At 39.8% G+C, this 139,214-nt stretch overlaps 1 protein-coding gene across 2 annotated transcripts; it reads left to right on the forward strand.

The window, feature by feature from the left end:
* The first annotated feature begins 24,119 nt into the window (after positions 1–24,119).
* On the forward strand, positions 24,120–119,710 carry PPP1R21 (protein phosphatase 1 regulatory subunit 21). 2 transcript variants are annotated; one of them, XM_004458770.4, is made up of 22 exons: positions 24,120–24,417; positions 45,063–45,131; positions 52,125–52,271; positions 54,345–54,446; positions 55,599–55,763; positions 55,938–55,996; positions 70,140–70,234; positions 70,712–70,764; positions 74,725–74,874; positions 85,024–85,125; positions 85,210–85,298; positions 88,128–88,264; positions 89,757–89,849; positions 94,039–94,166; positions 96,297–96,449; positions 100,361–100,453; positions 103,988–104,230; positions 108,994–109,026; positions 110,171–110,287; positions 112,563–112,661; positions 113,628–113,756; positions 119,044–119,710. In XM_004458770.4, exons 1-22 carry the CDS (start codon positions 24,361–24,363, stop codon positions 119,071–119,073), a joined length of 2,343 nt encoding a protein of 780 aa, XP_004458827.2. In that variant the 5' UTR covers positions 24,120–24,360; the 3' UTR covers positions 119,074–119,710. The 2 variants fall into 2 exon arrangements, with proteins under 2 accessions (XP_004458827.2, XP_004458826.2); XM_004458769.5 differs by lacking the exon at positions 24,120–24,417 and adding an exon at positions 25,927–26,032.
* The last annotated feature ends 19,504 nt before the right edge of the window (positions 119,711–139,214 follow it).

A 139,214-nucleotide genomic window follows, 5' to 3' on the forward strand; every position in this document is an offset into this window, starting at 1 on the left:
ACTTTTCTTCATTCTTTCTGCTTCTCAAACTGGATGATTTTGATTGTCTTACCTTCAAGTTCACTGATTCTTTCTTCTGCTAGCTCCAATCTGCTGTTTTTTTTTTTTATTTATTTTATTTTTTAATTTCTCTCCCCTTCCCCCCCCCCCCTTGTCTGCTCTCTGTGTCCATTTGCTGTGTGTTCTTCTGTGACTGCTTCTATCCTTATCAGCAGCATGGGAATCTGTGTCTTTTTTTGTTGCGTCATCTTGCTGCATCAGTCCTCTGTGTGTGCAGCTCCATTCTTGGGCAGGCTGCAGTTTCTTTCATGCTGGGTGGCTCTCCTTACGGGGCACAATCCTTGTGCATGGGGCTCCCCTATGTGGGGGACACCCCTGTGTGGCACGGCACTCCTTGCACGCATCAGCACTGCACATGGGCCAGCTCCACAGGGGTCAAGGAGGCCCAGGGTTTGAACCGTGGACCTCCCATGTGGTAGGTGGACGCCCTATCCACTGGGCCAAGTCCGCTTCCCTCCAATCTGCTGTTTTGTTAATGTGACCTTCAACTCTATTTAGTTCACTTTATAATTTTCTCCTCTCTATTGATATTCTCCTTGTGTCCATCTATTGATTTCCTGATTTCCTTTAGTTCTTTGTCCATGCTTTCCTTTAGCTCTTTGAATATATTTGGAGCCATATTTTATTTTATTTATTTATTTATTTTTTAAGATTTATTTTTATTTATTTAATTCCCCTCCCCTCCCCCGGTTGTCTGTTTTCTGTGTCTTTTTGCTGCGTCTTGTTTCTTGTTTCTTTGTCCGCTTCTGTTGTCGTCAGCGGCACGGGAAGTGTGGGCGGCGCCATTCCTGGGCAGGCTGCTCCCTCCTTCGCGCTGGGCGGCTCTCCTTATGGGTGCACTCCTTGCGCGTGGGGCTCCCCTACGCGGGGGACACCCTGCGTGGCGCGGCACTCCTTGCGCACATCAGCACTGCGCATGGGCCAGCTCCACACGGGTCAAGGAGGCCCGGGGCTTGAACCGCGGGCCTCCCATGTTGGAGCCATATTTTAAAGGCTTTGTTTGGTATGTTCTAGGTCTGATCCTCCAATTGTTGTTTTTTAATGCTTTAATCTTCTTTGCCTAGTCACCACTTCCTGTTTCTTTCTATGTTTTGAAACCTTTTGTTGAAACATGGACATTTTGATATTTTAGTGATGTGCAATCACTGGAATTTAAACTCTGAGGCATCTGTTCCTTAAGCTTGTTTCCAGCTAGCATTATGACAGATTTTTGTTTTATATTTCCAGAAGCTAACATTAAAGAAAAAAGGAAGAGGAGGAGAAAGAAAAAAGTAAATCCCTTTCCCAGACTTTGCAGATTGCCCTGTGTCCTTCTGAGCTTATCTATACAATGAATTGAGAAATAGATTTAGGCCAAAGTTTAGGGCCTTCCTGATGCCTTCTGCACAGGCATCTTGTTTTGCATATGTGCATGTACATTTGACCCTGGGAATCCCCCCTTACACTGATCCAAATGTCCCCTCTTCCCTAGAAAACATTTTTGACATGGTCCCAAGTACTGCACTATATGTCCTGCAGCCAGCAATTCCTTGCCCTAGGCAGCATGCCTTAACTGCTCTCCCACAACATTCTGCAGGAGAGCTCAGTGAGCTGCCTCCTACATGCATATCAAATTCTGGGACAGTGAGTCTCACACTGGGCCAGACCTACATGCTCTCTGTATATGCACAAGGGTTCCTTCGCACCCTCCAGGATTCGGTACTAGGAGTGTGGGCCCCTTCCGTGCTGGGTGGGTGAGCAGCAGGTGAGGTTTCAGTCAGGCTCTAAGAGGTCCTGCCACTTTTAGGTGAACTTTTTCTTGATTCAGTGCATGCCCAGTTACTAAAATCCTTTAACCATTTTCTGGAGTTTTGAAAAAGATGTTTCTGCCTGTTCTTGTTGGTTGTTCCAGGATCGGTAGTTTTCAGAGGCCCAGGTGGCAAGTATTTGTCAAAGATCAGGGCAGACAAAAGCAGGAGAGAGGGAAGCGGACTTGGCCCAGTGGTTAGGGCATCTGTCTACCACATGGGAGGTCCACGGTTCAAACCCCGGACCTCCTTGACCCGTGTGGAGCTGGTCCATGTGCAGTGCTGATGTGCGCAAGGAGTGCTGTGCCACGCAGGGGTGTCCCACGCGCAAGGAGTGCGCCCGGTAAAGGAGAGCTGCCCAGAGCGAAAGAAAGTGCAGCCTGCCCAGGAATGGCGCCGCACACACAGAGAGCTGCAACAACAAGATGACGCAATAAAAAGAAATACAGGGAAACGGACTTTGGCCCAGTGGTTAGGGCGTCCGTCTACCACATGGAAGGCCCGCGGTTCAAGCCCCGGGCCTCCTTGACCCGTGTGGAGCTGGCCCATGCGCAGTGCTGATGTGCGCAAGGAGTGCCGCGCCACGCAGGGTGTCCCCCGCGTAGGGGAGCCCCACGCGCAAGGAGTGCACCCATAAGGAGAGCCGCCCAGCGCGAAGGAGGGAGCAGCCTGCCCAGGAATGGCGCCGCCCACACTTCCCGTGCCGCTGACGACAACAGAAGCGGACAAAGAAACAAGAAACAAGACGCAGCAAAAAGACACAGAAAACAGACAACCGGGGGAGGGGAGGGGAATTAAATAAATAAAAATGAATCTTTAAAAAAAAAAAAAAAAAGAAATACAGATTCCCGTGCCGCTGACAACAACAGAAGTGGACAAAGAAGCAAACAGACACAGAGAAAAGACAAAGGGGGGGGGAGGGGGAAGGGAGAAGGGGAGCGAAATAAATTAATTAATTAATTAAAAAAAAAAAAAAAAAGCAGGAGAGAGAACCAGCCAGCATTAACCAGGAACTCACCTCACATGGAAATATTATAGAGGCCGGACAGAAAAGCCATAGGGTGCTAGGTTTATCAAATAAGGACTCAGTCACAGGGAAACACAGAGTTCAAAGTCAAAGGAAGGAAAGCTTCTTCCAATATACCGAATCATTCTGCCTCTTACCTTGGGCTCCTTGCCAACAGAATAAGGGGAGAAGTACAAGTGCAGGGTCAGATCCCCCAGTAAGTCCAACCATATGTGAGCTTCTAGGAGAAATGCTTATGCATTTTAAAAAGAAATCCAGTTGCTGAACTGAGCTGCGTCTCTAGGGGACATTTGTTGCGGAACCTGGGAAGATGCTGCACACCCCCGGCCTTTTTCAGGGGCTGACTTCTGATCACCTGAGGATCTCAAGTAGATGTTATTTCCTTGCTGGCCCCAAATGTTTGACTAGGCATCCCTCTGTGCTCCCCTAGCACTCTGATATGGTACAGTCACCCTGGGACAGAATACCCCATTTCCTGGCTTGTACACCCGCTGTTTATATTTAACAGTGGTAGTTGGATAGGCCTACCAGGTGAATCAGAATGTGATGTCTTTGTATATACTATCTTTATAATATTTAGAAAACTTATGGAAAATGTCTAAATGAAACTTTTTACCCTTGTAAAAAGTCCAAATTATGAGTTTAGGGAAAGCCCTGACAAACTAATTTTTGCAGTGTCTATAATTTATTAGAATCCTCTGAATGAGGGTTAGAGGAGGGTTTTTTCCCCCCAGATTTCTACATGCAGAAGTATAGATAAATGTGCCAGATACTTGAAGTAAGTTTAATTAAACTATTTTAATATGATCCCCAATGCTAAAAACAAACAAAAAATCCTGTTCAGAGAATGTGGTCATTTTGTCTCCAGGGATCAATGCAGTATTTGGCACATGGTAGGTGCTTAATAAATATGTTAAAAGAATAAAAGGGTAAAATAAAGGAATAGACAAAAACTGTGCTTAACTTTTCAGAGCTTCGTTACATGGGTGACTCGCCTGCCCAGTACTGAGGAGGTAGTTGGCTACAGCACGTGAGCCAGTGCGTGAGCCAGAGAACAGAAGGGCATTTGAAGCCCCAACAGCTCCTTTGAGCAGCAAAAGGATGTGGAAAGCAGCACCCACTGTCCAAACTGGTTTCAGGGGGAGCCTGAACAGCCAAAATGCTATCGCCCTGGATAGGAAATCATCTTCTAGAAAACCCTGCAGTTTTCCTAATGAAAACAAAAGTTGATTCTTTCAAAGGATCAAGAAAATAGACAAAACTTTAGCTAGATTGATGAAGGGGAAAAAAAGCACAAAGACACAAATCAGAAATGAAAGTGGGGACATCCCTAGCAACCCTATGAAAATTTAAAGGATTGTAAGGGAATACTATGAACAACAGTATGACAATAAATTAGATAACTTAGATAAAATGGGCACATTTCTAGAAAGACACAAATTACTGAAACTGACATTTTTCTGGAAGAAATTTTTTCTGGAAGAATGTTTCCTTTTAAGAATTATTTTTCTTTGAATGCATGTTCAAAGCAGATGAGTAAAGTACAGATAAACAAAAAATAGAAAAATATTTCTATATACCAAATATAACCACTGGTAACATTTTAAAAGTTCAAACTTTATTTCAAATTTAAAAAATAAAATAACAGACAATAGGCAGCGCAACAAGTTAGGGAAGCATTACTCCTAAAAAATTCTGTCCAGGCATTTTTTTCTCACTAACTGCAATAACAAACTCAATTGTTCCTCCAGTGTTCAGAAAGCCACACAGATAAACAAAGATTAGTTGAATAACATAGTCTAGGTCTCATTATTAATGAAAATAATGAAGAGAAAAAAATGCTTAAACATATTCATATTTCACAAAACCAAACCCCATAATCTTTTTTTTACCTTTAGCATTAATATAGTACATTCTTTACTTTTGCTACAAAACAGTACAATATTGTTAACTATAGTCTATAAATTACATTCGTTATATTTTCCCAATGTAGCATCACATTCTTAACACTTTGTAGTACAATCATTCCTGTATTTGTATTATTAACCACAAGTCTGCCACCAAAATCACTGTTATACATTCCCTATATTATCCTCCAGCTGTCCTCCAATGAACATTAGTCTCCTTAGACTACTCCTTTCAGCCACAATCACATCCATAAATCAAGTGGTACATTCATTATAATGCGCTACAATCAAGTCTATGCATTACCCCATATTTACCATTGACCTTAAGAAACATTCTACAGATATCCAGCATCATCAACCCCTTTTCAAGCCCCAGTCCATCTCCCACCAACCTACACTTCATAGTCCAACTCCATTAAGTCTAATCACATCAGTGAGACCATTCCTCCTTTTGTGTCTGGCTTATTTCACTGAGCATAATGTCCTCAAGGTTACTGGTAACATTTTGAAGTGAAACCTCCAGATATGTGCATGTACATATGTAAAAGGAGGGTCAAATGTGATTCCTTCTGCTTTCTAGCTGAAGCCCTAAAGGCTGACAACAATGCGACCTAAGCCCAAGGAGTCTTACATCCTACATATTCAAATAGAGTTGCTATGCCTCCTCCGTAACCCAGGACAGGGCAGGCTGAGAGATTAGGAGGCTGGTTCTGCATCATTAAGAAATCACCACTTCCAGCCTATAAAAAGGGGGGTGGGGGAGAAGACTAACGAGAGGATTTCAGGAGAGCTCTGTTGGTGGGCTGCATCCTACATCTACCTCCTCCTCAACCCCCACCCGCGACCCCAGGGAGAGAGAGAAGAGAGGGTGTGTCCTCTCATCCCAAGCCAAGTGAGAGGGTCATGGAGAGACTCTGGACATGTGCACCCTGGAGCTTTGGGCCTAGTGTCTACCTTTTGCCAAGAGATGCCTATGGGTGAGAGACTGTGGCTGGAAGGAAGCCTGCCTAACAGCAACGCGAAAGAGGGCTGCACTTCCCCGGTGGCGGTAGAGACGGGGTTTCCTGTGGGTCACGTGGACCCGGGGAGGGCGCTGGCCGGGGTTGTTAAAGGGGAACGTACTAGAGGACTCCAGGGCACGGGGTGTGTGCGCAGGGGAGGCAGGGAGGGGGAATGGGGGAGCAGGAGGGAGGAGGACACTGGCCCCATGGAGAAACTGCTGGAAACCCAAGCGCGGAGGGGAGAACTGCAGGCTGCCAGCCATGAGGCAGCATCCTTGACAAAGCACCTCCAGAGCAAAGGCGCCTGCCAGAGAGAGAGCCTGTGAAGGAGAGAAGCAATGGTAGCTCCGGACTGTGGAGGAAGGCTGCACCCTTCCCCGGACCCAACCCTGGGAGAATCAGAAACCGAAGTGGAGGGGAAGGAGAGGGGGAGGGGAGGAAGGAGGAGGCGGCGAGAAAGGGGAGGGGGAGAGAGGAGGAGGGAGGGGAAGGCGAGGGGAGGGGAAGGAGAGGGGGAGGGGAGGAAGGAGCGGGAGGGGAGGAAGGAGAGGGGGAGGGGAGGAGGGAAAGAGGAGGGGGGGGAGGAAGGAGCGGGAGGGGACGGAGCCGCGAGAGGAAGGAAAGCACCACCGCCCCCTCTCCCCCACCTCAGGCTTCCCAACTTGAAGCAAGCCTGCCTGCAGGAGGGCGGAGGCTTTAATTTGAAAGAAATTCAGATCGGATCAAACATTGCAATGATTGAACTAAGACTGTCCAACTGACTGAAATGGACTAGAAAAGCTTGAGATCTGCTAGAGATTTCATCCAGGGGCAGGAAAAGGCCAAATCCAGAGAGTGGGTTTGAAGTAAATGTGGGAGAAAGAAAAAAGCCACTTTCTTATTACACCCCTGCCCATCTTGCTCAAATAGTGAGGAATATAAAAATATAGGGTTATATTGGGTTCTTATATGGATAAACTGCCTTAACATATGGGAAGTTTCTAGAACCTGCTTCTAGATGCCTGGCACATAATAAAGCCTGTACAAGTGTTAGCTGTTATTATTAGGGTTTTGTAACCTACCTTTTTTTTCACTTAACTATATATCCCAAACATATTTTCATGCCAATAAATACAATTATGGCATATAACTAGAATGCGAATTACACATTGTCTATTTTATTCATTATTGTATCTTGTTTACAAGAATGCTTGGCACATAACAGGTCATAACATAAATATATGTTAAATAAATCACTTCAAGTTCTTTTGTACGGCATGTATCATATTTACTCATCTATCTCCTGCTATTGGTTGGAATTACGCCGAAACAATCACATCTAGGTGGTTGCCAATCTTCCATCATTATAAAGTGAGCTTTAACAAACATCCTTATTTTTACATCTTTGTGTACATCCTGTAATTATTTTCTTGTTATAAATTCTTATTTATACCAAGAGGAATCGCTTGGTCAAAGGTATTAACATTTTATTAAAGCTTTGAAAGTTGTTGCCAAATTGGCCTCTGGAGGGGTTTTGTGGCTAAAGGAAGAATCAGAAATCTGCAAGTAGATTTTTTGTAACCTTTGCACATTTCGGGATATTTCCCAGTTTCAACAGTTTGAGCATGGCTTTTGCCCAAGAAGTATTTCTGCAAGGTTGAAAGTAAAAATATATTTGGGTAATTTTTTCTAGGGCATAGTTCAGTTGACTAAATGAAAAAGAAGGAAAAACAGAGCATTCAGCAATAAAAGCAGCACCGAGTAAGTCCTCAGCCAAAGAGGCCTCAGCTTGGAAGAGAACAGAGTCCTCTGCCAGTGTCACAGAGTAAAATTAAAGTCGAAACACAACTGTGTAGACACTGTGCTAACGGTCACGGACAGACAGTGCTCAGTACCTCCCTCTGTCTCTAAGTGCCTTCCACTCCCACCCCACCCTTCCAACTGCAAACTCTCCAGGGAAGGGAACTTGTCCCTTCAAATTGTGTCCCTGGCATGTCACATGAGAACACAGTAGATGCCCTGCATGTCTGTGCATGAAACTTAACTACACCCGCTCCCTGGCATGAATTTTTATATTCATCTGCTGTAATCCTGGCTATGGTAGGTACACACCCTAGCAGGAAAAAACAACAACAACACGTTCTTAATCTTAATCCATTCCTGTGGGTGCAAATCCATTGTAAATAGGACTTTTTGAAGATGTTATTTTTAGTTAAGGTGTGGCAACTGAATCAGGAGGTCTTGCAGAGAAGGTCACAGGAAAGAAGCCACAGGGAACAGTGAGGAGCTGGAAGTCAATGGAACCTGGAAGAGAAACACCTGGAAGAGCACACCGCCGTGTGCATTGCCATGTGGCAGAAGAGCCAAGGACTGGATCCCAGGCAGCCAGCCCCAGGACGCCACAGTTTTCAGGGAGAAAGCATCGCCTTGCTGATGCCTTGATCTTGGATTTCTGCTACCCTCCAATTGTGACCCAATCAATTCCCATTGTTTAAACCAACCCAAATAGCCAAAGACTCTGGCTTTGGGCATCAATGCAGAAGATGCTCATATACGATGCCATCTCAGAGCTAATTCCATCTGGGAGAGGTAAGTATTAATCCACGCTCTGCCACAAAGAACTCTGTAGACCTCAGTTTATCAGGACACAGAACTGGGGCTCTGTTCACTTGAGGGGAAGCAGGGCGAAGACGCAGTCCAGAAGTCCAGGGTCACAGAAAGGGAAGGAGGGGCGAGGCGCAAAAATACACTGGCCCCCCGGGGGTAAGAGAGGGAACCAGCCGGGATGGAGACACCCGAGAGGACCTGCCTCCAGCGCCGCCAACCTCTGGGCTCTCCTCGGCCTACCCGCTGCGGGGAGTGACTGCCTGAGCCACGTCTCGCTGGCTTAATTGGAGCAGATAATTGGCAAGCTGGCTCTGCGAACAGGAAATGTGTTCACACGGATTTGGCAGCGTAGAACAGGAAGAATGGGGCCACCTGATTTCCTCTTGTGCCAAGGAGGGTGACACAAAGCCGCAGTGTCTCCCACGGAGCCTGGCGCAGGCAAAGCAGGGGAACGGAGAGCCCTGGGCAAACCCACAGCCTCAGCCTTGAACTGGGAAGAAGTCGAGCACAGGGGTCATGCTCAGTGGTTAAGCTGTTTTGTGACTCAGGGCAATTAATTATACCTCTCTGTGTCTGTTTCCTCATTTGTAAAACAACTGAGGGGGAAAACAAAACAAAACAAAACACGTTACGGCTCCCTTACAGCCAGGCCACTTCATTCGACGAAATCCTGAAAGGCTGCCTGCATGCCCACCCCGTGGGCAGGACCGTGCCAGGTCGTGCCTGCTTCCTTAGCGCTTTTAAGAGGCGTGCAAGGCAAACCTAAACCGTCCTTGCGGGGCATTTTAAGTCTTCACCTTCTCCCCAGATAAATCTACACCTTCGGGTTTTGAAACCTCTTGGGCCAACCTCCCGCCCCAGCCCTTTGCCCGACTTCTCTCGGAGGCGCCCTGCGGGGGAGGGACTATTTGGAGAGGGACTATTTGGAGAGGGCCGGGCCGTTGTCAGGGCAGCAGGAACCAAACACGGGCAGAGGCGCGGGTGTTCCTGAGGATGTGGTGAGTGACGTATTTGCTGATGACAGCCTCCCGACTGCCAGCAGCTCTGTTCCAACTACTTTTTGGAATCTTCATTCTTAGAAAACCCTTTGTTGTAAAACGCGCTCAGGCCCAGAAGGGAAGTGAGGGTCCGTCAGCAAATCCCCTCTGTGGCGGGCTCTCGGAAGAGCATCGCCCTGGGAAAGATCCTTCCTCATTTGCTCCTAGCTGAGGGTTGGTTTCTGATGACTGCTTCCCGGGGGATTCCAACGAGACCTTTGAGGAGCCCCGGCCCCAGCTTGTGCCCATGTGGAGGACAGAAACGAACGTATTTCTTGGGTAATTTTCTCTGTGCAGCAAGAGGTGGACAAAAGGGAGTCAAGAGACTGAACTTACGTGACCCTGGGCAAGTCTCTTTACTTCCCTGCATATTAAAGCAGCAATCGAGGCCTTTGCAACTGTGTTCTTGAGGGAAAGCTTAGGACAAATTACCAAAGCACATGGAATTCATATTTTTAACTGACATTATTATTATTTTCTTTAGTAAACATTTTCATTTAGTAAAACCATTTGGCTTAGAGTTGTTCATATAGTAATATTACCATTCATTAAAAATGTCTAAATGCAAAAATGCATTTGTATTTTTCTTATTAAACTCGGCCACCATGCATAGCTTAATCCGAATTACAGATACCATAATCTCATAAAAATGGTAAATGGAATAAATTTAGCTTAGCTGTAAAAATCACTAAACATTTCCACAGATAAAATAAATCAAGGAATCATATGTCATTCCCACAACCGCTTGTAACTGATCACTTAATCAGAGATTCCACAATAACATTTTCCTTAGTGGGCTGTTATGAGGATTCAAGGAGAATGTCAAGTGTTTAGCACCCAGTGGGTAGCTAATAAATTATAATTGCTTTTAAAATGTTTATACTCTCAAAATCAGATGCATGCCTACTTACACACATACACACACTCACACTTCTGGTCATTTTACAGAGTCACCCTTGGATATGCTCTTTAGAGTCTGAGCATGAAAATTGGCCATCTGTTCTCTGTTTCTTGGGTCATCTTGGTCATCTTGGGTCATCTGAGAACAGAAAATACCCGCTCTGGGAGTCCAGCCAGGAGGGTTCCAAGCTAACGGGGAAGACAAAACTCCTGTGAATGAAAACTTACCTAAGATTGTATAGAAATAAGTAATAGCTGTATCCTGTGATGTTGGTGGGGTTTGGAATTTCTGATTCATCTTGAGGAGCTGACGGGCCTATAAGTGCAAGCAGGTGCAGGAACAGGACGCCTGGGCCTCAGAGAAGAGAAGCCACTTGGGGAGTGGGAAGCTTTTGAAAGACAGAAATCTCATCTTCCTCTGTGACGAAGGACAGGGGTTTTAAGGTCCAAAAGCAATGATGCCTTGAGATGGCCTGCATGGCTTTGGTATGGAATGACATCGGCCTCCATGTCTTGTGTTGAACCAGCCACGGAGAACCCACCCCATCCTTTCTCCCTTCCCACCACACACACCTCAAGTAAGGTGTTACTTACATCAGAAGATACAGCTGTTATAGATAACCATGACCAGATGAATTTTTCAAGAGCAAACAAGTAGCTAATGTTTGTCACTTGTGCTCTGTGTACTCCCCTTTACCCACTTCTGTCCAAGCCCCAGTATCTCTGGCCTCTTCACCTGCCTGGAAACGAGAACCTGGCCCAAGACAGGGCTCTGTGTTCTGCCATTTACCTGGTAGAGTGAATCGTGGCCAGCCAATGAGTTGCTTCCATGGGAGCATAGATATTTGCTAATTGATTACATTAAAGCACACATTCAATCAGGTGCACAAATCTGAATCATACGCCTTCATGAATCTTTACACACACACCCAGGAAACCACCACCCAGATCAAGAGTGAGAATATTTCCACGAGGGCATTGCTTTTAGACCCCAGTTCTTTACAGTACATTTATTTGTCTTCTGGAAAAGACAGTTTAGGTTGGGAGGCAGTACGGCTAATTAGTTAATTTACTGAACAAACATCTGGAGTGCCTGCTCCGTTCCTCGGTCTCAGTGCCAGTGGCCTCGGGGAGCCATGTCATGACTCTCTGACCCTCTTGGCCCTTTCCTTTTCTCTCCAGCCTCTCCACCACCATCCAGACCATAATCTTGTCCCCTCTCCTGGACTGTTGATACAGCCTCCTAACTGGCCTCACCGCCTCCAGTTTCCCCAGTTAATTTTTATAGCACAAACCCAAACACGCACTTCTCTATAAAATGCCAGTAGTGGTTCCACTGGTCACCAGCCATCTCCTGAGCTGTCTGTGCCTCGCCCACATCACTGGTTCACAGCCATATTCCCTCGTTTCCCCTTCCCAAATCTGACATATGCTGACATGCGCTTCTTTTCACGTGCTGTCCCCTGTGCGTGGAATGCCCCCTTCCACCACACCTGGGAACCATCCTCTTGGCTCTCTTTCTCTCACACCCCACATCCAGTCTGCCAGGAAATCCAAGTGGATTTTGGCATTCATCCTTCAGAATCCATCCACTCACTGCCTCAACTACTCCCTGTCTCTAAGTCTGCCCTCTCTCACTTGCATCACTGCAGCTGCTTCCTAACAGCTCCCCACTTCTGCCGTTGCCCCTTCAGGCCTGTGCTCAACACAGCAGGCAGAGTTACCTTCTCCAGCTCTCTGTTCTGTCATCACTTGGGGAGCTTGAAGCCAGTAGCAATGTTTAGACCATGGAAATTGGCAAAAGCTACACCCCGCCCCCCCAACCCAATTTACCAGACTCCATCGGTCACCCTTTTCTCAGAGTAAAAGCCAAAGCACTTATGATCACCTGCAGGGCCCTCTGCCATCTGACCTCCTCTCCGACTTCCCTTGCCCTCTGCTCCAGCCCCACAGGCCTCCAGACACGCAGGGGCTTTGTCTGGTTGCAGCCTGGAGGGAAGACTCTCGCCCTCTCTGGACTCTGCACTGTGGGCACTGCTCATTCTTTCTCTTCCCTTCTCAAATGTCACCTCAGAGTCCTCGAATGTCATCTTCTCAATGAGGGCATCCTGACCACCACTCTTACAGCCTAACCCCCTCCCCAATTCTCCTGATACCCCTCCCCTGCTCTATTTTCCCCATAGCATTTTTCACCTTGTAATTAACTTCATTTTACTTATTGCTAATGTTATGTCTCCCCCACCCATAACGTCACCAGAGTTTTCTGGCTGTTTTTTTTTTTTTTTTTAAATATTTATTTATTATTATTATTTTTAATTACATTAAAAAAATATATGAGGTCCCATTCAACCCCACTGCCCCCGCCCCCCACTCCCCCCACAGCAACACTCTCTCCCATCATCGTGATACATCCATTGCACCTGGTTTCTGGCTGTTTGATTCAGGGATACTTGCCTGTGCCTAGGACCGTACCTGGCACACTGAAAGGCACTCAGCCAGCTTCACCGACTGCATCTTCAAACACCTTGTCAACCTTCCCCAGACTTTGCACTGTCCTCCTTGTCACCCACAAAAGGTCTGGAGTCTCTCTCCTCTGTGTTACTGAGAGTCTTCCTAGTTCTGAAGAGCTTATCTGGGGTCATAGTGATTTCCCTATCATCTCCTCCCCCACTGGATTGTTATCGGTGAGCTCTTCCAAGTCATCTCCAAGGCCTCTCACAGGGCTGAAGGGCCACTCGCTGGTATAAATGGGTGGTAGCCGAAATTTAATTCTCACATTGATTCCCACTCTCATTCCGAGGCCACCTTTGGGGATGGCTCTGCTTGGAAGGCCCGAGGCAGGGACAGATCGGGAGCTCTGTGGAGGGAGCAGCACTGAGCTGGTTGGGGACAGGGGGCCTGGAAGGGGCCCTGTGCTCTGAGCGCTGAGCAGGCTGGTTAGGATCTATTTCCACTTTGCTCCTCCCCCCTCTTCCCTCTGCTGTTTCTTCTGCCTTCCCTAAGCTCTGTTCCCTTGACCCCCAAGCGAGGGCAGGCTTCACACACAAGGAGGGCAGACAGTGCCTCTGCCGTGTGGCCCGACGGGCTTTGGGAAGACTCCCGGCTCACAAACACGCCTTCCCCTGGACTTCCTGCAAATCCTCAGTTACCTGGGCCAGGGGCCACCTTCACTATCCTCACTTATGCGTTTACCACCCAAGGGAATGATGAGCGTGTGACCAAACTTCAATTTCTCCAAGTTTTACGGCGAGAGCTTTTACAGCGCCTTCTTGTTGCTTCAGGTCTAGTGCGGGAGGCAGACGCCCGGGATTATGGTGTGTATCCAATGCTCTGAAGGAAAAGTTCGGGGTCCAGGGAGAGGGCGGTGCGAGCGGAGCGGGCGCGGCAGGGTCGGGTGTCTGGCGCGCAGGCGCGGCCGTGCTGGTGGCTGCCCCGCAGGGCGCGCGGGGAGAGCCTGTGGCGAGGCTGGCGCGCAGCAGGCCCTGACTGGATAGCCCTGCCCCTCACCCCAAAGCCACGCGCAGCCTTCCGCAGCTTCTCCTTCTCACGGATCTAATCCGCACCGAGAGGGGCCCCTCCTTGTCCCACCCCTCTCTCAGGCCCCGCGTCCTCAGAGGGCCTTGCGCTCCCAGCAGGAAGGTGGCCTGGAACCCAGCGGCAACAATACGTGGCCAAAAGGAAGTGCTGAAGAACCAGCTCCCCGGTGTGTAGGGCCGTTTGGAGCAGCCCCCGCCTCTTTGGGGTCTTCCCCACCACCGAGGCTTCTGGTGGCTGGACCTCGAGGCCTAAGGGGCCAGGCCTGCAGGGGCCCAAAGTTGTCCCCAGCACAGCCCCGCCCAGCCCGGCTCCTGCTCTGCCGGTCAGCAGGCTTAGGACAGGGTGGGGCCTGCACCCTGTGCAGAGGGGGGTGACTGCTTCCCTTTCCCAGCCCTCAAGTGAGGAAGAAGGGTCCACGCCCTAACTCTAAGCCCCAAGGAAGTACAGGGTGTCCCAACACGTCCTGTAGAACGACTTAGTAATTTTCCAGTTACTAATTTGCCTTAGCTGTTCTGTTCAAACAGGCTAATTGTTTCTTCTAAAAGACTCAGGTGTAATGGGATGAGGTCACCAGAGACGTGCCTAAACGATTACAGATACTGGTCCTGGGCACGCTGGTAACCACCAACTCCACTGCCGATTGGTCTGAGTTTCTTTACGGAAGTGGCGGCAGAGCGTAGACAGTGAGGGCGCGCCCCCTTGTGGTAGTATGAGATATACCGGGCAAAAAGAACCGTGAGTGCCTCCTCTTGCGGGGAGAAAAACAAAGCTGAGCGTAGGTGGTGGTTTTGGAAACTTCTCAGCAGTACATGTACATGGTTATTTCTCAATAAATATTTGTAGATTGACACGTGGAACAAAAGTGCATAGTATAATCCAGCCAAGGCAGAGAAAAAGCAGGGAAATAGGTCTCTGTTCTGGTAAAATAATATCAGGAGTTATTTTTATTCAGCTTTTTGACCTGAATAAAAGGGGGAAAGGAAAGGACAAATGAGTTTATATGGTTATGAGTCTCCAAAAAGAGCCGGGAGGTTATCAGAGGGGTTGCCCTTATGCACACCTGAGCAGAGTCCCAGAGACAGCTAAAGTAGATACAACCCCAGGTATTGGTTCTACTGAGGGCTACAGAGACCCACAGGTTCTATGGTCATGGCAGATGGAGTTCAGTGCCATGTCAGTTGGCCCTACTTTGGAGTTTGTGTTTCTGTGTGATGGAGCTGGACTTAGATGTGATCTTTGTCCACAAGTCTCTCCTGTTATTTTACCAGAACTGTAGTTGGTGCTGGGGTTTAATGTATACCCAGGGGACCTGAATCTCTGGACTGACCATGTGATAGCCAGGCCCTGAGCCACAACAGACTTGCAACTCCTACACTCTGGTTTATTGCTCTTACCCCACTCAGCTAACATGGAGGTGAAGAAGGTCAACTACCACACCAGGGAGCCAAGAGTGCCTATAACTGAAAGCAGGAGAATTGCATACAGCATCCATGTGGAATCTAAGCCCCCTCTTGATACAGATGTGGAGTGGACACAACCATTGTAAGGTCCACAGGATGGAGGAATAGAGTATGGATTAGAGTGGATTTACTGATATTCTATTCATGAACTATTGTGATTAGTAATTGAAGAAAATGTGGCATTGGTGTGGAGAAAGTGGCCATGGTGGCTGTTGGGGGTAGGGAGTGGGAGAAAGAGATGTGATGTGGGGGCGTTTTCAGGACTTGGAGTTGTCCTGGGTGGTGCTGCAGGGACAGTTACCAGACATTGTATGTCCTCCCATGGCCCACTGGGTGGACTGTGGGAGAGTGTGGGCTATGATGTGGACCATTGACCATGAGGTGCAGCGGTGCTCAGAGATGTATTCACCAAATGCAATGAATGTCTCATGATGATTGAGGAGGTTGTTGTTATGGGCGGAGGAGTGGGGTGAGCGGGGTAGAGGGTATATGGGGACCTCATATTTTTTGAATGTAACATTAAAAAATAAAGACAAAACAATATAGAGGGGGAAAAAAAAGAGAACATAACTTTGAGAGCTTCCATATATTTTCTGCTTTTACACTGTGGTCTGTCTGTGGGTTATCCAAGGCAAATAAATTTTGTTATGAAAATTTTCAAATATACACGTAAACAAAGAAAAGAGAACAGTAAGTCCCCATGTAACCCAGGTTCTGGAATTGATCAAGATTTTTATTACTCTTGCTTCATATATCCTCTCCCTCGCCCCCCTTTTTTATTTGTTTTTCTTTTTTTATATATTTTAACTCAGACATCATATCACTTTACCCTAAATACTTTAGTATGCATTTCTAAAAACTGTGAGCATTGTCCTACATAGTGACAATACATTAGCAAATCTAAAAATTAATAATTACTTTAAGTTTTCTAAATCATCTACATTTAAATTTCTTTGAACATAAAACTGTCTTTTTGCAGTTCTTGTTTGTTTGTTTTAATAAGGGTCCACCATACATTGCAGTTGATTGTTATGTTTCTTAAATCGTGTCTATGTCTTTCTTACAATTGAGTTAGCGTTATATACGAAAAATGCACAGGTATTAAGGACAGTTCCATGAGTTTTGGCAAATGCATAACCTGGTAACTCACACCTTTCTCAAGATAAAGAACATCTCCATCACTTCAGAAAGTTTCCTCCTGTGCCCACAGTCAACACTTCCTTCCTCAACCACTACTCTGATTTCTTTCACTACAGATGTTTTACATATTCTAGAATGTCACAAATGGAAACATACAGCGTGTACTCTTTTGTTAATAGCTTCTTTTGCTTGGCATAATGTGTTTGCACCCATGTTGTGTTCCTTTTTATTGCTGAGCTGAATTCCACTGCATGCATATACCACAATTTACTTATGCATTCTCCTGTTGCTGGGCATATGGATTATTTCCAATTTGGGTTATTACAAATAAGATTGCTATGAATATTTTTGTATGAATCTTTTTGTGGACATATACTTCCATTTCTCCTGGGTAAATACCCAAGAGTAGAAATTCCAGTCATACGCTACATGAATATTTCACTTTATAAGAAAATTTTAAATCTCTTCATCCAAAGCATTCCCTGTTCCCCCACTTTTTCAATTGTCCAACAGTTCGCCATTCTTCATGTGTCCATTTGCTTCCTTGGGGTGTCATTTAACTTGTTCCTCTAAACTCAGGGTTTCCTATAAATCACAAGTGTGTTCTGAAATCTGGATTGATTCAGGTTAAACATTTTGGCAAGAATTCTTCAGAAGTGCTACTATGCAGTTTATCCTAGAGTTCATTGGAAAGCATGTTAAGTGGCACAGGTGACCCCATAATGACTAAGTGGATTCAAGAAGGTGGTGGAGGGGCGACAATATGGCTCAAGCAGGTGAGTGCCTGCTTCCCACATGGGTGTCCCAGGTTCAGTTCCCCGTGCCTCCCAAAAACAAACAACAAGCAAATGAATGAAAAAATCAACTCAGGACCGATGCGGCTCAGTGGTTGAGTGCTGGCTTTCCACATACGAGGTCCCGGGTTCAATCCCTTGCCCTGGGAAACCCCTCTCCAAAAATAAAGAGGTGGTGACCTGGTACTCCCACAATGAACTGACCCTCAATCCCTTGTCTAATGGTTTCAGGTGATCTTTGCCTTGAATCAGTTATTTCATTGGGGATTGCAAAATGGTGATCTTCTAATTCTATCACCCCTCCACTTTATTAACTGGAATTCTACTGTAAAGAAGTACTTTCCTTTATCAGCATTCCCTCATTGTTATATAGAATAGGCAGGAAAAACACCTGGTTGTCTCTAATTGCTAATACAAATATTTCATTTGGTTTATCAGTTGCCAGAGAATTTTTGAAAAGCTAAGACAGGAAAAACTCTGACAATAAAGGATAGGATTATTCAAAATGCAAATACGAGAACTGCTTCTTCAGCTTGCTTTAAGGAGAAGATATTTAATGTAGAAGAACACTGATATATCAATGGATTTGGACAGATCAACGGCTAAGTAGTAAAAACTGTAATGATATAACTACTAACATATATGGAATATGTTCTAATTTAAATTAATTCATTAATAATAATTAAAGTTGAATCATGGCTGTGCTTAACAACCAGCTTACACAATTCCTGAGAATTTAACAGCTTGCCCTTGTGTGCCAGTACATGCCTGCTCCAGCTCATCACTGCATATATCCCTTTCAAATTACCCAATAGGTGGCTAGCGACTTGGAATAGCGTGGCTGGGATGACACATTGAGCCAGGGATGACCAATGGCCTTAGGACACAGTACAAGAGAGGAGCTGGGCATAGCATTATGAGTTATTTCCTTACCTCAGGGATGGGGATGATTTAATTTCCTATTGCTGCTGTGTGGCAAAAAGACTTTAAATTGTATTTGAACTTTGTATGACCTGTTCCTTATTGTAGATGTTGCAGTTGTTCCCTATTATTGTAGATGATGTTGCAGTTCTGATAGCAAACAGCAGCTAGTTTCCTGTGGATACTTAGGGCAGCCCACCTGTGCCCTTTCCAGCAGCTCTAATGGTACCTCTTTCATGAAAGAATGAGTCCAGCAACTACCAAAGTGTATAACACACCCTCTGGCCCTCCTGCCCCTAGTCTAGGACTCATTTACCTTCCGGCTTTTTAAAGCTAAATAGCAAAGGGTTTCCTGTATGTAGGCACTTACCCCAACTAGGGAAAATATAGCCAGTGGTAGAGGCGAAGAACCTGGGTTCTCATTTTGCTTCTACCAACGTCTGCCATATAATCTTGGACAAACTAAATCTGGGCTCTGTACCCTTTCCATCAGTTTTCCCTTGTCCTGCTGTGACTGAGAGAGGCAAAGCTTTGGGGCACTGCCAAAGGAAGGAGTTGCAAAACTTTAAAGCACAGAATTACTATTTTTAGTCAAGCTCCTCAAAGTTGCAAGTCATCAGATTCTGTTCAGAACTCACTGATGACAAAACCTGAACTTTGGTGTTGGCTTCTTTAGTGAAAAATCACGTGGAGAAATGCTTCTTTTTTTATTTTTATTTTCCATTTTATTGTAGAATGCTGGATTAATCCCATTGTATTAAAAATAAAAATGACAAGGGCGGTATGTCATACTAAAAGGCCCACCAGTTGCCTTCCTTAATCCTTTCCCTATGTCCACCTCTTAATCATTCCTTGTTGTCCATTATCCAGTAAACAAGTGTGGTGACCAGCTGTGGGGATTGTGAAACCAGCCAGAGAGGATTTCTGCTTATTATCTTAGGGTCCGCTTGGTGGAGTTAGCCGATCTTCCAATATCTCTGCAGTTGCCGAATAGAGTGGAGTGCATTATTTAAAGGTTATGGATAGGGAAGTGGATATGGCTCAAACAATTAGGCTCCCAACTACCATATGGGAGACCCTGGGTTCAATCACTGGGCCTCCTGGTGAAGCAAGCTGGCTGTGCTGCGGAGAGCTGGCACAGCAAGATGACCTAAAAAAGGGAGATGCAGAGGAAAGACAGCGAGAGATGCAGCAGACCAGGGAGTTGAGGTGGCTTAAGCAATTGAGTGGTTTCTCTCCCACGTTGGAGGTCCCAGGATTGATTGCTGATGCCTCCTAAAGAGAATACAAGCAGACACAGAAGAACATGCAGCAAATGGACACAGAGAGAAGATAGCAAGCATAGGCAGTGGGGGGGGTGGGGGGTGGGGGGGGGCGGGGGATACTGAGGGGGGATAAATAAAATAAAATAAATCTTAAAAAATAAAGGTTATGGATAGATATTTGAAGCTTGAAAGAAGTTCTTGATTTTCAGATGTATACAAAGATGGGACACACATTCCATGGCTAATACAGCAAACATGTGGCTCTACTGTGCCATGGAATAACATTCATTCAGAGGCTGACAATATCATTTACATAGCCTGATGGCACAAGTGGTCCTTGTCTGTCTGGCCAAGGGAAATTCTGCATTGTTCTTGAGCTATATAAGTACTACACATCAGTACCCGCTTTAGGTCAGTAAAATCCAATTTTTGACCCCCATTATGTGAATATTTAGAGATGTGAGAAGTTAAATATGCAATGTGTTCAAATACGAGTTGCTCACTATGAGATTTGATAAGCTATTTAGGGAATGGGATTGCATTAAACTTAGTTCTCAAATCAGAAGCTAGTTTTTTATCTTAACTACCTTGGTTAGCTTAAAGATCTGAGACTAAGAAAAATTGTGGGTTCCCAGGGTCAACTCAATAACTCTCTTCATCTTTGCCTCAGTCATTCTCTAAAATAGTACACCAGGTATGTATCCCATGACTATATACAGCCGCCCTTTCACATACACCACTCTGTGGCTGAAAAGGATCCAATCTTTGTGGTAGGGAATATACTGGATACAGAGGGGAAGTAGCCTTTCAGACAGGACCTGGTTGGTTCCTGCCTCAGTCTCCCTTTCTTCCCCAGCATCCAGCTTCATCTTGCACGGTCTCCTGTGCAGCAGCTGGCAGGTTCTGTTCACCCTCATTTTCCCTCCACTGTGCCCCAAGGAGTCCCTAAGTCCTGTTTTATCCCAGATCTGTTATTGTTCAGATTGGAGTATGAACACCACAAACAAAACTTCTTATTTATGCTGGGTAAGTGCAGTTGATTCATGCTGTTTAGATGTGCAGAGAAAAAGATCCTTTCCTTTCTCTATCAGTTTTCCTCATAAATCTCCTTCCTCTGGTAAGTGGAAAGCTTAACTTATCCATTAATAATGCTCTGGTCCCTCCTGGTGAAAAAGGGTTTCTTTTTGTTTACAGGAGTCTCCATCCTTTCAGAAAATGCTCATTTGTTTTGAAATTTGTCTCTTCCTTCTCACCTCCCAAGATGGCTCTAGGTGTGTGGGCAGTGCACTGAGTCCCTGCGAACAGGGCAGGGCACTGTGGATCAGCTTCAAGCAGGTCCTGGTACTGCTTTCTGGTCCTCACTGGTGTCTGTGGTGGTTGTGTCCCTTGCTTACCCAGATGGCACGTGCCACAGAAGTAGTCATTTGGTGGACAAGTAGTCGAGTCTATTGGCTGGGTCAGGGTCAAGGGGTCTCCCTGCTGATCCACTTGTCCTAGGTGTCTCAGATCTCATGTCAGAGCTGATTGATCCAGGGATGGACACCTGATCTAAGCTGGGCCAGGTCAGAGACTTCCCTGAGAATTCTCTGGCTGGAACTAAGCAACCTAATTCTTCTCTGGAGGCAAAGGTGTTAGATGGGAGGCTCAGGACCTGTGCACCTCTATGCTTGCTACCCAAAAGAAGTAGTAGAAGTAGAAGTAAACCTGCAGGAAGAGGCAAAGACAGAGAGCATTAGAGTTACAAAAGCATTCCCATCCCTGTCCTAAATTGTGCCTAGGACCCTGCAGTTCCTCTTTTCTTCCTATTGTTCCATGAGATATCCACACATCTTTGCAGGAAATTCTCCCTTTGGGTTGAAGCTAGTTCGAGTTCAGTTTCTGACACGTTCAACTGAAAACAGTCATGCTTTTACATGCTTTAGTGATCTTCAGAGCACTTGCATATTTGCAGTAATTCCAAGCGACCTTCACTTTACTCCATTCCCCACGAGTATATAGTTATTTACAGTTTGGGAACTATTGCTAGCAAGTATACGAGACAAGTGGGTTTTTAAAATGTTGTAATTGTGAAGTATAACATCCATACAAAAAAATATATGAAATGAAAATACACCTCACAAGGAATTACCACAAAGTGAACATCTATGTAGCCGTCTCACAGGTAAGAAATAGAACATTGTCAGAAGTCCATCCCATGTCCGCTTCCAATTACTTCCATTCCCTCCTCCCAAAAGGAATCACTCCCCTGATTTTTATGGTTTTCTCTACCTTACCTTTCTTTCCTTACCTTAACTTTCTTACATGCTTCCTTACAAGCATGTATCCCTGAGCCCTACAATTCAGTTCTGCCTTTGTTTCAACTTTAAATAATGGAAATTGCACAATATAATTATTTTTTTAATCTGACTTCATTGCTCTGGATTATTTTTAAGATTCATCTGGTTGGCTATAGCTGAAGTTCATTTGTTATCATTGCTGTTTAATATCCTATGTATGCAATCATTTATCTCTCTATTCCCTTGACAGACATTTGTTTTTTTGGCTATTATGAACAATGCTATGAATATTCTTGGTGAACAGGTGCACATATTTTTGTTGGATACAATCAGAGTAGAATTCCTAGATCATGGAGTATGCATCTTGTCAGGGAGGAAGATAATACCAAACTCTTTTCTTAAATGATTATCAACCAGCACCTTATGAGAGTTTTTCTTGTTCCAAAGGCTCACTAACACTTGTCTTTTTTTTTTACCCAGTCATGTGGTATCTCACTGTGGTTTTAATATAATTTCTTCCTGATTACTAATGAAACTGAGCACCTTTTTCCATGTTTATTGGCCATTTGTGTATTTTCTTTTTGTGAAGTGCTTGTTAAAGTCTCTTTCCCCATTTGTCTGTTTGGTGGCCTGTCTTTTTCTTGATCAATTTGTAAGAGCTCTTTGTCTATTTGTATGAGACCTCTGTTGGTTATTTATGTTGCAACTATCCTTTTCCATTCTGAGTTCTGTCTTTTTACTCATTTAATGGGGTCTTTTGAGAAACAGATTCTTATTTTAATGTACTCAGATGTATCAATTGGAATTTCTAAATAATGCATTTGAGAACAGAAAATAAAGTTCTCAATTCAGTAAAGTTGGTGCTTACACAGGCTCTCTGGCCAAAGTTACACATTCTTTCTTTGGAGTGTTATTTCTGGGGTGGCAATTTTTGTTTTTTAAGTAATTGGCAATTCCATCATGATACAAATCACAGAAATGCACTTACAATATTTAAATCTGCTGCTTGGTGGTGGTGCCATGGAAAACTAACAATATTTAAAAATTATTGTTCTAAAAGTTTGCTGGACAGTAGGGCTTGGCTAATAGCAAATTGAAAAATATAAAGAACAATTTTTAAATATTGTAATCCTTTTACACATCACAATCCTGGAAATGCGTAAAAGTTTTCAGCTTTTAACCATAAGAAGCCCAGGCTTACATATAGTTACAGGAAACCAGGTTAGTACAAATAGTTGTTTAATCATGGAAAATTTCGAGGCTAAAGTGCCAATATAACTAACATCCCTGTACTTATTACCTAGAATTAAAAAACATTAACATCCTATCATATCTACTTTTAAAAAATTAAAGAAAGTTCATTCCCCTCCCTCCTTTTCTGCCTAGAAGTAACCACTATTCAGAATGTGATGTGTATCCTTCCAGTTCTCATTTCTGTATTTTTCGTTTATGTTCATTTGTCCATCGACAATATAAAATGTTACTTTGCATTTTTAAATGTATCTTTTCATACCATGTTATGCTGCGATTTGCTTTTTTCATTCAGCATGGTGTTTGCCATCTCCTCATGTAGTTAAAACTATTGTAATGTATAGGAAACATACACCTGAATTTATTTATCCACTTCTCTATCAATGAATATTTCCATGCTGTAATGAATGCAATGCTTAGAACATCTAATAAATATATAATAGATCCTCAAAAATGTTTAATGACCGAGGGGAGGCAGGCTTTTCATTCGTGCAAAAAGGTTTAAGATATCTCAAGCGGACTATTTTTTTTACGTCAACTCCCCAGTTATTTGCTGTTAATGGCACTCTATACTGCACGCGTGGTAGGAGTTATTCTCTGAAATTCCCGTTAGATCTTTTCTCCAATCCACCGAACAAAGCTCTGACGTGGAGGGCGTCTTGGGGCAGGGGTGTTTGTGGGTGTACGAGTAGCAAGAGAACGCACACAAGCAAATCTAAATTTCAAAATACTATTAAGATGACTGGTATGGAGAAGGGGAGGGTGGCGGCAGCAAGGTTTATAAAATGGGAGATCGGAGAGTTTACAGTGCGAGGCATGTCCGGTGCTACCACAGCGGTGTAACGAGATAGTGGAATACAGAGGTCTTTTTCTCCACCCTCTTTCTGAAAAAGAGAACGCCACACGCCAGGCAGTTGCCATGGGAACGAACGTGGGGACACGATCAGAACTCTTGACGCGCTTAGAATGTTTCTTCTTCCGGTTCTCCGCTCTTCGCAACCAGCGCGCCGCTCCTTCGTCCTCCGCCCATTCTGTGGGCTCTCATCTGTAGCTTTCCTCCTCTCTCTGTACCACATCGCCATCTTGGACCATGAGCCAAGATGGCGGCCCCGGCCCCTGAGCAGAGTGAAGGCGCGCCTGCGAGGTTGCGCGCGCTCGTGCTCGGGCACAGGGGGCGGGGCGGTGACGTCAAGGCGTCGCCCCGCCCCCTGTGCTCGCTCCGTCCCTGGTCCTGCTCCTCCTTCCTCCCACCCCGCGAACCCGGAAGTGGAGGAGGAGGCGCGGCAGTAGGAGTCGGTGGCAGAGCGGGCGGGCGCTGGCGGAGCCGTACCCGGGAGCTTGTCTGGGGTTGGGGGCGGGGGGCGGGGCTGAGCAGCTTGGGCAGCCTGGCCCGGACTGGGCGGGGGAGGCCATGGCCTCGGCAGAGTTGCAGGGGAAGTACCAGAAGCTGGCTCAGGAGTACTCGAAGGTACCCATCTTGGGCGGTGTGTAGTGCGGGGTCCCTGGCCCTGCGGCTTCAGGTTGCCTTAGCAGCGACTTCGCCGGACTGAGGGGGACAGCGGACGGGGCAAGCGAGCACTCCCCTACTCGCCCCTCCGCCTCTGTCCACCATTACAGTGTCTCCACCTGCACCTCCCAGGGGATGGGACGGGCGGTGTCCGGGTTCCTGTGCTTTCTGCGGGATGGAGCCGGAGTTTGATTTTCCTTCCCACTATACTAGCAGTCTTGGGACTGGGATGTCAGAAATCCTGGCTTCGACCTCTTGGGCTGGTGGGGAGGGGAAGGGAAAGGTGAGGACCATCCCTTCCCTCGCTGCTTACTTAGCCCAGTGTTGGGGAAAATCAACCTTTATTCCACCCCACAGGGATGATATGAGGATAAAGAGATTTACATGCCCCCCGAATCAGTTCGGTTGGGGAAGTTGAGTCATCCATGTAAACTGCTTCACCAGGAATGGATGGCTACGAATGTATGGAGTGCTTTGGCAAGATGTTGTCTGGAATGATTTTGAAACCTTGAGGGTTATGGCTGTGTTCTTTTCTCCTTTTCCCTCTGTCTCCTGCATTGAGGTAGAGCATACAGCAGGAACTCAGTACATGTTGAATTAAGCAAAAATAGGAACCCTTTTGTCGTGCTTATGGTCTCAGCCTTTTAAAGAATGGAACCCTTTACGTGGAAAAGGGCGGTGCTACTTCTCGATACGGGGTTTCTGCCTTAAGAATAGTCTAATGAGTTCATTAAAGCAGAATGTTACATCTTTGCAAGTCAATTCAACAGCCATTAAGACTTAGAGTTTTCTATCTTTGCATTCACGGAGGCAATGGTAATTCTTAGTCCCCTTTTTGCAGTTTGGAGAAACTGAGACTTTTTTTCTTCTTATGATTTCATTCGACAAATAGCAAGGTGAAATGAAACATTCTTTGAAGAAAAAAAAGAGAGCTTGTACCTAAGCACACACACAATTCTTTTCTCCATCAAATGGGAGCCTCTTGAGATACACTTATTCCAAGAGTGCTAACCTTTAGCAACACTTTTCTGCAATTCTACTTAAATTGTCCCAAGACCCTGTGGTACAGGGTCGGTGCTCGGTGGTGGCAAGCTTTCGTCCTTGGAAAGAGGGTTTTCCTGTCTAAAAGGGCCAGAAGTTTGGAACAAATCCATAAAAAGAAGGGAATGAGGGAACAATAACACTGGCTCTTCTGTTTTTGTTTGAAATGGAATTGAGTATAAAGTAAGGGGACTGATTTTCTTTTCCAGTGAGTAAACAAGCTCAGAAGGCAACTTTAAAAGGCAAAAGAGGAGTTCTAAAAATGTTTGAGCCATGACTACATTGCTGAAATAATTGTGTAGCCTCCCAAAGTAGTAAAAACTTGGAAAGATTTTTTTTTTATTATTTTGGATACATAAGCACATTTGTTCAACAGACATTTATTACGTGCCTTTGGAACCTTCTGAAGGGTCTGTTGAGTGAGGCAGGTTTCAGCACAAGGACTGCACTGCTAACAGAATATTTGGACATGGCATGTAATTATAATGCAGTATGGCAAGTCTTGGTTCAGTGGGAGCACAGAGGAAATGGTCAGGTAAGGGTAGATATTACTCAAATTGGGACAGAGAGAAGAGGGGGAGAAGGGTGGTAGCATTCCAGGCAAAGGGATCAGCCTGTGTTTGCTGACATGAATATTCGTTTAAGTTATGTGGCAGGAAATGGTGAGGTGAGGTTGAAGAGTAATTTGGATGCAATCATGAAGGGTTGAAGATGTCAAATAAAAAGTTTGACTTTTATCTTTTGAGTCATGGGGAGAAATCACAAGTTTTTAAGCCAGGGAATGACATTATTTTTAGGAAGGACACTGGTGGTGGAGGGTGGATTGAAATAAGGAAAGAGTGGGGAAAAGAAAACCACACAGTAGGCTGTTGGGATAGTTTAGGGGAGAGTAGTGTAGCATCAAGTTAAGTTCCTGACTGTTGAGATGGAAAGGAAGGGCTAGATTCAGGAATTGTGGTTAAAGAATACTTTGTTACTTTTTAGTCTTCTTTTTTGAGTGCCTGCTTTGTGCATAGTACTACATTTACATAGGCTGTAAAGATGTATAAGGCACTCATTCTTGTGTCATATTCATTCTGCAGAACGTTGAGAGTAATTGGCTGTGGTGAGGGAGTACTTGGAGCTGACCCTGAAGGTCTGGGGTGTGGCCACTAGTTGCACTGACAGAATGAGGGAGCAGCAGGAAGGAGCCAGACTGGAGCAGGAGTGCATTAGATGGGAGGGAAAGCTAATCAAGGTTTCCTCATAGAATTTCAGGGTTGAAAGGCATGTTACAATATCTTGTTCACATGTCAGTTTGAGGTGATGGAGTAATTGCTGGTAATTTCCACTGGAGATAGACTGGCTAAAGTTGAGACAAACTAGAACTTTTGGAATATTTCCCACAAAGATGGTAGTTGAACTTTAGTCAGGGCAGAACACTTTGGTTATAAACTTTGGGGAATACCTGTGGGAAAATAGTGACAGATGGAAGAGGAGGAGATGCTTAGGAGACTGTAAGATCATCTGCCAGACCTGGGAGTGGTGCCCCTTTTGGGCCAGACTAATTTGTGATTCTTTTAATCGTAATATGATGGGAATTTCAAAGCACAAGAGAACCGAGACTGCCCAAAAGATTACATGTGCTTTTTCTTCCCTGTCGATTCTGATGCTCAGCACTTTCTAACTAAGATTCATGCTACCTCCAGCTCTCTGCCTACTGAATAACCATTCCAGCAAAGGAGAGGATGTTCTACCTTTTTATTAGCTTCTCTGGGGCAGAATTTGTGGGCCGATGCTGAAATCCAGTTACAGCTTTCTTTTTGCCTTATTTAGGGTACAAAGAGACAAGATTTCCCGTAAATCTGTAGAGGGCCTATAAATCAAGAAGCAGTAAACATGGTCCTGAAACAAAGGACATTTGTAGAATCTTTTCATTCTTTCTTAATGGAGATCTCAGCCTGTGTTCTTTGTTCAGGAACCGTGATCATAATCTTTTCTCTTGGGAAGGAAAAAGAGTTGAAGGAACTCCCATAAAAGGAACTAGGTCTGAGAGCCTAGTTAGATAATAAGTGAGCCAGGAAGACTAAGGTAGATAAGAATTTCTGAGGCAGGCAGGCTGCTGAAAGCTTAAAGTGTATGGAAAGAATGGAGACTAAGACCCCATTGGCTTGGGCAATTAGGTCATTAGAGGCTTTAAGAATTTCTGCTCAGTAGAGTTGGGGGAGTGGGAGAGACTCATTTTCAGAGTTTTATGGAGGTTTATCGAGTTAATAGGTAATAGGTCAAGCTTCCTTTTTGAAATGTGAGGAAAAGCTAATCAGGAGTTCCTCAGACTCTACAATTGCAGACCATTTCTTCCATGGCTTGTGCTGCTCTTGATGCCCTAATTTAGCTCATAGAGAAGAGAGGCTAAAAGTTCTGGTTCATTTCATTTTAGCCTGCTTTCTTTGCAGGGGCTTCTGAATTCTTGTCTGGCACCATGGTATGTTTGTAAGCAAGTTTGTAGTTGTAATATCTTCCCAGTGTTTCTATTACTCTGGGCCAGTGGTTCTCAAAATGTGGTGCCTTGGACCTGGAACATCATCTGGGACCAGGTTTGAAATGCAGATTCTTGGGCTCCACCACAGACCTACTGAATCTGAAACTTTGGGGTCGGGACCTGGCAATTTGTGTAGTAACCTCTCCAGTGATTTTTTTTTTTTTAAGTTTTATTTATTTCTTCCCCTTCCCCCGCCCCCCTCCCCCCCAGTTGTCTGTTCTCTGTGTCCATTCACTGCACATTCTTCTGTGTCCGCTCTATTCTTGTCAGCGGCACGGGAATCTGTCTCTTTTTGTTGCGTCATCTTGCTGCGTCAGCTCTCTGTGTGTGCAGCGACACTCCTGGCCAGGCTAAACTTTTTTTTGCGCCGAGCGACTCTCCTTACGGGGTACACTCCTTGCGCATGGGGCTCCCCTATATGGGGGACACCCTGCGTGGCAGGGCACTCCTTGTGCATATCAGCATTGCGCGTGGGCCAGCTCCATACGGGTCAAGGAGGCCCTGGGTTTAAACTGTGGACTTCCCATGTGGTAGGCAGACACCCTATCCCTTGAGCCAAGTCTGCTTGCCTCCAGTGATTCTGATGCATGTTCAAGTTTGAGAATCGTTGCTCAAAGCAGGTATCAGCTTCAGTAGAGTAGTTGTTGATCAAAGGAAATCTTTTTAAAGTTCTTTTTGAGGCAGTGAAAACCATGGGAAGCCACGCATCCATTAATTCTCTAATGGTTTACAGTTGATGCTTCTCCTAGTTACTAAGGAGAACTTTGCCTTTAGGAACTTTTTAGACTTACTCTCTTAGTACAAAGCTACTCAAATTGGGAAGAGTCAGTTTTAATTCATTGTGTTTGCTTTCCAGATAGCAGGGATTTGGGGAGCCTGATTAAACACCCCCTCCCTGAAGAGAAATAGACTCAGGAACTGGAAAGGATTATTAAAATTGAGTATCAGTTTTTGTTGTTGTTTTTTCTTTTCCCTTACCTAATGGATAGGGTTCACCAGTAAAGTGAAATTGGAAAACAGCTTTAGGTCCAGTGCTATCCAAAGCTATCAAGGAAATGTTCTAAATCTGTGCTGTCCAGTAGGTCCACATAGTCATAAGTGGTTAGTGAGCACTGGAAATGTGTCTTGTGCAAGTGAAGTATGGAATTTTAAATTCCAAATTTTATTTTAAACTTATATTTAATTTTAAATCATTTAAATAGCATTAGTGGCTACTGTTTGCCATATTAGGTAGTGCTAACTCTGACCCTACATCAGTGTATCACAAACTTAAATGTCTATATCAGGGGTTCTTAATCATTTTTTGCCAATCAGTGAAAACCATGGACCCCTTACCAAGTCCACCCTCTTCTGTGTATTATTTAATAAATACATCACACCCGCAACAACACATCCCCACAAGAAGAATGTTTTCTTGAATTTCATTTCAAGCTCACGGACCCCTTTTTAAGAACCTCTAGTCTATATGACTCCCCCAAAGATCTTGTTAAACAAATTCTAGTTGAGTAGGTCTGGATGGGGACTGAGATTCTGCGCCCAGGTGATGCTACTACAGATGACTGCAGACCATTTTTGAATAGCAAGGCCACAGAAAGGCAGGGGGTGCCCTACTCTTCTTCTCTTTAATTCAGCTGAAGTGCTGGGGGTCGGGGGGGGGGGGGGTGTTGTCCCAGTGAGTTTCTCTGCACTGTAGTAGGAGCAGAAGAGTGTTCCTTTTGAGGGTAGGTCTGAGAGGAGAAACTTTCCTACCTCAGTGACAAAGTAACCCTAGTTGACCTGCAGATACTTTGTACCCCTTCCTGAGGGGAAGAACAGATAAATAGGCAGAGAGAGACTAAGTGGTCTTCCCAGCACTTTAGAATATTGAAAATGTTAGGACTGGAAGGGGTTTTAGGGGCCATCCAGGCCAGGGATACTGAAGCTGGGGTTTGCAGATGACTTCAATAGCTCTGGACACTTCTCCATTCACCCCACTCCCCCCATCCCCCCCATACCATATGCAGAATTTTGTGGTTATATGCTTAAGTATGTTTTATAGAGAAAGAACCCATAACTTACTAGATCCCAAAGGGTCTCCAGGACCAGACAAGATTAAAACCTTGGTTCTAGGCTAATCCTTTATTTAACAAATGTGTTAACTGAGGCCTAGAAAGGTTAAGTGACTTGTCCTAAATTACATAGTCAGTTGGTGACAGAACTCAAGTCAGCATGTATACTTTCTGATCTTTCTCATCTAACTGGTTTATAATATTTGGGGATTCAGCCATATACTGTTCTTGTTAAAAACTCTTATGAATTATATAGAATTCCCTAAAGACACCTTTTAGTTATGACCCTTTAGCTCTTGAAGAGCTTTACTATGAGAGTATTTCAAATTAGAGCATCACAGAGAGAACAAAGGTCTACAAATTATGAGTGATGGGAGGTTAGCTCAGGTGTTCCTATACTGTTAAATTATTTTAATTGGATTTTTTTTCTTAACTAGTTAAGCATTTTGTTTCCTAGAGCAATAAGATCAGAATAGGCTTTGTTTACCAATGGATGAAGCTTATTGTAAAGTAAGAAGGTCTTCAAACCCCAGCCGGGAGAGGAAAGAATATAAGAACTTTCCAGATTTCAACACGTTTGTCCCTCCACCCATTTAATGATTGAGTGGATTATGTTTTATTAACAATGTCCCTTGAAACCTTTAAACTATTGCTGAGGGAATTAAAAAACCATATGAATGTCAGTGAAAAAAATTATTCTTCTGCATATGTAGAATTTCTCCTTTTGGAATTCTGCAAATGGTCATTACAGTAGACCTAGGATTCCAAGCTCCCTGGGAGGGGGTAGTGGAGAGAACACTGGCCTTCACAGCCAGGCGGGCATGAACAGGCGTGGATGGGCTCCAATCCTAGCTTTGCCTTTTTTCTAATCTCACTTTCCTTTCTGTAAAGTGGGGAAGCTTCAAGTCCTGAATAAGCAGGTTTTGATACAACTTAAAAAAAACAAACAAACAAACCAAGCCATTAAACCTTAAAATTAAGCAACATATATTTCTATCTCATCTCTGAAGCCTAGAATTAGGGATTTGGTAAGGTTTAGGGATGGAATTAGGGTTGTCTCTTTTTTTTTTAAGGATTTATTTATTTATTTAATTCCCCCCCTCCCCTGGTTGTCTGTTCTCTGTGTCTGTTTGCTGCTGCTTCTTTCTTTGTCCGCTTCTGTAGTCGGCGGCGGCAGGGGAAGTGTGGGCGGCGCCATTCCTGGGCAGGCTGCACTTTCCTTCATGCTGGGTGGCTCTCCTTATGGGTGCACTCCTTGCGCGTGGGGCTCCCCTACGCGGGGGACACCCCTGCGTGGCAGGTCACTCCTGGCGCGCATCAGCACTGCACATGGGCCAGCTCCACACGGATCAAGGAGGCCCGGGGCTTGAACCGCGGACCTCCCATGTGGTAGACAGACGGCCTAACCACTGGGCCAAGTCCGTTTCCCAGGGTTGTCTCTTAAACAAATCTCTTTGTTGTGAGGAGAAACTATATGCTTTAATAGGGTCGTGAAACATGTATAAATGTCAAAATGCCCATTCCATGAAAATAAACATCAGAATGATTCTCAGAAGATTTTGAGGATTAGATAAAGAAATGCATATATACGATTCATCTTTATTTCCTCACAGATCCTCCTAAGAGTTTGTGAAATGAGCTAAGGTAGTAAATCCTTAATCCTGGGCCAATTATCCTATCACAGATGGTGAAAGTGGTGTGAGAAAGATCATAGTTGGCATACTGCCACTCTGTCTCTAGAGTAACAGCTTTGTGATAGGCTGACTGAGCCAAGCCATTCTAGAACCAGTTACATATAGCAGGTCTAGACACTGGTCATCAGAGAGGTGAGCTCAGGGCTGTTGGTGTCCAAAAGGACCGTGAGATTCAAGTCCTTTTGAGAAGGGTCTTGGAAAGAAACTGTTAAAACAGCAATAGTCCCTTTCAGATGTAAAGTGCGTTATATTTTAACACCTTTTTATATATGGTATTTAATGTGATTAATTATATAAAAATTTAATGGGTACCTTCTCTCTCCATAGCAGTGTGCTTTATGGGCAGGAGATACAAGAAAGTATATTGTATAATTTCTACCTTGAAGGACAGTTTCATTGGCAGCTGGGAGATGAATATAGAAATCATATATAAATTAGTAAATGTAGAAGTTACTACTTGAGAAAGTATAATTAAAATGGAACAGTTTAATAAAAGATACCTTATTACTAGGAAGAGCCCAAGGCACTGAGGGTGAGCTCATGAGGACCATAGTAGTGGTGAGAGAAAGTTTCTGGAGGAAGTGGGACCAGAGGTAGGAAGTAGGCTCCTAAAGAACAGATGGGTTTGAGTTGGTTAAAATGAGAAGGGGCTGTGGTTTCAGAGTAAAGATAATCAGAAGAATATGAAACAATGACAAATTAGGTTTAATAGGGCTTCAGAGTTGGGATTCAGGGGTATTATTTCTCCTAATGTTCTGGAAATAGGCAATAATGTCTTCTGGAGAGTTTTTCTGTACTGAAGGAGGCTTCAGTCCATTTGTTTCTCAGTTACATCTGTGTACTTTGTAGTTTCCATACTTGTTGCTTAGAGGCTTTATCATCTGGTGATCTTGTACCTATTTGTAAAACGGAAACACTGTGCATTTCTCTCTCAGCTGTGGTGAATTCTAGTGAGGGGAAAGATAGAGTCTAAAAGAACAAACTGATCACAGTAGTACCACCAGCATTTGGCAAGCTGCTCATTCAGTAATGCAGTAAGTATGGCAGGAACAATGCAGGGAGACATCAACTGTCACAAAGTAAATTAAAATGGCAGTGGAGTACGCCAAGCCCATCATCATAATCATCATCATTTTCTACATATTAAATATTAGAAAGATAGTTTGGGTAAATATTTCAAAAAGAGCTACATTTTCTCTTAAGCAACTTCATTTGAACCATACTTGAGTTAACAGTTTAGCAGAGAATATTTTCCAAAGGAAAATTCAAATCACTTTTTGTTATTATCAATTAAATTGCAAACAGCAGTAATTTGAAAGTTTTGTTTTACTTTTTAGCAAATGGGCTCTTCATCTGCTTTTAAAAAGCCTTTTTAAAAAAATTGCTATAGTTCTGGTCTTATAGGAAATTATTATTTCAGTAGACTTTAAGCTTGATCCCTTTTCCTTGAAGCAGTTGTTAGGAATTTCTAATTACCACACTACCACTAAGAAAATATGTAAGTGTGGAGTGGATGAAGCTCAGTGGTTGAGCGCCTGCTTCCCATGTATGAGGTCCTGGGTTCAATCCCCAGTATCTCCTTAAAAAAAAAGATATATAAGAGATTGTAGATTGATATTAGGATAGGGGTATGAAATGAAATGTACGACTATCTTTTAACTGTCTGGGTTTGAATTTTGTTGTCTAGGCAGCAGCGCATTATCTGCAAGTATGTTGATAGTTACTAAAAAGTAGAACACTACACGATGGAATTCACCATTAAAGCGACTTTGTTCTCTTCTGAACTTCTGAAGCAGGGGTCACCAAACTTCTTCTGTAAAGGACCAGAGAGTAAATATTTTATACTTTCAGCCACATGGTTTCTGTTCCAGCTACCCAACTCTGTCATTGTAGCTTAAAAATAGCCATAAGACATCACGTAAATGAAGGAGTGGGGCTGTGCTCCATCAAATTTCATTTACAAAAACAGGCAGCAGGGCAGATGTGGCTCATGGACCTTAGTTTGCTGATCCTGTTCTAGAGAATTTAATGCCTCTAACACTTTTTTTAAAAAAAACAGGAAATACTAGAATTGGGAGTTATCTTTTACTGTTTTATCTTCCCTTCTCAATATAAGCTTTTTGAAAACAGGAGCATCTTTTTTTTTTTTTTAAACAAAATCAATTTTATTGATACAAATTAATAAAGCATATAATTCATCCAATGTGTACAGTCAGTGGTGTTTGGTATAATCACATTGTTGTGCATTCAATTCAGTCATTATTAGAGCATTTTCATTATTTCAATAATAATAAAAAACAACAAGAAAATTCTTTACCTCTCAGTTTTTCTGTTTACTCTGCTGTATATCGCTGCTATTTCTGGCTATTCTTGCACAATTATTTACTAAGCAGTTTTGTTGAGATATATTCACATACCATACTATCTATCCCAAGTGTATATTCAATGGCTTTTAGTATAATCAAAATGTTGTGCATTCATCACAAAAAATTTCAGAAACATTTCATTACCCCCCCAAAAAAAAACCCACACTCCTTAGCATGTTTTCCCTAACCCTACATAACCACTAGCCTAATTTCATCTTTATAAGTTGATTTATATTTACATTTTATATAAATGGACTCATACAATATGTAGTACTTTGTGTCTGGTTTCTTTCACTTAGCATAATTTTTTGGTCTGATATAAACATTTGGTAGTATTAACATATATTTGTTCAGCTTCAAAGAAAAAAGGTCTTATATACGGAATTTTACCCATATTCATATTTCACATGTGGTTTTACTACGCTATACAGTCCCATGTTACATTTTTTACATTTCCTTTTAGTAATATACATGACCTTAGAATTTCCTTTTAAACTGCCTTCATAGTCTTGCTGGGTACAAACATTATGTTGGACTTTCACCTTTTCTATTCATTTCCAAAGATTAGCACACATACATTTTACCAATTCTGCACAAATTAATCTTCAGCTTTCCATTCTTTAACCTCATTCTATTTTCTGTTGACCCATATTCAAGTTAGTAACTCCATGAGGTTACACAATGAATTTAGTTCATAGTAGCACAGTCATACAACATTTGTCCTTTTAGGTCTGGCTTGCTTCACTCCACATAATGTTCTTCAAGTTCATCCATGTTGTCATATGCTTTAGGACTTCATTTCTTCATACAGCTGCATGATATTCCATCTTGTGAATATACCACAGTTTGTCCATTCATTGGTTATATAATGCTGCTATGAACATTGGTGTGCAGATGTCTGTGTCAATTCTCAGTTCTTCTGGATATATAACCAGTTGTGGTATTGCCGGGTCATGTGGCAAATCTATATTCAACTTCTTTAGGAACTGCCAGTCTTCCACAGTGACTGTACCATTCTACATTCCCACCAACAGCGAATAAATATTCCTAACTCTCCATATTCTTTCTAACACTTGTAGTTCTGCCTTTTTAATAGTGACCACTCTTGATAGGTAGGAGGTCTCATTGTTTTGATTTGCTTTTCCGTAATTGCTAGTGATGTCGAACATTTTCTCGTGTGCTTTTTTTTTTTTTTTTTTTTGCCATTTGTATTTCTTCTTTGGGCAAATGTCTATTCAAGTCTTTATTTTTTAAACTTTTATTTATTTTTATAATCAGTGGTATTCGGTGTAATCACATGTTTGTGCATTCATCATCCCAATCATTTCCAAAGTACTTTCGTTATTCCAATAATTAAAAAAAAACAACAACTCATTACTTCTCAATCTCTCTATGCCTTGCCTGCTCTACATAGCTGCTATTCTTTATCCTTTTCTCTAGAATATTTGTATTTATATTTTGGAAAAATAGTCTTATGTATGTTATATCACCCATATTGGTGTTTTACATGAGGTTTTACTATCTTATACTGTCTCATGTTACAGTTTTTAGCTTTCCTTCCAGTTATATACATGACTTTAGACTTTCCCTTTTAACCACTGTCATTCCCATACAGTAATACTGCTAGATAAAATCACCATGATATGCTTTAGCCATTTTTGTTCATTTCCAAAGATTTACAAACAATGTTTTCTAACAATTCTGTACAGATTAACCCTCAGCTTTCCATTCTCTACCCTCCTATTTTCTGGTGACCTATATTCTACATGAGTTTACACAGTTTTTAGTTCATAATAGCAAAATCATAAAGTATTTGTCCTTTTGTGTCTGGCTTACTTCACTCAACGTAATGTTCTCCAGGTTCATCCATGTTGTCATATGCTTCACAACTTCATTTCTTCTTAACCACTGCAGGATAGTCCATCATGTGCATTCACCACTATTTGTTTACTCATTCATCACTTGATGGACACCTGTGTTGTTTCCAACTTTTGGCAAACATGAGTAATGCTGCTGTGAACAGTGGTGTGAAGATGTCTGTTCATGTTTATGCTCTCAGTTCTTCTGTATATTTATATACCTGTAATGGTATTGCCAGGTCACGTGGCAAGTCTTTATTCAGCTTCCTTAGGAACTGCCAAACAGTCCTCCACAGTGGCTGTATCATCTACATTCCTACCAATCTCCACATTCTCTCCAATATTTACAGTTTTCAGACTTTTTAATAGTGGCCAGTCTAATAGGTGTGAAATGATATTTCATTTTAGCTTTGGTTTGAATTTCCCAAATCGCTAATGATGTTGAACATTTTTTTCATGTGTTTCATTGCCATTTGTATTTCTTCTTTGGATAATTGTCATTTTGTCTTTTGCCCATTTTTTAATCAGGTCATTTATCTTTTTATTGTTGAATTGTAGCATTACCTTAAATATGATGCATAATAAACCCTAATTGGATATGTGATTTCCAAATATTTTCTCCCATTGGGTCAGTTGCCTTTTCACTCATTTGATAAAGTCCTGTGAGGTGCAAAAGTGTTTAATTTTGAGGAAGTCGCATTTATCTATTTTTTCTTTTGTTATATGTGCTTTGGGTGTATAATCAAAGAAACCACCATTTACCACAAGGTCTTTAAGATTGTTTCCCTACATTTTCTTCTAGTAATGTTATGGTCTTGACTTTTATATTTCAGTCTTTGATCCATTTTGAGTTGATTCTTGTATAGGGAGTGAGACAGGGTCCTCTTTCACTCTTTTGGTTATGCCTATCCAATTCTCCCAGCACCATTTGTTGAAGAGCCTCTTTTATCCTGTTAACCTGGACTTGGTAGGTTTGTCAAAAACCTGTTGGCTGTAGAGTTGAGATTTATTTCCGGACTGTCAATTCTATTCTACTAATCAATGTGTCTGCCTTTATGTAAATACCCGGCTTTTTTGACCACTGTAGCTTTGTAATATGTTTCAAGGTCAGGCAGTGTAATTCATATCGTTGTTCCTTTTTAGAATGCCCTTGCCAGTCAAGTGCACTTTCCCTTGCAAATGAATTTGGTAATTGCCCTTTCTATTTCTGTAAAGTAGACTGTTGGAATTTTGATTGGTATTGCATTGAATCTATAAATCAGTTTGGGTTGGATTGACATCTTCACAATATGTAGTCTTCCAATTCATGAAGATAGAACATCTTTCCATTTGTTTAGATCTTCATTATTTCTTTTAGTATTGTTTTGTAGTTTTCTGCATGTAGGTCCTGTACTTCTTTGGTTAAATTAATTGCTAGGTATTTGAGTCTTGTTGTTGTTATAATAAATGGAATTTTTTCCTGATTTCCTCCTCAGATTGTTGAGTACTAGTGTACAGAAACATTACAGAAATTTGTGTTGCTATTATATCCTGCCACTTTGCCGAACTCATTTATTAACTCAAGTTGCTGTGTTGTAGACATTTCAGAATTTTCTAAATATAGGATCATGCCATCCACAAATACTGAGAGTTTTACTTCCTCTTTTCCTATTAGGATGCATTTTTTTCTTGTCTAATTGCTCTAGCTAGAACTTCTAGTTCAGTATTGAATACCAAGGGTGACAGTGGGCATCATTGGCTTATTCTGGATCTTAGATGGAAAGCTTTCAACTTTCTCCTGGAAATGACATTGGCTGTGGGTTTTTTGTTTTTTTTTTTTAAAGATGTATTTATTTATTTATTTCTCTCCCCTCCCCCCCACCTCGGTTGTCTGTTCTCTGTGTCTTTTGCTGTGTTTTATTTCTTTGTCTGCTTCTGTTGTTGTCAGCGGCACGGGCATCAGTGTTTCTTTTTGTTGCATCATCTTGTTGTGTCAGCTCTCCATGTGGGTGGTGCCATTCTTAGGCAGGCTGCACTTTCTTTCGCACTGGGCGGCTCTCCTTACAGGGCGCACTCCTTGCGCGTGGGACTCCCCTACGTGGGGGACACCCCTGCGTGGCAGGGCACTCCTTGCGTGCATCAGCACTGCGCATGGGCCAGCTCCACACGGGTCAAGGAGGCCCGGGGTTTGAACTGCGGACCTCCCATGTAGTAGATGGATGCCCTAACCACTGGGGCCAAGTTCGTTTCCCTGGCTGTGGGTTTTTAATATATGCTTTTTATCAGATCGAGGAATTTTCTTTCTATTCCTATCTTTTGATATGTGTTTATCAAGAAAGGATGCTGGATTTTGTTGAATTCCTTTTCTGTATTGATTGATATGATCATATGTTTATTTTTCTTCAATTTGTTGATGTGCTGTATTACATTGATTGATTTTCTTATGTTGAACCATCCTTGCAAACCAGGAGTATATCCTACTTGGTCATGATGTATCAGTCTTTTGATACGCTATTGGATTCAATTTGCAAGTATTTTGTGGAGAAGTTTGCATCTATGTTCATTAGAGAGATTGGTCTGTAATTTACTTGTAATACTTTTTTTGGCTTTTATATTAGGGTGATGTTGGCTTCATAAAAATGTGTTGGGTAATTTTCCCTCCACTTCAGTTTTTTGGAAGAGTTTAAACAAGATTGGTGTTATTCTTCTCAAAATGCTTTGTAGAATCCCATCTGTGAAGCCATCTGGTCCTGGATTTTTACTTTTGGGAGATTTTTGATGACTGATTCAATCTTTTTAAATGCAATTGTTTTGTTAAGTTCTTTTATTTCTTGTAGAGTCAAGGTAGGTTACTTGTCTTGTTTTCTAACATGTACTCTATCCAGAGAAAGATCCATGAGCACTTGAGAAGAACGTATAACCCACCAAGTTTGGGTGCAGTGTTCTGTTAATGTCTATTAGGTCTAACTTGTTTATCATGTTTCTCATGTTCTCTGTTTCTTTGTTGATCTTCTGTCTAGTTGTTTTATCTAATGGTATGAGTGGTGTGTTGAAGTCTCCAACCACTATTGTAGAGATGTCTCTATATAAATAGTCTTGACTATTTATGCCTATTATTTCTTCCTGGTGGATTTTCCCCTTTATTAATATATAATGACCATCTGTATCTATTATAACTTTTTTTGCATTTAAAGTCTGTTTCGTCTGCTGTTAGTATATTTACCCTGCTCTTTTTTGGTTTCTATTTGCATGGATTGTCTTTTATCCAACCTTTTACTGTCAGGCGTTTGTATCCCTGGGTGTAAGGTGAGTCTCTTATGACAGCATATGGATGGCTCATGCTTTTTTGTCCATTCTGTCAGTCTATATCTTTTTTTTTTTTTTTTGAGGTACCGTGTCTGGGGATTGAACCAGGGACCTCAGATGTGGGAAGCCAGTGCTCAACCACTGAGCCACATTGGCTCCCCTGGGTTGGTTTTTTTGTTTGTTTGCTTTTTACTTGTTTTTCTAATTTTTTTGTTTTTTAGGAGGCACTGGGAACTGAACCTGGGACCTCCCATGTGGGAAGCTGGCACTCAACTGCTTGAGTCATATCTGTTTCTATTCTATATTTTTTGATTGGGATGTTTAATCCATTCACATTCAATGATGTTACTTTATTTTTAAAGATTTATTTTTCTCCCCCTTTTCCCCTCCCCAGTTGTCTGTTCTCTGTGTCCATTTGCTGCGTGTTCTTCTTTGTCTGCTTCTGTTGTTGTCAGCGGCACGGGAATCTGTGTCTCTTTTCCTTGTGACATCTTGCTGTGTCAGTTCTCCGTGTGTGCAGCTCCATTCTTGGGCAGGCTGCACTTTCTTTTGCGCTGGGTGGCTCTCCTTACGGGACACACTCCTTGCGCATGGGGCTCCCCTACACAGGGGACACCCGTGTGGCACGGCACTCCTTGTGCACATCAGCACTGCACGTGGGCCAGCTCCACACGGATCAAGGAGGCCCAGGGTTTGAACTGCAGACCTCCCATGTAGTAGACAGACACCCTATCCATTGTCCAAGTCTACTTTCCTTATTTTTTTAAAGATTTATTTATTTTATTTTTTAACTTTCCCCCTCACCTCACCCTGCTGTTTTTGCTGTTTCTATTAGCTGTCTGATCTTCTGTATCTATTTTTCTTTTTTGTCTTCTCCTCATTTTTTTCTCCTTTAGGATTCACCAGGATTCGATCCTGGGGACTCTGATGTGGAGAGAAGTTCCCTGTTAGCTGTGCCACCTTTCTGCTATGCTTCACCTTTACTCTCCCCTTCGTCTCTCTTTTGTTGTGTCATTATCTTGCTGTGTGACTCACTTGTGTGTGTACTGGCTCACTGTATGGCACTTGGCTTGCCGTGCGGGCACTCGTGTGGGCACTTGGCTCACTGCGTGGGCACTTGACTCGCCACACGGGCTCTCATGGGCATTTGGCTTCTCACACATGCCCTCGGCTTGCCACATGGTCACTTGGCTCACCACATGGGCACTTAGCTCTCCATGTGGGCACTGGCTCGCCGTGCAGGCATACTTTCTCTTCATTTTCACCAGGAGGCCCAGGAATCGAACCTTGGTCCTCTCATACAGTAGACAGAAGCCCTATCACTTGAACCACATCTCCTTCCCCAGTGATGTTACTTTAAATGCATTATTTACTACTATTATTTTATTCTTTGGTTTTCATGTGTCATAGCTTATTTTGTCTGCCTTTCTACTCTTTCTGCTACTCTTTTTTCTAGACCCTCCTCCAAGCTTCTCTCTCCTGTCTTTTTCTTTCAGGTTGTAAGTCTCCCTTTAATATTTCCTGAAGAGGTGGGTTCTTTTTTATGAATTCTCTTAGTTTCTGTTTGTTTGTGACTACTTTAAACTTACCTTCATATTTGAAGGACAGTTTTGCTGGGTAAAAAATTCTCAGCTGGCAGTTTTTCTCTTTCAGTATCCTAATTGTATCATACCACTGTCTTCTTGCCTCCATGGCTTCTGATGGGAAATCCACACTAAGTCTTACTGGAGTCCTTGTATGTGATGGTTTTATTCTGCCTTAATCTCTCAGAATTTTCTCTTTCTCTTTGACTAGCACCGAGAACTGAACCTGGGACCTCCAATGTGGAAGGGAGACGCCTAATCACTTGAGCCCCTCTTTCAAAACTTTGTTTTATTTCTCATTATATTTATTCTTCTTGTGTCTCTTGTGGCATAATCTTGTTGCATCAGCTGCTGCACCTGCCCATCATGTCAGCTTGCTGTCTTGCTTGTTTTCTTTAGGAGACACTGGGGAACCTCTGTTCCCTGCTTTTTCTGTGTGTCTCTCATTATGTTTTTCTTCTTGTGTCTCTTGTTGTGTCATCTTGTTGCATCAGCTTGCCTCACCTGCCCATCCTGCCAGCTCACTGTCTTCTTTAGAAGGCACTGGGAACCAAACCACAGACCTTCCATGTGGTAGGCAGGAGCTCAGTCACCTGAGCCACATCCGCTCTCTGTAATGTGTTTTCGTTCTCACCTATTGTGCCTTTCATTTCCATGAATGAAAGTAACAAACCTATTACTTTTTATTCAGATTTTCAAAATTCTTTGTGCTTTCTCAACGTCTTCTTGATGTCCTTTATCTCTTTAGCCATATTGTCTTTCAACTCATTAATTTGATTTTGGAAATTTGTGTGCATCTCATTGATAAGTTATCTCAAATCCTATATCTCTTTCTGGGACTTTGGTATATTTCTTTTCTTGGGCCATTTCTTCCTTTTTCTTGGTATGGTTTGTAGTTTTTTGCTGATGTCTAGGCATCTAAAATTAGGATGGCAAGTTTACTCAGATGCTCAATTTCTCTTTCTTTCATTGGGTTTTAGTAGCGAGAAGCTGTCTTACTGGTGCTCTTTGATTCTTGGTTCAACCTGTTCTGGGTCTTTAGGATAATCCCTGGTTGTTGTTCACATCTGGGCCCTGGACCCAGTCATGGGTTGCAGACCTGCTTCCTAGGGCCTTGGGGAGAGAGGCTATAAAGGCTGGTAAAAGCCTCTCTTATTTACTTTTAATTTCCTTACATGCATGTCTTTGGTCTGCCAGAAGATGGCAGTCTTTGGCAGTCCTTTCAGTTCACTACCTGGTTGGAGTGTGTTTGCTGCAACAGGGACTGGATCCGTGTGACAGAGGCTTCTACATGGAGGCCAAGAACCTTGTAATTCAAACTTTCTTAGAGGCAATTCTCCAACCTTTGCTAGCAGCCCCTTCCCTTTTCCTGGGTAGGAAATATTTCCACTTTCCTCTGTGACCTCAACAAACCAGTCTCTGTCAATAGAGAGACAGAGAGGATCGAATCTCTTTAGTCTCCTGCTGGCTCCCAAGGTAAACAATGGTGGGGTCCCACCTGACCTGGAAGGCTCCTGGGACACAGCAAACCAAAATTGTAGGTCAAAGCTGAATCAGCTTTAGGCTGTGTCCTTCTCTCTCCCCTTTCCTGGGCAAATGGATTCCTGGGGCTCCCTTTATCTGTAGCTGTCAGCCCTGAAGCCTGAGAATTCAAAAGGGTCTGTAGTGTGGGGGAAGGTGCCAGCATTTGCAGTTGCAGCTTTTAACTCATAGTTTATTTTATTTTTTAATTAATTAATTAATTTATTTCTCTCCCCTTCCCCACCTCCCACCAGTTGTCTGCTCTCTGTGTCCATTCACTGTGTGTTCTTCTGTGTCCGCTTGTATTTTTGTCAGCAGCACCCGGAATCTGTGTCTCGTTTTGTTGCATCATCTTGCTGCGTCAGCTCTCCATGTGTGCGTCGCCACTCCTGGGCAGGCTGCACTTTTCCCACACTGGGTGGCTCTCCTTTTGGGGCACACTCCTTGCACATGGGGCTTCCCTCCGGGGGGGACACCCCTGCATGGCAGGGCACTCTTTGCGCACATCAGCACTGCACATGGGCCAGCTCATCACACGGGTCAGGAGGCCCTGGGTTTGAACCGTGGACCTCCCATGTAGTAGGTGGATGCTCTCTCCATTGAGCCAAATCCGCTTCCCTTAACTCACAGTTTTATGGTCACAATTCCTTTCCTTTGCCCCTCTCTCCTTTGAGCAGTGTCTAGCCTTCTCTTGGTGTCCTAAACTCTAGAAGATTCTTTTTCCAGGTTGTTTCTGCCTGTTGCCTGGCTGTTTTTCTGGGAGAGAAGAATCCTATGATTTTTTAATCCACCATCCTCCCAGAAGTCCAGTTTGTCTTTTACTTCTTTCTCTCACCTGTCTTTTAGCCCAATGCCTTATACTAAGTAAGCTATAATAAATATATCTATTGCCTCTTTGATTCTTTTCTTGTAAATAAGAGCTCTGTTTTCATTTGGGTGCCACTTTATGGTTTAGAAAGTGCTTCAACATAGATTTCTTATCTAGTTCTCCCAGCAACCTTAGGAAAAGGAAGATAGAGCAGATGTATTAACCCAGTTTACTGGCCATATGACTGAGTTTAGCAAAGTTAAGTGAATTTCCCAAGATTATATTGCCTATTACAAGATCTGGATCTTTTCCCTGCTGTGCCAGTGAGCTGTATCTTTAACTTCCTAAAAATAAAGAAGCTTATCCTTTTAATCTGTTTTTTGCTCAGAGTGTTGACTATCCTGCACAATTCCTGCTTTACTCCTTAGAATCCTAGCTAAAATTTCTCTGGAGTTTCCAATACTCAATTTAAGGTTTAACTTTCAAATATCCCTACTCTTGGCTCAGAAAACAGCCATTTCTGTTCCCTATTCTCAGGACACAGATCCGAGCTATATATAGAAATACAAATAGATTTTTCTTTAAAGCTCATAAATCATCCCTTTCTCTGAGTTTCTCAGAGATGAAACTGTTTCTCACTTACTACATTCACTTATAGTTACTCATCTACTCTACATTCTTCCTGCTGCAAATATGGTCCTCTTTCTACAGAAATAGATTTTTATCTTTCAAAATCCTGCCAGGGGTGGTTGTACAGGTGTGTACATAAGTAAAAATTCATCAAACAGGATAATTTTGATTTGTATACTTAAATTATACGTCATTTTAAAAAGTTAGCTATGAGGGGGAAAAAGGCCCAAATCCTACCTCTCCTGCAAAGGCTTACCCCACCTCCCTAGTCCACTGCTTTTCTCACTTGAGTATAACTTTGTAAAATAATAGGCTATATTGTCTAATTAGCAATGTGATTCTGGATTCAAGACTGCTGGGTCTGAATCTCAGCATTGCCTCTTAACTTCTCTGTGCCTCAGTTTCCTCATCTGTAAAATGGAGATATTTATAGTATCTACTTCGTAGGGCTGTGAGGTATAGAAGAGGTATATAGGCAGAACATTTAGAACAGTGACTGGTACGTAATGAGCATTCATATTCTATCTACTAATATTAATATTTAAATTGAGCCAACTTCTTAGTTGTTTTTTATATACTGTATTAGCTGGTGCCTGCTAAGAAGCCTACTATTTCTGATGCCATTGTCAGTGATGATATTGTGAGTCTAATATTAGAATATTAGGCACACTATCCCTCAGGGTACAGTGATGCTCCATATTTTGGTTTACTCTACAATTTTTATTCCATAATTAGTACAATTTCATGTGTATTATCAATTTATTGTATTGTTATTATTTTTCAAATTTATTATTTATTGTACTAGTTTTATTTAGAAAGCAAATGGCTTTCATAAAAACAGTGATAGACCAGAAGTTGAGAGAGAAGGAGTTTAGTCCCAATATTGCTACTGATTAGTTCTACTTCATTGGGCAGCTCAGCCTCCATGTCCTTATCTGTAAAATGGCAGAACTATGATATCTGGTACCCTATTGGGGCTAAAATATATTTTTACTCTTATCATTTTTAATTTCAAAAGTTGTAGGTATAGAGAAAAATCATCTAGAATGTACAGAATTGTTATATACTCTTTCTCCCACAACAGTTTTCCTTAATATTAACACTTGTTATTAGTGGGGGCTAATATTTTTTATTTTCATTTATATGTGAGAAGATATTTAGATATATATAATTCTCGTAGAGTAATGGTATGTGATTTCCTTGCTAATTGCTTTATATTAAAAATTAATTATTCTTTCCTCTGTTTTCAGCTTCGAGCTCAGAATCAGGTCCTAAAAAAAGGTGTTGTGGATGAACAAGCAAATTCTGCTGCCTTAAAGGTATGCAGTGGGGTATTGTGTTTCTCTTATTAGCTAAATGTGTCTGGATTAATGAGGCTTCTCATCTGTCTTCATCAAGAGATGGACCTGAGCAGAGCTATACCGTATTCATGTTTCTGTCCCCAGCACTCAGCACATGATAGGACCTTAATAAATGGATTTGTTTGTGTGAGTCGTTTAGTCTATTAATCTTGCCTAATGGTTTCACTATTTAATAGGAATAAACTGTGTTAATCAGAACACTGAGTGATACATTTCATTATCAGCACTTTTGTTTATTGAGAGGAAGAATATGATAGAATACAAAGGAATTTGTTTCTTCCTCATTCTTAGGCTTGTAATAAATATGGCTTGGGTGATTTTTGTTTGTTTGTGTTTTAAACTCACTGCATTCACACATTTTAGATCGCATCATTCCTTTTTTTTTTAAGCAAATCAATTTTATTGATACGTAAAAATAAAGTATAAAATTCATCCAAAATGTACAGTCAGTGGTATATGGTATAATCACATAGTTGTGCATTAATCACTTCAATCATTATTAGAGCATTTTTATTATTTCAATAATAATGATAATAATAATAAAACACAAGAAAATTCTTTACCTCCCAATCTCTTTATGCATCCCCTGCTGTACATTGCTACTATTTCTGGCTGTTCTTGCACATTTATTTATTTTTTAAGCAGTTTTATCGAGATATATTCACATACCATACCATCTATCCAAAGTGTATAATCAGTGGTTTTTAGTATAGTCACAATGTTGTGGATTCATCACCATAAAATTTTTTAGAACATTTCATTACTTTGAAAAGGAAAACTCCACACCCCTTAGCAGTCATCTCTCAATCCCTCTAATCCTTTCCCAGCCCTGACTCATCTTTATAATACAATATATATTATAATTTATAATATAATTTCATCTTTATAAATTAATTTATATTTACATTTTATATAAATGGAATCATATAATATATAGTACTTTGTGTCTGGTTTCTTTCACTTAGCATAATTTTTCTGGTCTGATATTAACCTCTTGTGGTATTAACGGACATTTGTTCAGTTTCAAAGAAAAATGGTCTTACATATGCAATTTTATCCATATTCGTATTTCACATGTGGTTTTACTATGCAATACAGTCCCATGATTTTTTTAACTTTTTATTTTGAAATAACAGACTTATAGTTCAGTTAAAAAAATAATACACACCCCATATAGAGAACTCCAACATATCCCCACCACCCACATGCCCAGATCTATAAATTTTAACATTTTACCACCTTTTTCTGTTCATTCTTCTTCCCTCCATTCCTCCCCCACTCCTTCCCTCCCTTTCTCTCTCTCTTCTCTCAATCAATCAGTCAATCATTCAATCTTCCTATTTTTTTCTGAACATTTGAGAGCAGGTTGCACACACCGTATTCCTTGAATACATAGTACTTCCATATTTATTTCCTGTGAACAGGGATGTTCAGTTATGTGCAGTTATCAAGTTCAAGAAATTTAACATTGATATAAAGATTACATTCTATATTCCAATTTTTTCTTATTCCCAATAGTGTCCTCTTGAGTCTTTTCTCTTCTATTCTTAGATTATATCCAGTATCATGTGTTGCATTTAATTGTCATTACCTCCTCTTTAGTTTATCTTTCTTTCTTAAATTGTGGAAACATATATACAACATGAATGTTCCCATCCCAACCCCTCCCAAAAATATCATTCGGCGGGATTAATCACATTCACAGTATTGCAGCACCCTCATCATCATCCATTACTAGAACTTCCCCTTCACTCCCAACAGAAACCCTACACTCATTTTGTATTAATTCTCCATTGCCCCTGCCACCCACCACTGGTAACCTGTGCTCTACTTTCAGTCTGTGAGTTTGCATATTGTCTGATATTTTCTTTGTGGTTACTGTGGGGTTTAAATTTAATATCGCAAATCTGTAACAATCTTGTTTGCTTTGATACCAACTTGACTTCAATAGCATACATACACTAGGTTCCTATACCCCCCTGAACCCCCACCTTTGTATAGGTCTTGTCACAAATTAAATACTTTTACATTATGAGTCCAAAATAATTCATTTATTGCATTTTATGTATTTGCCTTTTAGATCCTGTAAGAAGTAAAATATGAAGTTTTAGAAATAAAAAATACATCAATACTGTATTTATATTTACCAAAGTCATTATCTGTACTAGAGATCTTTATTTCATTTGTGGCATCAGTCAATTGTTGAGTGTCCTTTCCTTTCAACTACAAAATTCTCTTTAGATATATATAGTGTATAATGATTGTGAAGACCCTCAGCTCTTATTTATCTGGGAATGTCTTGATCTCTCCCTTATTTGTGAAAGACAGTTTGACACATATAGAATTTTTGTTTAGCAGTTTTTTGCCTTCAGAACTTTATATATGTCTTACACTGCCTTCTTGCTTCTGAGGTTTCCAATGAGAAATCAGCACTTAATCTTATTAAGGTTCCCTTGTATATGACACATTGCTCTCTCTTGCAGCGTTTAGAATTCTTTCTTCATCTTTGGCATTCAGCAGTTTGATTATACCATGGCATGGTGTGGATCTATTTGGGTTATTCTGTTTGGAGTTTGTTGAGCATCTTAGATGTGTATTTTAATATTTTTCATGAAATTTGGGACATATTCAGTCATTATTTCTTTGAATATTCTCTCTACTCCTTACCGTTCCTCAGACTAGGTGATTTCAATTGTCTTATCTTCAGGTTCACTTATTCTTTCCTCTGCCAGCTCCAATTTGCTGCTGAACCCCTTTAAGAAATTTTTAATTTATGTTACTTTGTTCTTTAGCTCTGGTTCTTTTTCATAATTTCAGTCTCTCTCTTGATATTCTCTTCATGTTCATCTGTCATTTTCCTGATTTCCTTTAGTTCTTTGTTCATATTTTCCTTTAGCTCTTTGAACATATTTAGGACTATTTTTTAAAAAATGACTTTGGAATGTCCCACTTCTGATCTGCCTCATGATAGTTTCTAATTTTGTAATCTCCTTTGCCTGGGCCATGACTTCCTATTTTCTTGTATGTTTTGTTATCTTTTGTTGGACATTTTGATATTTTAATGTGTTATCACTGGAAGTTACATTCTGAGGTGTCTGTTCCTTAAACTTGTATCCAGTTAGTGTTATAACAGAGCTTTCCTTGAATGCTAGGAGCTAATAAATAAAAATGAAGGACAATAAGAAAACAGCTTTCTCAGTCTTTGCAGATTGACCTATGCGAGTGCTGTCCTTCAGGGCTTATCCATATAATGAGTTTAGAGAATAGCTTCAAAGTATAGGGGCCTTCCTGGCCCTTTCTGTGCATGCTTCTTGTCTTGGCCATGCATGGTTGACCTTAAGAATTCCTCCATTTATACAGTTCAGAAGGATCCTCCCTTGTCACAGTCCTGGTCACTGCACTGTATGTCCTGTAGTTTACAGTCCCTTGCCCTAGGCAGCCATTTGACTGCTCTCTTGCAGTGTTTTGTAGGAGTTCTGTGAGCTGCCTTCTCTATGCAGGGGAAGTTCTGGAACAACCAGTCCTTTAGGCAGCTACCCAACATATTGGGCCAGACATACATGCTCAGGAGTGTTACTCTGTTCCCTCTGGAACTGGGAACAGGGATCTGCCCTGGGAGCACATGATAAACTGGTGAGGGTTGGGTTAGGGACCGGCCAGGAAGCTATTAGATCCTATCACTGTTCTGTGGTCAGTAGTAATGTCCCCCCTTTTGTTTCTGACTTTAGTTATTTTGTCTTTTCTCATTTTTTGATAGTCTGCCTAAAGGTTTATTGACTTTACTGTGGTTTTTTCTCCCAAAGAACTAACTTTTAGATTTGTTGATTACTTCTATTTTTTAAAAAAATTTATTCTCAATTTCTTTACTCCTGCTTAGTCTTTATTTCCTTCCTTCTTCTCAGTTTGGGTTTAGTTTGCTGTTCCTTTTCTAGTTTCTCCAGGTAGGCAGTTAGGTCTCTCAATTAAGCTCTTCTTTTTTTTTTTTTTCCAAGATTTTTATTTTTTATTTATTTCTCTCCTCTTCCCTCCCCCCCACCCCAGTTGTCTGCTCTCTGTGTCTATTCGCTCCATGTTCTTTTGTGTCCTCTTCCGTTGTTGTATTGTTGTCAGCGGCACCAGGGATCTCTGTCTATTCTTTTTGCGTCATCTTGCTGCGTCAGCTCTCTCCGTGTGTGCGGCCGCCCTCCTGGGCAGGCTGAACTTTCTTTCACACTGTGTGGCTCTCCTTACAGGGTGCAGTCCTTGCACGTGAGGCTCCCCTACGCAGGGGACACCCCTACGTGGCACGGCACTCCTTGCGCAACATCAGCACTGCGTGTGGGCCAGCTCCACATGGTCAAGGAGGCCTGGGGTTTGAACTGCAGACCTCCCATGTGGTAGGCAGATGCCCTAACCACTGGGCCAAGTCCGCTTCCCTCTTCTTTCTTAATGGAAGCATTTAGAGCAGTAAATTTCCCTCTGAGAACTGTCTTCACTGTGTCTCATAAGTTCTGTTATGTTGTATTCTCATTTTCATTCATCTCAAGATATTTTCTGATTCCCCTTGTGATTTCATCTTTGACCTACTAATTGTTTAAGATTATGTTGTTTAACTTCCATATATTTGTGAATTTTCCAGGTCTCCATCTGTTAAAGAATCTAGCTTCATTCTAATATGGTCAAGGAAGATTCTTTATACAATTTAAATCTTTTGAAATTGTTTGAGACTTGCTTTACCTAATATGTAATGTATCCTGGAGAATGATTCATGTGCATTTGAGAAGAGTATGTCCCCCTGCTGATTTTTGGTGCAGTCTTCTGTGTATGTCTTATATAGGAAACTATGGGAGCAAGGGGAGGCGATATCCTTCCCCACCTTCCTAGGAGTGAGGAGAGGATCAGAGAAACTGTCCCAGGGACCAACTTTTCCATCTGGTTTAGAACTAGACCTCTTTCTTCTTCCTGTTCACCACTTGAGGCAGAGGGCCCTGAGCCCCTTGGCTGCCTGCACAACCCCTGACATTGTCTGCTGGTGACTCAATTTGCCAATGTGCTGCAGCCTGTTTTCTTCCAATTACAGCAAGACTGTCAGTCTCAAAAAAAAAAAAAATCTATTTGTCCAATATTAGTATCGCTACTCCAGGTCGTTTTGATTATTATTTGCATGGAATATCTTTTTCCAACCTTTCACTTTCAGCCTGATTATGTCCTTATGTCTTTGGTAAGTCTCTTGTAGACAGCATATAAATGGCTCATTTTTTATCCATTCTGTCATCTATGACTTTTGATTGGGGAGTTCAGTCCATTAACATTCAATGTTAATATTGTAAAGGCATTACTTTGTTCATATTATCCTTTGACTTAACATTATAATATTTTACTATAGTCTGTATTTTTTACCTTGTAAGTAAATGATCTTACTAACAGTCTTCATTTCTACACTCTTCTTCAAGTCTCTTGCCCTTGTCTTTTCAGGTTGCAGCACTCCCTTTAGTATCTCTTGTAAATCTGGTTTTTTTTAGTAACATACTTTGTCATTTAGTCTTCACAACAATTCTATGAGGGTTGATAACATTATCACCTGCATTGCAGAAACTGGGATTTAGAGAGAGGTAGAAATAGATGTCTTCTGAAAATAATGATTGATTAGTGGAGTTGGAGCATCAGTCAACTACTGATTAAATATAGGGAAGCAAAGAAATATTTGGTTTTATTTACTGCCATGGTCATTATAGTTACAGTACTAGTAACAATTTGCCAGTTTACTAGAAGGGAATGTAGAATGTCCTCTGTTATAATGGGCTTTGATTTTATTGGGTTTACCTCTTCAGTTAGTTGTTGGGTATAGTAAATATTCATTGATTTTAATTTCTTTAATTTTAAATATATGATAATTTGGACATGAGTTGGGCCTAAGTTTACTTCAGAACTCTAAAACCTAAGGGCCCTCTAAACAAATAAAAGGAAAATGTTAATCTGCTTAATTGGAATGTATTATATTATCCTAGCCCTCTAGCCATGCCCTTGCAAATAATATCAGTAGATTGCAACACTAATCTATGGTTTTTAGGTAGCTGTTTTTAATATACTGATCACCTGTTCATTAAAACTTGATCTCTTCTTAGCTTTACAGTTGATTGTTTCAGTGAAAGTAATAAAATTATATAGTTCTTTAAATATGTAGTAGTAGATTTTAAGTCTGAATCCTTTTCTTTGAAAATGGCCATTTGCGTTTATCAGTAAACACAGAGTTTTTTAGAACTCTATAAGTAAAATATAGTTAGAATAATTTTTTAAATAGAGTAAAACTAAATGTTTCTCTTTAGTTTGTTGTTTTCTTGTTGCATTGAGTTATAAACAGAGTACAAAGTGGTCAGCTGAAGGTGTATTGTTTAGATTTTAGATCTTGTTTGTATTTTCACTTAGTTTTAATGTGTGTTGATACAGTACATCTGAAAATATTTGTGTTCTAATAACATTGGTTTTTATTTTTTACAAATCAGAATAAAGTAGAATTAAGTGTGTTGAAAAGACTTCATTTTGACTGATTTAAATTTAAGGGAGGATTTTTTTAAAAAATGAATACAAATAGATTTCCCATTCTTGCTCACTGAAGGGTATCATTGGTGTGTGTGAGGTTCTCTTTATAAATTCCTATTTATAAATTAGTACCCTTAGGATTTATGCCTATTGACTGTCATAGGTTTAAGAATGTATAGTTGTGCTTATTTTACTTTGATGACTGTTACATCAGTATATTTGCTCTCTTTGTTTTAATTTTCTTGGTTTGACCAAAAGATTATTTTGTCAGAAAACAGCCAAAAATATAAGAACCAGAATGATAAATATACAACTTGAATTCCCTAAAGCAAGAGGTTTTGATTATATTTTGGTGCAACAAAGTTTTTTTTTCATTATTTCTAAACCTTATGGCTAAATTGTAAGTAATGGTTTGTTCTCACTTTGATATAGGAACAACTAAAAATGAAGGATCAGTCATTGAGAAAACTACAACAGGAAATGGATAGTTTGACCTTTCGAAATCTGCAGCTTGCCAAGAGGGTAGAACTACTCCAAGATGAACTGGCTCTAAGTGAACCCCGAGGCAAGAAAAACAAGGTAAGTTCAAATAAAAGCAAGTTGTTGTGGCCTTGTTCATTAGGTACAGCTATATACAGTCTGTCCTAGTTTTAACAGAAAGATCATTCTCAAGTTCTCTCATTTCCTATTATCACACCTGAATATTGAATCAATAAAGCCGACGTCTATCACAAATAAATACTAAGTATTAGAGGCATTTTTATATGAAAGTCAGTTTAAAAGAGTTTATTAAGCAGACATGTACATGGCTGTGTTAGTGGCTGAGAAAAATATATGAATATCTTATGTTGGTCACAGTTGTTAATATTGTTTAGTTATGTCAAGTTTCCATTAACACAATTTAGGGCAAGAATCATTGCCAGCGTGTCACTGCTGAATGTACCATGTACAGAACATATCGTGGGTTGTAAATACATTGCAGGTACATTTTCCAAGTGCTTATTTTTATGAGGCTAATTTGGTATTCTTGTCCTGAGATTTCAAAATAAGGATTTCCTTTATGGTTTTATATAGTAAGGTAAGATTATTCATACTGCTCTCAGATGGATGATCTGATTCTTTCAAACATTCTATTATTAGGTTTGGTAGGGGTTTTTTGTTGTTGTTGTTGTTTTTAAAGCTTAGGGATTGGTGATTAAGTCTTTAAGTCTTGAATCTGTCTAGAGTAATACTCTATTGCGTAGACTGGTGTAGTTAACGATAGAATGGGCAGGAGGGAGGAAAAGGCACACAGGAACTCAAGAAGCACGGTGTGGAGGGGAGAGCACAGACTTTGGAGTTAAGCCCAGGCTTGAAATTGGGTCTGCCATTTAGAGTTTTATGGCTATAGGCAAATGTTTTAACCTTGCAATCTCTTTCTCCATTAGCAATGGGGATGATATTGTTTAGACCGTTGTGTGGATTAAATTGGGTCATATAAAAGCACTTAGTACTGTATTTGCCATATAATATATGTTAGCACCTTTTTCTGCATTTCCCCTACATGGAAAGATTTTCTAGAGGTAGTTTTTAAATAAAAGGCAAACAGAGAGAGCAAAACAGTATGCATTAGAGTTCCTTGGGAAACTTGTCAAACTATATATACCTTAGAAATTCTGGTAAGTCCCCGGGGAAGGAATTAACATCTATACTTTCTAGGTTACTAAGAGTCCTTCTTAGTACTGTTTTAGCAGTGGTTTGGGCATAAGACTTCTGAATAAATTTTAATTAAAGTCTTCCATATTTGGAAGCACTAAAGACCCAGAATATGTTATTCAGCAGCATTCTTTATATACCTCTTGTGTTCCAAACATGGTGGATATTTAACGATTTTTTAATGTAACAGCTCCATTTTCAGAGTTTCCTAAGTTGATACACATTGGATCATTTTAGATGAATAGGTGACTTCATTTTACATGAGGAATGAGTACACGGGGGGCACAGAAGGGTGATGACTGATGTAGGAACACAGATGCATTGTTAGACTGTCTGTTGAATAGTTTCAGTTCTATTATTACATGAAAACAAATGTTCACTATTGGATCTTTTACAAAGAGCTATTCTTCTATGTAGAAAAGTTAATAATGACGCAAAAGGAAGGTATTTTTCATACTCTCTGAGCTTTCTTCTGTTTATTAACAGCTTTATTTTATATAATATTTTTAAAACATATTTATATGAATTTTTGTATAAACTTATCTTTGTAAATGTTAAGTAATTTATTAAAATTTCTTAAAGGAGTTTAATAACTCAGACTCATGTCATTGCTACTTGAAATGATATTTATTAGTACTTTTTATATTACTGGTTTTCTGGGTCTGGTCTGTCCTCCAACAGAACTACTCTTGAGTTCATCTACAAAGAATAGTGAGCCTTACCTATTCTTTTTTCTCTCTCTCTTTTTAAGCTTTCCTGCCCATTGCAATATTTGCAGTTCCAACTTGTATCACATAGGAAAAGTTAAATGATGGACTATATACCTTTTGCAGGATTGTTTGAGAATGGTGAACACATAGAAGAGACGAGCTACTAAGGTGATAGAAAATCTGTGTACCTTAGGATGTTTCTCTAAAGGATGAAAGTTATGTGGACATAACTTATTCTTTCCATCAGAAAAGTGGGGAATCTTCTTCTCAGTTGAGCCAAGAGCAGAAGAGTGTCTTTGATGAAGACCTGCAGAAGAAGATAGAAGAGAATGAACGTTTGCATATACAAGTGAGTAAATCTCTGTTTTTCCTTATGAATTTAAAAATAGTTTGTCTGACCTAGAGTGTTGAAAAACTAGTACTGAGTGTTTTGTAAATGTAAGTGCTTAAATGTTTCCTTTGTTCTTTAGGAATATACGTCACATGCCATTTATTTATTTTTTAAGTGTCATATACATCTTAATATGGACGACTGCTTTGAACTATGATTTGTTCAGAGGACAGCAGAATTAACTTTATAACTTAACAGTACAGAAATGTGTGGGTGGTATTCATTTTATGTAGAGCACGATTGGATGGATTGCTTAGATAGGGGCTTATATAGCAGTAAGTCCTGTTTGCTTCTTAATTTATTAATGTTTAGTTGCACTTTTATCTGTTTCTCTTAGACTGTAAGGTCTATGAGGATATGGGCCATGTCTCTGTCATATACCCAAGCCCTGAGGGCCTCACTCATAGTAGGCACTCAGGTTTTGTGGAATGTTGCTGAATGATGAATGACTGCTTATGAGCTACTCAGTCTATTGTAATAAGAATTGTAGTGTTGTGTGCTCAACTCTACCTCCTGATTTTTTTGTTTGGGCATAATCAAATCATGGAAAATAAATATGTGCTAATTCTATGTCTTTGAAATAATTAAAAAATTGAACTTTTGACCTCAGGGCATTTTATGCCTTAAGTATTGATAATTCTGCCTTGCTAACAGACTTTTATTAAAGAAAAAAGTTTTACTTATTTTAGGAATAATACTTATTTTAATTTTGACTATCTAATTGTGGAGGTTAGCCTAGTAGAAAAGTTATGCTCTAATCAGTTGTATTCTCTGTGCACTAGAAATTATTTGAAATAGGAAATTGATGAGGGTGGGAGGAAGGAGGCACTGATTTTGGAGTAGATTTTCTTCATTCATTTCTCATTTCTACTCTGTTCTCTTTTGGATGTGAGACATTAGACAGGTTTATAACCCTTTTAAGCTTCGATGTCCACGTCTGTAAAGGGAGAATAATAACAGTACAACTTCTGCTATGCTGTGAGGATTACATGAGATAATGTACAGTGCCGGCTGTTAAGAAGGCGCTCAGGATATTCGCTGCTGTTGTTTTCCTCTTCATTTGTGTCTATTAGGATATTTTGAGAGGAGAAAGTGGTCTTTTCTTTTCAGTTTTTTGAAGCTGATGAGCAGCACAAGCATCTGGAGGCAGAGCTGAGGAGTCGGCTGGCTGTGCTGGAGACGGAGGCGGCCCAGCACCAAGCCGTGGTGGACGGCCTGACACGGAAGTACATGGAGACCATCGAGAAGCTGCAGAATGACAAGGCTAAGCTAGAAGTAAGCCCCCCTGTGTGTGAGGACGTGTTAGAAAATAATCCAGGTCTTTGTAATCATCTGTGCTTTAGAGAACCCAAAGTTGGTATTCAAGGAGATTGTTGCCTGCAGGGTCTCCTGGATATGTTCTCATCTGTAGCCTGAGCCTTCTACTTTTCTATTTCTTCTAAAATCCAGGTAAAATCTCAGACTCTAGAAAAGGAGGCCAAGGAATGTCGACTTCGAACAGAAGAATGGTATGTGGAACATGAATTCCAAGGGGGCCCTGAAGTAAGAATCGAAAGACCTGAGTGTTGGTATTAGCAGCTTCTCTGTCTTAGTTCTCTCATGGTAAAAATGAGGAGATGGAAATAGATTTACAGGAAAATTAGGCAGAAAATACAGAGTTCCTCTTTTGGTTTGCTAAAAGCAACTAGAAACAGTATACCAGAAATGGGTTGGGCGTTTATAATGGTTTTTGAGGTTAAAAACTTACAATTCTGAGGTTGAGGAAGTGTCCAAATCAAGGCATCATCAAGAGACGCTGCCTCACCAAGGGCAGCCGTGGGCAATGAGGCACATGGCAGGGCGTAATGGTGGCTCTGCCAGTCGCTTCCTTCTTCTCCAGGCTTACTTCCTCCCCAAGCTCAGCTGTGGGTGATAGGGCTTATCTTATGGCTTATCTCTCCCCTCTCCTCTAGGCCTTGTCTCTTTTAGCTTCTTGCGGGCCTCTTTCCATGTGCCTCTGTGTTCCGCTGATTCCAGCCTCCAGCATCTGGGACCTCTCTTTTGCCCTCTTGGGGTTTCTCTGTCTCTGCCACTTTTTCCTGCGTCTGCTGTTTTTAGTTCTCCGTGTGTAAAGGACTCCATTAAGGGGACTAAATGAGATAATCTAGTCAAAGGCCCTTAATAGAAATAATTTAATTAATTTAATTTTAATAAAATAAGTTTATATGCCCAGGAATGTATTAGCTCTAAGGGCATGATCTTTTCTGGGATCCACAAAAACCTTCAAACTATCACTGTTCCCACATACCCCTACACCCACAGTTTTCTCTATTATTTAACCCTTTGCATTAGTGTGATACTTTCGTTACAGTTAATGAAACAATGTAACTATACTAGGGTTCTTTATTTGTGTTGTACAGTCTTATGGTTGTTTTTTTTAAAACAAATTTTTATTCTAGTAACATATTTGCAATCTACAATTTCATTCATATATATAATTCAGTGGTGTTACAGTTAGAGTGTTGTGCTGCCATCACCACCATCCATTACCAAAGTTTTCCCATCACCCTAAAAAGAAACTCTGTACCACTTAAACCTTAACTCCCCAATTCATACTCCCAACCAGGTCCCTGGTAACCTATATTCTAGTGTTTGACTTTATGAATTTGTTTATTCTTATTATTTCACTTCAGTGAGATCATACAATATTTATTATATTGTGTCTGGCTTATTTCACTCAACTTGAAATTTTATCTTTAGGGTTCATTCATGCTGATGGATGTATCAGAACTTCATTCCTTTTTATGGTCAAATAATATTCCATGGTGTATATATATCACATTTTGTTTATACATTCATCTGTGGATGGGTACTTGGGTTGCTTCCATATTTTGGTAATTGTGAATAATGCAGATATGACTATCAGAGAAAATATCTGTTCTATTCTTATTTTCACTTCTATTGTATATACCTAGAAGTAGAATTGCAGGGTCATGTGGTAACTCTGTACTTCATAACCTGAGGAGCCACCAAGCTGTTTTTCATAGCCAATGCACCACTTTACATTTCCATCCGATAATGAACAAGTGTTTGTATTTCTCCACATCCTCTCCATTTGTTGTTTTTGTCCTTTTTTAAAATAGTAGTCATTAAAAGGTATGTGAAATGGTATTAAATCATGATTTCAAGTTGCATTTCCCTAATGGCTAATGATTTTGAGCATCTCCTCATGCACGTATTAGCCATTTGGGGAAATTTTTATTAAGGTTTTTTGGCCAATATTTGATTGGGTTGTTTTTGTTGTTTTTGTTGTTAAATTGAAGGTTTCTATATATATTTGGGATATCAAGATGTCAGTCTTTTTCAGATATGTTGTTTCTAAAGATTTTCTCACATTGTGTAGGTTATTGTTTTACTTCCATGATAGAGCCCTTTAAGAACAAAATTTTTAAATTTTGGTGAAGTTCTAATTGTCCATTTTTTTCTTTTATTGCTTCTGCTTCAGGGTTACATAATATCCAAGAAAACATTGCCTAATACAGGGTCCTGGAGGTGCTTCTTTATGTTTTCTTCTAGGAGTTTGATATTTCTGACTTGTATATTAAGGTCTTTGATTCATTTTGAGTTGACTTTTGTATATGCTGTGAGGTAGGGGTCTGTCTCCTTTTTTTGTTTTTGCAAATGGAGAGCCACCACCATTTGTTGAAGAGACTCTTCTTTCCCATTGAGTGATTATTTCCCCCTTGTCAAAATTCAGTTTGTCATAAATCTGAGGGTTGATTTCTCAGCCCTCAGTTTGATTCCATTGGTCTGTCCTTGTGCTAGTACCATGCTATTTTGATCACTGTGGTTTTGTAAGAAGTTTTTTAAAAAAGCAGTTTTGAGATATTGTCACATACCATACAATCATTCCAAAGTACGATCAATAGCTTTTAGTTTAATCATAGTGCTGTGCATTCATACCATAAAAAAATTTAGAACAATTTCATTACTCCTAAAAGAAAAACTCTACACCCCTTAGCAGTCACCTCTCAATCCCTCTATCCTTCCCCAGTCCTACATAACAGCTAATCTAATTCCATCTTTATAAATTTATTTATATTTACATTTTATATAAATGTAATCATACAATATGTAGTACTTCATGTTTGGTTTCTTTCACTTGAATAATTTTTTTTTTTGCTTGTTATTAACATCTTTTTTCTTTTTTTTCCTATCTGGTTGCGTCATCATCTTTGGTGTGTCACTTTGCTGTGCGGGGGCCTGCGCCTCTCAATGCTGCGTGGGGCCCTGTACCTCACCATGCAGGTCTGGGATGCCTTTTTTCTTACCAGGAGGTCATGGGGATCAAATCCATTGCCTCCATATGGTAAACAGGAGCTCAACTGCTTGAGCCACAGCTGCTTCCCTGTTATTAACATCTTGTAACATTAACATACATTTGTTCAGTTTCAAAGAAAAAAAGTATTATATGCAATATTACCCATTCATATTTCAGTAAGTTTTACTATGCTATTGAGTCCTATGTTATATTTTTAAACTTTCCTTCTAGTAATATATATGACCTTAGACTTTTCCTTTCAACCACTGTCATACCCATAAAATTATACTGCTAGTTATAAACATGTTGTGCATTCACCTTTTCTATCATTTCCAAAGATTAACAAACAACTTTTTATTTAAAAATCAATTCTGCACAAGTTATCCCTCAGCTTTCCATTCTCTAACTTCATTATATTTTCTGGTAACCCGTATTCTGGTTATTGACTCTGTGAGTTTACACAATATATTAAGTTCATAATAGCACAATCATACAGTATTTGTCCTTTTGTATCTGACTTGCTTCACTTAACATAATGCCCTCCAGGTTCATCCATGTTGTCATATGCCTCACAACTTCATTTCTTCTTACATCTGTATAATATTCCATTGTGTATGTACACCACAATTTGTTTATCCATTCATTGGTGGGTGGACACTTGTGTTGTTTCCATCTATTAGCAATTGTGAATAATGCCGCTATGACTGGTATGCAGATGTCTGTTCATGTCACTGCTTTCAGTTCTCAGTATACACCTAAGAATAGGTCATGTGGTGCAGGTCATGTGGTACATATCTATATTCAACTTCCTTAGGAACTGCCAAACTGTCCTCCACAGTAGCTGCACCATTCTACATTCCCACAACAGCAAATAAGTGTTCCCATCTTTCCACATCCTTTCCAACACTTGTAGTTTTCTGCCTTTTTATTAGTGACCATTCTAATAAGTGTGAAATGTTATCTCATTGTAGCTTTGTTTTGAATTTCCCTAATTGCTAGTGATGTTGAACATGTTTTTTTTTTTTTTCCCATTTATAATTCTTCTTTGGACAAATGTCTATTCCAGTCTTTTGCCCATTTTTTAGTCAGGTCATTTATCTTTCTATTGTTGAGTTGTAGCATCCCTTTATATATCATGGATATTGAATCCTTATTAGATATGTGATTTCCAAATATTTTCTCCCAGTGAGTCAGCTGCCTTTTCACCCTTTTGACAAAGTCCTTTGAAGTACAAAAGTGTTTAATTTTGGAGAGGTCCCGTTTATCTATTTTTTTTCTATTGTTGCATGTGCTTTTGTGTATGATGCAAGAAACCACAACCTATCACAGGATCTTAAAGATGTTTCCCTACATTTTCTTCTGGTAATTTTATGGTCCTGGCTTTTATATTTAGATCCTCAGTCCATTTTAAGTTGATTTTATATAGGGAGTGAGATGGGCATCCTCTTTCATTTTAAGTTATGGATATCCAGTTCTCCTAGCACCATTTGTTCAAGAGACTGTATTGTTACATTAACATGGATTTGGTAGGGTTGTCAAAAACCAGTTGGCCATAGAAGTGAGGGTTTATTTCTGGACTCTAAATTATATCCCACTGATAAAGGTCTCTCTCTTTATGCTGATACCATGCTGTTTTGACTACTGTAGCTTTGTAATATGTTTCAAGGTCAGGCAGCGAGAGCTCCCACATCACTCTTTGTTTTTAGAATGCTTTTGGCTATCTGGGTGTAACTTTCCCTCCCAAATGAATTTTGTAATTGCCTTTTCTATTTTTGTAAGTAGGCTATTGGAATTTTGATTAGTATTTCATTGAATCTATAAATCACTTTGGGTAGGATCAACATCTTCATGATATTTAGTCTTCCAATAAATGAACACAAATGTCTTTCCGTTTGTTTAGGTCTTCATTGATTTCTTTTAGCATTGTTTTATAGTTTTCTGAATATAGTTCCTGTACTCCTTTGGTTAAATTTATTCCTAGGTATTTGAGTCTTTTTGTTGCTATTATAAATGAAACTTTTTCCCCTGATTTCAGATTGTTCAATACTAGTGTACAGAAACATAACTGATTTTTGCATGTTGGTCTTGTATCCTGCCACTTTGCTGAACTTGTTTATTAGCTCAAGTAGCTTTGTCTATACATATTTCAGAATTTTCTAAATATGGGATCATGTTATCTGTAAGTAGTGAGAGTTTTATTTCCTCTTTTCCCTTATTTGGATGCCTTTTTTTTCCCCCTTGTCTGATTGCTGTAGCTAGAACTTCTAGGACAATACTGAATTTCTGTAGTGATAATGGGCATCCTTGTCTTGTTCCTGATCTTAGAGGGAAAGCTTTCATCCATTCCCCACTGAGTACAATTTTGGCTGTAGGTTTTTTGTGTATACCCTTTGTCATATTGAGAAATTTTCCTATCTTTCAAAGTTTTTTATCCAGAAAGAATGCTGGATTTTGTTGAATGCCTTTTCTGCTTTGATCAAGACGATCATTTGTTTTTTTCCTTCAGTTTTAACCTAGTGTATTATATTAATTCTTTTCTTGTATTGAACCACCCTTGCGTACCAAGAATAAATCTGACTTGGTCATGGTGTACAATTCTTTTGATATGCTGTTGGATTCTATTTGAGGGTATTTTGTTGATAATTATTGCATCTATGTTCATTAGAGAAATTGGTCTGTAATTTTCATTTCTTGTAGTATCTTTATCTGGCCTTGGTATTAGGATGATGTTAGCTTCATAAAATGTATTGGGTAATTTTCCCTCCTCTTCAATTTTTTGGGAGCATTTAAACAGGATTGGTGTTAATTCTTCTTGAAATGCTTCATAGAATCCCACCTATGAAGCCATCTTGTCATGGACATTTCTTTGTTGGGAGATTTTTGATGACAGATATAATCTCTTTAAATGTGATTGGTTTGTTAAGTTCTTGTATTTCTTGTAGCATCAGTGTAGGTTGTTTGTGCATTTCTAGGAATTTGTCCATTTCATCTGTGTTGTCTAGTTTGTTAGCATACAGTTTTTCATAATATCCTCTAATGATCCCTTTTATTTCTGTGGATTCAGTTGTAATTTCCCCTCTTTCATTTCCGATTTTATTTGCATCTTCTCTTTTTTTTCTTTGTTAGTCTAGCTAGGAATTTGTCAATTTTTTTGATTTTCTCAAAGAACCAGCTTTTGGTTTTGTTGATTTTCTCTATTTTGTTGTTGTTGTTCTCAATTACATTTATTTCTGCTCTAATCATTATTTCCTTTTTTTTAAAAAAAGATGCTTAGATTACATAAATGTTACATAAAAAATGTAGGGGATTCCCAAATGCCCCCCTCCCCATGACTCCCACACTTTCCCACATTAAGAACATCCCTCATTAGTGTGGTACATTCATTGTAATTGATGAACACGTTTTGGAGCACTGCCACTAAGAATGGGTTACAGTTTACATTGTAGTTTATGCTCTCTTCCACACAATTTTGTAAGTTATAGCAAGATACATAATGGCCTGTATCTGTTATTGCAGTGTCATTCAGGACAATTCCCAAGTCCTGAAAATGCCCCCATATTACACCTGTTTTTCCCTTTCACTGCCCTCAGAACCTCCAGTGGCCACTGCCTCCACATCAGTGATACAGTTTTTTCTATTAGAATTGCAATGAGTCTATAGTAGAATACCAGTACATCTACTTTAGTCCATAGTTCATTCCCCAATCCTGAAGATTCTGGGATGGTGATTTCCACTCCAACTGTAATTGAGAGGGGGCTTCAGTCCTTTAGGGCTGATGGCTGGAACTTTCTTCCTTGCAGTTATAGACTCTGTCTGTCCTTGGTATGGTGGTTGTCCTTCATCACCTCCTCGTTAGTTGTCCTAGGTGAGACCAATGAACTGGAAAGTAGGTGTTGCAACTCCATTGAAATTGAGGACCCAGCTGGGCCCTCAAAGATTTAAATCTCTTTGATGTACACCTCCCAACTCTAGTACTAATTATAGGTTCAAATAGAAGGGCAAAAAAGCCCTATATAGGGAAACCACAACTGAGTCCAACTCTGCCACCCTGGGGAGCATAAATTCCAAAATAGGGCCCACTGGCAAGATACCCAACTCCTGAGCTACCTGCCCTGACTATAGTGTCTGGATATCTCCAGAGCCCTCAGAAACCCCACTATTTGGGGTAGTATCTATTGGCATTCAATGAGATCCTGCTGAGACATGCATAAGAGTAAACTCTGGGATGACCTCCCAACTCACTTTGAAGTCTCTTAGCCATATAAACTCATTTTTCTTTCTCCTTCCTTCCTTCCTTCCTTCCTTCCTTCCTTCCTTCCTTCCTTCCTTCCTTCCTTCCTTCCTTCCTTCCTCCCTCCCTCCCTCCCTCCCTCCCTCTCCCTCCCTCTCCCTCCCTCTCCCTCTTTCTCTCTCTTTCTCTATCTCTCTCCCTCCGTGTTCTTCTTTATCCGCTTCTGTTGTTGTCAGCAGCACGGGAATCTGTGTTTCTTTTTGTTGCATCATCTTGTTGTGTCAGCTCTCCGTGTGTGCAGCACCATTCTTGGGCAGGCTGAACTTTCTTTTGTGCTGGGCAGTTCTCCTTATGGGGTGCACTCCTTGGGACACCCCTGCGTGGCACGGCACTCCTTGCACGCATCAGCACTGCATGTGGGCCAGCTCCACGTGGGTCAAGGAGGCCTGGGGTTTGAAGTGCAGACCTCCCATGTGGTAGACGGACGCTCTAACCACTGGGCCAAGTCCTCTTCCCTAAACTCATTTTTCTTTACCTTTTTCCTCTTTTGGTCAAGGTCTTTTTCGAGTTGCATTGCTATAATCTTTATTATTTCCTTCTACTTGCTTTGGGGATGGTTTGCTCTTCTTTTTCTAGTTTCTTCAGTTCAGTTAGATCTTTGATTTTAGCTCTTCTTTTTTATTATAGGTGGTTAGGGCTATAAATTTCCCTCTCAAAACTGCCTTTGCTGTATCTCATAATTTTTGATAAATTGTGTTCTTGTTTTCATCCATATCAATATATTTACTGATTTCACTTGCAATTTCTTTTTTGACCCACCTGATGATTTAGGAATGTGTTGTTCAGCCTTCACACATTTGCGGTTTTACCTCTTTCCTGTTTATTACTGATTTCCAGTTTCATTCCAATGTTATCTGAGAAAGTGCTTTGTATAATTTCAGTCTTTTTATGTTTATTGAGAGCTGCATTGTCACCTAACGTGATCTAGCCCAGAGAAAAATCCATAGGCACTTGTGGAGAATGTGTAACCCACTGAGTTTGGGTGCAGCATTCTGTATATGTCTGTTAGGTCTAGCTTGTTTATTATATTGTTCAAGTTCTCTGTTTCCTTGTTGATATTCTGTCTAGTTGTTCTATCTAATGATGTGAGTGGTGTGTTTAAATTTCCAGCGATTATGGTAGAGATGTCTTTTTCTCCTTTCAGTCTTGCCAGAGTTTGCCTCATGTATTTTGGGGCACCCTAGTTAGGTGCATAGATTTTTTTTTTTTTTTTTTTTTGGTTCCCTTGTCTGTTTGCTCATTGTATGCACATTGTCTGTTCTGCTCATTGTTTTTGCTCATCTGTGTTTTCTGGTTTTTTGGTTTTACTTTAGGAGATCCTGGGAACTGAACCTGGGACCTTCCATGTGGGAGGCGAGTGCTCAATTGCTTGAGCCACATCAGCTCCCTGCTCATTTTGTTTTTGCTTATTGCTTTTACTCATTGTCTGCTCATTGTTTGTTTCTTTTCTTTAGGAGGCATTGGAACTGAACCCAAAACCTCCCATGTGTGAGGTGGACTCTCAACTGCTTGAGTCAAATCTGTTCCCCTGCATAGATATTTATGACTGTTATTTCTTCCTGGTGAATAGCCCCAGTTACTAAAATATAACGTCGTTCCTTACATCTAATAACACCTTTGCTTTTTTTTTTTTTTTGAGGTACCGGGGCCAGGAATTGAACCCCAAACATTGTATGTGGGAAGCTGGCACTCAACCACTGAGCCACATCAGCTCCCTTAAGTTGGTTTTTTTGTTTGTTTGCTTGTTTCTTTTTTGTTTTGTTTTGTTTTGTTTTTAGGAGGCACCGGGAACCAAAGCCAGGACCTGCCATGTAAAGCAGGCACCTAACTGCTCAAACCACATCTACTCCCCAACAGCTTTGCCTTAAAGTCTATTTCATCAGATATAAGTATAGCTATTCCAGTTGTTTTTTTTTTTTTTTTTTTTTGATTACTGCATGTGTGGAGTATCTTTTTAGAACCTTTCACTTTCTATCTATTTGTATCCTTGGGTCTAAGGTGAGTTTCTCATAGATAGCGTATAGATGGCTCATATCTTTTTATAGATTTCACCAATCTTTGTCTTTTGATTAGGGAGTTTAATCCATTAACATTCAGTGTTATTACTATAAATGCAATTCTTCCTTCACCCATTTCGATATTTGGGTTTTATCTGTCATATCTGCTTTTCATCAATCTTTTTATACTTTTTGTTACTTTTACTGATATAATCCTCATTTCTAGGCTTTCTTCCAAGCATCTTTCTCCAGTCTTTATTTTTCAGGCTGTAGCACTCCCTTTAGTATTTCCTGCAAAGCTGGTCTCTTGGTTATAAACTCTCGCAGTTTCTGTTTATCTGTGAATATTCTAAATATTGAAAGACAAACTTGCTGACAATACAGTTCTTGGCTGGCAATTTTTCTCTTTCAGTGTCTTAAATATATCATACTGCTGCCTTCTTGCCTCCATGATTTCTGATGGAAAATCAGCATTTAATCTTATTGGGCATCCCTTGTATGTGATGAATAGGTTTTCCCTTGCTGCTCTCAGGATTCTCTCTTTATTTTTGGCATTTTACGTTCTAATTAGTATGTGTCTTGAGGAAGGTCTATTCAGATTTATTTGGATGTGCTTGGATACAGATATCTGTTCTTCATTTGGGTTATTTCTTCAAATATGCCTTCTTCCCTATTTCTTTTCTTTTCTCCTCCTGGGACACCCAGTACATATGTTTGCACATCTTTTGTTCTCGTTTATTTCCCTGAGACCCTGTTCAATTTTTCCCATTCTTTTCTTCATCTGTTCTTTTGTATGTTTGCTATCAGAGTTCGTGTCTTCAAGCCCACCAATTCTTCTGCCTCCTCAAATCTGCTATTATATTTCTCTAATGTATTTTTTTAGATTATTTATTTATTTCTCTCCCCTCCCCCCCATTGTCTGTTCTCTGTGTCTATTTGCTGCGTTTTTCTGTGACCGCTTCTATCCTTATCAGTGACACTGGGAATCTGTGTTTCTTTTTGTTGTGTTAGCTCTCTGTGTGTATGGTGCCATTCTTGGGCAGGCTGCACTTTCTTTTGCACCGGGTGGCTCTCCTTACGGGGTGCACTCCTTGCGCGTGGGGCTCCCCTATGTGGGGGACACCCCTCTGTGGCACGACACTCCTTGCCAGCATAAGCACTCTGCATGGGCCAGCTCCACACGGGTCAAGGAGGCAGGGGTTTGAACCATGGGCCTCCCATGTAGTAGGCAGATGCCCTATCCATTGAGCCAAGTCTGCTTCCCTCTAATGTATTTTTAATTTCATTTATTGTGCTTTTCATTTCCATAAGATCTGCTGGGGTTTTTTTTGTATGCTTTTGAATGTTTCTTTTTTTTAAAAAAATCTTTTCTTTATTTATTTGTTTTTTAAAGATTTATTTATTTCTCTCCCCTTCCCCCCTCACCCCGGTTGTCTGTTCTCTGTGCCTCTCTGCTGCGTCTTCTTTGCCCACTTCTGTTGTTGTCAGTGGCATGGTAATCTGTTTCTTTTGCTTGCGTCATCTTGTTGTGTCAGTTCCCCGTGTGTGCGGCGCCATTCCTGGGCAGGCTGCACTTTGTTTCACGCTGGGTGGCTCTCCTTACGGGGCACACTCCTTGTGCATGGGGCTCCCCTACACAGGGGACACCCCTGCATGGCATGGCATTCCTTGCGTGCATCAGCACTGCGCATGGGCCAGCTCCACACAGGTCAAGGAGGCCCGGGGTTTGAACCGCGGACCTCCCATGTGGTAGATGGATGCCGTAACCACTGGGCCAAGTCTACCGCCTGAATTTTTCTTTATGCTCACCTAGTGTCTTAATATCCTTAGTCTCTTTAGCCATCTCATTGAATTTATTAAGGTGATTTGTTTGAACATCTGTAATGAGTTGTCTCAACTCTTTTGAGTCATCTTGAGGCTTAGTGTTTGTTTTGACTGGGCATATCTTCCTGTTTCTTGGAATTGTAATTTTTTTTCTGTGTCTCAGCATCTGATTTACTAGATTCATTCATTCTGGGCTCAGTTTCTTTCCTTATCCTAGGGCTTTCTATTTGATTAGCTTTGTGTTACAGCCTCTTTGATACTTGGGTCAACTTTTATTTTGGTAAGTATTTATTTATTTATTTCTCCCCCCTACTCTCCACCCTGTTGTCTGCTCTCTGCATCTGTTTGCTCTGTGTTCTTCTGTGTCTGCTTGTATTTTCATTAGGTGGCTCTGGGAATCGATCCTGAGACCATCCAGAGTGGGATAGAGGTGCTCATTCTCTTGCGCCACCTCAGCTCCCTTGTCTCCTGTGTCTCTTATTGTCTCTCCTCTGTGTCCCTTTTTCTTGCGTCATCTTGCTGCACCAGCCCTCTGCATGGACCAGCACTTTATGCGGTCCAGCATTCTTGCACAGGACAGCACTCCATGCGGGCTAGCTTTCCCCTTGTGCCAGCTCACCACACAGGCCAGCTTGCCTTCACTAGGAGACACTGGGTATTGAACCCTGGACCTCCTATATGGTAGATGGGAGTCCAGTTGCTTGAGTCACATCTACTTCCCCTTGGGTCAACTTAATTTGGAACTTTATAGAGGCTCGTGTTTACCCAATCTGAATTTTTATTTTTTTTAATTTTTTTAAAAGATTTATTTATTTCTCCTCCCCCTTCTTGTTTGCGCTCGCTATCTTCTCTCTGAGTCCATTCACTGTGTGTTCTTCTGTGCCTGCTTGTCCTCTCTTTAGGCAGCACTGGGAACTGATCCTGCGACCTTCTGGAGTGGGAGAGAGGTACTCCATTGCTTGCGCCACCTCAGCTCCCTGGTCTGCTGCGTCTCTTATTGTTTCTTTTCTATGTCTCTTTTTGTTGCATTATCTTGCTTCACCAGCTCTCCACATGGGCCAGCACTCTGTGAGGGCCAGCACTCCTGTGTCGTTCAGCATTCTACGTGGGCCATCACACTGTGTGGGCCACCATTCCATGTGGGCCAGCTTGCCTTCACCAGGAGGCCCTGGGAATCAAACCCTGGACCTCCCATATGGTAGATGAGAGCCCAATCGCTTGAGCCACAGCTGCTTCCCCCAATCTTAATTTTTTCATCTTTTTCTTGTCCTTTCACTTGCTGGTTGTATAGTAGGAGCTGAGGATGTGGTTCTTATTGTAAGCCATGGAGGCTGAAGCTTTCTTCATTGCCCCAGGAACTGATAAAGCTTTTCCCACCTTTCTTCTCTGCCAGGGGTAGGAACAGAACCACAGCCATATGCAGTAACCAAACCATACAGGCCAATGCCATCTGTAGTTGCCCAGAGAGACTAATGAAGCTCCACACCCCTTCCTTCCCTGTCTGGGGTGGGGACAGAGCCACAGGTATGGGCAGCAACCTAAGCTATGCTGTCCAAAAGTGACTGCATTTGTCCAGGAAGACTGGTGAAGCACCGCCCCCTCCCCCCCACCAGGAGCAGGGATGAAGCCACAGGTGCGTACAACCATCTTGTCCATGTAGGCCAAAAGGGACTGCAGTTGCCCAGAGAGGCTGAGGGAGCACCTGTTCCTCCTGCCTTGTTAGGGGTGGGATGAAACCACAGGTATCCAACAATCTAGTCCATGTAGGCCGAATGCGCCCACAGTTGCTTGGAGAGGCAGAGGAAACACTGCCACCACTCCTGTCCTATTGGGGGAAGGGTGGAGCCACATGGGTGCCCAACAAGCTAGTCTGTGTGGGCTGAAAGTGACTACAGGTGCTCAGAGAGGCTGGTGCAGGTCCCCTCTGGTTTCCTCCCTGCCAGAGGTGGGACTAGAACCTAGGCTAGAGCAGCAGTCCAGCCTGTGTAGGAAGAAGTCTTTCCCTACCATCACCTTGATTTTCAGTCAGCCCTGCTTCCTGTCATGTCAGGGGTAGAGTTGAAATGGAGGCTACTGGCCTCTTTCCAACTTGGACATGTTCAAGTTTAGGTGTTCTTAGAATTGGACTTTAGCCAGCTGAATTTACTAATCGGTAGCTGAAATCAGTACCCAACTATCTCTTTCTCACTCGTTTTTGGGAAATGGAACATCTAGCTCCAGCCAGGGCACCTTGCACTGCCAGCGGAGAATGGGCACCGTCCTTCGTGGTGTACCTACTCTACTTAAGAATCTTTGCTGCAGTTAGGCAGTCTTCTTTTGTTCTCTCATGGATGTTGCAGGATGCTCTTCTGATTTCCTGGACCCTCCAGGCAGGTGATTTAGATAGCTCTGGGTGATTACTGACTGTCCTGTAGAATTAGCTGACTCTTAGAGTTCCTTACTCTGTCTCCATCTTGCTCCATCCACCTCTCAACCAGTTTTTATTAGTTATTCAGAGTTAAGTCACTTTTAATAGAGTGGTCTATGCATTAGTCCTCAGCCTGTAGATGTTTTGGACAGTGGCAGAGACTGTTCGGGGACTCCTGTACTGAGGACTAGATTCTTTCTGTTTCTGTCTACTCTAAAGAAAGGAACCCTCTCATCCCAGGTAGAAAAACTGACTAGTAATCACTATGCCAATATTTTAATGGTACATTTTTAGTAAAATAGAGGTTATGTGATCTAATCTGGAGCTATATAAGTCTTAAAATATTACTTATTAATGGGTGAGAAAGACATACTCCAATAGTTATTAGATAAATAACATTATTTTATATTTTAGTTGCATCAATTTAAGTGAATTTCTTCAATTTAGTTGTGTTGGCAAACTTAGGTGCATGACTCAGATGTGTAACTATGCTGTAGTTGACTCAAATACAGAAAATTTAGCTCCTTTTGAGCTCAAAGAAAAAAGCTCTGATGCAATACCTTTTAAAACAATTTTTAAACATTTATGTGTTATAAAGAGTTACTGGGACTTTGGTAAATTCTTCCAAACTAACATACCATTCCACTGAAGTACTGAGGTTTTATAAATGGAGACTTGGGTATTTTTCTTGTCTTCATTTTGTGACAACATTCTGCCACCAAAAGTATCCCAGATGTCAGGTACAATTCTCTGATACTAGTTGTTGAGGTAAATACAAATGAGGATTCGCTGCCTGATAGGTAATATATGGTTTTATATTTTTTTCTTTCAGTCAATTACAGTTAAAGACTCTTCATGAAGATTTGTCAGGTAGATTAGAGGAATCCTTATCAATCATCAATGAAAAAGTACCTTTTAATGATACAAGTAGGTATTATGTACAGTTTTCCTATATTTGCTTCTTCAAGCCTCTGTACTGTGGTAGTGAACTAAGTAAAATAATTTCTAATAAAATTGGTGTATAAGTACTATTTTAGTGCTGTGAAAGCATTGGTATTTTTGGATGATTAGTGTGGCAGCCATGTGCATGGTTATTTTAGAAGGAAGAATGACTGAAGGCAGCAAAAAAGACAATGAACTTTTCTAAGTAGTCTTACTAGGCCTAGAAGAAGTATTTGAAATGATTTCTTAGAAATGAATACACAGTGCTTGCATGTTTTTTAAATCAGGAAAAAACAGGCACTGATACTCTATAAATTCCATTATACTCCTATGCTGTGATTGTGACTTTCATAATTTTTAACTTGTGCATAAATCTCCTTGTATTGCAGGGCATTCATTATTTTGCTGTTAAGCTGTTTTTCTAATCCTTTTAATCTTTCATGTACGTCTATTTTTTTGTAGGATATAGTCATTATAATGCTCTGAACGTTCCTCTCCACAATCGGAGACATCAGGTAAAGGACAGAATGCATGCTTTTAATTTCAGCAGTGCTCATGTCAAACTTTTCAGAAATGGGTAGAGAATGAATTGGTTCAGCTTCTGTTTTGCACACTTAAATCATTACATTGAAATTTTATTTTTTAATTTTTAATTTTGAAATAATTTTAAACTTAAAGGACAGTTGCAAAAATAATATCTATTACATACAGAGAATTCTAACGTGCCCCCAAAAGCTTTTAAGCTTTTGCATATTTACCATATCATTCTATCTATCCATTCATCTGTCTTTCTAATTTATCTATTTTAATAAACATTTGAGAGTATGTTATATACATTACCCTCCTTGAACACTTAATACTGCCATTTACATTTCCTAAGGAAAGGATATTCACATATAGAACCACCTTAAGTGCAGTTATCAAGTTCAAGAAATTTAACATTGACATAAAGCTTACTGTTTGCACTCCAATTTTTTCATATGTCCCAGTAATGTTCTTTTAGGCATTTTCTCCTCCATGATTACATCCAGTTTGTGATCCAGAACAAGATCATGTATTGCCTTTAGTTGTTATGGTGTCTTCAATCTCTCTCTTTCTATTGTGGAAATTTATACAACTTGAACTTTCCCATCACAAACAACTTCCAAGTATGCAGTTCAGTGGAGTTAATCACACTCACAATGTTTTGCTACCCTTCCGCCAGAGAGAAACCCTGCACCTATTGTGCATTAACTCCATTTGCTCCCTCCTCCTCAACCCTGGAAACCTGTACTCCACTTTCTATCTCTATGAATTTGTATATTCTATCTATTTTATGTAAGTGTATTGTCCCTTTGTTCCTGACTTGTTTTACTCAACATGTTTTCAAGGTTTACCCATGTGGTAGCAATGTATCAGTATGTCATTCTTTTTTATGCCTAAATAATATTCTATTGTATGTGTATACCACGTTTTGCTTGTACTTTTATCTGCTGATGGATATTTGGTTTGCTTCCACCTTTTGGCTTTTGTGAATAGTGCTGCTATGAACTATTGGTATACAAGTACCTATTTGAGTCCCTGCTTTCAATACTCTTAGGTATATACCTAGAAGGGGAATTGCTGAGTCATATGGTAGTTCTATATTTAACTTTTTGAGGAATTGCCATAATGTTTCCCACAGTGGTTGCACCATTGTTTTTACATTTCCACTAACAGTGTACTAAGTTTCCTATTTTTCTGCATCTTCTTCAGCATTTGTTAGTTTTCATTTTTTATAAAATAATAGCCATTCTGGTGGGTGTGAGGTGGTATCCCATTGTAATTTTGATTTGCATTTCCTCATTGGCTAATGATGTTGAATATCTTTTCATGTACTTATTGATCTTTTATGTATCTTTGGAGGAATGTCTATTCAAGTCCTTTGCCTATTTTTGTAGTGAACCTTTTATTTTTGTATTCTGTCTGTGCATGTTTTTCAATTATCTTCTTTATTGTTACCATGGGGCTTAAATTTAACATACTCAATCTATGACACTCTCATTTGGTTTAATATCAATTTAACCTCAATGGAATATATATACTACATTCGTATACATCATTGCACCCCCATCTTTATGTAGTTCTTGTTGTGTTATGTATTTATACATTTTAAGTCCAAAACCATTAATTTATGATTATTTTTTATGCATTTCCATTTTAGGTCCTTTAGAAAGTAAAACATGGGGAGATAAACCAAAAATAAAATACTACTGGCTTGTATGTTTATCCATGTTGTTACCCTTACTGGAGATCTTTATTTCCTAGTGTGACTTTTTATCTATTGCCTAGTGTCTTTTTCTTTCAACCTACAGAACTCCCTTTAGCATTTCCTGGAAAGCCAGTCTAGTGAAAAAGTTCCTCAGATTATGTTTATCTGGGAATATCTTAATCTTGCTCTCATTTCTGAAAGGCAGATTTGCCAAATATAAATTTCTTGGTTAACAGTTTTTTCCTCTGGGCATTTAAAATACATCATCACACTGAGTTCTTTCTTCTGTGATTTCTGATGAGAAATTGGCACTTACTTTCATTGATGCTCCCTTATGCATGACACATTGCTTCTAACTTACACCTTTCAGAATTGTTTATCTTTGGCATTCGACAGTTTAAGTGTATGTCTTGGTCTATGTGAGTGTATCCTGTTTGGAGTTTATTGAGCTTCTTAGATGTGTATTTTCATGTCTTTTAATATATTTTAGAAGTTTTCAGCCATTATTTCTTTGAAAATTCTCTGTCCCTTTCTCTTTTCCTCCTGGGACTCCCATAATCTGTATAATGTTATGCTTGATGGTGTCCCACAGGTTCCTCAGGCTCTGCTCACCTTTCTTCATTCTTTCCCTTTGTTCCTCACACTAGATGATTTCAATAGTTTCTGCCAGCTTTTGTTTGTTGCTTAAAGCTTCTGTGGGGGAACTCTGCCCTCTTGATGACCAGAAACTCTGATTTCTTTCTTTTTTTTTTCCCCTTTCATTTTTTTCTTTATTGGAGAAGTTGTGATTTTACAGAATAATCATGCATGAAGTACAGTATTTCCATATCCCACCCTCTTATTTAACACCTTTCATTGATGTGGAACATTTGTTATAATTGATTATAGCACATTTTTATAATTTTTCTAGTCCATGATTAAACTCGGGGTTCACTGTTTGTGTAGTGTACTTCCAGGGATATTTTTTCAATTTTTATTCTGTTACCATAGATACAATCTGACATTTCCCCTTTTAATGATGTTCATATTTATTTATTTATTTATTTATTTCTGTTACTGTTAATAACATTTGCAATGTTGTGCTACCATTACCTCCAACCATTACCAAAACCAAATAGAAACCCTACATATACATTTTAAGCCTTAACTTCCCATTTTCTATCCCTATCTTTTTCCCTGGTAACCTGTATTCTAGATTGTGACTCTGATTTTGCTTATTCTAATTATTTCATCAGTGAGATCATACAATATTCATCCTTTTCTGTCTGGCTTATTTCACTCAACATGATGTCTTCAGGCTTCATCCACGTTGCATATATCAGGACTTCATTACTTTTAACAGCTGAATATTATGTTAATGAATAATATTCCATTGTATGTATATACTACATTTTATTAATCCATTAATCAGTTGATGGACACTTGGATTGCTTCCATCTTTTGGCAATTGGGAATAATGCTGCTATGAGAATCAATACAAAAATACATGTTTGAGTCCCTGCTTTCAATTCTTTGGGGTCTATACCAGGTCATATGGTAGTTCTGTACTTTTTGAGGAACCACCAAACAGTCTTCCACAGCATCTGCTGTGGAACAACAGTCTTCCACAGCAACTACACCATTTTACATTGCCACCAGCAATGAATGAGTATTCCTAATTCTTTACATCCTCTCAAATGCTGTTATTTTCCTTTTCTTTCTTTTTTTTTAAATAGCAGCTATTCCAATGAATATGAAATGGTATCTCATTGTGGTTTTGATTTGCATTTCCCTGATGGCTAATGATGTTGAGCATCTTTTCATGTGTTTTCTGGCCACTTATATATCTTCTTTGGAGAGATCTTTATTCAGTTCTTTTGCCCATGCTTTATTTTTTATTACATTTCTTTTGATGTATGTAACTTGCAATTTATTGAATTCATAAGTAGCACAGACTTTTGTTGTCTCAAATGATAACATTAGAATGGAAGAATAGGATACACTAATTTGTTGATACATACTTTTCTTCTAGGTAGTAGACCTTGCACTTAAACTAGATTAAGTGGAAGAGATGTATTTGCCAAAACTATTGGCTTTCTGTAATTGTTTAGATAGGAATATTAAAATTCCTGTGGGAGGAAATGAATGTAAATTAAGGAATAATTACTTAAGAATCATGTTTTTTTTTCTAGACACAGACTTAATAGACTTGTTTTAAAATAATGCTTTGATAGTTGACTTTCACTGTGTACTTATAATTTTAAAGCTGAAGATGCGGGATATTGCTGGGCAGGCCCTGGCTTTTGTTCAAGACCTTGTGACAGCGCTTCTGAACTTTCACACTTACACAGAACAGAAGATTCAGATTTTTCCTGTTGATTCTGCTATCGACACTGTATCTCCATTGAATCAAAAGGTAAATTTAAGTCAGAAAACCTTTTGTTTGCCCTGAATAAATACTTGTTATTTTATTTATATAAGAAGTTTGGCCAGGTGCTGTGCAGGACATGGAAAATTATAAGTCATCACTTTACCCTCAAGATGAAATGAGGCAAAAATGGAAATTCTTGAGAAATGCCATACTAAGGGAGTTGTGAACTGCCCTTGGTGTGATGACTGGTATGGTCAGTAAGTAGTATGAGGTCGTTAGGGGAGGGGGCAGTGCCGTTGGGAATAGTGTTTGGGAGATATTCTTCAGGATTTGAATGGGCCTTGGAAAATGAGCAAGCATTTAAAAGGAAGAAAGGAACAGGGTAGGGTTTTTTTTTTTCTTTCTACCAGAAGAGAGAGAGACAGAAGCAAACTCATGGAGGCAAAGAAAGAAAGGGAGTGTGGGGAGGCATAGGGCATGGGAAGTTTTTAAGCAAACTCTTTGGCTGGGGTGAATGGGAGCTAAGGCTGAAAGGAGAAAATGGCTCCAGGTCTGGAAGGCCCCTAAGGGTAGGCTGAAGTATAGACCTTCACTCTGTAAATAGAACTGAAGCTTTTATAGCTTTTTGACCAGGGTGTGACATAATGAAAGTGGCATTTTTTATTAGAAAGGTTAATTTGCTGGCATTCTTCTCTCTTCCTGTTTGTATTCACTGTATAATTTTCAACATAGGATATTTTAAAAACAATAAAACCTGTGTACTATAGTTGATCTTTTTTCTTCCAGCTGGGATGTGGAATGGCAGTGAAACCACTTATTCAGTTGAGCCTCCAGGGCATTTTCAAGGTTCCTGAGGTTTAAACAAGAAATAAAAAGTGGTTTAAACATCACTTCCTTCAGTCCAAGTGCCTTGCAAATTTTGTTCCTTTTTTCCCCCTCCCCAGCTAGTTCTAAAAAAGGATTGAACATAGCTTGCAAAACTACATTTAATTGCAAGGGCTAAAATTAATGTGAGTGTATTATTTATGTATTGCCCTGTAATAAATCACCCCCAAACTTAGTGGTTTAAAACAACAAACATTTATTATCACATGTAGTTTCTGTGGGTCAAGAATTCAGGGTTGGCTGAGCTGGGTTGTTTTGACTCAGGGTTTCTTGTGAGGTTGCAGTCAAGATTTTGGCCAGGCTTGTAATCATTGGAAGGCTTGACTGGGGCTGGGGAATCCACTTCCACAGTGGCTTACACATGTCTGGTAAGTTAGTGCTGATTGTTCATTGCAGGGAATGCTTTCACAACATGGAGCTGGCTTGCCCCAGAGGGTGATCCAAGAGAGAGCAAGGAAGAAGCCACAATGCCTCCTCTGATTTAGCCTGTTTAGTCACATTCCATCACTTCTGCCATATTGTATTTGTCACATAGGCTAACCCTGAAATAATGTGGGAAAGGTCTACACAACGTCAAGAATACCAGAATCTACCTTAGAGGCTTGTTCTCAAAAAGGATATTGAGAGATCTTTGTATATATGTATGCTCTAAGTGCCCCCATAACTTGGAGGACTGAAATGTGTCATGTCACTCTGTCTACTTTCCCTGATGCTGCTTCCTGGCTTGTATTTGGGTATAATGCAGACTTTGAATAGCATTTATGTTTCCTAGATTTTTAGCTCTTAGAGAGCAAATATTTATCTTTGGTTCTTCTAAGTACCAGTCAGTGTAGCAAGGACTTGGACTCTGGAGTTAGACTTCTGGGTTCCCAAACTCAATCTACTATTTTCTGGCTGTTTGTCTTTGGGCAATGTAATTAATCTCTCTTTGTTTCAGTTTCCTTTTCTGTAAAATGGGAGAGAGATACCTACCTTACAGGGATGTATGTTTGAAGGTTAAATGATATAGTACTTGTAAACACTATAAGAATATAGTAAGCTCTCTGTCAAAGCATATCATCATCTTGAGGAAACTATTCTTTTCTCATTGAGAAGACTTGGCACCCTTATCCAGGACAACCAGCAAGATGGTGGCAGAATAAGGAGCTCCTAGAGTCAGCTCATGCTACAGGGCAGTCAGTAATCACCCAGAGCTATCTAAAGCACCTGTTTGGGGCTTCCAGGAGACTACAAGAGCATTCTGCAACATCTTTGAAGGAATGAAAGGAGGAGACTGCTCATCTTCAGAGAAGATTCATAAGTAGAGCACTCCACACCATGGAGGCCAATTCCCATTCTCCACTGAGAGCATAAGCCACCTCAGGAGCTATTCTGTGGCTGGAGTTGGAAACTCCCCATTTCCCAAACAGGGGAGGAGGAGACGGTTGGCTATTGATTTCAGCTACTGGTTAGTAAATTTGGCTATAACCTAAGAACAGCTAAAATTTGAACTTGTCCAAGTCAGAAAGAGGCAGGTAGCTGCCATTTTGACTTCGCCCCAGCATGAAGGTAACCTGGGCTGACTAACAATCACAGTGAAGGTAGGGACCAGCTTCTTTCAACTAAATTGGCCTGCAGCCCTAGCCTCCACTTCTAGCAAGGAGGAAGCTGGCAGGCCTGCACCAGCCTCTCCTGGTAACTGCAGGTACATTCAGCTGGCAAAGACTGAATAGTAAGAAGTCTACCAGGGCAACTGTGCTCATTTTGGACCCGCACAGAATAGATTGCTGCCCACACCTGCAACTCCATCCCTGCCCCAGGCAAGGAAGAAAGGGGCATGAAGCTTCATCAGTCTCTGTGGGCAGCTACAGTCTAGGCCTGCACAACTTGGATCATTACACACAGCTGAGGCACTATCCCTACCTCCGGCAGAGAAGAAAGGTGGGAGACACTTCATCAGTCCCTGGGGCAACACAGGTAGTTTCAGGCTGTGTTACCACAGGCATACATTACCAACTACATCCTTGGCTCCTACTACACAATCAGCAAGGAAGAAGGGGCAAGAAAGCCTTAAACCAAAGAGAGATACTGCACCCAGAACAAGTAGATCTAGTAAGCCAGATGCCAAGACACCAACAAAACATTGCAATCCACACCAAGAAACAGAAAGATATGGCCCAGTTAAAGAAACAAGATAAGCCTCCAGATGATATAAAGGAGTTGAGACAACTAATCAGAGATGTTCAAACAAATCTTAATAAATTCACTGAGCTGGCTAAAGAGAGTAAGGGTATTAAGAAGACATTGGATGAGCACAAAGAAGAATTTGAAAGCATACATAGAAAAATAGCAGATCTTATGGGATTGAAACACAATAAATGAAATTTAAAATACCCTTGAATCATATAATAGGAGATTAGAGGAGGCAAAAGAAAGAATTGGTGAGCTTGAGGAAATGGCCTCCAAAAGTGAACATACAGAAGAACAGATGAAGAAAAGAATGGAATAATTGAACAAGGTCTCAGGGAACTAAACAACAGCAAGAGATGTGCAAACATGTGTCGTGGGTGTCCCAGAAGGAAAGAGAAGGGAAAAGCGGCAGAAGAAATATTTGAAGAAATAATGGTAGAAAATTTCCCAATCCTATTGAAGGACATAGATATCCATGTCCAAGAAGCACAATGCACTCCCATCCAAACAAATCCAGATAGACCAGTTCCAAGACACATACTAATCAGAAAGTCAAATGCCAAAGACAAAGAATTCTGAGAGCAGCAAGAGAAAAGCAATGCATAACATATAAGGAATACTCAATAAGATTAAGTGCTGATTCCTCATCAGAAACCATGGAGGCAAGATGACAGTGGTATGATATAGTTAAGATACTTCAAGAGAAAAACTTCCAGACAAGAAGCTTATATCCAGCAAGATTTGTTTTTCAAAACTGAGGGTGAGTTTAGAATATTCACTGATAAACAGAAACAGAGAGATTGTAACCAAGAAACCAGCTTTGCAGGAAATACTAAAGGGTGTGCTGCAGTCTGAAAAGAAAAGACAGGAGAGAGAGACTTGGAAGAGAGTCTAGAAATGAAGAAGATTATATCAGTATAAGTAACTAAAAGTCTCAAAAGAGTGGTGAAATGAAAATATGACAGATAAAACTCAAAAGTCAAAATGGGTGAAATAAGAATTGTCTCTACAGTAATAATATTGAATGTTAGTGGATTAAACTCCTCAATCAAAAGATACAGACTGGCAGAATGGATAAGAAAATATGAACCACCTGTATACTGTCTGCAAGAGACTCTTCTTAGACCCAAGGATACCAATAGATTGAAAGTGAAATGCTGGAAAAAGATATTCCATGTATGCAGAAACAAAAACGAAACAAAAAAGCCAGAGTAGCTATACTTACATCAGATGAAATAGGCTTTAAAAGACACTAATAATTGTGCAATCTGAGTAGGAAGTCGGGGGAAAAATCCATTTACAATAGTGACTAAAAGAATCAAATATTTAGAAATAAACTTAATCAACCATGCAAAGTACTTGTATTCAGAAAAGTTCAATTCATTATTAAATTTAAAAAGGCCTAAATAATTGGAAGAATGAATATCATTAAGATGTCAATTCTACCCAAATTGATATACAGATAGAATGCTATCCCAATAAAAATTCCGCCAGCTTTTAAAAAAATAAATGGAAAACATGATTATTAAATTTATTTGGAAGGGTAAGGGTTCTTGAGTAGCCAGAAACATCTTAAAAAGGAAAAGCGAAGTTGGAGGACTCTCACTTCTGCATTTTAAATCATATTAATCATAAGTTGGCAGTTGTGGTGAGCTGGCTCATGTGGAGTGCTGACCCATATGGAGTGCTGCCCCAGGCAGGAGTGCTGGCCCATGCGGAGAGCTGATGCAGCAAGATGATGCAACAAAAAGAGACAGAGGAGAGCCAATAAGAAACACAGCAGACCAGGGAGTTGGGGTGGCGCAAGAAAATGATCACCTCCCTCCCACTCTGGAAGGTCCCAGGATTGGTTCCTGGAGCTGCCTAATGAGAATACAAGCAGACACAAAAGAACACACAGTGAATGGACACAGAGAGCAGACAATGGAGGGAGTGGGGAGAAATGAATAAATACATCTTTTTTAAAAAAAACATATTACTGAGCTACCGTGGTAAAAAACAGCATGGTGCTGGGGTAAAGACAGACACACAGATGAATAGAACTGAACTGATGGTTCAGAAACAGACCCTCACATCTATGGTCAAGAGATTTTTTTTTTTTTTTAAGATTTATTTATTTCTTTCTCCTCCCCCTCTGTGTCTGCTCTCTGTGTCCATTCACTGTGTTCTTCTTTGTCCACTTGCATTGTCAGGTGGCATAGGGAAACTGCATCTCTTTTTTGTTGTGTCATCTTGCTGCATCAGCTCTCCATATGTGTGGTGCCACTCCTGGGTGGGCTGCACTTTTTTCACACGGGGCATCTGTCCTTGCTGGGCGCACTCCTTACTTGTGGAGCATCCCTATGTGGGGGCGTCCCTGTGTGGCATAGCACTCCTTACATGCAGCAGCACTACACATGGGCCAGCTCACCACATGGGTCAGGAGGCCCTGGGTATCAAACCCTGGACCCTCCATATGGTAGGCGGACACTCTATCAGTTGAGCCACGTCTGCTTCCCTCAAGTGATTTTTTGACAAGCCTTCAAACCCACCCATCTTGGGCAGAATAGTCCATTTCACAAATGGTGCTCAGAGAACTGAATATCCATGGCCAAAAGAAGGAAAAAGAACCCCTATCTTACACCTTATATAAAAATGAACTCAAAATTGATCAAAAACCTAAATATAAAATCAAGAATCATAAAGTTTCTAGAAAAATAAGTAGGAAAACATCTTCAAGACTTCGTGGTAGGTGGTGGATTCTTAAAGGAGATAAGAGGAGGACTGAGATGGCCTACTAATGTTTAATGTATGTACAGGTTTTAATTAATTTTACTCTAAAGTGTGGAAATGTATAGAGTTGATGGTAATACATTATAGTGAGTGATAGCTGGCTTATAAATGGAAATGTGACTGAATAGGGTAGTCTAGGGATGTAAATGCCAATTGAAAGAAAGCTAGGGAATAATCTAGGGACTGAGTAATACAATAAACCCAGAGGTGGATGAGAATTGTGGTTGATGGTACAGATGCAAGAATGTCCTTTGTGAGCTAGAGCAGATGTACATCACTATTGCAGAGTGCTGGAAATATGGAGAAGCATGGGAAAAATACAACTGGAGTGTCCTATGGACTATGGTTAAGAGCAGTACTGTAATATTCTTGCATCTATGCTAAAGATGTACTGTGTTGATAATGGGAGAGTATGGAAAAAGTGTGCCAAATATATGCTGTGTACCTGGTAATAGTCTGATGATATTATCTCATAATCTGTAACAAATGTTGCAACACGGTGTGTTGTGTTGATAGAGGGGTGTTGTATGGGAATTTCATACATGTGCATGATTGTTTTGTAAGTTTAAAACTTCTGTCATAAAAATATATTTAATAGGGTGGGTTGGGGGGAAAATACACCAAATGTAAGAGAAGGACTATAGTTAGCAGTAAGATTTTGAAATATTCTTTCATAATTTGTAACAAATGTCTCACAACAATGCAAAGTATTGGTGGTGGGGTGATATATGGGACCCCTCTATGATGTTATGCATGTGTGCTTTGTAAGTTCACAATATACTGTACAATTGTTGTTTATGTATGTCCTGTATAAATGATATAAAAATAATAATAATTATGGGGTGGGTTGGGGGGAAAATACACCAAATATAAGACACTTTGGTTAGTAGTAATATTTTTAGGATGTTCTTGAATCATTAGTTAAAAATGTTTCACAACAGTGCAAGGTATTGTTGGTAGGGTGAGGTATAAATGCCCTGTATGATGTTATGTATGACTGTTATATATGTTCACAACTATTACTATACACTTATTGTTTATGTATGTTTATGTATGAGTGATACACTTCAATAAATTTTTAAAAAAATCAATTGCCCTTAGATGTGAAGGTTTATTTTCTGAACTTTCTATTTGATTCAGTTGGTCTATAGGTCTGTCTTTGTGTTAGGACCATGCTGTTTTTTTTTGTTCTTTGTTTTTTTAAAGATTTATTTATTTATTAATTTCTCTCCCCTTCCCCCCCACCCCCCTGCCCCAGTTGTCTGTTCTCTGTGTCTATTTGCTGCATCGTCTTTGTCCGCTTCTGTTGTTGTCAACGGCACGGGAATCTATGTTTCTTTCGGTTGCATCATCTTGTTGTGTCAGCTCTCCGTGTAGGGGGTGCCATTCTTAGGCAGGCTGCACTTTCTTTCACGCTGGGTGGCTCTCCTTATGGGCAGCACTCCTTGCGTGTGGGGCTCCCCTTTGTGGGAGACACCCCTGTGTGGCAGGGCACTCCTTGCACACATCAGCACTGCGCATGGGCCAGCTCCACACAGGTCAAGGAGGCCCAGGGTTTGAACCATGGACCTCCCATGTGGTAGACAGACGCTCTAACCACTGGGCCAAGTCCGCTTCCCAGGACCATACTGTTTTGATTACTGTAGTTTTGTAAATCTTTTTTTAAAATTTTTGATAAATGTCTTTTTTTTCCACCCCTGCCCCCACTCCCTCCCCTGCCATGCTTTTTGCTGTCTGTGTCTATTTGCTGTGTGATCTTCTGTATCTGTTCCTCTCTTTTTGTCTTCTCGTCTCATCTTTCTCCTGTAGGATTCACCAGGATTCCATCCTGGGTGCTGATATGGAGAGAGGATCCCTGGCAATTGCACCACCTCAGTTCCTGGTTTCTGCTGCGCTTAACCTTTACTCTCCCCTTTGTCTCTCTTTTGTTGTGTCATCATCTTGCTGCATGACTCACTTGTGCGGGCACTGCCTCACCATGTGGGCACTTGCCTTGCTGTGCAAACACTCGGCTCACCACACAGGCACTGGCTCACCTGTGGGTGTTTGCAGGCACTCGGCTCACCACGCAAGCACTTGGATTGCCACTCGGGCTCTCAAGCGGGGACTTGGCTCACTGTCCAGGCACTGGCTCACCACATGGGCCCTCTATGGGTACTCAGCTCGCCATGTGGGCACCTGCATGGGCACCTGACTCACCACATGGGCACTTGGCTCTCCATGCGGGCCCTTGCGTGGGTATTCGGCTCACCATGTGGGCACTTGGCTCACTGCATGGGCACCCACATTGGCCCTTTGTTTGCCATGCGGGCACTTGACTCACCATGCAGGCACTCAGCTCGCTATGCGGACACTGGCTCTCTGCACAGGCATGCTTTCTCTTCTTCTTTTTCACCAGGAGGCCTCAGGGATTGAACCCTGGTCCTCCCATATGGTAGGTGGAGGCTTTATCACTTGAGCCATATCTGCTTCCCTGTAATATATTTTAAAATTGGGAAGTGTAAGTCCTTCAACTTCATTCTTTTTCAAGATGGTTTGCTATTTGGGACTCCTTACCCTTACACATAAATTTGATGATTGACTGTTGGAATTTGATTAATATTGAATTAAGTCTATATATTGTTCTCTGTAGTATTGAAATCTTATTAATATTTAGCCTTCCAATCCATGAACATGAAATGTCTTTCCATTTAGTTAGGTCTTCTTTAATTTCTTTCAGTAATGTTTTCTAGTTTTCCATGTACAAGTCCTTTATATCCTGGGTTAAATTTATTACTAGATATTTGATTCTTCTAGTTGCTGTTATAAGTGGAATATTTTTCTTGATTTCCTTTTCAGATTGTTCAATGCTAGTTATAGAAACACCATTGATTTTTGTGTGTTGTTCTTGTACCCCCCCCCCCCCCACCACATTGGTTACTTTCTTTGCTAGCTCTAGTAGCTTGTTTGTGGTCTCTTCAGGATTTTCTCTATATAGGATAATGTCATTTATGAATAGGGAATGTTTTACTTCTTCCTCTCTAACCTAGATGCCTGTTATTTCTTTTTCTTGCCTAATTGCTCTGGAACTTCCAGTAGTATGTTAAATAGCAGTAGTGAAGGTGGGCTGATCTTCATTTCACTGTTCCTGATCTTAGGGAGAAAGCTTTCAGTCTTGCATCATTGAGTAGGATGAATGGTGAGTGTTTTTATCAAGAAAGGGTGCTGGATTTTGTCAAATGCCTTTTCTATATCAACTGAAATGATTATGTTTTTGTGTGTTTAATTTACCTCAAAAAAAAATTAAGCCCTTTGAGGATAGCCTATTATCTTTACTATATACAATGTTCAGGGTTTAAAAACTCCATGAATATAGTTATCATCAAAATGAGGATATAAAAACTTGTATCACTATCACTGATACCTGAGCATTTACAAAGGATGTATTCAGTAAGAAGAATAGATTCAGAAAAAGTTCATACAAGCATTTAGACTATTTGGAAGCAAAAAGTAATTTTTATTTATGAAATATCTCAAATATCTAAGTATAGTAGAGTGGCTCAAATTTAAACTTCTCGGTATAGAAATGTATAGTCCCATTTTCAGAAATGTTATTAAACTGGCTTTGTAAAAACCATAAAGATATATGGTGTTGGATAACATCTGGGCTTCAACCTTTAGATCTGTAATACAGATGAGCTGTAAAACAGATGAGCTCTAAACTAACAGTTCTAAAGTTCTATTTTATGATTCTATGAGAAAGTATAAACTCTCTGGTCATCTTTTAACAAATGATTTCTAGATCTCCTCTAATATTAAAGACTTATTAGAAAAATCACATAAAGCTATTCTTCGAAAAGCCAGGGCAGAAGTATAAAATATTGAGAAATATATGAAGTCTTCAAAGCAATGGAGTGTTTCAGACAATTAAGATTAGCATATTTGATTCTTACTGTGTAGGCATAATATAGCCCCAAGCCAATATAAAATTCTAATAATGGACAAAGAATCAGTATTGAGTAGAAAATATTTTTTGATATTATAGGAAATATTAAAGAATGTATAATACATTAAAATATTGCATCAGTGTTTTCCCTACTCAGGTCTTCTGAAATCTTGCCACACCATTATATTAAAAAGTCAACTCCCCATTTCCTCTGATGCCTGGTTGTTAATTGTGTCACCCTTCTTTTAGTTCCTCTTTGTGGTATGAGATGGGGATTGGGGGATTTTATGGGACTGTTAGAGGGTAGCATCTCGGTAAAAGCCACATTTCTCAAAAAAGTTTCTAAAGAATTTAGGTTTATAACTCAGTGGGTCCAGTTACAAGCATGTGAGTATTTGTTATTTTCCAGCGGTTTAATTCCTGATTCTTTCTCTCCTATTTAGTTTTCACAATACCTTCATGAAAATGCATCCTACGTTCGCCCCCTTGAGGAAGGAATGCTTCATTTATTTGAAAGTATTACTGAGGATACTGTGACTGTCCTGGTAATTTTCTTCTTTGTATTACTTCTGGAAGTGGGAACTCTTTCAAAAAACACTATTAATCTCGAAATTGTTTTCCTTTTCCAGGAGACAACTGTGAAACTGAAAACTTTTTCTGAACATTTAACCTCCTACATCTGCTTCCTTAGGAAGATTCTTCCTTATCAGTTAAGAAGGTATTTACCCCTTGAAGCCAGTGACTTCCGGGAACTGTGGGGTGTAACCTGACCTCCTCGGGAGTTAATAAAATAGAAATATGTACCTCTTGTCCTCTGGCTGACCTTTCTGCACCACAGCCGATTTGTACTTCTGTGAAAAAGGAAAATCATGACTTGAACAGTATAAAACTTATATTTAAGAAAATTGAGGGATTGTCTGTTAGCTAGGATTTTTTTCAGCACTTCAGTATCGTGGTTACTGCTCTAACCATGAAATACTTTGAACCGGTATTTTTAATGATTGCAAATGAAGCATTTATCAAGAGAAACATTTCAGTTTTGGATTTTTATTATTCCCTTGCTATCAACATCTAGATGTCGGTTGCAGTAGTTAACATCTACATTTCAATTCATAATCCTTAGGTTTCTTTAAAATAGTATATTCTTGTTTTTATTATGGGTAATTTATTTTAATTTATTTTTATAAATGAAAAACTTTATCTGCTCGAGCCTTTATAGGATATCTCATTAAGTAACCTTAATTAAACATCCCTCTTTATTTGAGAAAGGCAAAGAAAATAGTGCATGTAACTGGAATTTGATAATACTGCTAGTAAGTGATTGATACTTTTGGTCTAAAACTACCAAGACTGCCAATTCATCTCAATCTATTCATCCTCAAATGTAGGCTTTTTTTTTAATAATTAAAGAATAATAAGGCTGAAGCATTAGAGGAATAAAAACATTTATTAAAATATATTATAAAATAAGGTTTAGAAATTGTTTAGAAAATTTATAGGTATTGAAGATATATGAGTAATTGTAGTTTTATGTCATTAGTTTTACTTATCAAACTAGGGTATTAGGTTTTTGCTTTCATAAAAATATAAAATTTCATTTTTTAATTTAATAACCATAAAGGGTCATCTAATTTCCCAATTCTAACCCAACAATGTATTTTATGTTTCTATGATTTTAAATTCTATGCATAGTATTTTAAGTTCTATGATTTCCACATATGACAGGGTTTTAGGAATCAGGGAATTATGATTTAAACTATTAATTATCAATTATAGTTTCCTTTAAATCCTTACATGCTCTGGTTCAATGCAAAGGTTTTTTTTGAAAATTGAGTCTGCATATTTAAATAATGCTAAAATTGAATATAACCTTGTTTATTCAGCTTATATTTAAGAAGTATCTTGGGAAATGGATGTGGCTCAACCAGTTGGGCTCCCGCTACCATATAGGAGGTCCAGGGTTCGATGCCCAGGGCCTCCTGATGAGGGCAAGCTGGCCGACACGGAGGCCTGGCTCATGCTGGAATTCCACCCCACGCAGGAGTGCCCCACTGTGTGGGAATGCTGCCTGGCAGGGGAAAGCCACCCCACGCAGGAGTGCTGGCCGATGCAGAGATCTGGCACAGCAAGATGATGCAACAAGAGACACTGAGGAGAGAAAATAAGAAGATGTAGCAGAACAGGGAATTGAGGTGGTGCAAGAGAGTGATTGCCTCTTTCCCACTCTGGAAGGTCCTAGGATTGGTTCCCAGAGCCGCCTAAGGAGATTATAAGCAGACACAGAAGAACACACTGCAAATGGACACAGAGAGCAGATAAAGGGTGGAATGGGGTGGCAGGGAAGAGAAATAAATAAAATAAAACTTAAAGAAAAAAGAAGTATCTGGTTAAGAATAATTACAAAAATGGTGCTTTCTAATGAAATACTTATGCATTTTATTTTATCTTTATTTTTCACTATTACATTTTTAGAAACACAGAATAAGTCCTTTCTTGATCTAGAGTTTCTATTCTTGAAATGTCCTGTCCCATATACTTTCAGCTCTACCTCCTGAGGTATTCATGTTTTTAGGCAATTTGGGGGGCATTGGTTTAAATGCCACTTTAATTGACAAGATGACTTGTTGTTTATTAGTAAATGGGCTAAGTCTTGAATGATGTGTTTGCTATAAATAAAGTAGATGAGAAATGGCAAGGGAAAGGGAATGGATGTAATTATGATTCCTATGCTAATCTTCCTACCTTTTGTAAAAAATATTTTACGGACAGCGAATGTGGGTCAAACGGTTCAGTGCCTGCTTCCCACATGGGAGGTCCTGGGTTTGGTTCCTGCTATCTCCTAAAAAACAGAAAAACAACAACAAGCAAACAAATGAGAAAAACCAACTCAGGGGAGCCAGTGTGGCTCAGTGGTTGAGCACTAACTTCCCACATACGAGGTCCCGGGTTCAATCCCTGACCCCAGTACCTCAAAAAAAAAAAAGTATTTTACTTGCCTACCTGCACATTTTTTATAAACATTGGTAATATTTCACATTTTTTTTTAACCTTGTAACTAAGATTTCTCAAGTAACTATTTAAAATTAAAAATGGTGAAATGTATTCTATGAATATTAAGCATTTATTTTTAAATTTGAAGCTGTATTTTTTTCCCTAAGCTGTTTGACTTCTTAAACTACATGCACACTGAAAAAACTTTCTTAATGATTCTCTCAGCTAATGTTGGTGGCAATAATACCAATTCCTGTTTAATTTTCTTTAGGAATTCAGTTTATGAAATCTTTTTCTCCTTTGATTATTTTTAAGGGACACATTTTTGTGCTACTCTCAGGATGGAAAAACAAGTCCTCTATTACTATACTGGCATTTGCAGAAAGCAGTTGTATGTGTGTCATGGTGCTCAGGGAAAAAAAAGGAACTTTATAAATGAGATCAAGTTCTTTTTCTGCAGTCTTAGATACAGTTGTTTGGGAATTTAGGTGGTTCATTGTAGCTAATAAAAAATCAACCAGGAAGCTTATCTTTAAAAAAATCTTCCCATTCCTAGTTTAGAAGAAGAATGTGAATCTCCTCTTTGCACATCTGCGTTAAGAGCCAGGAATCTAGAGCTGTCCCAGGATATGAAGAAGATGACAGCTGTGTTTGAGAAGCTCCAGACTTACGTTGCTCTTCTCGCCTTGCCAAGTAAGTGTGTTTTGTCTTTCATGATTCAATTTGAAGGACTTATGGCCTTGCGCAAATCACTTGACCTCTCTGTACCACTGTTTCTCCATTTGTAAAATGGAGGTAAATGTTGTGGTTATTAAGTTAAATTAAGAGTGTAAAATATCTAGCATAGAAGATGTGCACTAAATATTAATTCCCTTCCTTTCCTTCCTCTTTTTAAATGGAGAAGGGCAAATCATAAGAATTTGTATCAACGTTCCAACAGGTAGCATAGGGAAGCTTTAGTAGTAAAATGGCCTTTTTTTTTTTTTTAAGATTTATTTTATTTCTCTCCCCTTCCCCCCACCCACTGCCCCAGTTGTCTGTTCTCTGTGTCTATTTGCTGCATGTTCTTCTTTTTGTCCACTTCTGTTGTTGTCAGCAGCACTGGGAATCTGTGTTTCTTTTTGTTGCGTCATCTTGTTGTGTCAGCTCTCCGTGTGTGCGGCGCCATTCTTGGGCAGGCTGCACTTTCTTTTGCGCTGGGTGGCTCTCCTTACGGGGCGCACTCCTTGCATGTGGGGCTCTCCTATGTGGGGGACACCCCTGCATGGCACGGCACTCCTTGCGCGCATCAGCACTGCACGTGGGCCAGCTCTACATGGGTCAAGGAGGCCCAGGTTTGAACCACGGACCTCCCATGTGGTAGATGGACGCCCTATCCACTGGGCCAAGTCCGCTTCCCTAAAACTGCCATTTGAGAAAAAGAATTTTCAGAAAATTTAAATAGATCTTAGTTTAAATGATACTTTAAAAATGCTGTGGGTCTCCTGGTGCAAGTTTCTGGCTTTTTTTTTTCTTTTTGGTTTGTGTTTTTTGTTTTTTGTTTTTTTTTTTTGTAATAGCTTTAATTGTGATATAACTCACATACCATTTGATTCACTCATTTAAAGTCCGATTTACAGTATATTTGCAGATAGTGCAGCCATCTCCACAATCAATTTTAGAACAGTTTCCTTACCTCAGAAGGAAACTCTCTATACTTGAGCTATTGTTTCCTCCATACCCCACGCCTCTCCAGTCCTAAGCAGCCACTAACCACCATATTAAAGATTTGCCTGTTCTAAACATGTCTTATAAGTGGAATCATATAAATATGAGGCTTTTGTAATTGGCTTCTTTTATGTAGCATAATGTTTTCGAAGTTCATCTACATTGTAGTAAAAATTCACCAAGACTTTCATTTCAAAAAGGATAATGAAAGACATAATCATGCTTAGCAATTTAATTTTGATTTGTAACCATTACAATTATTTACAGACATGAGGGATGCAAATCAAAGTTAGAAGTGCTGTGTTTATTACTTTTATATCTGGAAGTGTCTGCAATGATTTTCAGAGCCCTTTTCAACCTATCACAATCATTCTTCATTCTCTTTCTTCCTGAAAAAGTAGTGGGAGATGTTAGGTGGTTACTGTTTCAGGCAAAGTCTCCTGGAAAAATGTTTAAGCTTGTGGTTTTGATTTTGTAGGTACAGAACCAGATGGACTCCTTCGGACAAACTACAGTTCTGTCTTAACAAATGTTGGTACTGCTCTGCAGGGATTTCATAATGTCATGAAAGGTGAGGCTTGAAAAAGAACATAAATAACCTTAAGACCTTAGTCCCTCTTTCTCAGATCTCCCTGAATGAGAGTTAAGCAAATACTGCTGAAGCTAATAGACCCCAGAAAAAGACTTAGTAGCATTTGGCTTACATTGAGGTATACAGCTCATTGCCTTCTGCTTTTCCCATCTACTTCATTTCTGAAGGTAAAGTAAGTGCTAAAGAGAAATCCTTGCACAGAATACTTTAGCTAAAATACTTTACTCTGACTTAAGGCATGTGTGTAAGTTTTACCAAACCAGACCTGCTGTTCAGGGGCATTTGGCAAAATACTTTGCAATTTTTGGAACATAAGCACAAAGAATTGAGGAAACTAAGAAAGAATGCAACAATTTCCCACCATCCTGTGTTTTTTTATGTTCAAGTACCCATTTTAAATTGTTTTGTTTAGCATAGCCTTAAGAAATGAAGGTTTATTCTTAAACTTTAAATGATCAGTTTTCAGTTGCTTATGCATATATTCTGAAGGGCAAAGGGAAATGTTTTAACACATTCCATATGCTTCAGCATGTGATTCAGTCCTGTCTTTAAAATCTATAGGACTGCATTGCCTTTAGGTTTTCCCCCTCTTTTTCTTTTAGAGACACTTGAGGTGGAGGGAGGGAACAATTACTAAAGACTATTGGAAATAGCCCTGGGTGCCTAGGTTATTCATGATAGTATTTAGTAAATGTAACCAATTGCTAATTTCATAGGGAAGAATTTTTTAAAACTGAATACTGTGTTGTATGGTTTGCATGTGTAATGTGGGTGTATTTGGGACCTTCTTACAGATTGGCACATAATCTCTGGCAATAGGAATCAGTCTTAGCAGTATTACTGAGAACCACCTTACCATTCAGTCTGAAGAGAGGACCTTCCTGTGGCTTGTTTTCAATCATCAGGAACTTTTTTTAAAAGTCATTTTTTTAAAGCTTCTGGAGCTAGCCTTGGTCACGAGAATCACAGCTTGGATAGGCGGCCTGGGTGGCAGTTGACACTAGTCAACTCCAACCCTGTGGAACCTGTTCTGGTCTGTAGAAAATCCAAGGGAGTGGAGCCTCATTCCTGTGCAATTTTGGTGTAAGAAGCTAAGACTTAGCTGTCATTCTCCATTCCACAATTTTCCTTACCCTAGAACTAGGTCATCTAAACCATAAGTAGCTCTGTGGCTATGGTTGTTATTGTTGTTATAGTTGTGTTTTGTTTTTTTAATTTTCCTATCCTGGTACCATGATTTATTATAGCTGGTGGTTTCTCCAGAATTTCTATATAGGAGGTGCTAAAATTAAAATTTTGGAAGGGACCTATCCATTGGAAGGAATCTTAAAACTTCATTTATATAGAAAATATCTTGTCTTTACTTATATTGCTATTTTAATTATTTTGTAATAGTTTTCTAAAGATGATTTTGTTCATATATTATATAAGATTGAGAAGATTTCAGTTGGTCCAAATCAAAGAATGCTGTTATTATTTGATATGATCTGATGGAGATTATGGGAGGGTCAGAGGCCTTGTAAGTCCCCTTTGTGTCTCTATTTCTTTCACTCCTTGAAGATGAGCAGAATATAAAGAAAGAATATTAAAAGACATGAGGGATGGTTGGCAAGTGGGATTATGAGGGTCCATTGCTAGGTTTGATGTTAAAATGGGCCTTCTTACTTAGCTTGCAAAACTATTGTGGATCTCTCATGAAAATTCAGAGTGATCATTAACTGCCATGAACAGAAGAAACTATTTTTTTAAAGAGAACTCTTATTTCAAACAACTTCCCTCCTGCTTTGCCCTGAATGAATAATTGTTGAAAGGAAGGAAGTAAAGAAGAGGAGAAATAAAGAAGAAGGAAGGAAGGAAAGAAGAAGGGAAATAAAGAAGAAAGAAGGAAGGAAGGAAGATTAATTTTAGTTTAAAAAGACAGATAAGGATTTATGAAAATGCATATCCTAAATGGAATTAACATTGGAGTGAATTAATCTTTTAACAAATGGCATTGTGAGAATTGTTTGATATTTAATCTCCTAGGGAGGTCTAAAGTATGTAGACTCATAGGATACAGAAAAGGAAAAATAAAGCTATTGTCTTAGGTCACATGATTTCTATGTTCTTTTTATAATGAAAATTTAATATCAAGTAATACCCTAAGTAGTTAAAATACTTGAACTCAATAAGGAGTAAACATTTGGATTGGGAAAATTATAGTCAAACTAAAATAGCACTGATACTGTTCTTCTTTCACAAGTATCTGTTACCTACCAAATAAGATTGCATGTCAATCAAGTTGTATTATTACAACATCATATACCTCTGGTAAAATATTGAAAACAATGTGGCATGTAGCAAAAAATGTCTGTTTTAAGGTCTAGCATGTTCAATCCAAAAAAAATGTTCAGTGTTCTGATTGAGATTTTATATAATTCAGGATAATTTATGATTATATAGAGGATAATAATTTTTTTAAAAAAATATATGAAATATAATAATAATGAACCAGTGTTGGTTCCTTAGCCATGACAAATGTACCATAGTGATGTAAGAAGCGAATAGGGAAACTGCATGAGGAGTATATGGAAACTCTTCTGTACTATCTTTGCAACTTTTCTCTGAATCTAAAATTGTTCTAAATTTAAAATTTTACTATATAGAACATATATATATAATGTATATATATTTATAGTAAACAATTCCCTAGTTTTAAAATTTTAGTAAAAATAATCTCATTCATAGAACATAGTAATTTTGTATTAAAATATTATATCAGGTAGAGGTCTTGGCCCAGTGGTTAGGGCGTCCGCCTACCACATGGGAGGTCCGCGGTCCAAACCCCTGGCCTCCTTGACCCGTGTGGAACTGGCCTATGTGCAGTGTTGATGCGCTCAAGGAGTGCCCTGCCACTCAGGGGTGTCCCCCGCGTAGGGGAACCCCACGCACAAGGAGTGCGCCCCGTAAGGAAAACCGCCCAGCGCAAGAGAAAGTGCAGCCTGCCCAGTAATGGTGCCGTCCACATGGAGAAATGACACAACAAGATGACACAGCAAAAAGAAACACAGATTCCCATGCTACTGACAACAAACAGAAGCAGACAAAGAAGATGCAGCAAACAGACACAGAGAACAGACAACCGGGGTGGGTGGGGGAGGGGAGAGAAATAAGTAAATCTTTAAAAAAAAAATTAAAATATTATATCAGATTAAATCTCAAATACAATTTCATCTATTTATTTTCAAATAGTCTTTTTTCTATAGTCTAAAATTACCTAAATTTCTTAATTCTGGATAAATGTAATTCATTGCATACATATCTGCTATGAGTTAATATCCATGTTTTTTTACTTTTTTGTATAGTGATAATTAGAGCTCTTGTAATTGAATGATTCTAAAAAATTCAAAAGAAGCTTCATTGTATATGCTTTCTTACTTAAAAATGTAATTACCCTTTCATTTTAAAAAATCAGGTATTGTCTTAATGATCCCTCCATTTTCTCTTATTTCCAGGACAAAATCAATGTATCTCTCAGTGACCCAGAAAACCCCAAAGCTTAGCTGTTGGTCACAGTCTCATCTACTGCAATTTCTGTTAACCCTTTCATATCTAAGATTCTTTGCTTTGCTTTTCTAACTATTGGACTTTATTGTAATATTCTTGGCCTGGAGGCAAAAGCCAGACATTGGAATATCCATTCCTTATCTGGCTATGCAGACACTTCTCATAGTCTGCTAGGATAGGTACTAGGAAACTAGCGAAGGTCCAGGAGCATTTCAGGACATCGTGCCCATGTTGGCTGTTCTGTTCAAGCCTAAGGATTTGCTTATGTAAGTACTGGGTAATTTCTCATTCGTGCCTGCTGGGCTATTGAAACAGGTTTTAAACTGGTAAACACTGGTCAGGTTCAGTTACCCAATCCTAGAATTAAGGCTACTACTCAGATGAGAGGGAATGAGACCCTCAGCTGGGGGCTCCCATAAAGATAGCCAGGATGGTGTCAAGAGGCCCTCAGTTCCTCAATTCTATTTTTTTGTGTGTGAACTGATGACTAATATTTAGAATCGTTCTACATCAAATAAACTCTGCAAATTTGTAAGAGTAAATTTGAGACATTTATAGGCGAGCTGTCTATATGGGACTTGCCTATAAATAGTAATGAGCTTTCATTTGATTGTTTTTACAGATATTTCCAAACATTATAGTCAAAAAGCTACAATAGAGCGTGAACTTCCAACAGCAACACAGAAGCTTATAACAACTAATGACTGTATCCTGTCATCAATCATGGCATTAACAAATGGAGCAGGAAAGGTAGTTTTTCTCTGGTTTATGGTGACATTAAATTCATTTCTTAAATATGTTCTTTTTTTGGTTGTTCTTGTATGACATAGGAAAATTGGTAAGTCCTGTGATAATGCTGCCTCTATGGTTTTGTTTTCTTAATGAGTACTTTTATTGTTACTTTTATGTCATTTTAAATTTTATTTTAATAAGTACTTTTAATGTGACCTCAACAGGTGTCTTTTAATTCAACCCTTAATATTAGATAACAATCATTTGAATCATTAAGCATCTAATTAATATAATTGACCAAAGTGCAGTTTTTTAAAAAAAATCTTTTGGTCTAGAATATGCTGGTTTGGCAGAAATCTCATTTGCAGAGTATGCTTTCTGTGACCTTTGTCAGCACCTTTAACAACTAAGTATTTCTCTGAGAATTACCCATAATGTGTAAAAACCCCAAGTACTATATTCACAACTACTTTACTCCATTTATTTGGCAGACCCAAAGTAATTTCCCAAAGAAATGCTAATCTCCGTTTCTGTATTTTATGTACCATTCTTTTTCTGACAGGTGAAACATAATAGTAACAATTTTTTCCTCCAGTGTTTTAAGTTAACCATAAATGATCATCAATCATGTTAGACATTTAGTGTCATACTTCCCAAACTCAAACTGGTCTCTGTGACTGTTATAGCTTGAGGCTACAATTAAAAGGCATTTCCTTTAGGTTCTGTCAGCTCACAGATCTGTGCCTGCAGGATTCCTGAGCCAGGCAACCTCTTTTTTCCTCTTTCATCTACAGGCATGACAGAAACTTTTTGAAGATAATCCTCACTTTTATTCAGTTAAGAAAAATGCCAGAAATAGAGAATGTTGGCATTGTATAGACATCTCAGCATTTGCTGCCTTTTATGAGAACTCTGAAATAATAAATATCTGCATATGTCATAGATTATTTTAGATTTACTTTGTCTGAAACCTTGAAATGTGTCTCAAGGAGAGTTGTCTGATCTTTGCTGTGGGATTTTTATAAATGTTTTTTCACTAAGTATATGAACTTATGTTAGTTGATGGCTGCTTAATACTGAGCTAATATAATCTGATTAAATTAAATTTTACAGTTTCCTTAAAAAAAGAAAAAAAAACAACCGAGGAGGGAAGTATAACATTTGCATTTTAAAGAAAATTTGGAAAATATAGAAATATTAGAAAGAGGAGAGAAAATAAACCTCATCATACTGCCATGACCTAAATGCAAATACTGAGTATATAATTACCTCTTTTGTTCAATAGGAATATTTAGCTCAAGGTTTTTGGAATCCTAATTTTCTTGAAAACTATCTAACATATAATTTCACTTGTCATAGTAAAACATTAGTGAAAAATATAACCTTTCAGATCACTATAATTAATTGCTTACTTTTTGAGCAGTTTTTGCCAAGGTAGAACACCCTTTCACAAATCAGTTTTTCTTATTTATAAGAAGAGAATACTCTTTAAAGGATCCAGTACTTTAATTTTCTGGCTAGGCGCCTTCTCAGACATTTTTATTCCTATCACCATTTTATATAGCACTATAGATTCAAAATCATGGCTTAGCAAAACTACGGTCATGGATCTTTGTGGCTGCCTGCATAGATTTAACAGTTGTTAAATGACAAGGGTCTACTGCATTTCCATTCCTTTGTTTGTTTGTTATATTTGTAATTCACAAGTTGAAATTTTCAGAATAAATACATAGAGATTATATTTTCAAGATGCTTGTGTCATGTCTTATATTGGAATAGGAAATATTCAAAGTCAAACTACAAATGGAATGTGTTTGTATACAAATACTGACAGCAGCAGCAGGACTTAATAAGGTAAACACCTCATGAATGTCACCCTCATAGAAAACAAAATCAGTCTTGGCTTTCAAGAATAGAAGTTGTCTAGAGTAGGGCATGTCAGAGTCTGGTCTCAGTATTCATACTAGTATCTGCTTTTTATTATAAATCATTGCCTAGGTATTCACAAATAATGTGAGCTTTTGGGCAGGTGTTAAAATTTCATTCCCATTCTCAGCATCTTTAAACTTTCCTCCAAAAGCTATTAGTTATATGTTCTAGAAATATTATTGGAAAACAAAATCAGTCTTCTTGTCACCTTTCATTTAGATCGCATCTTTCTTCAGCAATAATGTGGATTACTTCATTGCCTCACTGAGCTATGGGCCTAAAGCAGCGAGTGGATTCATTAGTCCTCTTTCAGCTGAATGCATGCTGCAGTACAAGAAGAAAGCTGCTGCCTATATGAAGGCTTTGAAAAAGGTTTGTGAGCTGCTGTTAGCATTTAAATCAGAGGAAAAATCAAGAATAAATCCAGAAAATGGCAAGTGGTTTTGCACAGTCATGTTGTTTAGGTTTTACACAATTTTGGGATGACGGTCGTTGGTTGATAGGGGATGGGGTAGAGTGGTGGTCTGTGGGGAGGAGGAGATGACAGCGACCCAAATCTCCCGTGATCAGCAGCTCTGCCATGTTGGACACATGTCCCTGGTGCCTGGTAGAGTATCTGGTGTGACACAGCAAGGCAGTGAATAAATTTCAAACTTTAGAAAACCTTAAACTGGTAGAAATATAAAAACAATAGAAATGTTTATAATTCTTTTTTTACTATAATGATACATGGTCATTATAAAGAGAAATCAGAAGATACAGCAATATATTAATGTGAGGAAGAAAATTAAGGTCACTCCAAATCCTACCACCCAAAGGTAGCTGCTGTTAACTTTGTTAGAGTACGACTTTCCAAAACATTTTTAATGCATACACACACATCTGTATATGTAAACTATGAAATGCAAAATATATCTGTGTATATATACTGTTTATAATCTGTTTCTTCTCTTAATACATTATGGATATATTTATAAATAAATATTTATCTGTAAATTACTATCATCACTTTCACTGCATGTATTAGTCATCCAAAGGGGTCCTTTTGCAAAATACCAGAAGCCTGTTGGCTTTCACAAAGGGTATTCATGTGGGGTAGGAGCTTACAGTTACCAGGCCATAAAGCCTAAGTTACTTCCCTCACCAAAGTCTATTTCCATGTGTTGAAGTAAGATGGCTGCTGACATCTGTGAGGGTTCAGGCTTCCTGCGTTCCTCTGGGCTCAGCTCCTCTGTTTTTCCCACAAGGTCAGCTTTAGACTATGAGGCTCTCTAGACTTTGCCTCTCTCCACAAGGTCAGCTGTAGGCTATCAGGTGAATGGCTCTGTCTCTTTCCCTGGGATTTCTGCTGTGTCTAAGGAGCCGTCTCTATTACTGTGTGTTCTCCTGGCTCAGGTCCCCTCTTCCTGGGGCTTGCATCTCTTTCCTCTGTGGGCTTACTTCCTGGGTCTCCAGCTTAAGACTTCAGAATCAAACTCCAACATCAAAACTCCAACATCAAAAACGCCCAACTCTGTCCTTTGCTGTGCCTTTTATCTGTGAGTCCCCACCCCTTGGTGCCCTAATGATGTGGCCCAATCAAAGCCCTAATTATAACTTAATCATGCCCAGATACAGACCAGATCACAAACATAATCCAATCTGTTTTTGGAATTCATAACCATATCAAACTGCTATACCCGTCTATAGTATTTCATCTTTAGTATTTCATTCTATAAGTGTGTAATAATTAACCATCCATTGCTGATGGATAGTTTGTTTCCTGTTTTTCAGTTGCAACCATGCTGCAATAGATACTCTTGTACATGGAACTTTTGGCTTTTTTGTTTGTTATAGTTTTCGTTACTTGAAAATTAAAATTATATATAATACATAGACTCATTCATATATGAAATTAGGGAAGCGGACTTGGCCCAGTGGATAGGGCGTCCGTCTACCACATGGGAGGTCCGCGGTTCCAACCCTGGGCCTTCTTGACCCGTGTGGAGCTGGCCCATGTGCAGTGCTGATGCACACAAGGAGTGCCCTGCCACACAGGGGTGTCCCCCACATAGGGGAGCCCCACACGCAAGGAGTGCACCCGGTAAGGAGAGCTGCCCAGCACGAAAGAAAGTGCAGCCTGCCCAGGAATGGCGCCGCCCACATGGAGAGCTGACACAACAAGAAGACGCAACCAAAAGAAACACAGATTCCTGTGCCGCTGACAACAACAGAGGTGGACAAAGAAGACGACGCAGCAAATAGACACACAAAACAGACAACGGGCGGGGGGCAGGAATAAATAAATAAATAAATGGTTTTTTTTTTAAAAGGAAATTAGAACATAATGGGTAGATTACTATCCCTAATTTCTGTTCCTCTTCAGAGGTAGCCATATTTATCAGTTTGGTATGTAACCTTCTAAGCTCTTTCTGGGCATTTATATACATCTGTATAAAAACCTATGGACAGTATATAGCTGTTGTTTTTTAACCTAAATATATGCTTAGTTGTGCAACTTGCTTTTTGCATTTAAAATCTGTTTTAGAGGCCTGTCCATGTCATTATATATGGTGCCTTCTAAATTCCTTTCAAATATAGCATGGAATTCTATAATATGGTTGTATCTTGACTCACTTAGGTATTCCCTTAATGATGGGTATTTAGATTGTTTCCAGGTTTTACTGTTATAATTATACTGCAATGAGTATTTGTAAATGCCTCCTTGGGTACTTGTTGGTTATTTCTCTAAAGTAAATACTGTGAAATGGAATGTTCTAGGTCATGTGGTTTGTACATTGTAAGTTTTACTAGTATTGCCAAACTGCCCTTCAAAGTGGCTATACTATTTCACACTCCTAGGTACATACAAACTACCTACCTCCCAATACTCTAATTATTATTATATCTTTAATATTAATTCCTAGAATTGAAATTGCTGGTTCAAAAACTGCGCATGTTTCAGATTTTTGCACATTTTGTCAAATTACACTTTGGGAAAGTTAATTATTTACAGTTTACCAGCAACAGAAGTAATAGTTAACCTATAAATTTAATGTTTGCTAATCTCAGAGATGAGTGGATTCTTATTGTTATTTTAATTTCTGTCTTTACTTATTGGTGAAGTCTAACATCTTAAAGTTTATTGTTTGTATTTGTCAATTCTTTCATCTACTTTTTTTTTAAAGATATATTTATTTTATTTTTTATTTCTCTCTCTTCCCCCCTCCCCTCCACCCCAGTTTCTGTTCTCTGTGTCTCTTTGCTGTGTCTTCTTTGTCTGCTTCTGTTGTTGTCAGCGGCATGGGAATCTATGTCTCTTTTTGTTGTGTCATCTTGTTGTGTCAGCTCTCCGTGTGGGCAGCGTCATTCCTGAGCAGGCTGCACTTTCTTTCGCGCTGAGCAGCTCTCCTTATGGGGTGCACTCCTTGCATGTGGGGCTCCCCTACACGGGGACAGCCCTGCGTGGCAGGGCACTCCTTGCGCGCATCAGCACTGCACATGGGCCAGCTCCACACGGGTCAAGGAGGCCCAGGGTTTGAATCGCGGACCTCCCATGTGGTAGACGGACACCCTAACCACTGGGCCAAGTCCACTTTCCATCTTTCATCTTCTTTTAAATAAATGTTCTTAGTTAGGGTTGAAAGAGTTCCCTATATATTAAGAATTTTAACTCTTTGATTTAGAAATATTTTTTCCCTATTTGCTTTTTTTTCAAAACAGAAATTTTAATTTTTATATCACCAAGCCAGTCTTTTTCTTTATTGTGGTGATTCTCAGCCAGGGGCACTTGCTGAATTATAGAAATATTCACCTATATTTTCTCCTGTTATTTTTGTTGTCTAAATTTTTATATTTAAATCTTTAATCCATCTTGGATTCATTTTAACATAAATGTGAAATAGAGTTCTAAGTATTAATTTTTCTAAATTATTATCTAGTTGTCATCATGCCATTTTTCCATTTCTCCATTGAATTAAAAATGCAACATTTGTCTCCTAATAAATTTTTGCTTATACTTGCATCTTTTTCTGGATTTTCTGTTCTTTTGTGTTTTGGTGCAAGTACCTTATGGTTTTAGTTAGTGTAACTTATAGCTGATCTGACAAATTCCCTTTCATTATTTTCTTGCCTTCCCCTTTCCAAGTCCCTTTTCACATGTTTTGAAGAAAATAGTCTATTTTGGCATATGTATGAATTTATTAACATACTCCATTTAGTGTTCTTATTTGTGTGTATAGAATCAGAGAAAATGAGGTGATGCAATATTTTTCTTTTAATTTTTATGATGCTTTTTTTCATAGCCCCTCTTGGAGTCTGTGCCTTATGAAGAAGCTTTGGCAAACCGCCGGATCCTTCTGAGCTCTACTGAAAGTCGAGAAGGCCTTGCACAACAGGTAGGGTACCTGGAAAATCATGGTCATTTTTAAAAAGCAGAAATATTAAGTCCCCTGGAGAAGGTTTTTAAGATATATAGACCAGTTCATAAGGCTACATAATTAAAGATGTAAATTAATTGTTTAATAATGCAAAAAAAGACCATAGGCATAATTTATTGAAAAACATTTGATCATACTCTAAATAAGTCATTAAGATTTATTCAATGTTATAAATGCCCCTAAAGTGTTATCAGCTCACTTTGGCCATGATGATTAATTCTTTCTTTACGCTGTTGATATAAATGTTTGATATAATAAGGCATAAAATGGGGGGATATGTTATCAACTCAGAGAGTTATTTTCATTTCTTAAATAGCAGAAATGAAAATTTTTCCAATATTCAATTGGTTACTTGAATTTTGGGGGTGGGTAGGAGGTACTGTTTTTTTTTCAGAAGTTAGTAGTAGAAGCTAACACCCATTTAGCTTTTGTCAGAAATTTATTCAGCAGCTGGCTTGCTGTTAAGTTTTGGAAATATCTGTTTTAAAGAGCGCAAATCAATTCACCTGAGACAGTACTTTGTCTTTGTAGACCTTATTTTCAGTGAAACATACCCCTTATCTTGTCTGACATTCATGCCCTTGGATGTTGGATCTAAAAACTCATTAAATAATTCCCAAAAAACAAAAATCCTAAGACAAACAACAAAATGTGCAATACCTTAAAAATTGATTTTGGGTTTTCTTGTTATTTTATGTGAGGACAGTGAGGCTCAGAGAAATTAAGCAATTTTTAAAACCAAAGTAAAATACCTAGTAAGGGGCAGAACTGTCCAACCTCAAACCTAATACTTTTCCTACTCCCTAATACTTTTCACTTCCCGCTCGTCTAAAGTGACTCTGATACCTGCCTAATGTGAAGGGTTTGTAAAGATGAATTGGGAGGCAGTGTGGTCTAGTATAAAGAACCATGTAAGGTACACCTTTTAAAAAGTTTCTAAGATACCAGAAACCTTCCTTATGTCTCTTTCCATGGCTACTCTCCCCTTTCCCAAAGATAACCATTATCTGAGTTCTAACACCATAAATTAGCTTTGTTGCCTGATACTAAACTTTTTATTAAATGTGATTATACAGTATTTACTCTTTCAGGTTTGGGTTCTTGTTCAACATTGTGTTTGTAATATTTATCCACGTTATTATATGTACTTGTAATCTTTGTTTTCATTAATGTTTAGTATTCCGTTGTGTGAATATGCAAAATTTATTTATCCATTTTTATTGCCTTTAAGTATTTGAGAAGTGCTAAGTTGTTTGGCTGTTATATATAGTGATGCTTTGAATTTTCTTATACATGTCTTTTGGTAAGCATATCTGTTGGGTATATACATAGAAGTAGAATTGCTGGGTCATAGCATATGATATGTTCAGCTTTAAGAGACCTTGCCAACATGGGAAGCAGATATGGCTCAATGGATAGACCTTTCACCTACCATATAGGAGGTCTAGAGTTCAATACCCAGGGCCTCCTGACCTGTGTGGCAAGCTGGCCCACGTGTAGTGCTGCCGCGTGCAAGAAGTATCACGCTGCGCAAGGAGTGGCCCCTGTGCAAGGAGTGCAGCCCCTGCGCAGGACAGCAGATGGCCCAGGAGTGGAGCCACCCACACAGAGAGCTGACACAGCAAGATGATGCAAAAAAAAAAAAAAAGAAGAGACAATATGAAACACAGCGAACTAGGGAGCTGAGGTGGAGCAAAAGAGAGATCACCTCTCTCCCACTCTGGAAGGTCCCAGGATGGGTTCCCTGAGCCGCTTAATGAGATTATAACAGACACAGAAGAACACACAACGAATGGACACAGAGAGCAGACAACGGGGGCCAGAAATAAGAGGAAGGAAAAAAAAAGACCTTGCCAACAGATTTTTAGAGTGTTTGTCCCACACTCTACTTTTCCTAGCACTGTGTGATAGTTTTGATTGTTCCACAAGTATGCTAACTTTTAGTACTTTCTGTCTTTTTAAAAGTGAATCATTTGGGTGAGTCTAGATAGCTTTTCCTTGATGAATAGTGACATTGAGCACCTTTTAAATGTCTATGGAAGCGGACTTGGTCCAGTGGATAGGGCGTCTACCTGCCACATGGGAGGTCCACAATTCAAACCCCAGGCCTCCTTGACCCGTGTGGAGCTGGCCCATGCACAGTGTTGATGTGCTATGCAGGGGTGTCCCCTGCATAGGGTGTCCCCTGCATAGGGGAGCCCCACACGCAAGGAGTGCGCCCCTTAAGGAGAGCCGTCCAGCACAAAAGAAAATGCAGCCTGCCCAGGAATGGCTCCACACACACAGAGAGCTGACACAACAAGATGACCCAACAAAAAAAAGAAACACAAATTCCCGGTGCCGCTGATAAGGATAAAAGCGGTCACAGAAGAACACACAGAGAATGGACACAGAGAGCAGACGGCTGGGGGGTGGGGAGAGAAATAAATAAAATAAAATAAATATCTATAATCTTGTTCAAGTGTCTGCTTTAGTCGTCGTGTTTCCCCTCCCCCTCCCCATTTATCTTGGGTTGTGTCTTTTTCTTATTGATTTGGAGAAATTCTTTATATGTTTTGGACACAAGGCCTCCATTGGATACATCCTTTATAGATAACTTCTTCCTCTCTTGGTTTTCCTTTTCACTCTCTTAATGATGCCTTTTGAGCAACGAAGAGGCTCCCAGTAGGTAACTCTTAGGCATGCTACAACATTAGGCTAAGTTTCAGTTTCAAGAACAATGGCTGATGAGCACAGCCATCAATATCAAGAGCCCATCAATGGACCATCTTCCCTTACTAGTCATTGCTCCTGTACTCAGGGGATTATTGTTGTTCCATTAGAGAATGTGGCAGAGCTCCCCAGGATGGGAATTCGATGTTCTTTTGATTATTGTGAATGATGCCTTTTTTTTTTTTAATTTATGTATTTATTCATTTATCTCCACCTGCCTTCCCCCCCATTGTCTGCTCTCTATTTTCATTCACCACATGTTCTTCTGTGTCTGCTTGTCTTCTCTTTAGGCAGCACTAGGAACCGATCCTGGGACCCTCTGGAGTGGGAGAGAGGTGCTCAATCTCTTATGCCACCGCAGCTCCCTGATGTGCCGCATCTCTTATTGTTTCTCCTCTGTGTCTCTTTTTGTTGCATCATCTTGCTGCACTAGCTTTCCGCTTGGGCCAGCACTCTCCTTGGGCCAGCTCACTTTCACCAGGATGCCCCAGGAATTGAACTGTGAACCTCCCATTTGGTAGACGGGAGCCCAATCACTTGAGCCACATCTGCTTCCCTGAAACATGCCTTTTGATGAGCAGAAGTTTTTAATTTTACTGTAGTTCAGTTTCTCAATTTATGGGTTGTGGTTTTTGTATCCTGTCTAATAAATCTCTTCCTGTTCCAAGATCAAGCTTTATTTGTTTTGCCTCTGTTAGGTAGTTAGTTTATTTATATTCTCTAAAGTATAAAGTTTTGTTTGCATCATTTTCTGAAAGCAAAACTCTGTTACTTCTCAAGGTTCAGCAGAGTTTGGAGAAGATATCTAAACTGGAGCAGGAAAAAGAACATTGGATGTTGGAAGCACAATTAGCCAAAATCAAACTAGAGAAAGAAAACCAACGAATTGCAGATAAGCTGAAGAGTACAAGTAGTGGGCAGTCGGCTGGGCTGGCTCAGGAAGGTGCTGCTGAGTTGCATGCCACCACCCTTGAAGACGCTGCAGCCACGGCCGTGTCGGAGCCCTTTCAGAGCACCAGTCTGGTAACGTCTTCTCACTTCCCTTCAGCTTTCTTTTTTTTTTTTTTATGCTATTTGAGTAAGGATGTAACCAAGTATTCAGTGTTAACCATCTAAATCACACACTGGTATATAAAGAAATGATTTATTTGCTGTAGAAAAAGCAAGTTGGTAAGCAGATGGCTTTCAAAAAGCAACTCCATTAAATTCCTTGTAATTTTACATGAGACTTCCCATGGTAAGGGCTGTATTTCTGGAACAGTTATGGTAAGTAAAATTTAAGACGATTCTGTTTTTCCATGGACACATTTACAATATGGTGTATGTTTCTAACTGGTGATAGAAATGGCCAGAAGTAAAACTTTAAGCCAATTACACGGTGTATTCCTAGACAGTGTAAAGCTTCCTAATGTACATATAATACAGACATCTGTCATGTTTATTATGTTTCATCAGGCAGTATGCTGGAATGTTGTCTAATTTATGTTCCTTGCCTTGTTTTTTTTTGAGGTGTCAGGTCCCCAGAACCCAGAATCTCATATGTGGGAAGCCAGAGCTCAATCCCTGAGCCACATCTGCTTCCCTGAGTTGGTTTTTTCTTTTGTTTGCTTGTTGTTTGTTTTCTTTGTTCTTCGGAGGCACCAGGAACCAAAACCAGGACCTCCCATGTGGAAAGCAGGCACTCAACTGCATGAGCCACATCCATTCCACTCTTGCCTTGTTTTAAAGATTTATTTACTTTTTAAAAATTTATTTACTCCCCTTCCCCAGATGATTCTCTCGTCTCCCTGTTCATTGTTTGCTCACCTTGTCTAGGAGGCACTGGGAATTGAACCTGGGGCCCCCACGTGGAAGGCGAGTGCCCAACGGTATGAGCCACATTCATTCCCCATGGGCTGCAGTGTCTGCAGGCTTGTGGCAAATGCTTATTTAGGCGGCTGCTTGTTACAGCTGGTGTCTAGCCCATTGTGGTGGGTGCAGCGTCTGCTTGTCTTCTTTGGAAGGCACCAGGACCCGAACCTGGGACCTCCTATGTGATAGGCGGGCGCCAAACTGGTTGAGCCACATCCACTTCTATTGCCTTGTTTTTTTTTTAAAGATTTATTTTATTTATTTCTCTCCCCTTCCCCCTGTTGTCTGCTTTCTGTGTCTGTTCGCTGTGTGTTCTTCTGCGGCTGCTTGCATTATCCAGTCCTTCCCTTGTTTTTAACTGCAGTGACTTAGAAGGTGAAGAAACATCCCTATTGGAGTTATAGAATTCGGTTACTTTTTTAAAAGTTTCCTAATATTCTGTCCACTGTAAAAAAAGAAAATTAGAAAATTTAGAAATCAGGATGGGAAAAAAACTCTTCCTAATCAGGAGGGCCACTTTATATGTTTTTTTTCAGGTGTTTCTTGTGGAACGTGGGGAGAGCTATGGTACTATTTGAAGGCCCTGCTCCTAAGGAGGGTGTTTTTCTGCTCTCTTTACCCCTGAGGCTCACTGATGCTGTTGGAGAGAAAGTCACGGCCCTTCTCAAATTTACCTTGCCCCTGATTCAGAGAGCATACATGATAGTCAGGTTTATCAACCAACTCTCATTTTCAAAATATAAACATTCCTCATTGCATTTCAACATGTCAGAAACTCAGAATTATTGTTCATTTTCTTAGGTATAGAAACAGGATTATGATTATATAGAATATCTTTATTTTTGGGAGATAAATGCCAAAGTACTTAGGGTGAGATGTCATAATCTGCAACTTACTTTCTCATTGTTCACTGAAAAAAAAATACATTCACCAAGGCAACTGAAGCAAATGTAGCAAAATCTCTTTTAAGGCTTTCTTTTTTTCCATCCACCTCTGACAGTGCTGCCAGAATGATTTCCTAGTGTTCCTTATTGATTATGCACTCTCTTGCTTCCAGACTTTTAGTGGTTCTCTATTAACTGTAGAATACAAGCTCCTCATTCATTTGGCATTCAAGGCCCTAGTTCCAGATGACCTTTCTGCTGTATCTTCTGTAGTTTCCTTATACAAACCCAAACTGAATTCTCTTCCCTGAGAATACTCTTTGCATTTTTACCTCTCTGTCTTTCTTCTTTTGCCTCGGTATCTTTTTTCTATAACCAACATACTTTCTCCTTATTGAATTCAAACTCCTACTCATTATATAAGGTTCAGTTGAAATGCCACACTTTCTGTGAACCAGCATTCCAGGTATTATCTTTGATAGCCAGGTCATGAGAACCTAGACGTAGTCTGTCTCCTCTCATTGTTCACAGTCCAGTGTAGCCGTCTTGCTCTCTCTCTCTTTCTCTGTGTGTGTTTATGTATGTGTATATATATATGTATATAGACTGCATATAGCCCTCTTCCCCTAGTTGCTTACAATGTAGTGAAATAAGAGCTTTGCTAGACATCTCTATGTAGTGCAGTGAGATCACAGAGAAGGTGCCTGGAGTGGCCAGAGAGGACATAACAGAAGAGGTAACATGTAAGTGGGTTTTAAAAGTGAGCAGGAGTTCAAGGCAGGAGAAGGTTCTTTCAGGCCAAGAGTTTGATTGCCATCAAACTCTCCTTCTCTTTTACATGTGAGATTCCTGCCCAAAATGACTGTCTAATCCACTGCCTCACCACATAGTAGGCAAAAGAGATGAAAAGAGATGGAGTATTCTGCCTACTTTGATATTTCTACTTTCCAGCCTTTCTTTTTATTTCCTCCCTTTAAGTGAACTTAAGTGAACCATGTGTATAACTGTATGTATATATGTCTCAGTGTCCTTTCTGGCTTTTTTGCCTTGGCTGTTGGTAGCAAGTCTGTGCCCATTTTAAAAGTAATTGATAAACGAAGGATCTCATCTTCCAAGTCACCAATAGATTATTTTGGTTCAAGTTCATTGAAGCTGAAAAAGTAACTTCAGATTGAAAATAGTTATTTTATTTCTAACCCTATAACATTTCAAAAGTTGAATGCTTATTTTTTTTCATTTAAGTACCTAGTACTGTAATTTGAATAATCAGTCACCCACTATTTATCATTTTAAAAGATAGCAATAACCTCAGAAAGAAAAAACAGAAGCAATACATTTCCATCTTTTACTGGAGTTAAAAAGTATTTCATGATATTAATAGAATGCTTAAGTATTTACCTTTAATATGAAAATAATTCATACCTAGTAGAGATAATCAAAAAATACAGAAGAGTAAAAAAAAAAATCACATTTTCTTAAATAATCAAGCCACCACTGTTAACATTTTTACCTAAAATTTTTTACATGGTTGACATTAAGGTTGTATAATATAAAATTTCAAATCTTTTAGCACAATGCTGTACATAAGCCTTTATCCTATTTTAGACTCTATATAAACTTAGTTATTGATTCCCTAATACCCATATGGATATACCTTATTTTGCTATGATTGGACATTGGTTATAATTTTTACTATTTTAAATAAGTTTAATTTTTACGTATAAGGTTCTTTTTGCATTTCAGATATTGTCTTTGAGATATATTCTCAGGGTTGAAGTTATTGGGTCAAAAGGTGTGAATGTTTTTTTAAGTCCCTTATCTTTATTACCAAATTATTTTCTAAAAGGGCTGTATTTTTTTATATTCTTATTAGTAGCATATGAGAAAGTGTTGAAATTATATGTAATAAAACTCTTCCTTCCACTTATGTAATACCATTCTTTTGAAGGATTGTGTGCTGTACCACACTCTTAACCCACTACTCAAGGGTGAGAGGTTGAGAGGGTGAAGAGTGAAGAGGCAAAATGGCTGCATCATTGCAGTTTTGTTCACCAAATCCAGTCATATTTGAATATATAACACTCACTGTTGCCTTGTTACTATAAGTGGTTATTTACTGAAAGGGAAAGAGCAATTGCTACTCCTACTTCAGTGAGCAGAAAATTATGGCACTTCATAAAAAAGTATAAACTCTTTTACAATTGGGGGGGCATAACAGTCCTTAGCACACATTCATTTAATACACTGTTCAGAGTAATCTTGAAGGTATTATTTGGAATCTGTAAAAACTGTTTATTGGCTGTCACCTTTGATTAACAGAATCCATTGAAATGGAGTTTCCAGTAGTTTCCTTAAGTCATTGTGCCCAAGCACATGCCCTTCCACATTGAACAATAACTGAAGTCAGTATTCATGGCTATTGGTTTTTGAAATCTTAATCCACAAAAGCAAGCTTTAAAAAATCTGGCTTTATTTTGATGTATTTAAAATTGCATTTTTATTAATTTAAATCTGAGATTAATACTTTTTGATGTCATAATGTTATATCAAGGTGTAATTCTTCTTTATACTTTGGTGCTTTCAGCCAGAGTGTTTATTATATATGTTTTATGTTTATAGTGTTTAGTTATTTTGGTCACCATAAAACCTTCTTTACCCCTTTTTGGCTACTGCTTTGGAAATAGGTGTAGGAATGACAGGATGAGGTCAAGAGTTGATCATCTTTTCTCACTCTCCAAATGATTTGTTGGGTTTGGTGAAAATGGCTAATCAGCAATTTGATAGTGTATCTAGCAATGATCTTTACCAATTACTACCTCATGGCAGAAGTAGCAAATAAAGTTATGTATCCTCAGGTACACCATCCTTGTAGTAAAAGAGCATCTGAGGATCATCTCCTAGGGCTCCAATCCTAATGCTCTTTAAATTTAGTATGACCTAAGAAGCAAAAGTATTGCAGGTGCAATATTTTGCAGTTCATATTCATTGAACAATTACGTGTGAAATGTAAAAACCTTGTTCTAAATTTTTTTTTTCTCCCTTATGTTCTAGATTGGAATTTTAACCAAGACATCTGACAGTGAGGTAATGTGTGCTTGGTGTCACATTGTTTGCTAGTAAATATCTGGCAGTGTATTTGTTGAGTAGGTCCTGTGAAAGTCATCTTTGTCCATTTGTGTTTCCTGACCATTCTTACAAATGTGGGGCCAGTGTTTTCTACTTCATCAGTGGGCCCCTGTTGCTTTTCTCTCTGTTTCTATTTTAACTGTAACCAACAAATTGTAGCACTGTTTTATGATTATCTCCTTGAGTGACCTGACAGTTTGACAAGGTGTGTTGCAAGCTCTGCCGCCAACATACTGGTGTGTGTGTGAGGCTGAGAGCATCTGCCGTCAGGGCCTGGATGAGCAGTCACTTGGTAGCTTTTCCCAGCCCTTGAGTGTATGAACACAGGTCAGAGTTGGCTTGTCCGATAAGTTTGCACTTTTGCAATTTGGATTCTTCTAAGATGTAACTTTATAAATAACCATCCAAAGAACACTGAAGTCATCCAGTTTGCCACTTGGTATATGGTAAATTGGTAAATATAGTTCTAGTAGGTTGGTAAATTCTTTGATTTCCTTGTTGGCCTTTAAGTAAACTTGAATTTCTGCATATATTTTGAAAATAAACTCAATATTGTGCCACTGGTAATAGATGTGATGTTATATAAAAAATAGATAGATAATAGAGTAATTAATAGAAATACCAGTCTGGGACAAGAGTCACCAACTATTCAATATATATGGTTAAGAGCATTAGAACTGTTCTAAGGTAATTTAGGGGGGGAAAATTTCAGGTTTTAGGAGCTCTAATATCCCCATTTCCCCTTCCGTTTTCCAAATAAAAGGTGGACATAGGAGTCAGACGGAGATTTTAAAAGATTTTAGTGGCTAATACAGGCTGGATGGAGGGACATGGACTCAGTGGGCTTTCCAGTGCTTCTGCTGTGTTCTCTGAAGCCACAACTTCATTCTGAAATAGGCAAGGTGTTGCATAAAAGACATTTGGGATGTACATTAACTCACCCTGTCTGAAGTTACTTGAAAGAATAGGAAAACTAGGGTTCTCATCATGTTCTTATATCAAATTACAAATGAAAACATACAAAACAAAATGTCTTTTTCTTCTTCTTTTTTGAACTGCTTCATCTCACTGGCATGCATTTATTTATGTTTGCTCTGTTTAGGTTCCAGATGTAGAATCCCGTGAAGATTTAATTAAAAATCACTACATGACAAGGATAGTGGAACTTACATCTCAACTGCAGCTGGCTGACAGTAAGTCAGTGCATTTTTATGCTGAGGTGAGTGGAGAGTTAATTAGGTTTGGTGATTTTTTCCTACCCCCTCAGGAATTAGGTCACTTACTCTTACTGCTCTCTTACTGCTCACTAGAAGAGAGAGGTCAGTGCCTATGTATTTGTATGAATTTATTTGGTGTTCCTATTGATTGGTCTGTATTACCATCCAAAAATCTTCATTTCAACAAATACAGGATTGATTTGTCATTTCCAGGTTACTGAAAGATAAGAGATGTAGAAGTAGCCTTTCCTGTGGTCACATGGCATATGTTTGGAGCATTATTCCTACAGATTACTTGCTAAAGGGAGCTAGACATACACAGATCAAGAAATTTTCAGGGCACTCAGATAGGCAAGTTAAAAGTAAAATATGCCTGGTTCTTCTTCTTTTTAACATATTCTTCAATCCAAATAATAAATTTGTTGAAATGTGAATTCCTGTAAATGAAAAAATTATCTTTAAGAAACATAAAATCTTATTTTTTGTAGTACTTCTTCCCTCACCAAATACTTAATTTAAAAAAAGAGAGAGAAAGAATTAGAAAAAAAATGCAATGCAAGAATAATCACCAAAAATTATATATGATACATAGAGTAGAAGGGGGGAAGGAAAATGAAAAAAGAAAGTACAGATATCAAGGACTAAGAAACAAATGATAAGACAGAATGGATACTGCTGTACATGTAAGAATACTATAAGGGGTCTGTTTTGAATTATAGTGCAGTAAAAGGTCAGTTAGGGATGCAGAGAGAGGATGATAATGTTTAAGGTAGTTAAAGAAATTGAAAAAGAAAAGACAGCACTCTTCATTGGGGCCTGTCTTCATTGCTACTCTCCTCCTGTCCTGCAGAGATGGACAGGTTGATAGGAGGTCAATTGCTAGAAGGGGAGAGGGCTTTGCTTTTCTCTTTTCCTGCTAAAATAAACCATGTGCTTTGCCCTGTGCTCTTGACCAAGCAACCACTGAATACATGTGTGATAAATCGATCAGCAGTGCTTGTTGGATTGCAGAAAAGGGGAGGACAGCAAGCTTGGAACTGCTGTAGTTCTTATCAGAGTCATGCTGTGTGGCAGATTATCATATCCTTGTTGTTTGGTTCCTGAGCTGATGTCTGAGTTAGGGTACCAGGCTTGATCATGATCTTCACAAGGGTTTGTGTCTTGCATTTCTCTCTCCCTTTGTCAGGTTCAGTGCTGAGTGTACAGAACATGTTTGGTTAATAGAGGGTAGTTGATTTGGTTGGCTGAACTGTCCTGAAATTCTCTTGTAAGGAATGAAATGAGTAACTGGAAGAATTTTTGAGGTTGTTTTATTTCAAAGAGAAGATTTATTTATTTTAACAAATGGTTTCAACACAATTGTGATACAAAAAATTTTTAAATTGTCCTAGTTTTTCCTCTTCTATAAACAGGAAGTGGTGATCCCCTGTATGATTTTACTGGAATGGTTAGTCTGAACATCTGGTGTCGACATAGTATTCAAGTGTTTCTCAACAGATCCTCTTTGTCCAGATCAGTGGTCTTACCAGAAGTTTTAGTGATCTTTCTAATAGCACACCCTCTTTGAACAATTTTTCTTTTTTGCTCTTGATGGACTGCGAAGGTTTGTTAGAACCCCCAAAGAAAGCAGCTAGCGTCTTTACAATCCTGACCTCATTTTTTTCCCCATGTAGATGGAGCATAATCTACATGGTAAGACTATAAAGCTTTTCTTGCTCCTGTAATTTGGTTTCTAATGAGGGGCTTCAAAAGTTTGTCTTAGGGTCCATATTGCATGGTCAAAAGCCATTGATAGATTTTTAAATAACCACTTCCATTCTTACATAGTGTTAGTATACAAGTAAATGAATCCTGATTAATGGTAGAAACTTCTTATGTCCTTTGTAAAGTGGTCATTAGCAGAAAAATATTGATGAGTGTGGGTTAGTAGATTTTTAAAAATTATTATTAAAATGAGAGTGGGATTAATGCAAAATGTTAATAATAGGGAAAATTGTGGGGGCATTATATGGGAACTCCATATTTTCTGCATGTAAAACTACAATTGCTATGATAAAAATAAATTTAATGATGAGGGTGGGAATAACATCTTCTTATGTGTACTCCAATGTGTGTTGAAATACCTTTAGGTATTCTACAGATATTTGAATTCAGGAATGAATGAGTGAATGGCTTTTGGCTTTGGGAATTGTTTTCTAATAATCGTCCCTCGGGTAAAGTTGGTTTTGGAAGATGCTTGCCCAGGGTAAGGTAATGGAATGTTTTCTGCTTTAACAGTGCCGAGCACTCTCTAAAAGGCTGGCCTTAGCTGAGAAATCTAAGGAGGCATTGACAGAAGAGATGAAAGTAGCTAGTCAGAACATCAGTAGACTTCAGGTAAGTTCATAAGTGCTACCTATGATGGTTTACTTTATTTTTCACTGAAAATCCTTGGACAGCAAAATCAGCATTTCCTTTTTAAAACAGTGGCACTTGACTTCTACACATACTTTTTTCTAGCCAGTTTATTTCTAACTCTTTTTAAAGTACCATTTTTTTTTGTATCAAGCAAAAAGTGGTTTTATTGTTTGTTTCTCTTTACGCATAATCCTTCCATTCCCTCCTCTTTCCTACAAAATACCAATCATGGAGAGCTTTAGGATCGTTACATACACTTTATTTTGTTCCTTCTGTTTCCTATGTCAAAAACTGACCTAAACTGAAAAGGTAGGGCTACAAAATATCCCTCCTTACGCACTGCTTTGTTTTAAAGCATTGTCTCCAGAAAGCCCATGCTAAATATAAACACAATACAAGGCAAAATAAAAAGCACATTAGCACAGCATTATCCACTTCTTCCTTCTTTCAGATTAGTTTACCAGTTTAGCTAGGAGCACAGAGTTAGATTTTAGGGGGCCAAAGAGAGTTTGAGAGATGGAAAGAAAGAGAAAGGTGTGCTGCTTTCAGGGCAGGACGTGCTGTGAGGGCAGTAGGAACGTGCCAGAGACAGACTTCCTCACTTCCCCTAGAGCTGAGGGAAACCTAGGGGATTTGGAAAGATCATTAGGCCTCTTATTTTTTTTTGAGACAGAATTTTAGGCATGGCACGGTTAGTAACCTTTACATTTTTGGAAAGAATTTCAGAACATATTTTGAAGGCTGAGAAAAACCTGTTTCCATGTCTTTTAACTTTGTTCCATTTGATTGGTGACAGGCCAGTGCCTATTTGTTATTTTATATTCATTGACCAGGTAGGCCATTTAGATGGGTTATTATTCCAGATTTTCTTAATAGATTAAAAAAGCTTAAAGTGGTATGCATAGTGTGGTTTTTCTTATTTTCCTCTTTTCCTTTCCTTTGTAGGATGAGTTGACAACTACCAAGAGGAGTTACGAGGATCAATTAAGTATGATGAGTGATCACCTGTGCAGCATGAACGAGACGTTATCGAAACAGAGAGAAGAGATTGACACACTGAAGATGTCCAGTAAGGTATGTGAGGGGAGGTGGTCTCTGGAATATAATGTATAATATGGCTGGCCATAAAGTATTGTCTTTGCTGTACATTTTAGGATCAAAAGGTTAAGAGACTGAAAGTGTTTGGAAGTCATTTTCCTTAATATCATATGTCCTCTTATTTAAAAGTAAAATTAAGATTCTGAGAAGGTTTGCCTTCTAAGGCCTTAATACTGTGCCTGCTGCTTTTTAGCTCTGTGTGTGTCTGTGCGTGGGTGGCATTTCTGCTATTGTTGCATCAGGGTTAGGGAGCTCCCAAGGGGGTTCTGGATGGTGTCTGCTCCTTATTGATATGACAGTCTCAAACGGTACGTTGGACTAACCTTCTTTAGGAGATTTAGTCTCTCACAAATATCTATCTAAACCTGGAATATCTTACTCTTGTAACTCCACAAATATCCTTTGATTTCATTTCCCATAAAGCCTCTGCTTGTCCAGGCTAGAGTCAGTAGTTAACTGACTCTATATGGGGTAACATTTTTTAAAAAGATTTCTTTATTTATTATTATTATTACTTTAAAATTTATCCCCTCCGCTCCCTCAGATGGCTCTCATCTGTCTGCTCATTGTTTGCTCACCTTCTCCAGGAGGCACTGGGAATCAAACCTGGGACCTCCCACACGGCAGGAGAGTACCTAATGGCCTCAGCCACATCCGCTTCCCACGGTCTGCAGCACCTGCTGGCTTGTGGCGTGGCATCTAGCTAATGTTGCAGTGGGTGTGGCATCTGCTCGTCTTCTTTAGGAGGCACCAGGACCCAAACCCAGGACCTCCCATGTGGTAGGCAGGCGCCCAGCTGGTTGTGCCACATTCTCTTCCCTTGGGTAACATTTTTATAATGAATTGCATATCCACATGCCATCTTTCTATTGTTCTAACATAACGTATATTCTCTTTTGCTATGTAAGATAGGCTTTGGGAGGCTGAAGATTTGGTTGTACATCAGTCATCTCAGCCCACTTAAACATTGTTTTTAAATTTCTGTTTTTATGAATTTTATTTGCCAACACTCCATATCCACCAAACATACATCCCCACTTTCCCCCTCTCCCCATCCTCTAGTAAATTCTAATCCACCTTCTGCCTCTGCAAATTTCCTATTTCTGGCATCTTTTATAAGTGACATCATACAATATTTGTCTTTTTGTGCCCTGTTTATTTCACTCAGCATAGGTTTTTTTAAGGTTCTCCCATTCTGCAGCATGTCTCAGAACTTCATTCTCTCTTATGGCTCAATAATATTCCATTGTGCTTAGCACATTTTTGGTAACTCAGACAGTACTATACCACCATCAGCTGAATTTACTTACTGTCTCTGGCCTGTGCTCTGTGGGATCTGCTGCCGCCAGCACTTATTGATTCAGCAGGCAGTTATTGAGCTCCTGCTATGTGCTAGCACTGGGGAGGAAATAGAGATGAATAAACCATAGCTCTATTTTAGCATCTGCTAATGGTGGTGCAGGGCAGCGTCCTGCTCAATCTGGGTCTCCTTGGAAAATATGTCATGTTAATGCATTGGAGTCTGCCCTGTATTCTTCTGTTTCTCAGTGTAGTTTCATGATATTGATTGACCTCTGGCTACTTTGGAGGGTGTTTCTGATGCTTCTCTGGGATATCTTTGTGATGATTGTTACCAGCTCATAGGGTTCTGATTATGGTTTTGGAGTACTTGTGCTATGGGACACTTGAGCTTGGTAGGAGTAGGAGAATGCCCCTTTAACCCTTTTGGCCTCTTGCTATTCCAACAGGATAATAGGCAACTCATGGGTTATATTCCTAGTAATACCAGAAAGCACATGTATTAAAGAGGTCATGTTTTCTTTCTTCTCATGGTATGTATAATTTATTTTAATGGTAGCATTAGAAAGCCTGTTTTAGCTTCTAACATTTGAAAAGAAGTAGCAGTGTTCTAGGGAAACTGTTCCATCTTGAGAGCTGCAGAAAGCATTTGGTTTTGATTGAGAGGGATTAACTTTGAGTACAGCAAACCTCATTGTTTCAAAGGGTTGCAGCCACTTTAGAAGTTGGAGAATTTTAAGTTTTCAGAGATTTTTATTTTCCATTCCTCAAAACACCTGTCATTAGTAAAACTCTGAGTAAGAGACTCCTCTCCAATTCACAGTTTATGTTGTTAACCTTTCTTTAATCATTCTATAATCCCTGCATTTTGCTTTTTGCCCCTTCTGTTGATTAGTAATTTCAATTGCTATAGCATCATCCTATGGCTGAGTTGATATTGTCTCCATTGGCTACCAAGTAAACATCTTAAGCTATTTGTTTGCTATTATCTTGTCCTTAATATTTGTATTCTGCTATGAAAGTCATCTGAGGGAGTGCTGGGTTCCCACCCAGGGGTGTTCTGTCACATTCCTCAATAGAACAACAATAATCCACAGCAAAGATCAACAAGTAAGGATGGTCCAATAATGAGCCCTTGATACTGATGACTATGCTTAGGATCCTGTGTGCCTGAAATATGAACTAGGATGCCTAAGAGTTACCTCCTGAGAGCCTCCATGTTGCTCAAATGTGGCCACTCTCTAAGCCAAACTCAGTATGTAAATGCATTACCTTCCCCCCAATGTGGGACATGACTCCTGGGGATGAGCCTCCCTAGCACCGAGGGATTACTACCAATCAGAAACTGGAGAAGCAACTAGAAAGAGACCTCGAATAAAAGGCTCGAATAAAAGGGTCGACTCAGACCAGCAGAATATCTCAGCCTTCATGTTGGGTCAAGTGTTAAAAAGTGCTCTTTGACCTTGAATAAAAGGGGGAAATGGCAAAGACAAACAAGTTGTTATGGCTAAGAGTCTTCTAAAAAGAGTCGGGAGGTCATCAGAGGGGTCACACTTACACACACCTCAGCAGGATCCCAGAAAAAGCCAAAATAGATACAACCCTAGGTACTGGTTCTCCTGAAGGCTACAAAGATTCACAGGGTATATAAACATGCCAGATGGATTTGGAGCTCTGTGCCATGTCAGAGGGCCCTACTTTGGAATTTGTGCTCCTGAGTGTGACGGAGCTGGACTCAGATGTGACTTTTCTATACATGCCTCTTATGTCACTTTTACTGAACCTGTGGTTGGCACCAGGGATGGTCCATACTCAGGAGACTTGAATCTCTGGACCGCCCATGTGCCAGCTGGGCCTTGAGCCTTAGAAGAGTGGTGATTCCTACTCTCTGGTTCATTGGTCTTAGCCAGGTCAGCTAACAGGGAGGTGAAGATGGTCAGTCACCACACCAGGGAATCAAGAGTGCCTACCACTGTAAGCAGAGGAATTGCATCCATCATCCATGTGGAATCTAAGCCCACTCTTGATCTGGAGGTGGAGGGGACATCGCCATCCCAGGGTCCACAGAATGGAGGAATAAAATATGGACTAGAGTGGTGGACTTACTGATATTCTACTATAAAACTATTGTGATGAGTAATAGGAGAAATTTTAGCATCGAGGTGGACAAAGTGGCCACAGTAGTTGCTGAGGGCAGGGAGAGGGTAGAAGAGATGTGATGTGAGGGCATTTTGGGGATTTTAGTTATCTTAATGATATTGCAGGGTCAGATGCTGGACTTTAAATATCCTGTCATAACCCACTGTATGTACTGGGTGAGAGTGCGAACTACAGAGTAAACTATTATCTGTGTAGTGCAGCAGTGCCCCAAAATGTGTTCACTGAGTGCGATGAGGGTGCCGCAATGATGAGGGAGGTTGTTGGTGTGGGAGGAGTGAAGTGAGGGGTATACAGAAATCTCTTATATTTTTTACTGTAACATTTTTTGTGTGATGTATATATCTTCAAAAAAATACAGTTTACAAAAATGATATGGTGGGGTGTGGGTTATATGAGAACCTCTTATGTTTTTTGTTTTTTGTTTTTAATGTAAAATTCCTTGTGATCTATTAATTTCTTAAAAATTAAAAATTAAAAAATTTAAAAAATGCTTGTGGGAAAAAAAATTTGTATTCTGCAAGCACTTCCCACTTACATGAAGAAAATATATTTGTATCTAATAATTATATATAGGAATTTTAAAAAATAATATAATTTTTTATTAGAGAAGTTGTAAGTTTACAGAAAAATCATGCAGAAAAATAGAATTCCTATATTAACCCCCCCACAGACCCCAATATTAATACCTTGCATTATTATGGTCCATTTGTTACAATTGATGAAAGAATATTATTATAATTTTACTATTAACTATAGTTCATAGTTTTATATTAGGGTTCACAATGTTGAACAGTCCTATGTTGTTGTTTTTAAATTTTTTATTCTGATAACATATATGCAATCTAACCTAAAATTTCCCCTTTTAACTACATTCAAATATATAATTCAATGCTGTAAGTATGACTTTTTTTTAAACAAATCAGTTTTATTGGTACATATTAATAAAGCATACAATTCAAAGTATACAATTAATGGTAGTTGGTATAATCACATAGTTGTGCATTCATCACTTCAAGTACTATTGGAGCATTTTCATTATTTCAACAATAATATACAAAAAAACAGACAAAAAAGTAAGAAAATTCTTTACCTCTCAATCTCTCTATGCTTCCCCTGCTGTACATAGCTGCTATTTCTGGCTATTCTTGCACTATTTCTTTATTTAGCAGGTTTTTTTGAGATATACTCACATATCATATGATCTTATAAATATAGGACTTTAATTAAAACATTTTCCTAAGAAATGAACTTCTCCAGAAAGAAGAAAGTTACGCAAAACTGGGAAGTCCAACTTTCCATGTGTGCGGGAATTGGGAATAAGACGGCTCCCTCAAAGCTTGTTCTCAGCAGTGTTTGAGCTTACTTTTGGCATATGACCAGTGCCATTTGGGTGCAGTTGACACGTTCACATTTGATACCCATAAAGACCTTTAAAAGGTGTTTAAATAGCAAAGAAACATGTTTGAACTAAATTTTTAATTAAGCTTTGTAAAATCTTAAGTTCCTTTTGTCTGTGGAACAAATTGAATGTTTGATGTTTTGATAAATGCAAGATAGTAGCTTTCTTTTTTTCTTCATATCCGAACTCCTGTTCCCAGTGGGATAGGATCCAGGGAAGTAGAGAGTGGAGAAAATTTGAAGTAACAAACTGCTTTGTGATTACTAAGTAGAAATTAGCAATGCAAGTTTATCAGCTATTCTACCTCTTGGAAGCTAAACTGTGACTTCTGGACAGCTTGGTTTAAACTGTGAATTATTTTTCTGGGAGCTTGTATTCTTATTGTTGGTATTTTTCTCTGCATAGGGAAATTCTAAGAAGAACAAGAGTCGATAGTTTACAAATGGCTGGTTGGCGACTGTTCTCTCCGGAGCTGCTGGTGCTGCATGGGGCTGCAGGACCGAGACTCCACACCCAGTGCTGGGCTCAGCCTTCAGGAAGCTGAAGTGTTGTTGGACCTAGTCTACTAGTCAGTGTTGTAAATGGCTTTGAGGTACTTAAAGCATATTTGTAACCAGTAAGGCAAATATAGAATTTGATGTTGGCAGTAAAATGGAAAACAATACATGTACCATGGATATTGTAGGTTTCCTTAAGCTGTTTTTACTGTGCACTTTTTAAAATTAGGTTTTAATTTCAGTATGTAAGAACAGATATTTTGTATATTTTCAAAAACTCAATTATATGGTAACCAATTTGGTATCTGTGGAATAGATAAATGTTTCTGGATAAAATGCTTACATTGTCAAACTATCATTACGTCTTGCTATAATTGAAAGCAGTCTCCAGATTATTTTAGAAGTCTTCTCCTTCTCCCTCCCTGTTTCTCTTCCTCTTTTTCTTCCTCTCAGAGCTGGAGGGAATGGACCTGCAAATTTCAGATCTTGTGGATTTATTATCACTGTCTTCACTGTCTTAGACCCCCTCTCTGTGTTAAGGATATTGATGTCAATAAATTCGTACTTATACCAAACTTTGAGTCTCTGAAAATTTTATAAAGAGAACTGAAACCTATTTAAGTAGGATTTACAAAATTTACCAAATCCCACTTGACTTAGATGACATCTTTCTAGTTCCCCCAATCGGAACAGTTGGACAGTTAATCCTTTATTTCTCCTCAAGAACTGCTTGTAACTACACTTGAAGCAAGGATGCCGCATCCTTTCACGTGCCCCTTGGTTTTATCTCATAAAACATTGTGCATCTCAGTGTACACCTCAGGGGTATACTGCTCCTCTTTTTCTGAGTCGCTTGCACAGGCCCATTTCACCCATATGCTCAGGTCCCAGATTAGCTGAAATGCCTGGAAACCTCTTCCTTCCCCCTCCCTGCCTGCAGCTCGGTCTCCCTTGAGCCCCTTCTGTAGGCAGTTGTTAGTCACTCTCCAAAGAGCTTTATCCTGGGACAGGGACACCTGACAGCCCACGACTGGCTCCCCTCAGAGCTCAACACAAAGGCCAACTCCTCCACCTCTGCCCAAGTCCTCAGCTGCTTGCTGGAGAGAGAGACTATTTGCCAAGCCCAGTCTTCACCGCAGAGAAAGTGGTTGAATCCTGCCTTGGGGATCTCTGGGTCAGTCAGTTCAGTCCCACTCTTCCCACCCTTCAAATTGCAGCCCCTTTGTACTTTCTGTTTTCCATGCCCTACCCCTTTCCAAATTCTCTGTCAGCCGAACCAGCTTATTTCACTGCAGCAGTGCTTTGCCTGCCAAGCACAATCAGAAAGACATCAATTGACCAGGCTGATAATCTCCATCATAAACTTAGGGTTTCCAGCCCCCATCAGGCCTTCAGTGTTTTGTGACAATCCTTTGAGATTTCTAGGTAATTTCTGTTCCAATTTCAATAATGGCTATAGCAGTTCTCTCTTCAATCTCTGCCTGCCTCACTAAGGATCTACATCAAAATCAGAGCCTGTCGGCAGTGAGTTCTAATCAACCACCATGCTTGCTTAGGCATTCACCTGTTCTTACTGCTCTCTCCTGCTTCAGAAGAAATGTCCCTGCAACCCTTAAAGCTTACAGTTTTATGATATTCTTTGTTATTCTAGGACCCAACTCTTCGTTTTTATATCTTTACTTTCTCATTGTGCTGACCCCTTTTGTAACCGAATTTTGTCTAGGTTCTTGACTATGCTGCAGAAATGAATTTCAAGAGCACGTCAGGTATGTTAGGCCGGTAATTTATTAAAGTAGGGAGGGAAGAGAAATGGGAGAAAATAACAGATCATGGGTCCCAGGAAGGGGCTGAAGAGTGATAAAGTGGACTGAGTTACAGACTACAATTTCCCATTTTAGATTATAAATGTCCAGGTTTTACTTGCCTGGTAATCATGGAAGGGGAAAACAGAGAGGGCTGGGTGCAGAAGGCAGTAACAGGCACACAGACCAGCACCAGGACTGGCACAGGGACAGGTGAAAGCAAGCGAACAAGAGGTCTTTATGTTTGCTTTTTAAACTAGTAATTATTCTGCCCCTTTGCTAATGGCATGGGAGGAGTCCCAGCTTTTTGCTGTTTTGATTGATTACCCCACCCATCAGTCCCCCAGAAGGGCCCAATAATAAGGCCCCTGGAGAATATCCCAGGCTCCTCCTGGCTTCCGGAGGAAATCTTGTTCTGGATGGCAGAATCTCATGAGAGTCTTCCAGCAGCCATCTTGGGGGTGACACGTGGACTTCTTGCCAGGTTCCAGACCCATCTATTGATTCCCTGTCTTACTAGTCTGCTTTACTTTTCCCCAACTTATAAACAGGTTGAATTTATTCCTATCCTTAAAAAAAATCTTTCTGAGACCCTGGTAGGTTTTAAGAGTCAAATTCCCTGGGTTTGTCTCTTTATTTTTGCAAATGAGTTACTTGGCATTTCTGTGCTTCAGTTTCCTTCTCTGAAAGAATGAGAATAATAATAATGCCTACCTCATAGGATTTTTGTGAGAATTAAATGAATGAATATTGTAAATTGCCTACAAGAGTATCTGGTATAAATGCTACTTATTGGTAATAAATGTTACTGGTAATATTTTGGTAACTGCTACTACTGTCTTTCTCCTTCTCCCTTTATCCATATTCTTTCCCTTTTACCACCAGACTTCTCGGAAGAGTAGTATATATTTGCTGTCTTCCCGTCATCGTTATGACCCATTTTCTGCTTAATGTGGGGTAGTCAAGCTCCTTTGCCCTCCACTCTAATGAAATTGTTATAACAAACATTGCCAATGACCACCTAATTGCCAGGTCCAGTTGCTTCTCTTTATCCATGTCATGCCCGAGTTTCCTAAAGCATTCAACCCTTATACCCACCTTCTCTTTGAGACTCTTTTCTCCCTCGGCCTTTCCATTGCTTCTTTCTCTTCTACCCTTGTTCTTCCTCCCCGTGAAAATTCCTGCTCAGTGTCTTTCTCTGTCTCTTCTTCATCTGCCTTTCCTTTCACTGGTAATGTTCCCCAGGGCTCTGTCCTCACTTATCTCTGGAAGTCTGTACTGATATATGTCAAATCGATCTTTCTAGCCTTGGCCTCTTCTGAGCTACACCCCGAGTTCCCACTGCCTTATGAACGCTTTACCTGGATGTCCCACAGGCAGCTCACAATTCAGGAGGTTCATTCAATATTGAATTCACTCACTTAATTTCTCCCTCTTTTCTAGTCTTCTCTGTATCTCTCTAGACCTGTTTCTCACCTTATATTCATTCATTTATTTAACAAATATTTATCAAGTGCCTTTTATATGCCAGACACTATCCTAAGTGTTGGGATACAAAAACAGATAAAAGTACTTGCCCTTGTTGAGTTATCTTCATGTGGGAAATAGACAATAAACAAGGTCAGCAAAATTTACAATGGGCATTAATGTTATAAGTGCTGAGGAGAAAAAATAAAGTCAGGGAGGGGGTAAGAGAATTGGTGGGATGTTGTGCTTTTAGATAGGGAGATCAGAAAAGCTCTCACAGAGATGTGTCCTTTGAATAAAGGAGATGAGGGCATCAGGCAGTTAACTGGAATCAGGTAGCAAGAATAGCAAATGCTGAAGCACAGGTGCAAAATGGTGCACCTGTGCTTCCCCCCACTAGGAAAATGAAAGAGGTGGAAAACAAGATAGGAATTAACTAGGTGGGAAAAGTAGAACCAGAATGGGCATTAAAACAAATACAGGAGTGCTGGAGGAATGAGAGGCTGCCAAGAGTCCTGCTTTTGTAAGTAAAAGAACGAATGAGTGACCGATCTCTTGCTCAGCCTTGTGGCAGTGGCTGTGGAAATGATTGTGGGAACATGGCTCAGATTCCAAGAGCAGCCAGCCAGGGCCAGGGCTGGCAGAGGAAACCTCTGAAAGTTGGGGATTGAGGTCAATTTGAGAGAACACCGAGGAACCAGAGCAGCCTTCAACCACATCTACTGGATGTAAAGAGATAGTGTACTGCCTTTTTCTATCTGTATGTGGGCATTTTCTGGCTGGGCATAACCCTTACAGCCCAGTATAGACTCTGGCCGTGGGTTCTGCCTTCTCCACAGGAGTGCTTTCTAGCCTCACACTAGGATCTACTAGGACTTTCAAGACCCTGTGCACATTTTTGTTGGTTGAGTTTCTTCTTTCTCTTTCCTGTGTTGCTTAGCCTGGTGGATTCCTGAGGGCCCAGCACAGATGCTAGACTCAGTTTCTCTCAAAAGCGGCATCTCCTTGCCTTACTTTTTTTTTAAAAAGATTTATTTATTTATTTAATTCCCCCCCCCCCCCCCCGGTTGTCTGTTCTCTGTGTCTATTTGCTGAGTCTTGTTTCTTTGTCCGCTTCTGTTGTCAGCGGCAGGGGAAGTGTGGGCGGCACCATTCCTGGGCAGGCTGCACTTTCTTTCGCGCTGGGCGGCTCTCCTTACGGTTGCACTCCTTGCACGTGGGGCTCCCCTACGCGGGGGACACCCCTGCGTGGGGTGGCACTCCTTGCGCTTATCAGCACTGCGCATGGGCCAGCTCCACACAGGTTCAAGGAGGCCCGGGGTTTGAACCGCGGACCTCCCATATGGTAGACGGACGCCCTAACCACTGGGCCAAGTCCGTTTCCCAGCCTTGGTTTACATTAACATCTACCATGACATAAAGAGCCAGTATGCCTCTTTTTGTTTTTGTTTTTTCCCTTTCTGTGTTTTGTATTTCTCCGTCTGAGGTATGATCAGAAATGCTGGCCTAGGTTTCAGCCTCAACAGCAGCACCTTCCCTCCCTCCTTCCCTCCTGCCCTCCCTCCTTTCACTCTCTCTCTCTCTCTTGCCCTATCTTTCTTTCTCTCTTCTTCCCTCCCTTCCTTCCTTCCTTCATTCCTTCCTTCCTGTTTCTTTTGGTTCTTAGTTTGGCAAACTGAAAAGTGTGAAAACTAGATTTCCAAAGTAACCACAACATAATATTCAGCATGTCCCATTTTCAACAAAAAATTATGGTGCATACAAGGAAACAGGAAAGTTTGGCCCATTCTTTGGAAAAAAATAATTTGATAGAAGTACAGTGTCTGGATTACTAATCAAAGATTTTAGAACAACTCCATTAAACTAAAGGGGAACAGGACAAATAACTAAAGGAAACCAGGAAAACAATATATGAACAAAAGGAGAATTTCAATAGAAATAGAAATTATAAAGAAATACCAAATGGAAATTCTGGAACTTAAAAATACAATTACTGCCCCTGTCAAGAGGTGGAGTGGGCATCACCATCCCGGAGTTCTCAGGTTTGGGGAATAAAATATGAACTAGAGTGGACTTACTGGTATTCTACTATAGAATTATTCTAGCAATGGAAGAAATTATATCATTGATGTGGAGACAGTGGCCACTGGAGTTGCTGAAGGTAGGGAGAGGGAAAATGATCTGGGAAAACGGACTTTGGCCCAGTGGTTAGGGCGTCCGTCTACCATATGGGAGGTCCGCGGTTCAAACCCCGGGCCTCCTTGACCCGTGTGGAGCTGGCCATGCGCAGTGCTGATGCGCGCAAGGAGTGCCGTGCCACGCAAGGGTGTCCCCCGCGTGGGGGAGCCCCACGCGCAAGGAGTGCGCCCGTGAGGAAAAGCCGCCCAGCGTGAAAAGAAAGAGCAGCCTGCCCAGGAATGGTGCCGCCCACACTTTCCGTGCCGCTGACAACAACAGAAGCGGACAAAGAAACAAGACGCAGCAAATAGACACCAAGAACAGACAACCAGGGGAGGGGGGGAAATTAAATAAATAAATAAAATCTTTAAAAAAAAAAAAAAAAAAAAGAAAATGATCTGTAATATGGGGACATTTTTGGGACTTGGAGTTATCCTGAATGATATTGCAGGCACAGATGCAGGACATTATAAATCCTGCCATAACCCACTGAATGGACTGGAAGAGAGTGTAAACTACAATGTAAACTATAATCCATGCTATGTAGCAGTGCTCCAAAATGTATTTATCAAATGCAATGAATGCACCACACTAACCAAAAAATTGTTGGTGTGTGTGGGGTGTGTAGGGAGTGGGGTATATAGGAAACTCCTATATATATTTTTTAATGTACCATTTTGTGTGATCTATGTATCTTTTAAAAATAAATAAAAAGTATATTTTAAAAATTGAATCACTGAAGTGAAAAATTCAATAGAGATGTTCAAGAACATTTTAGAGGAGAGGCAGAAGAAAGGATCAATGAAATTGAAGACAAAACAATTGAAATTGTCTAGATTGAGGAATAGAAAGAAAAAAAGAATTATGACCTTGTGGGACATCATCAAGCATACCAATACACACATAATAGAAGCCCAGAAGGAGAAAAGAAAAATAAAGGCCCAGAAAAGAATATGTAAAGAACTATTAGCAGAAAGCTTCCCAAATCTGATGAAATATATGAATATACAAAACCAGATGCTCAATGAATACCAAGAAGGATGAACCCAAAGAGACATACACCAAAACACATTATAGTCAAACTTGAATGCCCAGGACATAGAATTTTAAAACAGCAAGAGAGAAGCAATGCATCACATAGAAGAGATCCTTAATAAGATTAACATGTTTCTCAGTAGAAACATAGAAGCCAGAGGCAGTGGAAGGACATATTTAAAGTGCTGAAAGAAAAACAAAACAAAAAAACAAAAAACCTAAGAATAATATACCCAAGCAAAGCTATCCTTCCAGAGTGAGGGAAAAATTAAGAAATTTCCAGACAAATGAAAACTGAGGGAATTAATTGCCACTAGTATTGCCTTACAGGAAATCCTGAAGTTAATCCTCATGTTGAAATGACACTAGATGATGTTGCAATGCTGGATGAAGAAATAAATATCTCCAGTGTAAGTAACAATATGGGTAAATATAAATGCCAGTATTATTTCATTTTCAATTTTTAATGCTGTCTTTTACTTCTTATAAATCTTAAAATTCAAATACATAAAAAAAAAAAAAAAAACAAGCATAAATTTTGGACTCTCAGTGCATAAAGATGGAGCCAGCTGGCATTCCCAATATGGATCCCTGGTCCCAGTTCCAGAAGGAACATAGTAGCAGAGTAACTCTTGTGACATAACTGGGAGCATATATGTCTGGCCCAATCTGTCTAGGGGAGGCTTGAGAGACTTGCCATCCTAGAACTTGCCCTGTGTGTAGAAGGTCACTCACAGAGCTCTTATACAGAACCCTGAGGGAGAGCAAAGTCATGCTACCTGGAGCAAGGAGTTGCTGGCTATAGAACATACAGCGCAGTTCTTGGGACCATGTAGAAACTTTCTAGGGAAGAGATATTATTTGGAATCATGTAAATAGAGAATTCCTAGGGCCACATGCACCTGCCCAAAACAAGACACATGCACAGAATCAGGAAGGCCCCTATGCTTTGGACTAGAGCTATTCTCCAAACTGATTATATAGTTAACCCTGAAGGAGAATACTTTCAGAGGTAAATCTGCAGACTGGGAAAGCTGATTTCTTTTTTTTTTTTTTTTTCCTGTCTTTTTTTCAGTTCCTGGCAATCAAGAAAGACTATTATAATACTAGCAGAGTTCATACTTAAGGAATCTAAATTCTAGTGATAACACATTAAAATATCAAATTCCAGTTTTCAAAAAAGGTTACAAGACATACAAAGAAACAGGAAGTGATGGCCCAGGCAGAGGAGAAAATGAAAGTGTTAGAAATCATCAATAAGGACCACACCTGGGATATACCAGACAAAGGCTTTTTAAAAATTGTCCTAAATATGCTCAAATAGCTGAAAGAAAACATCAACAAAGAACTAATGGATGGGAAAGAACTAACGAACATCAACAACATCAACAAAGAACTAATGTAAAGAAACATCAACAAAGAACTAATGGATGCCCTATCTATTGGACCAAGCGGACTACCACATGGGAGGTCTGCAGTTCAAACCCCGGGCCTCCTTGACCCATGTGGAGCTAGCGCACGCGCAGTGGTGATGCGCGTTAGGACTGCCATGCCACGCAGGGGTGTCCCCTGCATAGGGGAGCCCCACGTGCAAGGAGTGTGCCCCATAAGGAGAGCCGCCCAATGCGAAAGAAAATGCAGCCTGCCAGGGATGGTGCCGCACACACGGAGAGCTGACACAACAAGATGACGCAACAAAAAAAGAGACACAGATTCCCGGTGCCGCTGATAAGGATAGAAGCGATCACAGAAGAACACACAGCAAATGGACACAGAGCAGACAACTGGGGCGGGGGGAGGAGGAGGGGAGAGAAATAAATAAAAAATAAATCTTTAAAAAAAAAAGAACTAATGGAAATCAGGAAAATAATAGATGAACAAAGAGATTATCAAAAGAAAGATTGAAATTAAGAAAGGAATCAAACAGGGCTGAAGAATACACTAACAGATATTAAAAATTCCCTAGTGTTCAACAGCAGATTTGAGCTGGTAGAGGAAAGAAACAGAACTTGAAGATAAGACAATTGAAGTCGTTCCATGTGAAGAGCAGAAAGAAGAAAGAATGAAGAAAAGTCAACAGAGCCCGAGGAGCCTGTGGGACTCTATCAAGCATTCCAATATACACACTGTGGGAGTCCCAGAAGGAGAAAAAAAAAGAGGGGCAGAGATAATATTAAGAAAATAATATTGGCTGAAAATTTACCAAATTTAGTGAAAGTCAGGAAGATATACTTCCAAGATGCTCAACAAACTCCAAACAGGATGAACTCAAGTAGAACCAAACTGCACCATATTATAATCAAACTGTCAAATGCTAAAGATAAAGAGGGAATTCTGAAAGCAAGAGAGAAGCAATGTGTCATATACAAGGGAGCTTCAAAATAATTAAATGCCAAATTCGCACTGGAAACCATGGAGGCAAGAAGACAGTGGGAAGATATATTTTAATGTGCTGAAAATAAAAAAATTCTACTATATCCAGCAAAACTGTCTTTCAGAAATGAGGGAAGTTTAAGACAGTTCCAGATAAATAAAAGCTGAGAAAGTTCATCACCATTACAAGAGATGCTACAGAAAGTTTTGCAGGTTTAAATGAAAGTTCAATAGACAATAGATCAAAGCCACACGAAGAAAGATGTCCAGTGACAGTAACAACGTAGGTATTTTTTATTTGTAGCTCTACTTTTTACTCCCTACATGAGCTAAAAGGTGAATACATAAAATGTAATGATAAATCACTGGTTTGGGACTCTGTATAAATATGCAGTTTGTAACAAGAACTACATAAAAGTGGAGGGGATGGAAGAGTATAGGAACATAGTTTGTGTATGCTTGTGATTAAGTTAGTGTCAAGCAAACAGGATTGTTAAAGATTTATAATGTTATATTTAAACCCCATTGTAACTACAAAGAAAATATCAGAGAATATGCAAGTTTGTAGAGAATGACATTGGAGTACATGTTGCCAGGAGTTGGGGGGGAGGGAATGGGAAGTTTTTACATAATGGGCATGGGGTTTCTGTTTGGGGAGATGGGAAAGTTTTAGTAATGGAAGTTGCGAGGATACTGCAACATAGTGACTGTAATTAATCCTACTGAATGGTGTGCTTGGGAAAGGTTGAGATGGGAAAGTTTATATTGTGTCTATGTTCCTATATTTAAAAAAGAGAGAACACAACTAAAGAGACAATGACAATTAAAGGCAATACATGATGCTGGGTGGGAACTAACAAGGGAGAAGAAAAGCCTCAAAGAGGTATTATTGGGACATATGAAAAAAATTGGAACATAGACTATAAGCTTTATATCAATGTTAAATTTCTTAAACTTGACAACTGCAGTTAAGGTGGTTATTAATAAGTGGATATCCTTGTTCTGAGGAAATGTACTTGGCAATATTAAGTGTCCACAGAGCATGATGTATACAACCTATGCTCAAATGTCCAGGAAATGAATAAATAGATAGAAGATAAAATGATACAGCAAATGTGGCAAAATATTAAAATTGTTGGATCTGGATATCTGGGGATGGGGAGGATGGGTAGGAGTATGCTGGTATGGGCAGGTATGGGATTTGTATTGTTTTTGTAAATGTCCTATTAGTTTGAAACATATTTCACACACACACAAAGTTAAAAGAGAGAGCTGGGATGGCGCTATTAATACCAGACAAAGTAGACTTTAAGTCAAAAACTGTTATAAAAGACAAAGACATTATATATCAATAAAAGGGTTAATTCAACAAGAAATTTAACAATGATAACCATATGCATCTAAGTGTGCCAAAATACATGAAAAAGAATATTGACAGAATTGAAAAGAGAAATAGAGTTCTACAATAATAGCTGGAGATTTTAACACACCACTTTCAATACTGATAGATCATCTAAATGGAAGCTCCATAAGGAAATAGAGGACCCGAACAACACTATAAACCAACTAGCTCTAACCAACATATATGAAACACTTTACCCAACAATAGCAGAATGGACATTCAAGTGCACACAGATCATTCTCTAGGATAAACCATACTTTGGGACACAAAAGAAGTCTCATAAACTTAAAGATACTGAGTCCTAAAAAATAATTCCTGTAATACTGTCTCTGAATTTGCCTATTCTAATTATTTCATATAAGTGAGATCAAACAACAGTTATCCTTTTGTGTCTGGCTTATTTCAATCAGCATGATGTCTTTAAGGTTCTTCTGTGTTGTAGCATGTATCATGACATTTTTACAAGTATATACCACGTTTAGTTTATTGGTTCATCCATGGATGGACACTTGGGTTGCTTCTACCAACTGGCTATTTTTTATTTTATTTATTTTTTCTTCTTTATTTTCTTTTAAATGTTACATTAAAAAATATGTGGTCCCCAAATACTCCCCACCTCACCCAACCCACTGCTCCCACATCAACAACCTCTTCCATCATTGCGGCACATCCACTGCACCTGGCGAATACATTCTGGAGCACTGGACAGTGGTCCACATTGTAGTTCACACTCTCCCCCAGTCCACCCAGTGGGCCACAGCAGGACACACAACATCCAGCATCCATCCCTACAGCACCACCCAGGACAACTCGAAATCCTGAAAATGCCCCCACACCAAATCTCTTCTTCCATCTCCCTACCATCAGCAATCTTCATGGCCACCCTCTGCACATCACTACTACAATTTCTTCCCTTACTAATCACAATAGTTCCTCAGCAGAACACCAGTAAGTCCACTGTAATCCATACTCTATTCCTCCATCCTGTGGACCCTGGGATGGTTATGTCCAGTCCCGCTCTACATCAAGAGGGGGCTTAGATTCCACGTTGATGATGGATACAATTCTCCTGCTTGCAGCTGTAGGCACTCTTAGCTCCCTGGTGTGGTGGTTGACCCTCTTCGCCTCCCTGTCAGCTGGCCAGGGTAAGTCCAACAAACCAGAGGGTAGGAGCCACAAGTCTGCTGAGGCCCAGGGCCTGGCCATCACATGGACAGTCCAGAGATTCAGGTCTCCTGTGTATACACCAACCCAAACACCAACCATGGGTCCGGTAAAAGTAACAGAAGAGGCATGTGTAGAAAGGTCATATCTGAGTCCAACTCCATCACACTCAGGAACACAAACTCCAAAGCAGGGTCAACTGACATGGCCCTGAACTCCAGAACCACCTGCCTTGACTAAAGAACCTGTGGGTCTCTGCATCCCTCAGGAGAACCAGCACCTGGTTTTCCATCTTCCTTAGCTGTCTCTGGTATCCTGCTGAAGCGTGCATAAGCGTCACCCCTCTGATGACCTCCTGACTCTTTTTTGGAGACTCATAACCATATAAACTCACTTGTCCTTTCCATTTTCCCCTTTTATCCAAAGTCAAAAAGCAGTTTTTAACACCTGATATTTCATGTAGGCTGAGATATTCTGTCAGTCTGAGTTGACCCCTTTATTCAAGGTCTTTTTCTAGTTATATCATCAGCTGGTGCTTGGTAGTAATCCCTCGGTGCCAGGGAGGCTCATCTCTGGGAGTCATGTCCCACACTAGGGGGAAGGCAATGCATTTACATGCTGAGTTTGGCTTAGAGAGTGGCCACATTTGAACAACATGGAGGCTCTCAGGAGGTAACTCTTAGGCACCCCACAGCTCTACGTCTAGTTCATATTTCAGGCTCACAGGCTCATAATCATAGCCATCAGTATCAAGGGCTCATTGTTGGACCATCCATCTTTGTTGGTCTTTGCCATTGTACTTGGGGGATTGTTGCTGTTCCATTGGGGAATGTGATAGAGCTCCCCTGGTCAGGAATTCAGCACTCTCTCAACTGTCATTTCCAACTGAAACCACTGTGAAGATATCCATCCTTTCTATGTACCCTGTTTACATGCCCTGGAGAACTCCCTCCCAACCGTGTGCCCCCTACCAATAACACCCCACACAAGTACTCCTCCCCCGCCATAGTTGAACCTCTCTGTTGTCCAAAACTTCTTCAAAAAGGAAGCCCAATATACTGCCAGGTTCTATTAATAATAAAATGGAATATAGTGATGGGTTTAAAGGTTAGATATAGAATACATAGTAATTTAGAAAAATTAAATAAAGGAAAAATAAATTGGGGTATCAAAAAATGAAAAAGCTTTGTTTTGACATTTTGTCTTTTATCACTGTTATAGGTGTTGCCCTGTATGTACAGTGGCAAAGCAATTTCTTCCATTTCTTCCTCAGTGTCTATATTCTTACTTTTTTTTTCTAATTATTAAGTTTGTCTTCACATAAGTTTTAGATCACAGTAATTCACACATACAATATATGGTACTCCGACATATCCAACATCAAACCCTTTGTCCCTTCCCCAGCAATGATCTTTTTACATGTTCATATTATATTTGCTGTAGCTGATGTACAGATACTGAAACAATAGCTTTCAAACATGGTTCCATTTGGGTTTACATTATGGTTTATATTTTAGACTATATAATTTTCTAAATTTTTAGTTATCTTATGTTTTACATTATGGTTTCATTTTAGCCTATAGACTTTTATACATTTTTGGTGTAATTTAACATGTCCTCTATCCACTATTGCATGATCTTGTGGAACACTTCCATTGCCCCACAGTTACACTGATTCCATGTATTCAACACCTCTTTCCCCCTCCCCTCAGGGCCCACCATGACAATCAATCTTTATTACTTGAAGGACCATATTCAGAGACACTTGCAACGATGTTGAGGGCTTGACATACTTGACTTCCCTAACTCATTGGGAGCCACCAATTCTCTCGAGAGATGAAATCCCCTCTGTTTGAGGACATCAGTCCTCCCCAGGATGTAGGTATACCTTCACTCTCATTGCTTGGGTCTCCACCCAATGATTTAACCCACTATGACAAAATGAGCCCTCACTCCCTAGAAGCTTGCCCTGTGTCAGATGCCTCCCTTAAGCATCTTAAACAGGTAACCTTCCATATTATATTTTCTAAAGAGTTTTCTCTACATTATAATTTCAACCACATACGTGACAATCTCCTATGTTCAAATGTTGCCCCCAACCTCCCCCCAATTTCTTGGGCTGTCTGACCCATCCTCCCATCCCTAGCTCCCCTCAAGCCCACAAAGCCCCACCCAAAGGTATCCTTATGCCCCCATTTTATACCTTCCCTTACACCCATGTGGGTGTCAGCTCGCCACCTTCCTTTACCCCCCAACTTCCTTTAAGTTTATCATCCAGTCTCTATCAACGGGCTATTTTTAATCAGCTGTTAGCTTCTTGGAGAATGTTAAAGGCCCTGGCACAATGATAGCCTTTGACATGGTTTTTTTGTTTTGTTTTTCCTTCTCTATTTTTGCCTACATGTTCCCTTTTCAACAAGCCTGCCTAATCATGGAACTCTGAATTTTATATAAATATGTATGCCATGATGATGCTTCTCTCTTCTAGTCCTTTTTTTGTATAAACTTAGTTGTTGTTAAAATGTATTAGAATTTCCTAATACACAAAAATAGACTAATATGAACTCTTATGATCCCAACACTTGAACATTTTGCCAATCTTGTTTCATCTTCTCCTCATTCTTTTTTTCCTGGTGTATTTTGAAGGCAAATCCTGGATATTGGGTAATTTCACCTGTAAATAACTTTTGTGTTGTATACCTGTCTTAGTTTGGCAGAGCCACTAGGGCAAATACCACACAGCAGGGTGGCTTAAACAACATCATTATTTGGCTCACAGTTTTGAAGGCTTGAGGTCCAAAATCAAGATGTCGGTAAGACCATGCTTCCTCCCAAGGTTGGTAGCATTCTGGAGCAGTCCTCTATCACACTGTGATTTTTCACTCCTCTCTGGCCTCTTCTCACTTTTGGCTTCTAGTTTCTGGCCACTTCCAACTGCATATGAATATCCTCTTTTTATAAGTCCTCCAGTAATTTGGTTTAAGACCACCTGATTCAATTTGGCCACACCTAAACAAATAAGGTCATCTTCAAAAGGTCCTATTTACAAATGGGTCCACACCCACAGGAATGCAGATTAAGATTTGAATAAGCCTTTTGCCGGGGATCTTATTCCATCCCCAACAATACTTTTGCAAAACTGGTGAGCACTGACTTCTAAAGTTGCCTTGCTCATTTCATTCATTCATTCAACAAGTATATACTGAGTGCCTGCTGTGGGCTGAAAAGGCTGTGATGAGAAGACAGACACTCTGGCTGCCCTTAAGAGCTTACTGCCCATTAGTGAAACAAAGAAGTGATCACACGAATGCATAATTAAAAACTGTCTGTTGACCATCCTGCTCTGGGATTGCCTCATACAGGAAGCAAGCAAAAGCTAAAACATGGGGGTTGTAATGTTTTAAAATTAAATGTTTGTATTTTTATAAGTTATTAATTTAATTTGAGTCAAGCCATTCTGAAAAACTGGCTACAAAGAAAATCACAATACAGAAAAAAAAAAAAAAAACCTCCCCCTGATCCTGCTCCGCAGATCACTTTTTTGGGATCTATCTTCATATTTCCAAGAAGTATACTATTTTTGCTTTTCCTATTAAGCATTATCAGTTGATTTTACACTTGGAAGATGAGGATTTACCTTTCTTTCATCTGCCTCCCCCTCCCCATCACTCACATACACACATAGGCTTTTTCTCTTTTTTCCTGTCTTCTCTTCAAAATATTTACATTAACATTTTAATTAGGTCAGTATTCAGTGTATATATTGGCTATTCAAAAGCCATGCTATGTACTTGATGACTTTCCTTTCCTGTACAACTCTTCATTTTCCCTGGAGTTAAGTGTCTTTTTATTTATTAATTTATTTTAAACAACCTATTAGTTTTCTATGGTACTTATCCCTTATTTATCCCTTATTTCTACCCCATGTGCATAACTCCCCTCAACGTCATCAAATTCAGTTGGGTGTTCAGGCAACTTGATCATCTTCAAGAAGTCTCTGCCAGAGTCTGACCTGGTGCCGGCTGCCCTGATTGACCTCTAGACAGGCAGTCCACCTATCATCTTGGGATCTCCCTTCTTCAGCATCCTGGGGATCAAGACTCTCCCACTCTTAAAATAACCCTCAACTTCACAAGCTTTCAGTGACTGCCCTGTCCCTCTACTTCTCTTTGCAGCCTACCTCTCAAAAGAGTTGTCTCTACTTTCTACGCTCCATGTGGCATGGAAAGGGAAAAATGAGATGTAATTCTCAGGCTAGACACAGCATGAGGACTCAGAGTTAACCAAAGTACACATAGGGGTGAAAGCAAAAAAAGAAGAGTAAAAGACTCTTACTAATCATGCATTGCTTCCTGGAGAAGATGGACTTTTCTGAACTTATTAAAATGGCATTTCCTACTTTTTCTTGATTATATGCTTGATGCTTATTGTTGAAAATTTCAAAGTGGTGAAAAGTATAAAGAACATCTCTCATTGTAGAGAATTAACCATTGACATTTTTGTTGACTTCTCATTCTTTTTTCATATATGTGAAAAAAAATGTATTTGTAGTCAAAATTGGGATGATATGCAAAGGAAATTCCAAATGAGCTAAAGAGGTTTTTTGTAGGAAGAGGCAGATGAGGTTACCTAGCTACACAGCTCCAGGGATCCCTGCCCCCTGTGCTCCAGAGCAGAACATAGTGACCCTGTGAGATGGGAGAAGCCTCTCCAGACAGAGCCAGCTTGAGAAACTGAAAAACAGCATGTGTCTTGTCATATTGATCTTAAATACCACCCACACCCCACAACATGTGTAATATTGCTCACTTACAATAATATAGCCTATACATGTATATGCATATATTCAAACTTATTTAATTCTGTTTCTAAGTTTGCCTCGTTTCCAGAAAGCCAATTAAGTGATATAGACTCTATAGGATTTGTGTATTCAGGAAAGATGTAAACTGAATATGTATTCAAGCTTACATCCAGACAGAATGTGGGCGGTATGTTAATTCAAGCTTACCTGGTATCCAAATAAACCCTTAAACCCTAAGAAACTAACAAAGTCCTTTTTCAGTCTTTGACCCCGCTCCTAAATCCTTTGCATAGAAAAGGACCTGGAAATCTTGCTCAGGGCTCTGTTTTTTGGACAAGAGTCCGCCAGGCCCAGCTGGTCATAATCTTCCTTTTAAGAGAATTCTTGTGTCCCAGTCTTCAATATCATGGTCAGCAACTTTTCTCTACTGCCACAACATTTCTGGGGGCTTGTCTGGGATTGCAGCGAAGGCCAGAGATGGCAACAGTTGGTTGCCCCTCTTGGATGCCTCTGAGGAAGCCAGGAGGGCCCAGGCGAACCCCAGCCCAGAGCACCCCTGGGCCCCTTACGTTCAGAAAGAGGTTGTGGACTCCACTGGAGCCCTTCCTTAAGAAACCAGAGTCACAGAAGGGTTTAAAAGGAGACCCTGAGAATGAAACAAAAAAGCTCTGCATGCCAAATGAGAAAGTCCCCAGGGGCATATTGTAGGAAACACCTAACTGTAAGCATTAAAACTGATCAACTCCCAAGAGGACCCTAGTACTCTCAGGAAGTTTGGGGGGAAGCATTCTTCTCTAGGTCTGAAAAGAAAAGTGGGTGGCTGTGTGGGTGTGACTGTGGAGACTGACTGAGATGCAGAGACATACTTCTGCAGGGCAAGAGCGAAGTCCTAATCCATGGTTCTGTGATGACCTCATCTGGTCAAGAGCAATGAAGGCAACCTCTGGGGCTCTTCATCCGAGTTGGAGGTTTATACTGACCTGCTGTTTGGTTTTGGATAACTGCAAGTTAAAGGTTTGGTGGTAGTGAGAGAGGTTTCATGGGCTAAAGTTCCACTCCCTCGTTGGCATCCCGGTGCTTCTCACTGGAATGCATCCTGAAGAATTGGTCTAAATTTGGAAGATCTTAGTTACGGAAAAATGGATTGGTTTTTGTGATAAAGCTTGGTCTGAATATGAATTGAGTGATGGAGAAGTTTGGCCAGAAATAGACCTTTAAATTTTAATGCTGGATTGCAATTGAGCTTGTTTTGTAGACAGCAAGGGTAGACAAAAAGTCCTGTTAGAGGTTCCCTCTCACTAAGTTTGCAATAATTAACAAGCTGTAACTCAGTTCCCCCTGATATTCATTAAAGAAAGATAAGCTCCCTCCCATAGCTTACATGTCTGAAAACACAAGACTTCCCCAAAGGTTGTGAATTAATGTCATGTGAGTCCCCTTAGCTCCAGTCAAAAATCTTAAAAGCAATAAAAATAAAAAATGTGAAATGATGGAAAGCTTGGAAACAACCATACCAAAGGAGTAAGAATTATGAGTCAAATTAATGAACTTTATGTTTCTGTCTGTGTATTGTAACTCTTTTTGTGTTTGTTCATTCGTCCAGTGCCAGTATATATTTTCATAACTCTGGATGGTAATATTAAATTATGTAAAATGGTGAACTTTCATCAGGCGGGGACTCTGGGATGCCAGCTCAGTCAACTATAAAGGTGCTTCTTCATTCTTCCTAAAATAATAAGCATGGCTTCTGCATGCCAGCAAACTCCCCATAGGAGTCTCTTTTCAGGAATCAGGAAATTCTGCCTACTGCTGGTTCACATGGCCACAGAGCAGTCTCTGTATAAAACTCTGAATTCCAGTCAAACCAGCGTAAAAAAAGAGAACAGATAGATCTGAGGCCCAGAAACCTTGTATTGTGTTTCCTTAAGAAAATAAGAAAATAAACCTTAAACTTTCATTAGTGTAAACTTGGTTGTACCTATAAAAACTGTAAATAGTGATCAAGATAAAAAGAGCTCATATGCCATCAATTAAGATCAAAGAGTTCCTAGAAATGGTAAACATATAGAATTTTCTCTTCTGTTTTAATCTGTGTTTAACTCTGTGTTTAACTTTAAAATCTGCATTTAACTTTGTCAGGTTGCTTATACCTAGAAAATTAGACTTGGACTTCACCTGTTAAAAATTAAATAACAGGGAAGCGGCTGTGGCTCAATCAGTTTGGCTCCTGACTACCATATGGGAGACCCTGGGTTCACATCCTGGGGCCTCCTTGTGAAGGCTGGCTTGCCCACAGGTGCCGCAGAGTGCTGCCCAGCCCACGGGCACCACAGAGTGCTGCCTGACCAGCACATGTCACAGAGAGCTGACTCAGCAAGGTGACACAACAAAAATGGAGACAAGCAAAAATGCAGAAGAGTGCACAGTGAACAGACACAGAGAGCAGACAGCAAGCAAGCCACAAGGGGAGGAGGGGAAGAACACACAGCGAATGGACACAGAGAGCAGACAGCACGCAAAAAGCCGCAAAGGGAGGGGGGGGTGAATAAAAAATATATATATATATATAATTAAATAACGGAGAAAGATAACCTAAAAATAAATCTTTAAATGTCAATACTGTCTTGCTATTGAATTTAATGCATAAATCACAAGTGAAATTTATTTAATTGCTGAAAAAAACAGAAACTTCACAACGTTGTTACTAGTAAAATTGTTTTATTTTGCTTAGTTAATAAAGGTGCCCAAATTGATTTTAAGTGAAAACTTTTTAGAAACTAAGAGTTAAGATCATTGTGTAAATGCCTTTATATATAAAACAACAGAAAAATAATAACAGAAATTATTACAATGGAGTGAATGTAGCCTAGATTTCAGCTATTGTAATGGTAATCTTAAACTAATTTACCTTTGTTTATGGCTACTTCAAGTCTATCTTGTGCTTGTTATAGTAATGGTAATTCTAACTTAAACTTACCTTAATCATGGTTATTTTATAACTCCACTCACCTAGCCCTTAAACTTCAGCTATTGTGGAGGCAAATATAAACTGAGTTTGCCTTTTTTTATGATTACTGCAAGTCTGGCCCCACCCCTTGCCTCTGCTTATGGTTATTTCTTGACAGCTTCTGCCCCTATGGCTCAGGAAAAGCAAATTTGAGAAATCCCTGTCTCCTGTTCTACTGGTATTAGTGACTCTGCTTTCTCTCGTGGCTCCAAGTGTGCACTAAATTGCTGCCTGGTGGAATTCTTAACCTTCAAGGTTGGACATCCACTCTTCCAGTCCAGCAGCCACAAGAGTCCTGTTATCTCTGAGGACTGGGAAGTAAAAGAAACATCCTGCCTTTACTGTCAGGGTTCCTGAAAATAGAAATTCATGAGAGAAACCAGTTCACCTGAGACTTTAATAGCTTCAGTGAATATATATATTTAGTCTCACTCATCCAAAGTCTGCTAAAAGTCAAAGTAAAATATAAAGTTCTGAAGCAAAAAAAAAAAAAAAAAAAAAAAAAAAAAATTGTATTAGAGCGTTGGGGACATTTTGGTTATAAGCCAGTAATTACAAGACAAAATTCTTGTGTAAAACCACATGGTCATAGTGCAAATTAGAAAAAACAATCTGGGAAATCTTTCAAATGTTGTTTTACAGGTAAACTTGTTTTGTAGAATGAAAGTTTTAAGTAACTAAGTTGTGTTTCCATGTCAAGCTATTCATGTCTGCCTATTTGCTCAGTGTATATCTTCATGCATCAGGATGATAATATCAAATTAACAAATAATTTTTAAAAGAGCTCTATTCAAATTGTTAAAAAATTAAATATGCAGTTATCTACGTGATAAATATTCCTAGAGCCCAA

The sequence above is a fragment of the Dasypus novemcinctus genome, chromosome 17 (genome assembly GCF_030445035.2).
Source record: "Dasypus novemcinctus isolate mDasNov1 chromosome 17, mDasNov1.1.hap2, whole genome shotgun sequence".
NCBI lineage: Eukaryota > Metazoa > Chordata > Mammalia > Cingulata > Dasypodidae > Dasypus > Dasypus novemcinctus.

Bases quoted from the DNA above. Each gene is read 5' to 3' on its own strand.
- PPP1R21 (XM_004458769.5), top strand. From the start codon at position 25,967: ATGGCATGTAATTATAATGCAGTATGGCAAGTCTTGGTTCAGTGGGAG. The intron at 45,132-52,124 runs GTATGCAGTGGG...ACTTTGATATAG, and splicing joins CAAATTCTGCTGCCTTAAAG to GAACAACTAAAAATGAAGGA. The intron at 113,757-119,043 runs GTATGTGAGGGG...TTCTCTGCATAG, and splicing joins CACTGAAGATGTCCAGTAAG to GGAAATTCTAAGAAGAACAA.